Source organism: Moschus berezovskii, chromosome 17 (genome assembly GCF_049115385.1).
Source record: "Moschus berezovskii isolate FMDL1 chromosome 17, NW_MosBer_1.0, whole genome shotgun sequence".
In the NCBI taxonomy this organism is placed as follows: Eukaryota; Metazoa; Chordata; class Mammalia; order Artiodactyla; family Moschidae; genus Moschus; species Moschus berezovskii.
The window spans coordinates 75305394-75449572 of NC_142476.1; positions in this window are offsets into that span (position 1 = coordinate 75305394).

A 144179-nucleotide genomic window follows, 5' to 3' on the forward strand; every position below is an offset into this window, starting at 1 on the left:
ATGAGGAAGGAAGTCAGCAGTGTCAAAGATAACTGAGATGACGAGAAATATAAGATTTGAAAAATTCCCATTGGGTTAAAGCATGGATGCTGATAATTTGGGGGACAATATTAAAAGAAATGTAAAAATAGGTACAAAATGCTTTCTGAATAATGATACTATACTTAAAAGCAATGCTATCTATTATTTCAGAGATCAGGGTTTTCGTCAAGGAGACAATCTTTAATTACAATGGAGAGTCAGCACTTGTAACAGGATTGCGTCCATGTCCAAGAGCAAGTGCAACAGCAATTTTATTCACAAAAGCATTAAAATGCTAATGCTTCATCTGTATTATAAAGCTTCTTAATGAAAACCTGAAAATGAAATAATAAGACTTCATTCCAATGATAATGACCGAATCTAGAATGAGACACAGTGACAGCACATTTCCAATTCATGTTTCTACAAATTAATATCACACTTCTCCAGCTCTCTGCAAGGATTGAGTGCCTTAACTTAATAGATCTCATTGCAATGCGTGGTACATATTCAGAACTTCAGGTAACCATTTCACTGCATTCAAACACCATTGTCAAAATATAGAACATCTGTAGAAAGTCAATGTATTAAATTAAGTTTCCAGTGCTTCTATAAGGTGAAAGATTGGCATTCTTGGAGATAGAGATTAAAATTTACTGACTAAATGTTTACAGTTTTGTTCATCTTGGGTGGGTTTCTCTTTGTTGCCTCCTCAAAGTATGTTTGCTCATTGTCCAAAGCTATTATCTCTAGCAGAATATAATGGATTCTTCCCCTCTGGAAATTTAAATTCTAGATGAAAATCTGCCCCTGTTTTATAGTCTTCTGGCCAACTATGTTTCAGATTTTTCTGTGGATCAGAGTCTGGGACTTTTCTTGTGAGTACTGTTCAGTATAAAGCTTTTCAAAAGCTACTGCCTTGTCCGTTGAGCCAGTGGTGTGGTCGAAAATCCTTACAAAGACAAAGAAAATAAATCATAACTGGCTATATATTTTTTTAAAAATCTTGTTCCTATATGACTTTACAACAATTGTTGATTTTCAGTTGCTAAGTCATGTCTGACTCTTTGTAACTCCATGGACTGTAGCATGAGAAACTTCTCTGTCCTTCCCTACCTCCCAGAGTCTGCTCAAATTCACGTCCACTGAGTTGGTGATACTAACTATCTCGTCCTCTGCCACCCTCTTCTCCTCTTTCCTTCAATCATTCCCAACACCAGGGCCTCTTCCAATGAGTTGGCTCTTTGCATCAGGTGGCGAAAGTATTGGAGTTTCAGCTTAAGCATTAGTCCTTCCAATGAATATTCAAGGTTGATTTCCTTTAGGATTTACTGGTTTGATCTCCTTATAGCCCAAGGGACTCTCAGGAGTCTTTTCCAGTACCATAATTCAAAAATGTCAATTCATTGGGGCTCAGCTTTCTTGATAATGCTCACAGCAAGAATACTGGAGTGGTTTTCCATTTCTTCTTTGAGTGAACCACAATTTGTCAGAACTCTTCACTATGACCCAGCTGTCTTGGGTGGGCCTGCACAGCATGGCTCATAGCTCAGGCAACTGCTGTTGCCATGACAAGGCTTTGTTCCATGAAGGGATACAACAATTACAGTCACAGAAAAAGAAGAATATTCATATTTCTAAATGTCTCAAAAGAATTTTATATTTAGAAAATAAAAAGAAACTGCTGTCAAAAGTACTCAGAGAACCATAAATTTAAGTACATATACTACACATCGGAATAGACTCTTTGCCTATTTTTTTAAAAAAATTTGATTGTCTTTTGATTATTGAGTTGCAAAAATTCTTTATATATTTTTGATGCAAGACGCTTATCTCTGTATGATTTGCAAGTATTTTCTTCAGTTCTGCAGGTTATATTTTTACTTTCTTGATTGTATTGTTGTACAAATCCTTTTACAGTTTTGATGAAGTTCAAGTTATCTACTTTTTTTTGGTCACTTGTGCTTTAATAGTTGTGTAAAAGAAATTATGTCCTAATCCAAGATCAGGAAGGTTTTCTGCTATCTTCTCAGGATTTATATGATTTTAGCTCCATAATTCATTTTCTGTTAACTTTTGTGTATGATGCACAGTAGAGGTACAACTTTATTCTTTTGTATAAAGATATCTACATTTCCTACAACCAGTTGTTTAAAAGACTCTCCTACTTGCCCTGGCAGCCTTGTCAAATAGCTGCTGCTGCTGCTAAGTCATTTCAGTCATGTCAGACTCTGTGTGACCCCCTAGATGGAAGGCCACCAGTGGGTTGCCATTTCCTTCTCCAATGTGTGAAAGTGAAAAGTGAAAGTAAAGTCGCTCAGTCATGTCCGACCCCTAGCGACCCCATGGACTGCAGCCTACCAGGTTCCTCCATCCGTGGGATTTTCTAGGCAAGAGTACTGGAGCAAGTGACCATAAATGTAAGTGTTTATTCTGGACTCTTAATTAATCTGTATCTCTACCTGTATGCCAGAACCAAACTTTGAAATTTTTGTAGTAAGTTTTGAAATTTGGAAAGTTAAGTTTGCCTTTCTTTTTCAAAATGGTTTTGGCCATTCTGGGTCACTTACATTTTCATATCAATTTTAAGATTTGATGGTCAATTTCTGCAAAAGAGCCAGCTGTGATTTTGATAGCAGCCAAATCTCACTTTTGCCTTATCTTCACAGTATCCTAACTTATTTTTGAAATACCATTATAGTAACTAAAAGTGAAAGGAAAGTGAAGTCGCTCAGTTGTGTCTGACTCTTTGTGACCCCATGGACTGTAGCCGACCAGGCTCCTCTATCCGTGGGATTTTCCAGGCAAGAGTACTGGAGTGGGTTGCCATTCCCTTCTCCAAGAGATCTTCCCAAACCAGGGATCGAACCCAGGTCTTCTGCACTGCAGGCTGACGCTTTACCATCTGAGCCACCAGGGAATCCCCATAGTAACTAAAGTCTTTATTAATAACCGTATTATTAAACTGTATACATTATACATATATTATTTTTAAAGTGTAAATAAAAAGCACTCGTTCTATTTAAAATATATCAGAAAAATCTAATGGCCAAGTAATAATATTTAATATTTTCAGATCTCCAGGCAGCGCAAGTTCTGATTGGCTTAAATGGAAGTGAATCTGAATGTTAATCAACCTTTTTTCTAAAGTAATAGGAGGAACGCTTCCACCCAACTGTAATACTAAAACATCAGAAATTTCCATATTAGTCAGGGAAGCTTGGTTTTCTATTTGTGGAATCAGTTATTTTATTCCTATTGTGAGAGATCTAAAAGGAGAAATAATTGTCCTAATTTGAGATGAGTTTACTGGTCAAACATAGGAACCCAAAATATATGGATATTTAAATCAGATTTGTATCCCTGAGCTTCTTCCACTGTTCTTTATGATATTCCTTTTATAAAATCAGCATACCAGTCTGTGTTTTCAGCTGTAGTTAAATCATTGATTCTCCTCTTATACTTCCTGGTCAGGACCAACAGCATTAGAAGCAAAAGAGGAACAGAAAATGCAATTCTTGGGCCCAAATGCATGCCTACACACTTAGAAACTCTGGTGGGTGGTATCCTTCAACCTGTGTATGAACAAGCCCTATTGGTGGAAGGGTTTGACTCCAGTGGGGACTAAAACTTGATAACCTCTGGATTTGAGAAATGAATATTCTAAATTCACCTTGTTATTTAGTTGCTAAATCATGTTCAACTCTTTTGAGACCCCACGGACAGTAGCCCACTAGGCTGCTGCTCTGTTCATGGGATTTTCCAGGCAAGAATACTGGATAAAACCCACATCTCCTACATTGGCAGGTAGATTCTTTACCACTGAGCCACTAGGGAAGCCCTCTAAATTCACTATACCTGTTTTACCACAAACTTTGCTTCCATTTTCATTTCTACTCCTGGGTCTATGCTTATAAATTCATTTTTTTTCTGGTTAGCACAAATTCTAACATCCTGTGGTTTAATCTATGGTTAGCATCTTCTTTTTGAAAAGCCTTCTATGAGAAGGATAATTATACATGTGTTTATGGCATGGTTTAATAGTTAAAACAATTTTTTGTACTTAAAAAATTATCTGTTATCATGCAGTTTGTTCTTGTAGTGAGACTTATTTAGTATTTATTATATACCAAGTATTACAAATATGGACTTAATGTGCATATACACACATGCATACATACATACACACACAGAACAATTAATATATATGTTTTTGTTAAACATATATACATATATATGCATATGTATATGTCATAAACCATTTACATACAGATATATGTACATTATTTTAATCCTAATAATCATCTCAGGATATAAAATTACTAATATCCATATTATACAAATGAAGACATTGAGCAACAGAGATCTTGTCCAAAATCGCATCCCGGAAGGACCAGAGGGGATCAAAACAAGGCAGTCTGACTCCAATTCAAGAGGCGTGTAGGCTACATTATACTCAGAAAGCAGAATATGTTTACTTTTCCAGTGGAGCATGATGTAAAATGTTGTCCTAGAACATGTTTGTAGCAAATGAACCTGGATTCACAAACCATCCTGAAACTACGTGGGAATGGCTTTCTGAACACTGGCTCCCTGTAACCCAGTGAGGGTGCCTTTTAAAAAGCAGACAATCCTAAATATTCAGTGAATATGATTTTAACAAAATATAGTAATGGTTATATGGTAACCCACTCCAGTATTCTTGCCTGGAGAATCCCATGGACGGAGAAGCCTGGTAGGCTACAGTCCACGGGGTCGCAAAGAGTAGGACACGACTGAGTGACTTCACTTCACTTCACTTCTTCATAATTTTTGTAAAGAAGGAACAAAGTCTGATTAACAGTAACAATATATCCCTCAACCAAGATATACTGTAGGATCCTCAGAAGAAAATTCAAACCCAAGATGATAGCATACTTTTCCCTTGCATGTTATAGGAGGAGTGATAGTTAGCCATCTCTGGGAGGAAGAACGTTACCTTAAAACTGCTAGACACATCTACATAATCAGAGCAGAGAGAAATCCAGACAAAGGAAAATCTTCACCTTACTGAAGCTTGAAATGGCAGAGCAGCCAGATACAGGAAGGATCATAGTACAGGCACATCTTCATTGTAGTAGAGACTGCCAATGAGGAGGAGACTGATGTATGGACTATTCACGTGCTGTTCTGTGTTTAGTTGCTCAGTTATGTCCAACTCTTTGCAACTCCATGTACTGCAGCCTGCCAGGCTTCTCTGTCCATGGGATTCTCCAGGCAAGAATACTGGAGTGGGTTGCCATGCCCTCCTCCAGTGGACTTTCCCAACTCCAGGGATTGAACTCAAGTCTCCGGCACTGCAGGTGGATTCTTTACCAACTGAGCCACAAAGGAAGCCCAAGAATACTGGAGTGGGTAGCCTATCCCTTCTCTAGGAGATCTTCCTCTCCCAGGATTCAAACCTGGGTCTCCTGCACTGCAGGTGATGGACTGTTCATAGGAAGTACTAAATCAAGATTACCATGACTAGACAAAACTCCAGATTAACAGTAAACTTTCTTTAGAAAAAGTCAAAAGAGTCTTATTTTTGCTATCTCGTTGTGATGGAAAGAGGATTTTGGGGAGGTAGAATTGTACTGTTGTTGTTGTTCAGTCACTAAGACTTGTCTCTTTCTGACCCCATGGGCTGCAGCATTCCAGACTCCCTGGTAATTGCTCAAACTCATGTGCATTGAGTCGGTGATGCCATCCAACCCTTTCATCCTCTGTTGCCCCCTTCTCCTCCTGCTTTCTCAATCTTTCCCAGAATCAGGGTTGGCCAAAAAGTTTGTTTGGGTTTTCCCTGAACTAACATTTTTGGCCAATATATAGCAACAGCAAGTCACAGGATCCATTCATCAATTCATGTGATAAGGGATGAACAAGCTAGAGATTGTCCCAACTGTGCTCATCTGATTCTGCAGTGCATTGGAAGGCTTCCCTAAACCCTGTAATAGAAATATTGCAATGTGTGTTCATTCTTGGTATTGGGAAATAGTTCAAGGCTTTCTCTATATCTTCTGCAGGTCCTCTACTATTCCAACCTTAGATGGAAAGTACTGTGAATATGGGGGTTTTCCCAGGTGGTGCAGTGGTAAAGAATCCACCTGCCAATGCAGGAGATGCAAGAGTTGTGGGTTTGATCCCTGGGTAAGAAAGATCCCCTAGAGAAGGAAATGGCAACCCACTCCAGTATTCTTACTGTAAAATTCCATAGACAGAGGAGCCTGGCGGGCTACAGTCCATGGAATTTAACAGTCAGACATGACGAAGCCACTGGTGGCATGCACATACTATGAATATGGGAAGTACAACATTCTTCAATATGTAAAACATCAAGGCAAACTCCTTTTAATTCAAAATTTATTTCTTAAGAATCTTTTGCACCAAAATGTATATATAAGTATCTGGTATTACAGTAAGAAAATTTTGAATGGGAATGGCATTATAGAATTTTATATATCATACTGTGAGAATTGCTATACATGAGCTGCTATTCTAGGTGATTTTTAACTCTTGAGAGAAAAATAAACTTTATTACATGGAGAATAATTTGAATTGTAGAGTGTAAATTATTGGGTTTACTTTTCAGTATTTTGAATTCCACTTGGTTGACCAATTTTTTAACCCTTTTAAAAGTATATCTGCTTAATGGTGATACATTCTAAATTATTATTAAAAATAAATATACTATCTGGAACACATTATTTGCAGATTCATAATAATAAACAAAACATAGAATCTATACCTGCATTATAAAATTTTGAATTACTTATCAAAATTTTCTAATCATGATTTTTCTTTTATGTGAAGAAAATTTTCATTTAAGTCTGAGACTAATCTTTTAGGTGCTCCTTCAGTTCAGTTCAGTTCAGTTCAGTTTAGTCGCTCAGTCGTGTCCGACTCTCCGCGACCCCATGAATCACAGCATGCCAGGCCTTCCTGTCCATCACCAACTCCCGGAGTTCACTCAGACTCATGTCCACAGAGTCGGTGATGCCATCCAGCCATCTCATTCTTGGTTGTCCCCTTCTCCTCCCGCCCCCAACCTTTCCCAGCATCAGAGTCTTTTCCAGGAGTCAACTCGTTGTATGAGGTGGCCAAAATATTGCAGTTTAAGCTTTAGCATCAGTCCTTCCAATGAACACCCAGGATTGATCTCCTTTAGAATGGACTGGTTGGATCTCCTTGCAGTCCAAGGGACTCTCGAGAGTCTTCTCCAGCACCACAGTTCAAAAGTATCAATTCTTCGGCGATCAGCTTTCTTCACAGTCCAACTCTCACATCCATACATGACCACGGGAAAAACCATAGCCTTGACTAGACGGACCTTTGTTGGCAAAGTAATGTCTCTGCTTTTTAATATACTATCAAGGTTGGTCATAACTTTCCTTCCAAGGAGTAAGCGTCTTTTAATTTCATGGCTGCAATCAGCATCTGCACTGATTTTGGAGCCCAGAAAAATAAAGTCTGACACTGTTTCCACTGTTTTTCCATCTATTTCCCATGAAGTGATGGGACCAGATGCCATGATCTTTGTTTTCTGAATGTTGAGCTTCAAGCCAACCTTTTCACTCTCCTCTTTCACTTTCATCAAGAGGCTTTTGAGTTCCTCTTCACTTTCTGCCATAAGGGTGGTGTCATCTGCATATCTGAGGTTATGGATATTTCTCCCAGCAATCTTGATTTCAGCTTGTGCTTCTTCCAGCCCAGCGTTCCTCATGATATACTCTGCATAGAAGTTAAATAAGCAAGGTAATAATATACAGCCTTGACATACTCCTTTTCCTATTTGGAACCAGTCTGTTGTTCCATGTACAGTTCTGACTGTTGCTTCTTGACCTGCATACAGGTTTCTCAAGAGACGGGTCAGGTGGTCTGGTATTCCCATCTCTTTCAGAATGTTCCACAGTTTATTGTGATCCACACAGTCAAAGGCTTTGGCATAGTCAATGAAGCAGAAATAGATTGTTTTCTGGACCTCTCTTTCTTTCTCCATGATCCAGCGGATGTTGGCAATTTGATCTCTGGTGCCTCTGCCTTTTCTAAAACCTGCTTGAACATCTGGGAGTTCATGGTTCACATATTGCTGAAGCCTGGCTTGGAGAATTTTGAGCATGACTTTACTAGCGTGTGAGATGAGTGCAATTGTGCTGTAGTTTGAGCATTCTTTGGCATTCCTTTTCTTTGGGATTGGAATGAAGACTGACCTTTTCCAGTCCTGTCGCCACTGCTGAGTTTTCCAAATTTGCTGGCATATTGAATGCAACGAATAGCTAATAGCTAATTTGTCTATATTTAACAAGTAGCTTTTAGAAATTATGTTTCCTACCTACACTTCTTAAATAATTGGCTCCATATTTTTGGAAATTATTCCTAGTGTTTGTTGAGCAGAATTTGCTTAAAAATTGCTATGGACCCATATAAATGCTTTCTCTAAGCTGATTCAAGATAAGGACTTTACAGAAATTAAACATAATACCTACCAATGTAATAAACAAATCAATATAAACTACTATTTGAGTTTAAGAATGACAGTATTAAATAAATTGAATGTTTTAGATAGGAATGCAAGAAGATTGCTGGATAAAATAAAGTAAAAAATTTGTATTTATCAAACATCCCAGAAGATGCTATGGTCTTGGTATATTCTATATTGGTTGTTCTACATTCACAAACTTTTCATGATGTAGTGGTTATTTTTAACTTTTCTTAAAGAAGAAAGTAACATACCTGGTAAACTGTACCTCTATTTATGATTCACATTTTTTACTTTTTGGCAGATATATTCAAAGTAATATAAATACTAAATATTATAGTGAAATTTAAGAGCTCAATGTACTATGTAACTTGAACATTTGGATCCACTGTTTAACTTTATTCATTCCTATCAAATAATAAATAAGTTTGATGGAAAATTATATTTGATATGCTTTCAAATAAATGATAATAGATTAGTTTCTCTCTGATTTCATTGACTTGCTTTGTCATAATGCTCAATTTTAAATAAGTCTTTTATTTTAAAAATAAAGTTGTAGAAGATTTCAGTTCAGTTCATTTGCTCAGTCATTTCCGACTCTTTGCAACCCCATGGAATGCAGCAGGCCGGGCCTCATGTCCATCACCAACTTCCAGTGTTTACCCAAACTCATGTCCAGTGAGTCGGTGATGCCATCCTAACATCTCATCCTCTGTTGTCCCCTTCTCCTCCGCCTTCAATCTTTCCCAGCATCAGGGTCTTTTCCTATGAGTCAGTTCTTCATATCAGGTGGCAAGATTACTGGAGTTACAGCTTCAGCTTCAGTCCTTCCAATGAATATTCAGGACTGATTGCCTTTGGGATGGACTGGTTTGATATCTTTGCAGTCCAAGATACTCTCAACAGTCTTCTCCAACACTCCAGTTCAAAGGCATCAATTCTTCGGTGCTCAGCTTTCTTTATAGTCCAACTCTCACATCCATACATGACTACTGGAAAAACCATAGCCTTGATTAGACAGACTTTTGCTGACAAAGTACTGTCTCTGCTTCTTAACATGCTGTCTAGGTTGGTCATAAATTTTCTTCCAAGGTGTAAGTGTCTTTTAATTTCATGGCTGCACATACCATCTGCAGTGATTTTGGAGCCCCCCAAAATAAAGTCTGCCGCTGTTTTCCCCATCTATCTGCCATGAAGTGATGGGACCAGATGCCATGATCTTAGTTTTCTGATTGTTGAGCTTCAAGCCGACTTTTTCACTCTCCTCTTTCACTTTCATCAAGAGGCTTTTTAGTTCCTCTTCACTTTCTGCCATAAGGGTGGTGTCATCTGCATATCTGAGGTTATTGATATTTCTCCCAGCAATCTTGATTCCAGCTTGTTCTTCATCTAGCCCAGTTTCTCATGATGTACTCTGCATATAAGTTAAACAAGCAGGGTGATGTACTCCTTTTCCTATTTGAAACCAGTCTATTGTTCCATGTCCAGTTCTAACTGCTGCTTCCTGACCTGCATACAGGTTTCTCAAGAGGCAGGTGTTCTGGTATTCCCATCTCTTTCAGAAGATTGCATACATTAATATATGTAGAAGATTTACATACATTAGATGGGTCCTTGCTTTTAGAGTAAAAAAATGAAAGACAGATCTTTTGCATTTACCTTGGGGACTTGTGTTAACGTCATAAAAAATGAGACAATTAAGCATGTTGAACATGTAGGAAAGACATTTTTGTCTAAGTGTTATAAAAATATTTTTACTTCTATCCTTATTGAGAAACTATGATGTATTGTGCTATTGTGTATCTTTATAAATGAGACCTACCAGGGTTGAGGCTTTTCAATCTTCAGAGATGAAAAGTGCTGGAAAAGGAAAATTATTGAAATTGTAATTAACCTTGGTTTTGCATGTGGAATACTGTAGTTATGCAGTAAAATATCTTCATGTTTTCTCCCACATTTTGCAGAAAGAAAACTTAAATGGTGGTAAGTTTTCCTCTTAACAAAAACAAATAAATAGATATCTTTTATATTTATACTCTCACGTATTTATGCTTTTAATTAATACTGAAAAATGTCAGTGTACATTGTAGAATGAAGAAACTTCCAAGAACAAAGAGAGGCATTACACAATGATAAAGGGATAAATACTGCAAGAAGACATCATAATCTAATGATGTATGGTGCCCAAAAGCAGAGGGTCTATATAGCACATGAAAAAGTGACAAAACTAAAAAAATGAATTAAAAAATCTATTACTAGGATTAGAGACTTCGACATGCCTCTTATTAACTTTATATTAGGCAGAAGAATGTTAGTGAAGACATAGTTTACCTGAATACACTATCAATCAATGTGATACGAGCTTCCCAGGTGGCGCTAGTGGTCAAGAATCCAGCTGCCAATGAAGGAGACATAAGAGGTACAGGTTTGATCTCTGGGTCAGGAAGATTCCCTGGAAGAGAACATGGCAACCCACTCCAGTATTTTTGCCTGGAGAGTCCCATGGAGAGAGGAGCCTGACTGTCTATGGACCATAGGGTTGTAAAGAGTCAGACGTGACTGAAGCAACTTATTATGCATGCAATGTGATAGACTTGGACACTTACAGAATTTTTTTTTTCTTTTACGACAGCAAAATATGCATCCCTCTGAAGTGTAGTATATATCAATGTAGACAACATTAGGGGTCATCAGACACACCGTAACTGAGATTTCCTTGGTGGTCCAGTGGTTAAGACTCCATGCTCCCAATGCATGGGGTCTGGGTTTGATCCCTAGATGGGGAACTAAGTCCTGCTTGCTGCATGGTACAGACGAAAAAAAAAAAAAAGGAACTCTTAAAAAAAAAGCACACTGTAAGAGATTTAAAGCATGATAATCAAATTTTTATCAGTTAAAAACTGAATTAAACTAGAACTCGGCGACAGAAATATAGATGAAAAATCCTTCATATACTGAGAAATTAAATAACACATTTCATAATAACATATGAGTCCAAGAGGAAGTCTCAAGAGAATTAAGAAGTATTTTAAACAAAATGAAAATAAAGCCACAGCTTGCCAAAATGTGTGGGATTCAGTGAAAGCAAGTGTTAGAGGGAAATTTATAGCATTAAATAAATATGTTAGAAAGGAAGAAATATATAAAATGAATAACCTGAGTTTCTTTCTTAGGAAACTAGGGAAAAAGTGTAATTTAATCCTACTATAAGGAAAGAAGATAGGAAGTTATAAGAAATTAACATATAATTATATTACTGTATAAAACATGTATAAAATAAATTTAAAAACAAGAAACAATAGGAAATACATTAAAATAAAAAAATGCTTCTTTGAAAAAGGAATACAACTGATAGAGAAACAGAGAGAAAACATCAATTAAAAAATATCAGAAATGAGAAGAAGTCACCACTACTGATTCCATGGACATTACAAATATAATAATGGAATACCATGAAAAATATGTGCATGCACATGATAACATACCAAAGAAACCAATTCCTTGAAAGTAATGTAAACTACCAAACCCAACACAAGGAGGAAAAAATAACATGAATAGCCGCAAGCTCATTGAAAATGAAAGTTTTTCAGTCGTGTCCGACTCTTTGAGATCTCATGGACTATAATCCATGGAATTCTCCAGGCCAGAATACTGGAGTTGGTAGCCATTCCCTTCTCCAGAGGATCTTCACAACCCAGGGATGGAACCCAGGCCTCCTTCACTGCATGAGGATACTTTACCATGCTTATTAAATGTTTATAATAAAAAATTAAGAGATTTCATATAAGAAAGCACCAGGCCCCAACAGGTTTTATCAAACATTTAAGGAAGAAATGGTACAAATTCCATATACCCTCTTCCAGAAAGCAGACAAGGGGAACACTTTATTTATTTGCAGCTAGCATTGCACTGCTGCTGCTGCTGCTGCTAAGTCACTTCAGTCGTGTCCGACTCTGTGCAACCCCACAGACAGCAGCCCACCAGGCTCCTTTGTCCACAGAATTCTCTAGGCAAGAAAACTGGAATGGGCTGCCATTTCCTTCTCCATAGCATTACACAAGTGACTTTAAATACGTAAAACAGATAGACACTTTTTAAGAAAGGGAAAACAAGACCAATATCGCCCATGAATACAAATGCAAAAATCTTCAACAAAGTATTACAGATATGTTATTATGTATGATGGTTAGTGTATGTACACCTATACCCCTACTTAGCTGAGATGGTCTAGAGCCAGTATGATCCGGTGACAATGATCACAACTGGCAGTGAGCTCTAATATTATTCTTCATTAAAAGAGAGCAAGGTTCCTTTGATAAATAACTGATTCTGGGATAACATGGAGGATAAGAATGGTGCAAAATAAGCCTGGAGCATCTACAAATTAAGAAAGTGCTAACACATACACACACAGATTGGAGTAGATAAGAAATAGTTGACAGAGGAGCCAACACAAAGTACTCTCAATGGCCAAGACTGGAACGGTATTAACAACAAAATAAAATGATATTAGATTATAACTTAAATTATGAAACAAATATCATGAGTCCATAGTGATTTAAATAAATAAATAAACATAAGAGAAGAGACAAATCTCTTTTGAAAAAGAATTCCAAATACTTTATGTTGGTACTTCTCAAAGAGCTACCCTGATGGCTCAGAAGGTAAAGAAACTGCCTGCAATGTAGGAGACCAAGTTCAATCTCTGAGTTGGGAAGATCCCCTGTAGAAAGAAATGGCAACCCACTCCAGTATTCCTGCCTGGAGAACTCCACGGACAGAGGAGCCTGGCAGGCTTCAGACCATGGGGTCGCAGAGTTGGACACGATTGAGTGACTATCAGACACAAAATGAATTTGCAGAAATCTCATAAACACTACTTTAGTAAAGTAATCAAGATTAAAATCTACAGCAATAAGTCATGTTGATATTCTGTATCATTAATATGTTATGATACAACATCACCTTACCTCTGTGATCTTCCCAAAACACATAACTCTGTTCTAAAGAGAAGGATCAGGAGATGTAACTCTTAAATGCAATGTATCTTGGATATCATTCTGAAACAGAATAATGTATTAGGTAAAAAAGGAAGGGAACCTAAAGACAATAAGGACTTTAGTTAAAAATAAGGTATCAATATTCATTCTTTAATCATACCAAATAAAACTTCAGGAGTTAGAGAAGGACAGGGAAGACTGGCGTGCGACAGTCCATGGGGTCGCAAAGAGCAGGAATTAACTTAGAGACTCAACAACATACTCTATTTATGTAGCGTGTTAATATCTCAGGAAGCTGGGTTGTGGACCTCCAACCTTCCCAAGGAGTAGGGGTTAGGACTTGGGGGCATAGCCAAGGAAGGTCTGGTTAGGACTCAGAAGGTGGGCAAGGGAAGTGGAGGTAGATCCTGTAGGGCAGGCTTGCTAGAGGTTGGCTTGTGTCCCTGGGATGAGGCTGGGATGGGAGAGGACAGAGTTTAGAAAAAAATAAATAAATAACTGGGGAAACTGTGTAGGATATATCTGTACTCTCTTGACAATTTGATCATAAATCTAAAACTTCTTAAATAAAATGAATATTTTAAATGAATTTTAAATGCCATCTCTTATATTCACAGTTCTTTAACTTTGAACATGAACTTTCTTGACATTTTAGCTTTTAGATATCTATTTCTGTTGAAACTTTTCATTTTGCCAAAGCAATTTTTTTACACTGAAAATTTATTCTTTTAATTTAATCTTTTAGTTGGGGGGGTATTTTAAATAGAATTGACTGGATAGTTTTTGCGAACCTTCACTACTAAGCAGTTTAAACATATTTTGTACATAATGAAAATGTAAATCAATGAGTATTTTAGAACTACAGTCTGTTGACTAATGCTCAATTTTTTAATCATTTAGAAATTAATAAGGTGCCACAAATTACTAGACTGTTGAATCAGCATTTCTAATTTTATTCAGTTCAATATCTATTATAAAGTTCCTTAATTGTTACACTACAGCACATTTCAAACTGCAATAAGTAAGATGAAAGGGCATTTTATGTGCACTAGACTAAAACAGGAATTCTCCTGAAACTTCATGAAAATATTTCAATCTGACTTTAAAACATATGCACAGAAAACTTTCCACATTTTAAAGTTATGCTTATTGAGGTTTCTGTTTATATTTTTGTTTCTTTTTAGCATATGCAGTTAGTGCATTCAGAAAAGCAATTTACATGGAAAATAAACAACTTGTTAACTGCAAGTTGTAGGGTTCAAATCAAATGGCAAACACTCTTTGACTCACAATTCTAGTTTTGTGGTTTATTTAACTGGAAACTGTACAATATAATAAGCACTGTAATTTATTATTTTCTATGGTTGCTTTTATGTGCTACCATACATGTACATAATTTGCATAATGCAAGCATTTGAACTGTGATGTTCATGACAAATAAGGCTTTATTTTTTGCTCTTTCCAAGCTGTTTTTGAACACATTTGAACTGTGTCTAACTCAGGACATTTAAAAACAATCAGATCTTTCCAATTACATAGTTTTTCCCAATAGTATTTAAACATTCCATAATTTTTAATATGATTTCCTATTCGATACATGGGTTAATTAAAAGTGTGTTCTGAAGGCTGTAATTATGAAAATTTCCTAGTTATGGCTTATTATTGCATTATTATCAGATAGCCTACTATATATGATTTTTTTTGCCATAAAGCTTTACCTGTCTGTAAGATCTCAATTTCTATAAATATTTCATGACAGAATAATAAACATAAGGTATCTTTTCTCGTCTAAGAAGAGAAAAAATAAATTTAGAATTATTGTGTTGTAATCTTCACTTGTTTCTACCAATAACCTTGTGAGTAAACATTAATAGCTAGTCTTGTTGTTGTTTAGTTACTCAGTTCTGTCTGACTCTTTTGTGACCCCATAGACTGTAGTCCATCAGACTTCTCTGTCCTTGGGATTTCTCAGGCAAGAATACTGGAGTGGGTTGACATTTCCTTCTCCAGGGGATCTTCCCAACCCAGGGATTCAACTGGCATCTACTTCAATGCAGGTGGATTCTTTACTGCTGAGCCATCAGGGAAGAAGTGATATCTAGTCCTGTGCATGTTAATTGTGTAGTATGCAAGAAAAAGAAGACATGAGAAAAAGTTCCACATTTATAGGTATCTATTTCTGAGCTTTTCTGTTCTGTTTTTATAGTGTCTGTGTTGCTATGGTATCAGGGTAATGTTGACCTCATCAAATGAGTTAGGAAATATTCCCTTTGCTTCTATCTTTCAAGAGGTTGCATATTTAGGGTGTAATTTCTTTCCTAAATGTCTGAAGCAGTTTATCTGAACCAATCTGGGCCTGGTGCTCACTGTTTTGGAAGGTTACTAGTCATTGATTGAATTTTCAAAATAGATAAAGGCCTATCATATTGTCTATTTCTTCTTGAATGATTCCTCACAGCTTGCATACCTTAAGGAATTGATCTATTTCATCTAGGTTATAAAATCTGTGAGGACAAAGTTGTTCATAATATTTATTATCCTTCTTATTTCATAAGATCTGTAGTGATGGTTTCCTTTTCATCAGTAGTATGCATTCTTTCTCTATTTTCCTCTAGATAGCCTGGCTGAAGGGTTATCAATTTCACCAATTTTTCAAAGAATCAACTTTTGGATTTCCTATATTGACTACCTGTTTTTAGTTCCATAGATTTCTGTTTTGGTTTTTTTTTTTTCCTTTCTCCTGCTTACATTGGGTTTAATTTACTCTTTTTTTCTTGGTTGCTAACATGAAACCTTGAATTGTTACGAGATTTTATTTTTTTGAATATGTACATTTGATGATATATATTTCCCTTTAAGCTTTTGCTTCATTAAAACAAAATTTAAGTTGTGTTTTCCTTTTCATTTAATACAGGGTTTTTAAAATTTCTCTTCATGTTTCTTTTTTGAGCCAAGCTTCATGTAGAAGTGTATTGTTTAATCTCCACTTAACTGGGGATTTTCCAGTTATCAATCCACTTAAGATCTAGTTTAATTCCATTGTGATTTGTGGGCAGCCATTGGATGACTTCTATTCTTTTTAATTTGTTCGGGTGTATATTATGGCCTAGATTGTGATCAATGTAAGCTTGAGAAAAATGTGTATATGCTCTTGTTAGATGAAGAAGTTTGTGTGTGTGTGTGCTCAGTCATGTCCGACTCTTTGCAACCCCATGGACTGTAGTCAGCCAGGCTCCTCTGCCCATGGAAATTTTCCAGGCAAGAAAACTGAAGTGGGTTGCCATTTCCTCCTCTAGGGGATCTTCCTGACCCATGGACTGAACCTGTGTCTCTTGCACCTCCTGTACTGGCAGGCAGATTCTTTACCACTAAGCCACCTGGGAAGTGAAAGAGTTTATATTTGTCAATTACATCCAGCTTAGTTCAACCATATCCTTACTGATTTCCAGCCTCTTGGATCAGTCTGTTTCTGGTCAAGAGGTGCTGAAGTCTCCAACTACCAGAGTAGTTGGATTTATCTATTTTTTCCTTGCAGTTTCATCATTTTTTGCCTCGTTATTTTCACTTAGGTGCATACACATTAACACTTGCTATATATTCTTGGAGAACTGACCCCGTCACCATCATGTAAGTGCCTTCCTATTTCTGATAAGGAAATGTAACTCTCCTTACTTTGAAGTCTGCTCAATCTGAAACTAATATAGATACTCCTGTTTTCCTTTGACTCATATTACTATGGTATATTTTTCTCCATCGATGTAGTTTTAATTTATATGTTTCTCCATATTTATAGTGGATTTCTTCTAGACAACATACAGTTGAGCTGTGGATTTTGATCTACTGTGACAACCCTTGTCTTTAATCGGTGCACTATACCACTGACAGAATGATTATTGATGAAGTTAGACATATAATTACCATATTTATCACTGTCTTCTACTTGTTTCTCTTGTTTTTTGTTCCTATTTTTGTCTTCCATTCATTTTCTGCCATTTATAGTTTAAATTGAATATTTTATATTATTCCACTCTATCTTCTTTCTTAGCATACTAATTAAGCTTTTTACTACTTTCAGTGAAAAACATTTGCATTGTACATTTAAAAATGGTCAAAGTTCAATTTCAAATAGCACTAAACCTCTTAACTGGCAATGTAAGTACCTTATAGTAACTAAATATTCTTAAATCTTTCCACTTATACCTTCCATCATGTTTTTCTCATTCATTGCCCATATATATAGGCATACATAAGAGATATCCACAAGTATATAAAATGCAATACATTGTTGCAATACATTTTAATATGAAAATGTCCTGTTGCCTGTTAAATCAAATAAGAATATGATAAAACTTTTTATTTCATCTTCATTTATTTCTCCTTCAATGCTCTTCCATTCTTCATGTAGGTTGTATTTTTTATCTATATTCTCATTTTAGCATTTCTTTCAAGTACTCCTGAAGTACTCCTTTTAGCATTTCTTTCAAGGTAAGTGTATGGGAACACAGTCCCTAAATTTTTGTTTGAGAAAAGTATTTCTCCTTCACTTCTGAAGGATATACACACACATTTGAGAAAAAAATCTATCCAATATATTTAAAAATCTATTATAATTAATAAGAAAAAAAGACAATCTAACAGGAAAGTGGAAAATTATTTAACAGATATGCCATAAAATAGGATCTATAAATAAATGTACATGGAACAACCGACTGGTTCCAAATAGGAAAAGGAGTACGTCAAGGCTGTATATTGTCACCTTGCTTATTTAACTTATATGCAGAGTACATCATGAGGAACGCTGGGCTGGAAGAAGCACAAGCTGGAATCAAGATTGCCGGGAGAAATATCAATAATCTCAGATATGCAGATGACACTACCCTTATGGCAGAAAGTGAAGAGGAACTCAAAAGCCTCTTGATGAAAGTGAAAGAGGAGAGTGAAAAGGTTGGGCTTGAAGCTCAACATTCAGAAAACAAGGATCATGGCATCTGGTCCCATCACTTCATGGGAAATAGATGGAAAAACAGTGGAAACAGTGTCAGACTTTATTTTTTTGGGCTCCAAAATCAGTGCAGATGCTGATTGCAGCCATGAAATTAAAAGACGCTTACTCCTTGGAAGGAAAGTTATGACCAACCTTGATAATATATTAAAAAGCAGAGACATTACTTTGCCAACAAAGGTCGGTCTAGTCAAGGCTATGGTTTTTCCCGTGGTCATGTATGGATGTGAGAGCTGGACTGTGAAGAAAGCTGATCGCTGAAGAATTGATGCTTTTGAACTGTGGTGTTGGAGAAGACTCTTGAGAGTCCCTTGTACCACAAGGAGATCTAACCATTCCTTCTAAGGGAGATCGATCCTGGGTGTTCATTGGAAGGACTGATGCTAAAGCTGAAACTCCAATACTTTGGCCACCTCATGCAACGAGTTGACTCACTGGAAAAGACTCTGACGCTAGGAAAGGTTGGGGGCAGGAGGAGAAGGGGACGACCGAGAATGAGATGGCTGGATGGCATCACCGACTCTGTGGACATGAGTTTGAGTGAACTCCGGGAGTTGGTGATGGACAGGGAGGCCTGGCGTGCTGTGATTCATGGGGTCGTGGAGAGTCGGACACGACTGAGCGACTGAACTGAACTGAACTGAACTGATAAATAAATGAGAAAGTCAATGTTATTAGTAATCAGTGACATGAAATTTTGAAATGCAGTATAATACCAATCCATGCCTCCAATGAACTCTAAAATTAAACAACCAAAAAATTTATTGAGGCTGTGGAGCAATTGAAACACCCTTAAAATTTTAATAAGAGTATAAATAAATATGGTCATATACTCAAACTGAAAATATGCCTTTTTTTTTTTACTATTTAGCAGTTGTACTTTTAAGTATATACTCAAAAGTGTTCATCAAGACACATGTAGTAGAATTATGTAACTCCAGTATCCGTAACAGCCCTAAGAAGGAAACCCAATATAAATTATTGCACAGTGAATTGGAACAGAAAATGAATTATATACACACAGACTAAAAATCTATACAGTAATAAAAATAAACTGAAGTTCAAGCAACTAGCAATACTGTAGATAAATCTCACAAATATATTGATGAGTGAAAGTAGCCAAGCATAGAATAATACATGTAGCATGACGCCACATTTATAAAGTTCAAAAATGGGCGCAGTTATTCTAAGGCATAAATTAAAATAGTATTTGTATTAGGTTTTTCTAGAAATACAGTGTGTGTGTGAGAGAGAGGGATGGAGAGAGAGATTTATTACATAGAATCAGCTCACATGATTATAAAAGCTGGAAATTTCCAAGATATCCAGGGTTAGCTGGCAAGCTGCAGGCTCAGGAGAGCGGATGGTTTAGCCTCAGTCCTAAGCCCTATAGGCTCAAGATACAGGAAAAGCCAAAGTTTCAGTTTGAATTTTAAGGAAAGGAAAGACCAAGTTCAAACAGGAAGAATTCTCACTCAGGGGAGGGTCAACCTTTTAGTTCTATTCAGGATTTCAACAGATGGGATGAGGTACCCATGTTATGGAGGGCAATCTGCTTAACTCTTAATCTATTGATTTAAATGTTAATCTCATCCAAAAGCACCTCACAGGAACACACAGAATAATGTTTGAGCAAATATCTGGGGACCTTGTGGTCTAGTCAAATTGACATGTAAGATTAACTGTTACAGGACTTAGATCGGACAGTATGGTAGAGGCACACAGTGGAGCCGCTGGTAATGCTGTTTCCTGAGCGTTGGTTACACATAGGTGGCCACTTGGTGAAAGCTTATCAAACTGCATATTTACAATCTGTGCAACTTCCTATACACACACATGTGTTGGTAAAATGCGTACTGAAAATAAACTGTATTTAATGGAGATTTAAATTATTTACATATATATAACTAGTCCCCTAATATAGCTTATAAAATATGTTTGCAAATATATCCACAAGGCATTCTTCAATTTATAATTTCAACTGAAGATGATCTTTGATCTTCTAATTAATTTTATATACATATGGCATAATTTCAAAAACTTAATGAAATTGATTTGCAGTACATATCAAATATGTATAGTTAATGTATAAATTTAATAAAGAGGCTGATTTTGACAGTTTCTAGAAAACATTTTATGTATTTTCCTCCCCATGAGAATGGCAGTCTTGTGTCAAATGACTAGTGCTAATTTTTTTAAAGTGTTAGTACCTAAGAAACAATTAATTAATCCCCTACTTTATGCTAGTGATGGGGCACTACATTTAGTGCTGAAAACATATTTTCCTATACTGCGGGTGTTGAAAGTAAGACATATTGGCCAGTTATTATTTTGCATGCTTTACATATATATATATATACATACACAGTATATCTCTAGTTTCAGAACATGCTCACTATTTATAGTATCCACACACATTTCCTGTTTATTGCTTATTCTTTGTAAAATGGCAGACATTATTTCTTCATTCTGACAAGAGTGATTCACAAGAATCATTTACTATTTTTATTGTTTTTATTTTTTTTGGCTTTTGAAGCAACCATGGGTACTTTGAATAATTTTAAACATTAGTGTTTTAAGTAAGACTTTCAAATTGTGATGTCATTGGTATTGCTAGTTTCTGAACCAAAGTTTTAGAAATACTGGGAGATGAGTTTTTTTGTATTAAATTCACAGAAAACTAAACAAAACTCATATTTACCTATGTAACATCACATTGAATTACACATTTTATTTTCTTTTAAAATCATTTTCTGTGTCATTATTTTAGTAATACTCATTTCAAAGTTCTTTCTCCAAAATGAGTTATCAGAAACTCTCCCAATTACTATGAGTGAGTAAGGTAAGTAGTATTGAGTTCTATTTTCATGTGAGGAAATTTAAAATTTGTGGTTAAGTAATAAAACTGATATTATAAATTATATATCTTTACTCTTAATCAGGATCTTTTTACACAATAATAAATGACAGCCATGTATGAAGCTTTCTATTGAAATGAAACAATTTAGAACTTTCAATTTATGTTTCATTTAAAAGTGATTAGAAAACTTGTTTGTCACTATTTCTTGATTCAGTCATGACAATAAGCTAAATTTAGTGTCAACTGGTAGTTCTTTATCCAAGCCTTAAAAGATATCTGAGAAGTGACTTGATATTGCAAAGTAATATTGAATGCAAAATTCATAAGCAACAAGAGTAGTGAGATGATTTTGGCTTCCATAAATTAGTAAAATAGAAAGATTTACTCTTCTAAAATTACACTCTTTCAAATTATCAAGTAAAACCAAACTAATACTTTCTTCAAGATGCTGAAGAAAAATTGATATACATATATAATTTTTATTTTTATAAGATTTATTATGTACTTATGTATTCTTAAGCACAATGAAGACCTGATTTCTTCATTCAATAAAGGTTTATTTGGATCTTCTGTTTGCAATTTCATGGTTTGTGTCACTAAAGTATTTATAATCCAAGACGCAGAGTTATGCATGCATATGACTAAATATTTATACACATTTTTTCCAAGACAAGTATTAACGTGAACGAAAGACTTCTGGAAGTCAGAAAACAAACCCTACTAGGAAAATTCTGAAATCCAGATGATAAACAGTAGAAGTCAGAAATGTTAACAAAATAAAGGTGTACAGCCAGCTCAGTCAGTCAGAATCCCATCAGCAAAAAGAAAATAAAAGCAAAATAAATACTTCATCAACTACTCCTAAGTAAGTTAGCAAAATATGGTATATGGGAAAATAAATAAGAATGAAAATATGGCTTTTAGAATATGATGTAACCATTAAAATTCTATGCAACGTGCTGGCATAAAACTTTGTCTACAACAAAGTAGGTAAAGAGAGATGGATAAAAAGGAGATAGAAATCAAGGAGAAATTTCATGATCTAAATACATAAAAATATATAAATACTTATATATATATATGAAACTAAAAGACACAGAAAGGCAGGACGGTTGGCCCTCCATATCCTAGTTCCCCATTTGCCATCTACAAGTTCAACCAAATGGGGAACAAAGATTTTTAAATTCCAGAAAGTAAAACTTGAATTTGCACAAAGACAATTATTTGTACTCACATTGTGTTTACTACTATTTACATAGCATTTATAGTGCATTAGGTATCATAAATAACCTAGAGATTATTTTAAAACCGTTTGGGAGGATGTTATAAATGATATAAAAATACTATGGCATTTTATATAAGGGACTTAAGGATCTGCAGATTTTGGTATCCTTGGGGGTCTTGGAGCCAATGCCCCAGAGATACGGAGTGATGACTGTACACACATATAAAGGTCAAAATCAAAGAATTTTTCATATTTCAAATTAAGTTAAAAATTGTGTATCAACCATATGAAACAGTTTATTTTTTCCCACTTGTTTATGATATATCAGACATGGTTCTATTTGCTAAATGGACTGGAAAAGAAAGGGTATTATGCAAATATGCAAGAAGACAGAGTTGTGACTGATGGTTCTGCATGTAAAATGTGTCTAGAATAAAGAATATAAAGTAAAACTTACAGTTGTGTCTGTATTTAAACTTTCAATAGTCTTCATAATGCTGAAGTTTGAGTCAGTAAGATAGATATGCAAATAGTCCTTAACAATGTATTTTCTATTACTAGAAGCATTCTACATATTACAATATTTTGAATTATTTGCTATATAAGTCATCTGTAGAGACTGAACCCGATTCTTAACTCACAAAACATGTCCAGTTTTAACACAAAAATACAATATATTTTCATTTAAACCGAAACAAAAAACGAAAAAAGTGTTAAAAGTGTAACCTGATTCAGTATTTGCAAGCTGTATTACTTCCTAGGACTTCCCAGGTGGTGATAGTTGTAAAGAATCCACCTGCCAATACAGGAGATGCTAGAGACATGGGTTTGACCCCTAGGTCTGGAAGATCCCCTGAGGTAGGAAATGGTAGCCTGATTCAGTATTTGCAAGCTGTGTTACTTTCTAGGCCCATGTCTAATTATCACTTTGAAAATACTTTAAGATAACCAATTTGCTTGACACTTATACAACCTTTCACATTATCTCTACTAGAAATAAAAATATTCCTTTGGCTTCTATTATTTTATTATTTTAAGAGAGGAAAATCCAACTGATTAAAAACAGGCTACCTGCAGATCATGCATGTTGGCTCCAAGGAATTTGGGGAATTTTAACTGATGGATTTGTCACCAGTGACTGGCTCTTTTCCATGGCTAGATTGTGGTCCTTCTTTTCCTACTGAATCACTCTTTTCTTAGCTGTTCCAGATCATTGCTTTAATCCTAAATTCTAATTTGTGCAAGTAATCGAGTTATTCAAGCTTTTCTCTTTTATAAATAAACACATTTATTTTTCAGCATATGTCCTCAGATAAAGAATTTTCACACTATTTTATCTATTTTATTTAGAAACATAATGATTTACACAACTTTCATTAGTGCACATAATTTTTGTTGTTGTTGTTAAGAAAAACTTTCCAACATGCAATTGGATCCTGTATTCTGCAGGAATATCTTTTGTACATTGTTATGACCCCAAAAGAAGCAGAAGATCCATTTCTAATACCAACTTTCTGAATTATTGTACAGGACATTCAACAACCCTGAAAAATATCTGAGAACATAGTCTGGATGTTAGTATAGGGACAATGACATATTTATGACTTACACATTAAGTAAAGGATGTCTCACCTGAGTTGTTGGCTGTGATGAAATTCTTGGAAAAAAGTAAACACAATTTATCCTCGAAACCTATAACCATATTTAGCTATTTATTATGCTACCAAGTTATTGATAAGTTTTAAAATTGCTTTGATAAGGGTATGACTCTTTCTCATGGAAGAAAAATACCTGCTAGTACTTAAAATATAAAAGGTAACATCTCCTGTAATCACCTTTGTTGACTGGAACTGTCCAGACAGTCATAAAAATGACCCTAGATTCATGGGATATAAGTCATGTCTAAAACACTCAATCAGCATAAAAGTACAGCTTGCCTCACCAGCATCTAAAAGCACAACATCAGTCTCTCTGTGTTTCCCTAGAGTGCACTAAGCTGGCTGTGGACCATTTCACATACATCATAAGGTCACTGTCACCCCATTACTCTCTTTGGGACAAAGAACATTCAAGAACAAAGCTCATTTTTGAGGCTAGGAATAAAGTGCAGTCAGAGGCAGTAGAGGAACTATCAAAACACAGAGGAAAGTGCCTTTCCTCTGTTGGTTTATCAAGTCACTTATTGCTGGTCCAGTCAGTGAAGCAGCCCTGTTAATTAAGTGCATGGCCCTTGCCCACTTGGTCCAAGAAACTATTTGGATAGGATCTAAATATAAATACATCTATGTGTGTGTGTTCCTGCTCAGTCAGTCAGTTGTGTCTGATCCCTTGCAACCACATATACTGTAGCCCTCTTGGCTCCTCAGTGCGTGGGATTTCACAGGCAAGAATACGGGAATGGGTTGCCACTTCCTTCTCCAAGGGATCTTCCTGATCCATGGATCGAATTCTTGTCTCCTGCATTGGAATTTGGGTTCTTCACCACTGAGCCACCAGCAAAACCCAAATCAGTTCAGTTGAGTTCAGTTCAGTCACTCAGTCGTGTCCGACTCTCCGCGACCCCATGAATCACAGCACGCCAGGCCTCCCTGTCCATCACCAACTACCGGAATTCACTCAAACTCATGTCCATTGAGTTGGTGATGCCATCCAGCCGTCTCATTCTCTGTCGTCCCCTTCTCTTCCTGCCCCCAATCCCTCCCAGCATCAGAGTCTTTTCCAGTGAGTCAACTCATCGCATGAGATGGCCAAAGTATTGGAGTTTCAGCTTTAGCATAAGTCCTTCCAATGAACACCCAGGATTGATCTCCTTTAGAATGGACTGATTGGATCTCCTTGCAGTATAAGGGACTCTCAAGAGTCTTCTCCAGCACCACAGTTCAAAAGCATCAATTCTTCAGTGATCAGCTTTCTTCACAGTCCAACTCTCACATCCATACATGACCACGGGAAAAACCATAGCCTTGACTAGATGGACCTTTGTTGGCAAAGTAATGTCTCTGCTTTTTAATATACTAACAAGGTTGGTCATAACTTTCCTTCCAAGGAGTAAGTATCTTTTAATTTCATGGCTGCAATCAGCATCTGCAGTGATTTTCGAGCCCCCAAAAATAAATATGTAATGAATAAATTGTGATTTTCGTGGTCACTTTTCTCAACTTTCATCCTTGAATTCCATCTTTTCTGTATCTTGAACCAAAGCCTAAATTGAAGCTTTTTATAAAAATATAATCACTGCCAGTTGGCTAAAATAAAATCCTAACTCTGATCTGGCAGTGATGACCAAGGAAGTGAAAACCTCCTGCTGCTTCCTCTTCTGTGTGTTTTACTTGTAATGAACTGTTTGCTGTGAACTCAGAGTAGGCAGGCTCCTGACTGAAATGTTGATTTGTTTCCAACTTGAGATAATCAAGAAACTAAGTTAGAGGTAAAATAGAATCCTAGATTTTTCAGGTAGCCAGATTTTTACAGATTTTAAGTTGAATCAAAGGAAATTATTATTTTTGAGGGTCAAAAATGGTTGAATACTGGCCGTTTCATATTGCTCAATTTATAGAACACATACATAAACATTTGAATATTGAAATAATTTTCATATACACAAAATATAGTTACCCTTTTTTTCCAGTTTTGCAACCAAGACTATATGTTATTCTAGAAATAAGGTAGCATCATTTTTTTACCTTTTCCATAAGCACTAAAATATATGTAGTTGCACAGCTCTGGTATCATTATGAAAAGGCAGAATTTATGTTATGCTGCCTACTTAAGTCTTTTGCAAGATATTTTGCAGCACTGATCTATTGAAGCAGCCTGGCCAGCTTCTAAATAACCACATTTTTATCTCAACACATGAACCGTATAGTCAGTAGCCAAAATCCATCTTTGAATATTAAATCAGGTTGCTGAAGATTTGCTATGATCTATAATCTAAAATGTGCTAGTGGCTCTAAGTACTGATTTGTTAGACTTAATTTAAACACATACAACAGCTGGTCTAACCAGATCCTGGCTGGAATAATTTCTAAAAGAAACAAAAGTAATTGCTTTCTAGTTACATGTCTATGCCTACAATAAAAATAACATGCCAGTTTTCTGTATCAGGAGGAAAAAGAAAAGCAGCAATAGATATAAAATGCCTTGTATAAAGCAGTTCTTAAGTGTATTTCACAAATATAAATTTTATGGATCAAATTATCATCCATAAAATCTGGTATCACTTAATAGCCATTTAAATCTCTGTATTTTGTGGCCATATAATCAGGCCATATTGTTGATAGCAAGAAAAATATTCCATAGAACAGTGAGGGCTCTACTGAAGCCAAATCTTTTGATATACCTTAAAACTAAATCCACATAAATGGGAATACATTTATAACAGAATTTTCTGAAATCCTAATATAATTAAAGGCATGGGTAGAAATAGCCAGGCTTGATTTTATGATACACTCAAAGTATACCAGTGTAAATTTTGATTTTGCTTATAAGAAGAAATAATAATATACAAAATTTTCAGCTGATTCAAGGTCCTATTAAAATCAGTGTTGGAAAATAAGTAACATTACGCAAATCTGAGTTTACAATAGGTGCAGTGATGTAGTGTTAAAGATATCACTGGTGTCTGCTTCCTGGGAAATCTATGAGGCAGCATAGCTTTAGCCCCTGAATTAGATATGCACCAGGATATTTCTAGGTATTTTATTTTGAGCCCTCAGGAAAGTTGAGGTTTATTCAAAATGAGAGGACCTAGTGGAAAATAGAACATTTTAGTCCAGGAACTTTTGTATGTGACTGGTTTACTCATCCATCATCAACAGCACAGGAAAAACAAATAAATAAGTAAAAATCAGCTACAGGCAAATACTTCTATCTTATTACATTTCACTTGCTTTATTGTTTTCTGTTCATGGTCTCTGAGCTTCCTGGTTCTCTTTCAAGCTCTGTTTCTCAAGATCTGCCCAAATCCATCCCAATCTCCTCACTTAGGAGACTTACTGTATGTGAGGGCTTCTCTGGTGGCTCAGTGGTAAAGAATCTGTGTGCAATGCAGGAGACTCAGGTTTGATCCCTGAGTCAGGAAGATCCCCTGTAGAAGGACATGACAACCCACCCCAGTATTCTTGCCTGGGAAATTCCATGGACAGAGGCGCCAGGCAGGCTACAGTCCATGGGGTCACAAAAGAGTCAGACACGACTGAAACAACAACAACATGGTTTGTGAAATACCTGCTAGCTAGAAATTCTAAGAACAAGCACAATGAATTATAATCGTTTTGGGATGGGGTGAGAGACTGACATTGGAAACTTTTTAGAAATTTTGTATAAATTATATCACAGAATCCTCGCAACTACACTGTGATGTAGTCATTATTTTTACAAATGTGGAAGCTACAGCTCAGAAAAGATACTTGCATGATATATATCAAATCTGTCATCATATTTTCTCTGTTCTGTGGTTAGCATGTATCTAGAACCAGAACACTTCTCTATCGTCCCCCCTTGGTCAAAGCCACCTCACATGCTTACCTGGGACATTCCGGTATTCTGCTAATTCTGCCCCTGCCCCATATTGACTAGTAGAAACATAGCAGGATATTTTACAATAAAGTCAGGAATGTCACCAATCAGTTCAAAATCCTCAAATGGTTTCCCCTTTCACTTCAGGAAAAACTCAAGAACTTTATGATCATTTACCAGTCTGCATATGATTCTGACCCTCAGCCTATCCCTAGATCATTCTGATCCAGTTTCACTTTCATATTTACAGTTTCTCAAACAAGCCTCCTTAAGGCCTGACCTTTGCAAGTGCTTTCCCTTCTGCTGGGAGGTCTTCAGCTCTCCCCATGGCCAAGCACTTCATCTTACAAGACTGATCAAAGGTCACCCAGCCAGTCAGGCCTTGCCTACGTCTCCAATATGAATTAGAACCCCTACCCCATCCTTTTTCAGTACCCCCTTAACATTTTTTTTCTCAGTAGATTTTGTTTATTATCAGCTGTGTGTTCTTTGTACTTATATTCACTGCATGTCCTTATGACTCAGATGTAAACTTCATGAGGGCTGAGAATATTTCATTCATTGCTATATCCCTGGTGCCTGGCATATGTTCACACATAGCAGACACACAATAAACAGTTGTTGAATTTATGGTGCAGTCCTTGCCAGGTGTTCAGTCTAAGGTATTCATGGTAATAAAATGTCTGAGGAAAGGAGTGTTTCAGGAATGGTTCTGTGACGTCAATATAGCCAATGCTGTCTACAAGGGGGTCTCTGAGAGACTTTGAACAATTTTTCCTATTCCTCAGATAACAAGACCTCAGAAGAGACTATCTTCTATGCCTTTCCTTTTTCTTTGTAAAAACTGATGTCTGGAACTTCTGTGGTCATCACGTTAAGTCCATACATGCTGTGAATACTGCAGATATCAAAGAGGAGAGGTAAAAAGATCTGAAAGAAATTCAATGTCTTTCTTGAGCTCGCAAATCAGTTATCATGTTGTGAAACCCTATCTCTGGGCTTCTTGGTGCATCAGATATTATATTTCCTCACTACTGAAGCTTAAGTTAGAGCTCCCCTATTTGTGGCCAAAGCATTGTCCCCCTGTCATAAAAGATGGATGTAGCCCTTGGATAAGAGCCATGTGACTTGTTTTAGCTTATGAGACATCAAATTATGACCAAAGCAGGAATTTACAAAGCACTGAAGAATTGGGGCTTTTGTGCTTGCTACTTTTGGAACCCTGCAGCAGCAACACCCAGTATGTGAACAAACCCAAACCAACCTATTCAATGATCAGACATAGGGTGATGAGAGACACACAATCAGTACCACTGAATCATGTGACAGCCACCTGCCAAACAGGTAAGTAAAGCATGGAGCACTAGCTGACTGCCAATTCATGAATGAGTCAGGTCAAGCCCAGCAGATGCACTTCTTAGCCAAACTGCTGACTCATACAATAGTGAGCTAAACAAGTGGATGTTATTTATATCACTAAATATTGGTATGTGTGTGTGTGTGTATACATATGTATATAATATATATATAATGCATCATATCTGATGTATACAGTGACAAAATAGAGTTTGTTTGCTTACACAAACTATTCTTTCCAAGTATTCATGGTGTCAATGCTGTCATGTTCCAAACCTAGAAGTCTAGAAAAAAAGTGAAGTTAAAAAAAGGTGGAAAGGGGTATGGAAAATATTGAAGCAAACATGTTCTTGGTGATAAGTACACACTGGTTGTAATACCACACAGAGAATTCTCTGTCTTAAATGCCACAAGTGAAGAAACCTGATCGTTGAAGAATTGGTGCTTTTGAACTGTGGTGCTGGAGAAGACTCTTGAGAGTCCCTTGGACTTCAAGGAGATCCAACCAGTCCATTCTAAAGGAGATCGATCCTGGGTGTTCATTGGAAGGACTGATGCTAAAGCTGAAACTCCAATATTTTGGCCACCTCATGAGACGAGTTGACTCATTGGAAAAGACTCTGATGCTGGGAAGGATTGGGGGCAGGAGGAGAAGGGGACGACAGAGAATGAGATGGCTGGATGGCATCACCAACTCGATGGACATGAGTTTGAGTGAACTCCAGGAGTTGGTGATGGACAGGGAGGCCTGGCGTGCTGTGATTCATGGGGTTGCAAAGAGTCAGTCACGACTGAGTGACTGAACTGAACTGAATGATATGATGAAAACTTAGAAATAATAGAACTTACAAATAACAGTTCTATTCCCAATTTCCCCCTCTAAGGCAGTTTTTTTTTTCATTAGAGACATTTTTTATGTTGCATTACATCCTAGGACTGCCATCCCTGCCCTGATCTCCTCTCTGGCTTGCTCTAAGAAAACTGGTATTCCAATTTGACTAAACATGGATGACTTTACTTTATAATTGCTTTGCTCAGATTACTTTTCTGTCCTTAAGACGTGTTATAAACTCTTCTCTCTTTTCCTCAAATTCAAGATATGTAGTCTAGAATATCTGACTTGGCTCAGAGCCTATCAAGAGCCATATGAATATCTAAAGATATTCATTTTGGAGAAATTTTAATAAATTTAATTAAACATCCCTACTCTGGACTTTCTAATAATAAGTGTGTCATAGCAATAGGTTCTCTAGGGATTAATGGGAACTATTTAAGTTAAATTAACATAACACATTTGGAGTGAATAGATTTATTAATATAGCAAAAATGGGATCACTGACCTCAGTTTTAGTTCCTGATAATGTTGTAGATTTAAAAAAATAATTATGGAAATATTTTAATTCTTTGAGCCTTAATTGTCTTGTCTGTAAAATGGGCATAAAACCAGGTATGAGAATCCTCATCCAAGTGCTGTGAGTGATGGCTGGGCAATGAATGTGCTCCAAGGAAAAAAAGAAATTCCCACTTTGAGGCTTCACTCTTGCACTTTTGGCAGAGAGAGCAGGATAAGAAATCATTCATTCAAGCCATATATACTTTCTCTGAAAAAATTCTATCTGGGAAAATAAATTTTAGAAGAAAAGTTATTTTGCTTCTGAGAATCAGAGATAAACAAAATGATCAAGATGGGTACACACACATACACCCATATAAATTGCCCACAAGCATCTCTACAATTGCTTCTTACTTTTAATGACTAAAAACAATGTAAATGTAAACAACGTAAAATTTATGAGGAAATAGAATGGGGCTACATGAAAAAGAAACTGGAAGGCATATTAAAAATAAATAATGAAATAAAAATTAGGCAAAAAGAAATCATGAAACAAAAATCGGCATAATTAGGTAAGAAGTGGAATTAACACTACACTAAAAAAAAAAAAATCATGAAATAAAGGGAACAAAATTTACGAAACAAAACAAAGGACCTCTAATTCTACATTCTATTATAAGGAAATAAGGAGGTAGGAACTGCAAAATTAAAATGTTGTGAGGACATTATTGGACTACATGGTTAAAGAGAGAATGCCACAGTATCCTTGACAGTGAATCAAAGCGTCAAACACAAGAAAACAATACAAACACACATCAAGCAAAGCAAAAGGAAACTCGTATGCCTATCATCAAGTTTCTCTTCTAAAATCCTATGTACCAGAAGACAGTGGGGAACAGCCACAGAGTTTTATGATAAAATAAATATAACCTTGGAATATGTCAAATTTTTCCATGTATTAGAATATCTAAAGGAATTTGCAAATATATAGACATAACTCAAGTCTATGTGCCAATAGCCAAACCTACCCACCAGCATTCTTCTCTTACACAGTTCTTTGATTTACTGTTTTTGTATTATGTGTAATTCTTTGTCCCAACCCCACTGCCTGCTGCACCCTCAACATTCTATCTTGCTTAAAATAGAATTAGCTTTTTCTGAGTTTATCTTTCCTCTCTTATTCTATTTTCCTCTAAGTTCCTCTATCTATGTGCCTCTATGTGCCACTGTGTTCCTCTTTCCTCTATGTTTGCCAACTGTAGCCAATAAAACATAACACACTATGGATTCACTAAGTTTACCAATTGCCTTATATACACTCACAGATGATCATTTTTACCAAATATTTTCCAACTAATATAAATACAAGTAATATAAATAAATGTCCTTCACTCCTGCAATTTCTTCACCACCTCACTGCTTAAAACCTAGACCATCTCTCCATTTATTTTATGTTTGTGTTAAGACCATACTCCCAACTTCTTGTTTGTCAATTTCTGTGTTATTCAGAGGGGGTTCAAAGCCATGTTGTGGTTTCCATGGTTTCCAGGACATTTGTAGTGTCTTCTTTCAGAAAAGTGCTACTTAAATTATATTTTGTGACTATATGGATATAAACATGAATATAATCCAGACATGATTGCATTAATTGTTCTTCTGATCTTATTTAAAGAAATTAAAACATTTTTCCAGGTCCCTAAATAGGCCTTAGGCCTTGTGGCTACCATGCTTATTGGGTGAGTCAACAATAAGATCATGGCATTCTGTCCTATTCAGTTCAGTTCAGTCGCTCAGTCGTGTCTGACTCTTTGTGACCCCATGAATCACAGCACACCAGGCCTCCCTGTCCATCACCAACTCCCAGAGTTCACTCAAACTCATGTCCATCGCGTCGGTGATGCCATCCAGCCATCTCATTCTCTGTTGTCCCCGTCTCCTCCTGCCCCCAATCCCTCCCAGCATCAGACTCTTTTCCAGTGAGTCAACTTGTCGCATGAGGTGGCCAAAGTATTGGAGTTTCAGCTTTAGCATCAGTCTGTCCTATTAGTTCATGGCAAACAGATGGGGAAAAGTGAAAAAAGTGACAGATTTTATTTTCTTGGGCTTCAAAATCAATACAGATGGTGACTACAGCCATGAAATTAAAAGACACTTGCTCATTGGAAGAAAAACTATGACAAACAGAGATAGAGTATTAAAAAGCAGAGACATCACTTTGCTAACAAAGGTCCATATAGTCCAGTAGTCATGTATGGATGTGAGAGCTGGACCATAAAGAAGGCTGAGTGCTGAAGAATTGGTGCTTTCAAACTATGGTGTTGGAGACTCTTGAGATCAAACCAGTCAACCCTAAAGGAAATCAACACTGAATATTCATTGGAAGGACTGATGCTGAAGCTTAATAAGCTCCAATACTTTGACCACCTGATTCAGAGAGCCAACTCATTGGAAAAGACCCTGATGCTGGTAAAGATTGAGGGCAGGAGAAATGGTCAACAGAGGATGAGATGGTTGGATGACATCACCGACTCAATGGATGTGAGTTTGAGCAAACTCTGGGAGATAGTGAAGGACAGGGAAATCTGGCGTGCTGCAGTCAATGGGGTTGCAAAGAGTTGGACATGACTTAGTGACTGAACAACAACAGCTTTGAATGTACTAGATTATAATATAATAGCAAAAGAAAGCCTAATTTTCCAGGGACTTAAAATAAGAAAAGTGTACTTCTTGCAGGTGTGACACAACTATGTGCCCTGGGATGGGTCTGGACATGTGACATGCTCACTATGGGGTTGCCCTTTTGTAAAATATGGCTTGTCACTGTGGCAGAAAGAGAATGGAACCACAGGGAAGTGGGTACTGGACCTGCAGTTTCTAGGAGTAGGAAGCAGGCTGAGGACCTCACTATAGAAGCCACTTATTTATATCGAGACTCATCATGTCATTTCTTGCCTGTTTCTCTGTCTTCCGAAATGATCTTCTGTTCATGGTGCTGGAATTAATTACTTGGTATCCCTTAGAGGCAGGGCAGTCCCAATGGAGCTCATCTTTATTTTCCTGGATTACATTTGAGGCATGAGTTTTCTATACCCAAACAAGCTTAAAGCACTTGCCATTTGGTTCATTTGAGGCTAAAAATTAAACGCTAAAATCATAACCCCATTGCTATCTATTTTGTAATGAGGAATACTCCCTAATTTCCAAAATGTCTTAAACTTTATGCCATTTTTTAAGCAAGTGAGGAATTTCTTTATTCTATGCATAAGCATATTTTCCTTCCTTAACATTCTCTTCTCTATATGCATACATTAACTTTTCTTAGTTTTATACTTTTGTCATTATTCTAACTTCTTTTATAGGTAATTAATTGCAGTGAAACAAATGCTATGCTCTATTGTGTTTACTTGCTTCTTGTTTGTCGCTCTTACTAAACTGTGAGGGATTATGATTTACTAATTAATATTCCTAGTTTCTATTGTAACATTAGAATATACCAAGTTTTGAATTAAATTTGAACAAGACATCGGAAATTATCTTTTATTTAAAAGGTTCTCTTCATAACGATATATATTGTGGCAAGTCACATTACACTGGGTTCAGTTTACAATGAAAAAACTGAATACCTAGCTGCTAGTCTTTTCTAGACCTAACTTATGTAATTTATACTTCCTTACGTTTCTGAATTCATCTCATGCTCTCATCCCCTCTTTTAACCCCTACACCATCATGCAACACAGCTCACTGCTCTGAGAACACACCGTTGGCTATGCCTTTAACATAAATTGTTATTCTCCCTGGACTGGATTATTTTCCTCTCATCTTCCTGATGAGGTCAAGTATCACTTCAAATATTACCTCAATTTGAAGACTTTTCAGCAAGTTGCCTGCATCCTTGTATAGCTTTATACATAATTCCCTTATATAATTTATTAAATTGCTATTAGTTTGTGTGCTTTTGTGCTTCACATGAGGGTCACAGATACAACAAGACGTGGAATGCGGATATTTCATTTTTGTACTCCAAGTAGTGTGCTCAGTGCCTTTCAAATTATAGGTGGACATGATGCCATCAGTCTATACAGGTACAGATGACAATATGGAAGGATAGGACATGGCAAAGAAGAATTGTGTGTGCATGTGTGTGTGTGTGTGTGTGTGTGTGTGAGAATTCTGAATATCTGGGAATATTCCTATTTTAAAGTGCCTTGTTTAAAAACCTGATCTGAATACATCACACCCGCAACAGAAGAAGGTCACATCATACCCACAACACATCACACCCACAACACACCCACAATAGAGGACACTTTACTTCAATTTGTGAAGTGTCACCAACTGATGAAAGAGTAGGTATCAATGAGTTTAGAGGAAAGAACCAATCAATAATAAAATTAGCTTGTCAAAACTGGGGCCAATATTGCCATCTGCATCAGCCCCTCCTAAGTCACATCTACTAACAATTCTCCTCCCATCCCTCCTTCCCCACCCCAGCAAGGGTAACCGTTATTCTCTCTTATAAAACTATAGATAAGTTTTGCCTGTTTTTGAACTTTTATAAATGGACTCATACAGAGTTCATTTATTCTGCTCAATGCCTAAAGGAAATTCATCCTCATTGTTTTATTTTTCTAATTCTTAATTAATCTTCTATAGTATTCTGTTATCTTAATATAGTAAAATGTATCTATCCTGTAACATATATCTTTGGGTCATTTCCAGATTGGGTTACTAGTTTTTAAATACGCCTTGTGGCGAACATAAATATACATTATATCAAGTGAAGTTGCTAGTCTAAGGGCTGAATCACAGAATTCTCTTGCAGATAGCCACTGTGTTTAAGGCCCATTATATTCATTAATATAAATCTATTCACTCCAAACGTGTTATGTTAATTTAACTCAAATATTTCCCATTAATCCCTAAAGAACCTATTGCTATGACACACTTATTATTAGAAAGGCCAGAGTAGGGGATGTTTAATTAAATTTATTAAAATTTCTCCAAAATGAATATCTTTAGATATTCGTATGGCTCTTGATAGGCTCTGAGCCAAGTCAGATATTCTAGATTACATATCCTGAATTTGAGGAAAAGACAGAAGAGTTTATAACACATCTTAAGGACAGAAAAGTAATCTGAGCAAAACAATTATAAAGTAAAGTCAAATAAAAAAATTAAAAAAAGGAAAATAGTAATTGCTTTCCTGAATCATATGAGAGAGAGGGGAGTTTTCTTTTCTGTACCTTAAGATTTTTTTTTAGTAGTGATTCAATTTTCAGGGCCAAAAATTGAAATTTCACTCATGACCACTTGGGATAAAAAGTTGATCAAAGAAGCTTCACATTTATGGCATGGAATGAAGAGGGACAAAATGGGATGACTATATGGATATATGGTATAGAAATGTATTGACTAGAAACCATACTGGGATCATACTGCAAAATGATCAATGTTAAATGGACACCATTGTTTTGGTATGAATAAGAAACAAACAAACAAACAAAAAAAGACATGAAGAAAGTCTTACCTTAGGCTAATGTGATAATTACATGCAGGATAAATTAAAGGGGAGAGATAGAAGCAGTTTGAAGGCTTCTAAATCATTTAAAATCAATTATTACTCAGATCAGAACTGAAGAACGGGTATGGAGTGTGTGTGTGTGTGTATGAGTCCTTACACGTGTATGGTGGACAGCCAGGGCTAACAGGGTAGAGAGTGTGGGGGAAGAACTGACAAGATATAACAACTAACTGTACACTGCAATGAAGAAGAACGCAGCAGAAATTATGTTTGATCCTGGGTAATGGCAAAGCACACAAATTGGACATTCAGAAGGAGTATTCCATTTCCTTGGAAGAGTGAATTTGTTGCAGACACACTGAATTTTGTCTGATCCCGACATCTCAAAGTGCAACTGATTAACAACCAAAAGAGAATTGTGGCCTTGACATGCAGACTGAGATGGCAATAGGAATAAATAACAAGAGAATAAATGGGGACTCTCAAGGCACCTCTATGCAATTTTAAATAACATTTAAAATGATTGGAAAATAATTTCACAGATGTTCAAAGAATGTTCTTCCCTTGAGACTGATTTGTAGACTCACTGGTTTAATCACATTACATGTTGAACTAGTTAATATATAAACAGCATTTCAGAAAGATTTCAAAGCTCTCTTGTTTAAACTTCTAGTGAATAATTGCCAGAATGCAATTAGATTCTACACACGTCAACTTTGAAGTCTAAAGCCAGAAATGTGTGAATGTGCTAGTTTAAATTAGCTATAGGGTGTCAATACTGGGCAGGTGACTGAATTCTTTCTAAACTAGCTTAATGCTGCATTCATTTTTCTATATCCTATGCCTATGCCAAAGGCCAATTTTACATAAATGTGTATAAAATGAAACACTTATTTTTATGTTTTAACCGTTTGTTCTCCCAAACTTTATAACAGTTCACATAAATATCTTTCTATAGGCTTGAATAACATTGTTAGAATTAAAATCTCATTTCCATATGAATTATTAATTTGTTCTGTATATATGAAATAGGTACTTCATGCTATGATCTTAAAATAATAATAGCTTTCTCTAAATACAATAAATAAAAATTTATAAATTTTTTATAATTTTTTAAATAAAAAAGAATAAAATAATTTTTTCTTAAGCATTAATATAAAGATCTTACATTTTTACAAATTGAACTTTATATTCAGACAAGAGGGCTTTCCTGGTGGCTCAGTGGTAGAGAATCTACTTGTCAATGCAGGCAATGTGAGTTCCATCCCTGGGTCGGGAAGATCCCCTGGAGGAGGGCATGGCAACCCACTCCAGTATACTTGCCTGGGAAATCCCATGGACTGAGGAGCCTGGTGGGCTTCAGTCCTTGGGGTCGCAAAAGAGTTGGACATGACCTAGTGACTAAATAAAAATATTCAGACAAGAAGAGAAAAATCCAGTCTATTCAGTTCAGTCCAGTCCCTCAGTCGTGTCTAACTCTTTGCAACCCCATGGACGGCAGCATGCCAGGCTTCCCTGTCCATCACCAACTCCCAGAGCCAGCTCAAAGCCATGTCCATTGAGTCAGTGATGCCATCCAACCATCTCATCCTCTATCATCCCCTTTCCCTCCTGCCTTCAATCTTTCCTGGTATTAGGGTCTTTTCCAGCAAGTCACTTCTTCACATCAGGTGGCAAAAGTATTAAATACAAGTAAAACACTAATTCAATTTCAAAATACCCCATCATATGCAATTGAACCAGACTTTAAAGATTTCCCAAAGTTTATTTTTATCACATTTTATAATATCTAGCTTATATTCACAGAAAGTGTTTCACAGCACTATAACAGAAATATTGCTACACACAAAATATCCAACTTCATGTTATATTTCACAATTTTCTGATGAAAATTTTAAAAAAACAGAATGGTGTTCTATTTTTTTTAAATTTAAATTTTAAATTTAACTAAACTACAAATTGAAAAAGATGGGATGAGAGGAAATTAATATGAAAATGTAAGGATATATATTATTAAAATTAAATAAATATTCTGAATATAGGATTTGTACATGAATCTAAATAAAGAAAGAGACAACACATCAGGAAAATATATCATTTTATTTTATTTAAATTAACTAGCATTACAAACTAGCCAATTAACTACTTTATCTTATATTTAGACCACTGTTACATATCATTATGAAATAAAAAATTAACTGGTTTTCTCTTGTCTTTTATTTTGTTTCTATAATCAACAAATATTGATTGCATACCATCATGAGCTTAGCCAAGGGCTAAGTGATCTTGGATACAAATAATGATGAACACTGTAGATATTTATAATTTAGTGTGGAAAAAAGATACAGATATAAGAAAAAATAAAGCAAGAATAAAATATATTTTTCTTTCATCTATATTGGGTCTAACTTAATACTTCTTAGGTAGGAGGGGCAATAAATAAGGCTTAGAAGAGATAAAAGACCTGTTTGCAAACCAAAATATTATTATTCCTGCATTTCAGTAAAGTGGTTGTATTTGTTTTCTAATTTCTAATTTGTTTCTAAAACAAATTACCGCAAATTTAGTGGGTGAACACAACATGCATTTATTAGAATTTGTGCTTATTTTAATTTTTTTTAAAACATAGCTTTATTAGCTCATAGTTTCCTTGGATGGCAAGTCTAAGCAGAGTTTCACTGGTTCCTCTGCCTAAGGGTTTCACAAGGTTAAAATCAAGATATAGCCTGGAATGGGTTCTCATCTAGAGATTGGGGTTTAGGATTACCCTAGAGGTCCAGTGATTAAGACTCTGGGCTGCCAATGCAGGAAGTGCATTCAATCCCTGGTTGGGGAACTAATATCCCACATATGACACACTGCTACCAAAAGATTTAAAAAATAGACTTTGGGGTTCATTTTCCAACTCTCTCAGGGTGGGAGCAGAAATCAGTTTTTTTTTTCAGTGACAAGCCTGAGGTCTTCAGCTCCCAGAGCGACACCCTCTCCAGGTACTTCTAAATGTTTACTTCTTCATGGCCAACAAGAGAGGTGCATTCCAAGCTTTGATACTGTATTTTTATATACTTCCTAGACTTCACCTGGGGAAATATCCCTTTGAGTAGTAATCACCTGAGTAGGACTTGAATTACATCTGCAAAATTTCTTGACTTTTTGTTTTTCTTATGTTCTGCTGATTAGAATCAAATCACATGTTCCACTCACACTCAAGTGTAAGTATTACACTAAATTCTCCTGACTAGTGTTGTGATGCGATAAGTGTGAGCTTGAGCACTGATCTAACTAGAGAACTGGCATAAATACATTTAAACTCTGAAATTTATATTATATTTCATGCTGAATGGTTTAGAATTTCAGTAATTGTGATGAGGAAAAAGGATTAAAAAGAAACCTGGAGGCCATAAACATCACTAAAACTCAAACTGTATTATTTCAAATTTCTCTAAAAATAGTGTTTGAGTATTATGAATTGGAAGTTCTGTTTGTCACATGATCAAAATCTGACTTAAATGATTTTGAGGTTGTAACAGTACTATCGATTCATTCATTATTCAACAAAGTTATTAATACCCCAAATTTGACTGTAAATATGCCAGATGCTTAAAATTAAATATCCTAAAATGAAATGAGTAAAGTCCCAGCTGCCAAGGAATTCATAACGTAGTAGGTATATACTGTATAAGTATACAGTCATATTAGTGTAAGGTTATCAATAGTGATTTATTGGGGTCTGGTATAAGGGGGATGGATGGCAAAGTAAGGCTTCAACATTTAATATAGCAGAGGTATCTTGAGGAAACACTTTGGGTACTGGAAAGATATATAAATTAACACATACATGAACATAAGTACACGTACATATATGTTCTGCAGAAGAAAACTGAACTTCCTTAATATGTTATTATGAAGTTAGGGAATGCCCCCTAGAATCACCCTAACTTTGACATCAATTGCAAGTATGACTGTCTTTAAGATCACCTTCAGTTTTGATCATTTATTAGGATTCACAGACTCTCTGGAAGCTATTATACCCAAGTTAAGGCTTATTACAGTGAAAGGATACAGATTAAGGGCTTCCCAGGTGATGCAGTGATAAAGAATCCACCTGCCAATGCAGGAGACTCAGAGAGACACAGATTTGATCCTTGGGTTAGGAAGATCCCCTGGAGCAGGAAGTAGCAACCCATTCCAGTATCTTGCCTGGAAAACCCCAGAGACACAGGAACCAAGCTACGCAGTCCATGGAGTCACAAAGAGCTGGACACGACTGAGCGGCTGAGCTCATACAGATTAAAATCAGACAAGGGAACAGATACATGGAGAGGAACCCACACGTAACTTCCAGTTGTCTCTCCCAGTGGAGTCATAGTACTAAATTTCTGGGCAACAATGTGTGACAATATGTGGAGTATTGTCAACTGGAAAGCTTACCTGGGCCTTGGAATCCAGAAATTTTGTCAGGACTTATCAGTTCATTCAGTCGCTCAATCGTGTCCGACTCTTTGCAACCCCATCGACTGCAGCATGCCAGGCATCCCTGTCCATCATCAGCTCCTGGAGTTTACCAAAACTCATGTCCATTGAGTTGGTGATGCCATCCAACCATCTCATCCTCTGTCAGCCCCTTCTCCCGCCTTCAGTCCTTCCCAGCATCAGGGTCTTTTCCAACGAATCATTTTTTCATATCAGATGGCCAAAGTATTGGAGTTTCAGCTTTAGCATCAGTCCTTCCAATGAATATTCAGGACTGATTTCCTTTAGGATGGACTTATTGGATCTCCTTGCAGTCCAAGGAACTCTCAAGAGTCTTCTCCAACACCACAGTTCAAAAGCATCAATTCTTCGGTGCTCAGCTTTCTTTATGGTACAATTCTCACATCCATACATGACTACTGGAAAAATGAAAGCTTTGACTAGACAGACCTTTGTTGGCAAAGTAATGTCTCTGCTTTTTAATATGCTGTTTAGTTTTGTCATAGCTTTTCTTCCAAGGAGCAAGTGTCTTTTAACTTCATAGCTGCAGTCACCATCTGCAGTGACTGTGGAGCCCAAACATGGTTGTTCCCTCGTGCTGCTGACTTCAGTTTCTAGACCTTCCAGAGAGTGAACAAATACTGCATGACCCAAAGCCCCACCATAAATCACACTGTAAGTCTATGTTTTGTAGCCCAGGGTCCCAATATAAACAAAGACACCCTTATTAGACACTCTCATTATGACATTCAAAGATCTTATAGGTAACTTCCCATGAGCCAAGAGTTCAAATCAGGCTTTTTGTTAAGTAAAGCTAATTCTTCACTATTGTTTTTTTTAGCCACTAAGTTGTATCTGACTGACTCATAGTTCACCAGGCTCCTCTGTCTGTGGGATTTCCCAGGCAAGAATGCCATTTACTCCTCCAGATCTTTTCAACCCAGGGATGGAACCCACATCTCCTCCGTTGGTAGACATACTCTACTACTGAGCCACCAGGGAAGCCCAAATTCTTGACTACTTCATTGCAAAACAACTTTAAAATGTCTAAATGTTGAAGGAAGTAGTATACATACAGGATAATCTACAAACTTTTCTATTACTGATCTGAAATTGGTTTCAATAATTTACAAAATCTAAGTTATTTCTAATGGATTGACCAAAATGTTTGGTCAGGTTTTTCCATAAGATGTATGGAAAAACCGATCTTACCAAACTTTTGGCCAATCCAATATTTCATTTAATTTATATAGATCAGAGCTGTAGTATTTTGGGGGTGTCCCAGGTGGGTACGGGTGGTAAAGAACCTACCTGCCAATGCAAGAGATGTAAGAGACACAGGTTCGATCCCTTGGTTGGGAAGATACCTTGGAGGAGGGCAAAGCAAACCACTCCAGTATTCTTGTCTGGAGAATCCCAAGGACAGAGGAGCCTGACAGTCTATGGTCCATAGGGTTGCAAAGAGTTGGACACGACTGTGGCCTCTTAGCATAAATGCAATATTTTGGACAAATTTTTAAAAAGCAAGAATAGTTAGAGGAAAGAGTATGTGGCAAGAGATTAAGAAATAATTCTACAGAGAAAGGCAAATAAAAGATTATGAGGGCTTTATAAGTCATGGTGTAGACTGTTAATTTATTTTGGGAGCATTGAAGAAACACAAAAGAGTGTTAGGCAGGACAGTTGAAAAAATCATTCTGGCTTCCATGTGGAGAATCGGTAGAGTCATAATATGTGAACACAAGCCACATGAAAATAAGAATGATGCAATAAAGTTATTTTAGTGGGGGGGATGTGGGAGAAACATTGATAAATTTCAGATATGTGTATTTGGTAAAGTCCATTAAGAGAGTCATAGAGGCAGAGAACGAGGAAGTAGGAGCAATCATGAATGAGGACACGATTCTGGTGCTGGCAACTGGGTCTTGTGAAAATAGGGAATTGAAGCAGATGTCAATTGACTGCAAACTATTTTTGATTTTCCATCCTTTTGTTCTAGAGGCTAAAATAAAATATTAATTTACATACTCCATTGTACACTATATGTAGTTTTACGCTTTATACATATGCCAGATTGAGATAAACCAATATTTTAATAGATTCATGATCTATGTTTAGTAACAGTTGTTTTACATGTATAGGTTATACATAGACTTATACAAATAATTCAGTAAATTCACACGAAGAAAAGAAAAGGAAAAAAATGAACCTAGTTAACCGATCTTCAGTTTTGAGAGGATTATTTGATCTGTAATGGCTCAAACTGTTTGTAGGTATTAGGATTGTGAGAAGTCTTGAATGAAATATTGTGATGGTAAAAGGGAATTTCAAAATATCTTAATATAAAAGTAATATGTTGAGGAAACAATCTTTGGACATTAGAAAGAAAAATAAGTATATATTTTCTAACTTTTTGTGAATAATACTTATATATTAACTATTGTAGTATTTTATAAATAGCTTACATTTACTGAGGGCTTTCTATATGTAAGAACTTAGCATTGTTGTCATGTTACTTTTTAAAAAATTCTTTGAATCCTTCCAAGCAAGAATATTAAATATACCATAATTATGATCTTTTACATTTGAAAAAAATAATCACACCCAACAAAGGTCACTTGAAAGCAGTTCTTATATAAGAACCTAAGTCTCTCTGACTCTAAAGCTACAGTCTCAACTTCCAGTTACCACTGCTGACCAAGTTGTCACACGTTTCCTGAATAGGTAGATTTGCCAGATTTAATAAATAAAAGTATAGCACATTAAGTGAAATTGGAACTTCTGATAAACAATGAATAATTTACAGTGGAAGTGAGTCCCATGTAATATTTAGCATGTTTATACCCTTCCCCCCAAAGTTGTTTATCTGAAATACAGTTTAACTGGGTCTCTTGCTGCATCTCACTGTGTGCACGGTTCGTTGAACCAGTGGTAGGCAAGGCACGACCTAAGAGGCTGGGAGAAAGCTGCAAGGAGCCATAGGAACTGCAGACAGGTTTATTCTCACCTGGCTGGCGCAGGAGCCATAGCAGCCGACTCGACGTGACGTGACATGACATGACATGACATAACACAACACACCCCGACATAACACAACACACCCCAACATAACACAGCCTCAAAGGGCTTTCCAGATGAAGTTTATAGATCCTTACAGAATAAAAGCAGCCCATGGTCAAGTGAGTACCGGTAACGGGCATGCGCGGTGCTATAAGTGAGCTCAGTATTTACAAAACATGGCGCGAGAGCAAGAAGACGTGGGGAGAGAGCCTGACCTCTCTCCTGTCTTGGCTAATTTGCTCTTTCCCTACACTGGGCTGCCTGTATTTTTCCTGACAACCCTATAGATAGGCTGTATTATTTTGTACACAAGTCCTGGAGATCTGATCAGGAGTGCTAGCACTTCAGAGTTCAGATAAACTATAGAGTCGGTGGGATATAAGGAAATCATTCCTTAGCAAGGAGAATTTTGAATGACTTGACCATTTACTATGTCTCATAGATAAGAAAATACTATAAAAAGGAATGACTGGAAGAGAACATGTTTCTATGCTACTAGACTGTTTCTATAACAGTCCAGCATTTGGGGACGATGGTTGTGGCCTAGTGTGTAGCTGTTTGTTTAGTTTATGCTGCTTGCCTGTGCTGAGCAATTCTTCTCAGTGCTAAGTTTTAACCTCAGGGTGCTAGTTTTTTACTTTAAAAGATTTATTAAAGATATGAGAGTCAAGTCAAATTATATAGCTATTTAATTAATTTCTCAATGATATTATTTTCATAATTTTAATATTTCCAAATAATTTTCATGGCTTTCTCCATTTAGTGAATAAATGAATTGTATCAGTTTTCTCCCTGAAAGATTATGCTCTTATATATGTGTACGAATTGTGGAGGGCGGATACTGGTTAATATGCTAGATTGCTTTCTCCTTTGCTTTGACTCTCTTGAGACTTTTTAATCTACTTTAATATACCTACACACCAACTTCATACTCTACCAATTAACCATTCATTACCTAATTATCTCCTCCAGCTGAGCACTCTACTTCTTTAGAATAATTTCCCCCTCGTTATGATTCTTGTAACAGTATTATTTGCACTCTTTAGTAAGTTATTTGTAGTAATTTGAATTGCATTCAAATAATTCAGCTAATTTATATCAGGCATTTTTCAGTTTACCTTAGATTTTTTGCTATTGAAAGAGATATGCTGTAATTTTTAAGGCCACTTCAGAATCATAACTCTCTCTTAGAATCTTACAAAAGGTACAAAGCTCTCTTTTCAATGAAAAATTATCAAAAAATACTTTCTAGGATACTAAATGTATGGTGGAAGATTTTATTATAACAAAAGATGCGTAGAATGAATACTCAGGATATTACTTTGTGATCCTGAACATTCAGAAAAATGAAAGAAATATATTCCCATTGTAGTGTTGTTTTTTTTCAATCTACATCAGATAGCCTTAATGGAGTGATTGGTGCCCAGACTAGCCATTCCACTGTAATGATAAGAGAAGACAGCCGTTTTTAGGCAATGTGCAACAGAAAGCACATAGCTGTGATCCTTAAATAAAGGGAAACTCAAAAGTCTAGCTCCATAACGTCCCACCTTCACATCTATGGACATCTCCCCAAGAACCACAGCTCAGAGTTGAGTTCCCAAAAGAGTGCACACAATCCTACAAAGCTAAGGAGACTGACTAGAGTGAAGTGGCTGGAGTCTGTCCACAGAGGGAAGCATCAGAAAGGTCTGTCCTATGCAGAGGGAGCGAAACAAGTCAAGGTGAGACACCTGCCAGGGCACAAGGGCTGGGATACATGTGAAGAGTATGAGACTGCTGCTGCTAAGTCGCTTCAGTCGTGTCCGACTCTGTGCAACCCCATAGACAGCAGACTACCAGGCTTCTCCGTCCATGGGATTTTCTAGGTAAGAGGACTGGAGTGGGTTGCCATTGCCTTCTCCAGAACAAGAGACTACTCAGGACTTATTGGATACCAGCCTCTACAGGGTTGAGAAGCAAGGGAGTAGTGCTGGTCAGGGGGAAAGGCACAGAAAAGCACCGTCTGGTGACATATGGCCACAGCACTGGAGAGATCTCCTTAACGTGTACACTGAGGTGCCAGAAGACCTTAAAATAGGAATGATATCCTACGAAAGTCCAAACCCAAGTCCGAAAAAAAAAATCCTTAGGGAACGTGGAACATGGCATTTGAGTATCACTAACTTATCTGATCGGAGAAGGCAATGACAAGCCACTCCAGTACTCTTTCCTAGAAAATCCCATGGATGGAGAAGCCTGGTAGGCTGCATTCCATGGGGTCGCTAAGGGTCGGACACGACTGAGAGACTTCACTTTCACTTTTCACTTTCACACATTGGAGAAGGAAATGGCAACCCACTCCAGTGTTCTTGCCTGGAGAATCCCAGGGACAGGGGAGCCTGGTGGGCTTCCGTCTATGGGGTCACACAGAGTCGGACACGACTGAAGTGACTTAGCAGCAGCAGCAACTTATCTGATGCTGGAAGGGATTGGGGACAGGAGGAGAAGGGGACGGCAGAGGATTAGATGGCTGGATGGCATCACCAACTCGATGGACATGAGTTTGAGTGAACTCCGGGAGTTGGTGATGGACAGGGAGGCCTGGCGTGCTGTGATTCATGGGGTCACAAAGAGTCAGACACGACTGAGCGACTGAACTGAACTGAACTTATTGAGGCTTGGGAACACCTTGAACCTTCCTTGAGTCTACAACAACAAAGTGTAGAACAAGTCCAGATTAATTCAATGGAACCCAGGAGTAACTAAACTTCCAGCTAAAATTAAAAATTTCAATAAGAAATTTTGTATTTTTACAATGTCGTGTCCTAAATGTCTAATAGTCAATGAAATTTGAAGATGAGTTTCCTTGGAAGAAAAGCTATGACAAACCTAGACAGGATATTAAAAAACAAAGACATCACTTTGCTGACTAAGGTCTGTCTAGTCATAGCTATGGTTTTTCCAATAGTCATGTATGAATGTGAGAGTTGGATCATAAAGAAGGGTGAATGCTGAAGAACTGATGCTTTTGAACTGTGTTGCTGCTGGAGAAGACTCTTGAGAGTCCCTTGGACTTCAAGGTGATCAAACCAGTAAATCCTAAAGGAAATCAACCCTGAATATTCATTGGAAGGAATGATGCTGAAGCTGAAACTCCAATACTTTGGCCACCTGATGCAAAGAGCTAACTCATTGTAAAAGAACAACAACAAAACAAAAACTATCACCAACAAATGTGCCAAGATGATTTGGTGAGGTAAGGATTGTCTTTCCAACAAATAGTGGTGAGACAACTGGATAACTACACGTGAAAGAACAAAGTTAGACTCCTACCTCACATCAAATAAAAAATCAATTCAAAGTGCATCAAAGATCTAAATGTATGTTAAAAAATACATAATACTTGAGAAAAAAAGAGGTGTAAGCATTCATGACCTTGTAGTAGGCAATGGTTTCTTAGATATGACACCAGAAGCACAGGCATCAAGAGAAAAAAAAAATAGATCTATTGGATTAAAAAAAAAATTAAACATCTCTATGCCTCGTGATATCCCATCAAGAAAGTGCAAAGACAATCCACTAAATGGAAGAAAATACTAAATTCATATTTCTGATGAGAAACTTCTATCCAGAATATATAAAGAATTCTTGTCTTTAATGAAAAGACAAAACTTTCAGTTAAACAGAAGCAAACATTCTGAATAGATATTCAGAAAAATACAAATGGCCAATATGCATATGAGAAGATCCTCAACATCTTTAGCTATCAGGGAAAAGCAAATCAAAACTATAATGAGATACAACTTCACCCCCAATAAGATGGCTATGATAAAAAAGTAAGACAGCAAGTGAAGAGATGGAGAAATTAAAACTTTCATACATTGCTGTTGGGAACACAGAATAACACAGTCTCTCTGAAAGACATCCTGGCAATTCTTCAAAAAACAAATGAACAAAGAGAGTTACTATACAATGTAGCACTACCATTCCTAGGTGTCTACCCAAGAGAAATAAGAACATGTTCATAGAAGATCTTGCTGAAATTTGTGTCAGAGAGTGTTTTGTCTATGTTTTCCTCTAGGAGTTTTATAGTTTCTGGTCTTACATTTAGATCTTTAATCCATTTTGAGTTTATTTTTGTGTATGGTGTTAGTGTTTAAAAACTGAAAATAGAACTGCCGTAAGACCCATCAATGCCACTGCTGGGCATACACACCGAGGAAACCAGAATTGAAAGAGACGTGTACTTCAATGTTCATTGCAGCACTGTTTACAATAGCTAGGACATTGAAGCAACCTAGATGTCCATCAGCAGACAAATGGATAAAAGAGTTGTGGTACATATGCACAATGGAATATTATTCAGCTATTAAAAAAAAAAACATTTGAATCAGTTCTAATGAGGTGGATGAAACTGGAGCCAATTATACAGAGTGAAGTAATCAGAAAGAAAAACACCAATACAGTATATTAATGCATATATATGGAATTTAGAAAGTTGGTAATGACAACCCTATATATGAGACAGCAAAAAAGACACAGATATAATGAACAGACTTTTGGACTCTGTGGAACAAGGCGACGGTGGGATGATTTGAGAGAACAGCATTGAAACATGTATATTACCATATATGAAATAGATCACCAGTCCAGTTTCGATGCATGAAACAGGGCACTCAAAGCCGGTGCACTGGGACAACCCAGGGGGATGGGATGGGAAGGGAGGTGGGAGGGAGTTTCGGAATGGGTGGACACATGGATACCCGTGGCTGATTCATGTCAATGTGTGCAAAACCCATCTTAATATTATAAAGTAATTAGCCTCCAGTTAAAACAAATTAATTAATTAAAAAAGGAACATGTTCATAGAAACTTACACATGGACGATCATTACATTCATAATAGTCATGAAGTGGAAACAATGCAAATGACCATAAACCCAAGGGGAACGTGCAAAGGCATATTAATTTGTTCCTTAAAAAAAAAATAAAAAGGTAACTGGGGCCAATGCACCTGTGCAAATCTGGCCTCTCAACTCACTAGATCACTGGGGATCTCAGGCTGCCTGAGGACTTGTATGGTTGACTGACTCAGTTGTCCCTAAGGAAAGCTTCACGATGCCACCGAGGGTGGGTGTCCAGGCCTGATATCACTCGGAACTCTAAGAAGGTCAGAAAAAGGAGGTGTGACAGTTCAATGATGGGAGGAAGGGGGGTGCAGCTCTGGGAAAAGAAGTCAGATCGTTGATGGAGCTCGCACAGGTGGTGGGTGCACTTTCCTAGTGTTTCTGCTTCAAAACTGCCTGGAACCTGGTCCCTCCTTTCAGGCTGTAAGGCTGCACATTTCTCCTCAGACCTTTGCTGGAGTCCTTACCTTGAATTTGCCTGGCTCATTCTGAGTGGGGCTGACCTGATGAGGCTCAGTGTTGCTTCTCTGCTGAAAAGCCCAGCTGCAGCTCATCTGATAGGTACAATCCTCCTTTCTTTGCATAGAATTTACATGCAGCTGCCTGGGCTCCAGTTCAGCTTTGAGAAGTCTTACCCTGGCTGGCATACACTTCCCAAGTATCACCTCTTTTGGGAAGCCATTGGAAGGACTGATGCTGAAGCTGAAACTCCAATACTTTGGCCACTTCATGCAACGAGTTGACTCACTGGAAAAGAGTCTGATGCTGGGAGGGATTGGGGGTGGGAGGAGACGGGGACGACAGAGAATGAGATGGCTGGATGGCATCACCGACTCGATGGACATGAGTTTGAGTGAACTCCGGGAGTTGGTGATGGACAGGGAGGCCTGGCGTGCTGTGATTCATGGGGTCGCAAAGAGTCGGACACGACTGAGTGACTGAACTGACTGACTGACTGACCCCAAAATATGGTGTAACTAATAATTTTTTACCCACGTAATCCATGACTTCTCTATAGCACATCATCTTTGAATTTCTCTTTTGCAGTCCCAGCTAAGTTCACTGCCTGGAATTAAAACAAAAAAAGTGAAGCAGTGGAGTAAAAGATAAATCTCTGGTCCAACTTTTCTTTTACAGATGAGAAGGGATCCCTACACTTTTGAACAGCCATGGGATTTTCCCATGTCACCTAAGTTTCTATTAAGGAAGCACAGTATTGCCTTGTGAGGTATATATACCCTGTTTGCTGAAGGTAGGGGACAAAAGTAAGTCAATGGAATTTTTTTAATACCCACAGTAAGAAAGAAATTCTGTTTTCCCTGTGGCTAAACTTAATCAACATATCACAACCCTTCATTAGGGTTTATGCATTTCCTTTTTTTAAAAAAATAGTTTTTATTTTTATATTGGAGTATAGTCAGTTAATAACTTTGTGACAATTTCAGGTCGACAGCAAGGGCCTCAGCCATACATATACATCCAGCCATTCTCCCCAAACTCCCCTCCTATCCAGACTGCCACATAACATTGAGCAGAGTTCCCTATGCTATACAGTAGGACCTTGTTGGATATCTTCTCCCTTTTTTGTGTGTTAAACTGTCTCTACAAAATTAAGAAGTATGTGACAAAGACTTTGGGGCATTTTAAATGACTTTATTTGACAAAATTAATAATAATATCTCCTGTTTTAAGTACTACAAAAATATAGTACTGACACATGCTACAACATGGATGAACATTGAACATATCATGCCAAGTGAAAAAAAAAATGGTTGTGAAAGACCACATATCATATGATTTCATTTATATTAAGTGTCTAGAATAAGCAAATCTGTAGAGGATAAGAGTAAATTTGTGGAGGAAAATGAGGAGCTTGACTGCAAAAGGGTATATGGTTTCTTTTAGGGGTGATGAAAATGTTCTTAAATTGAGTACAATGATGGCACAAGTCTGTGAATATAGTAAGAAGCATTGTGTTGTTTAAATAAATGGTTGAATTATATGATGTGTTAAGTTTATCTCAGTAAAGCTGTTGTTCACTCCCAAATCAATGACCATACAAAGAAATCATTATAAATAAAAATCTATGTAATTATATATGTGTATGAAATAAGACTTCTTATAAATAATCATGAAAAACCGGTTAGCAGAAACAAATCTGAAATAGCACAAAGGTTAGACTAAGAAAATAAAAATTTAAAGCATCTATTATAAATATCTTTGAATAGTTAAACTAAAAAGTGGTCCAATTTGATGATAATTGCTAATATTATCATGTAAGTGGAGATAGTAAAAAGTAAAAGAAATTCTAGAACTAACTAATTTCTAAATTCTAGAAATTCTGAGTGTTTTAGCAGACTGCAGGTGACAGAATAAAAAGTCAGTAAATTTAGAGCAGATATGTGGAAATTATTAATCTGAAGAACAGAGGAACAAAGATTGAAGAAGAATAAGCCAAGTTTCAGGGTCCTGGGTGGAACAATATCAAACAATAAAGTAATTGGGACAGAAAAAAAATTAAAGAGAAATGCTAAAGTCTTTAAAATTATATGAAAATTACATTTCTATTTCATAGTTCAGGCGTACACAAATAGCATAAATATAATCAGCAGGCACATTAAAGAAAGCTAATCAAATTGTAGGAAACTAAGGGAATCAACCATGAATGCTTTTTGGAAGGACTGATGCTGAAGCCTCAATATTTTGCCCACCTGATGTGAAGAGCCAACTCATTGGAAAAGACTGGTGCTGGGAAAGATTGAGGGCAAGAGGAGTAGCAGGTGACAGAGGGTGAGATGGTTTGATGGCATCAGCAATTCAATGGACATAAAATTGCATAAACTTTGGGAGAGTGTAAGAGACAGGGAAGCCTAGTGTGCTGCAGTTCATGGGGATGTGAAGAGTCAGAGACAACTTGGCAACTGAACAACAAGATAAAGAGAAAATCTTGAAAACAACCAGAAGGAAAAAAATATGTATATACATATGAACAATGGTAAGACTTCTTTCTGATTTCTCTGGAACATCTCCTGGAGTAGGAAATGACAACCCACTCTAATATTCTTGCCAGGAAAATTCCATGGACAGAGGAGCCTGATGGGGTATACAGTCCATGAGGTCACAAAGAGTTGGATGTGACTGAGTACATATATAGATAAATCAATAATGATATAAGTTCAAAAGAACAGAATGATATGTCCAGTACTGATGGATTTGTAATGTATGAGAAAATAAAAGATATGAAAACAATCGTCAAAGGATGTGAGATGCTGAATGGAGTTATACTGTTTAAGGAAGTGGAAATTTGGATGTGAGACTGTGGAGTGAGAAAGAGGATATAAACTAAACTATTTCCATGAAGATGATGAAATTCTTGCTGTTATGGCAGACACTGTGTAGCTAAGTGCAGGCTACACTTGTAAACAAGACAAACTTGTCCCTATTTTAAGTAGGGACAAAATAAAGGGCCATAGTGAGTCTTGGAAGGAAGACAAATGAATTATATCAATGTTTATTTGACTAAGTTTGTAAATAAGTAATAAGGCAGCATAGAACTTGATGAAGTGGATGTGAAGAGTTCTTTGTGACAGTGATAAAACAGGAAGTGGGTATTGTATAACATTCAGCAGATTTTTCCATAATGAAGTTTATATATTTTATTCCCAATTAGCGGTGACCTTCTTTGAGGCTATTGATCTGTAATGACACTTAGCCCTGTGTCTGACACAGCACAGACTATACCTTTAAGATCATGAAATTTTCAAACTGAAAAATAAATTGCACAATAAAATAATTGCTATACAGACTCTTGCCTAATATCAAGTATTAAAAAATTAAATAATAAGTAGTGGGTTGAGAATGACATCCAGGTATATTTTCAAGATACCCAGGTTGAGGGTAAAACTTGTAAACAAGACAGAGTTTCTGGAGTCCAGGTTCTTAGAATGCCTGTTTCTATAAGTATTAGGAGAAATTTGGTTTCTTCATGTTGAGGAAACTTTCTAGTGTTACTTCTGTGTGTGATTTTGGGAGCCCAGTTTACACCTGTTTCTGTGAATTGTCCCAATTTTAATGTCAGTAATATTAAACAAACTTTCAATTTAGAAGTGATAACTACATGCCTGATAATGTTGTATTTTATGATACATAGAACCAGAAAAAGTCTAACTTCTTTTATTAATTGCATTTATTATATTTTACTCTGTATAGTATAGAGAATAACATAAACTATGTGTTATCATAGTAACTTTAATTACACATTTATTAATTTCCATGATTTTATAAAATAGTTTTTTCCCCTTTGGTCATTTGAAACTATTTTAAAAATAAATTGTTGAAAAACTATTTTTACAAGGAATACTGAATTTTTATGTCAGAATTTTCCTTTCTCAAGTGATTGGCTATTTCCTCAGGGTAGAGTAAAATGTCAATATATGTCATTAGTACCAATAATTCATTTTAACACTCATGTGATCAGTTTATTTTTACTATGTTAATACAGGTAATTTTTTTGCAAGTGGTAGATGGAAAGAGATTTCTTCAGATTAAAAAAAAGTTTCAGTTGAATTTGTTTACATGACTAGTGAGCATATGGCAAATTAACTTACATTCTAGTAAAATGGCTTCATTTCTGATCTCAGCAATGTCACATAGGTTCCAGATACATAATGTAAAATGACAATCATACATTGGACTGAAAAGTCAATGGAGGACTGAGGGTATCTTTATTAATAATACCAAACTTTTCACATATAGATTATTTAAATATATACCAACTAGGTTCAGTTCAGTTCAGTAGCTCAGTTGTGTCTGATTCTTTGCAACCCCATGAATCGCAACACGCCAGGACTCCCTGTCCATCACCAACTCCCAGAGTTTATCCAAACTCATGTCCATCGTGTCGGTGATGCCATCCAGCATCTCATCCTCTGTCGTCCCCTTCTCCTCCTGCCCCCAATCCCTCCCAGCATCAGGGTCTTTTCCAATGAGTCATCTCTTCGCATGAGGTGGCCAAAGTATTGGAGTTTCAGCCTCAGCATCAGTCCCTCCAATGCACACCCAGGACTGGTCTCCTCTACGATGGACTGGTTGGATCTCCTTGCAGTCCAAGGGACTCTCAAGTGTCTTATCCAACACCACAGTTCAAAAGCATCAATTCTTGGGTGCTCAGCTTTCTTCACAGTTCAACTCTCACATCCATACATGGCCACTGGAAAAACCATAGCCTTGCCTAGACAGACCTTGATTGTCAAAGTAATGTCTCTGCTTTTTAGTATGCTATCTAGGTTGGTCATAACTTTCCTTCCAAGGAGTAAGGGTCTTTTAATTTCATGGCTACAATCACCATCTGCAGTGATTTTGGAGCCCCCAAAATTAAAGTCTGACACTGTTTCCACTGTTTCCTCATCTATTTCCCATGAAGTGATGGGACCAGATGCCATGATCTTAGTTTTCTGAATGTTGAGCTTCAAGCCAACTTTTTCACTCTCCTCTTTCACTTTCATCAAGAGACTTTCCTCTTCACTTTCTTCCATAAGGGTAGTGTCATCTGCATATCTGAGGTTATTGATATTTCTCCTGGCAATCTTGATTCCAGCTTGTGCTTCTTCCAGTCCAGCATTTCTCATGATGTACTCTACATTTAAGTTAAATAAGCAGGGTGACAATATACAGCCTTGACATACTCCTTTTCCTATTTGGAACCAGTCCATGTTCAGTTCTAACTGTTCCTTCCTGACCTGCATATAGGTTTCTCAAGAAGCAGGTCACGTGGTCTGGTAGTCCCATCTCTTTCAGAATTTTCCACAGTTTATTCTGAACTTTTAATTACTAATCCATAGCTGATTGTTTCTCCCACATAACCATTAATTTATCCAAAGGCGGTTGTTGATTCTTTATGACTATGCTAGATAGTGCCAGTTCAAATATAAATAAAGCATAATCACTGCTGTAACAGCTTTCATGACTGTAATCAGGATCAGCAGTCATTTTGGAGCCCAAAAAAATGAAGTCTTAGACTACCTTAAAATACATCTTATATTTATTTACTACTAAATTCTCTTTTGTGGAAGTGTTTATCACTCAGTTGTATCTGACTCTGTGACCACATGGACAGTAGCCCTCCAGGCTCCTTGTGCATGGAATTCTCCAGGGAAGAATCCCAGAGTGGGGAGCCATTCCATTTTCCAGGGGACTTTAATCTTGGATATGCAGATAATACAACACTGATGACAGAACATGAAGAGGACTAAAGAACCTCTTGATGAAGGTGAAAGAGAAGAGTGAAAAAGCTAGTTTAAAACTCAATATTCAAAGAACTAAGATAACTAAGACCATGGCAACTTGTGCCATCAGTTTATAGCAAATAGTAGGGGAAAATGCATAAATATTAACAGATTTTCTTTTCTTGGGCTCCAAAATCACTGTGGACAGTGACTTCAGCCATGAAATTAAAAGATGCTTGTTCCTTGGAAGAAAAGCTGTGATAAACCTAGATGGTGTATTTAAAAAGCAGAGACATCAATTTGCTGACAAAGGTCCGTATAGTCAAATCCATAATTTTTCCAGTAGTCATGTACAGATGTTAAGAGATGGATCATAAAGACAGCTGAGCACTGAAAAATCGATGATTTTGAACTGTGTTTCATTGGAGAAGACTCTTGAGAGTCCCTTAGGCAGCAAGAAGATCACACTAGTCAATCCTAAAGGAAATAAACCATTTTTTGGAAGGACTGATGCTGAAGCTGAAGCCCTGATACACTGGCCATCTGATGAAAAGAGCCAACTTACTGAGAAAGACCCTGATGTGGGGAAGATTGAAGGCAGGAGGAGAAGGGGTTGACAGAGGGTGATATAGTTGGATGGCATCACCGACTCAATGAACATGAGTTTGAGCAAACTCTGCGAGAGAGTGTAGGACAGTGAACTCTGGTGTGATACAGTCCATGGGGTTGCAAGGAGATGGACACAACTTAGCGACGGAACAACATCAAAACTCAAATTTACCAAATCATCTATATTGAGAAAGCAGCAGTGTATGAATAGTTTTGGGCTGCCTATTTCTGCATTTTATTTTACAAACCCATTGATTCATTTATATTTACTCATAAATAATCATTTGAAGTGCATCTACAAAAGAGTGATTATTCTCACATTATATGTACACAAAGGCATGATTGACCAAGATACACAATAATCATTATTTTAAGTTATGTCAACAATGAAGAAAATTAAACTGGTATTTGGTTTTGAGGAGTAGAGTATTACACCATCTTTTTTTTTAATTGGAGGCAAATTACATTAATATATTGGTTAGTTTTGCCATACATTGACACGAATCTGCCCCGGGTGTACATGTATTTCCCCTCTTGAACCCCCCTCCCACCTCCCTCTTTCCCATATCCTCCCTCCAGGTCATCCCCGTGCACCAGCCCCAAGCATCCTGTATCATGCGTCGAACCTGGACTGGTGATTCATTTCACATATGATAATATACATTCTACAATGCCATTCTCCCAAATCATCCCACCTTCACCCTCTCCCACAGAGTCCCAAAGACTGTTTACACCTATGTCTCTTTTGCTGTCTCATATACAGGGTTAAGGTTACCATCCTTTTAAATTCCATATATATGCATTAGTATGCTGTATTGATGGCTAAGCTGGTAAAGAGTCCGCCTGCAATGCGGGAGACCTGGGTTCGATCCCTGGGTTGGGAAGATACCCTGGAGAAGGGAAAGGCTACCCACTCCAGTATTCTGGCCTAGAGAATTCCATGGACTGTATAGTCTATGGGATTGCAAAGAGTCGGACACGACTGAGCAACTTTCACTTTCATGCTGTATTGATGTTTTTCTTTCAGGCTGACTTCACTCTGTATGATAGGCTCCAATTTCATCCACCTCATTAGAGCTAACTCAAATGCTTTCTTTTTTTGTGTGTGTTGAAAAATATAATGAACAAATTCTTAATGTTTCAGATTTAGAAACTTGACTTTTATGTATATAACAGGAAAAGAAACTCCCACACAGGTACATATGGGGACAAGAATCAGATTATTTATTGAAGGTAAATGGTTGGTGAATAAATGAAACAGTGTTTATTAGAAGTTTCTTTTTGAGAACCATTTCTGTTTTAAATGAAGTAGGACTAGTAGAGCAAGCAAAAGAATGTTTGAGTACTGTTCAGCTGCATTTTCACATTATTGTGTGAGAAAAGAAAAAGTTGAGGAATAGGATGCGGAAAGCTATGTGTGCATGAATTGCATTGTGTTCAAGCAAGAAGCTCCATGGTTCTCTGTTCCGCTATTATTAAGAGAGATGTTAATACAATCAGTGTGCAAAGAGGGATATGGAATTTATTTTGACAGATGAAATGTATGAAGAGTTAAGGGATCATGGAAGAAAATAGAAATCTAACGGGTTAAGATCCAAGAACAAGTACCTGTTGGAGAATGAAATTTTCTATGTTTTCTATGCGCCGAGAGAAACCTGTCAATTCTTCTGGTACGGTACTTTATTGTTGTCATTATTTGTGTACTGTGATCTTCTCAACTTCATTGAAGAATCCTCTAGGGCAGAAACCATAGTTCTTAATCTGGATATCCATGGTTTCCTAGTACAGTAGCTGACGCTAGGTTAGCTTTCAATGAATCTTGGTTGAGTAGACATATTACCGAATTACAGAAGAGGTAACAGACTGAATCCGTGTTTTCTCTCTCATGGTAAAGGCTCTTGGTTCCCCTAACAGACTAGCAGCCTTCCCTCTGCCCATGTTCCAGTTTCAGTGCTGGTGGATTAACGGTTGACGCCTTTGCCCTTCTCTGGGGAGTTGCCCTGAGCTTGATGGTTGTTCCTCAGATGATATTAGGTATCATCCTGGATGTGAATTCACCATTTGAAAAAACAGTTGAGGTAACAGTGATTAACTTACAATGTTGACAGGATAATTCAAATTAAGTTTATAGATTCACATGAATGCCCAATGTACTTGTGCACAGGAAATTTTGTAGAAATATATACAGCATACCTTAAATATTATTTAGCATATTATTTCCAGAGAAAAAAATATTCCAAAATTAATGTTGCCATATTAATAAGTCACACATTTAACGAGAAAAATCTTGTGATTTCTTTTTCTAAAATTGATTCTCTACTAAGGTAAATCTCTAAGTCTTGAAAATATAGGAATCACATGGACTTCCTAATCTGTTTTATTAGAGAAGGAATATATCATTCCTATCCACAGTTATGTGACCAGTTAATACTTGAAGTGTTGGGAAAGTAACATGTCAACCTGCAGTTTCTTTACTGCTCCTTAGTCAAAGCAATTTATGCATTCAAATAGGTTGGAAACAACTTTCTGTTATCAATCCAAATATTTCATCATGTCACCTACCTACCATAATAGTTCAGAACACTGAGACTTATTTGAATATCACTCTGGATTAGTAAGAGTTCAATTAATTATTTTATTTGGCTGTCAGTATGGAACTCATATTTCAAATTTTTAAATAGACCAAAAAAAAAAAGAAAACAAGCTGTGAATGAGACAGGTTATAGGATGTAGCAATGACATTGCTGACTTCCAGGTCATTCATTAATTCCAGGAGGGAAAAAGGGTAATTAAAAAATCTTTTTTTTTCTTTAAATTTGGAAGCCAGGAAATGGAAGCTACACATTTTCAGAAGTAGAAAATCGTTGTTGGGACACCCAGGTCACTGCAATAGTTTGCAGTTTGAGCCATCAAAATCCCCTTTGGTGTTGAAAGTGTTTGTTTCATTTTCTTTTATTTTTGATGAGTAATTCTTAATAAAGAGGAAACTCTGCAGACAAAACAAGTTGAAAAGTTTGGATCAACTGAAGTTGTCAGATTCAGTTTACTGTGAAGTAATATTTTCTTATATTGAAGATGATATTAAAGGGCACCATCAGTGTTGATGTAGCAGTGTAAAAATCATCGAAAATTAAAATTGAGCATATTATTTTAAAATAAATGGATTTACCTTTCAGTTATAAAACCAGACATCTTTCTATAACATTATTTTAAAATTACAGTATTTTACCAGATTCTGTCACGGGGAAAAATAACTGAAATTCAGTTTAAGATGCTACATCCTGAGACAGAAAAATGCTGTAAAATACTGAAGACACTGTGTCTCAGATGGTAAAGAATCTGTGTGCAATGCAGGAGACCCAGGTTCAATCCCTGGTTAGGAAGATCCCCTGGAGAAGGGGATGGAAACCCACTCCAGAATTCCTGTCTAGAGAATTCCATGGACAGAGGAGCCTGGTGGGCTACAGTCCACGGGGTCGCAAAGAGTCGGACATGACTGAGTGACTAACACATACACACAGTCGGAGATTGCTGAAGATACACATAGACGAAGAAAAATGTTCAGCTGTTCCCTTTAATTCATGATATCTCTTTCCCAGTAATTAGGTCTTATAAATATAGAATCTTTCACTTTTAATAAATAGTCATTTCCAAGGAAAATGCAGAAGGTTGGGTTTAAAACCTGAAGAACAAGAGGACATGAATACCTTGCTATTAACCAAGTAAGACAGGTTACACTGCTCAGGTGCTGGCAACTTCATTTAAAATCTGCAGAGCCAGTTCCGACAGAGCCACTAGAATGATTCAGATGTTAATCCCTGTATGTAGTCAACGTGGAGTTTGGTGATGTCTAGAAAACTTATGTTTCTCAGACATACTGCTGTCTCTATTTTGAGGAAAAATGTCTGACAAAGTTTATCTGTGAAGTTATTATGAAATTTGGTTAGACCTGCTTTGTTTTCACTTGTTTCCTATTTAAAAATAGCTGCTCCCAAAATTTTAACTATATTATTATTACTTTTAAGAGATAAGAACATGTAATTTACATAAAATCCTGAGCAATCATAGATGCATGTAAGTTTATTCTCTGGTTAAGAAATAAACCTACTATCTGAGAGTAGCATAAAATATTAAGTAATTTTTTTCAGGAAGATTACATTCTGTGTCACCAAACATACTGTTCTATTATTTTGATGAAAAATATTTCATCTTTTACTTTCCTATTAGTATATATACAATTTAAGATGATTTTATATTAGAATAAATATTTATAGAGTATACTTACAGATTGGACAGTCTGTATTATCACTATCTTTTTCAGAGAATTCAGAAATAAAAATTATTATGGACAGAAACCTCAGGAGGAATTGAAGTTAATCGGTTCTATGAAGACCTACAAGACCTTTTAGAACTAACACCCAAAAAAGATGTCCTTTTCATTCTAGGGGACTGGAATGCAAAAGTAGGAAGTCAAGAAACACCTGGAGTAACTGGCAAATTTGGCCTTGGAGCACGGAATGAAGCAGGGCAAAGGCTAATAGAGTTTTGTCAAGAGAATGCACTGGTCATAGCAAACACCCTCTTCCAACAGCACAAGAGAAGACTCTACACATGGACATCACCAGATGGTCAACACCGAAATCAGATTGATTATATTCTTTGCAACCAAAGATGGAGAAGCTGTATACAGTTAGCAAAAACAAGACCAGGAGCTGACTGTGGCTCAGATCATGAACTCCTTATTGCGAAGTTCAGACTTAAATTGAAGAAAGTCGGGAAAACCACTAGACCATTCAGATATGACCTCAATCAAATCCCTTATGATTATGCAGTGGAAGTGAGAAATAGATTTAAGGGACTAGATCTGATTGACAGAGTGCCTGATGAACTCTGGACGGAGGTTCGTGACATTGTACAGGAGACAGGGACCAAGACCATCCCCATGGAAAAGAAATGCAAAAGAGCGAAATGGCTGTCTGAGGAGGCCTTACAAATAGCTGTAAAAAGAAGAGAGGCGAAAAGCAAAGGAGAAAAGGAAAGACATAAGCATCTGAATGCAGAGTTCCAAAGAATAGCAAGGAGAGATAAGAAAGCCTTCCTCAGTGATCAATGCAAAGAAATAGAGGAAAACAACAGAATAGGAAAAACAAGAGACCTCTTCAAGAAAATTAGAGATTCCAAGGGAACATTTCATGCAAAGATGGGCTCGATAAAGGACAGAAATGGTATGGACCTAACAGAAGCAGAAGATATTAAGAAGAGGTGGCAGGAATACACAGAAGAACTGTACAAAAAAGATCTTCACGACCAAGATAGTCACGATAATGTGATCACTGACCTAGAGCCAGACATCTTGGAATGTGAAGTCAAGTGGGCCTTAGAAAGCATCACTACGAACAAAGCTAGTGGAGGTGATGGAATTCCAGTTGAGCTATTTCAAGTCTTGAAAGATGATGCTGTGAAAGTGCTGCACTCAATATGCCAGCAGATTTGGAAAACTCAGCAGTGGCCACAGGACTGGAAGAGGTCAGTCTTCATTCCAATCCCAAAGAAAGGCAATGCCAAAGAATGCTCAAACTACCGCACAATTGCACTCATCTCACACGCTAGTAAAGTCATGCTCAAAATTCTCCAAGCCAGGCTTCAGCAGTATGTAAACCGTGAACTCCCAGATGTTCAAGCAGGTTTTAGAAAAGGCAGAGGCACCAGAGATCAAATTGCCAACATCCGCTGGATCATGGAGAAAGCAAGAGAGTTTCAGAAAAACATCTATTTCTGCTTCATTGACTATGCCAAAGCCTTTGACTGTGTGGATCACAATAAACTGTGGAACATTCTGAAAGGGATGGGAATCCCAGACCACCTGACCTGCCTCTTGAGAAACCTGTATGCAGGTCAGGAAGCAACAGTTAGAACCGGTCATGGAACAACAGACTGGTTCCAAATAGGAAAAGGTGTACGTCAAGGTTGTATATTGTCACCTTGCTTATTTAACTTATATGCAGAGTACATCATGAGGAACGCTGGGCTGGAAGAAGCACAAGCTGGAATCAAGATTGCCAGGAGAAATATCAATAACCTCAGATATGCAGATGACACTACCCTTATGGCAGAAAGTGAAGAGGAACTCAAAAGCCTCTTGATGAAAGTGAAAGAGGAGAGTGAAAAGGTTGGCTTGAAGCTCAACGTTCAGAAAACAAAGATCATGGCATCTGGTCCCATCACTTCATGGGAAATAGATGGAAAAACAGTGGAAACAGTGTCAGACTTTGTTTTTTTGGGCTCCAAAATCACTGCAGATGCTGATTGCAGCCATGAAATTAAAAGACGCTTGCTCCTTGGAAGGAAAGTTATGACCAACCTTGATAGTATATTAAAAAGCAGAGACATTACTTTGCCGACCAAGGTCCGTCTAGTCAAGGCAATGGTTTTTCCCGTGGTCATGTATGGATGTGAGAGTTGGACTGTGAAGAAAGCTGATCGCTGAAGAATCGATGCTTTTGAAGTGTGGTGTTGGAGAAGACTCTTGAGAGTCCCTTATACTGCAAGGAGATCCAACCAGTCCATTCTAAAGGAGATCAATCCTGGATGTTCATTGGAGGGACTGATGCTAAAGCTGAAACTCCAATACTTTGGCCACCTCATGCGACGAGTTGACTCATTGGAAAAGACTATGATGCTGGGAAAGGTTGGGGGCGGGAGGAGAAGGGGACGACGGAGAATGAGATGGCTGGATGGCATCACCGACTCTGTGGACATGAGTTTGAGTGTAGTCCGGGAGTTGGTGATGGACAGGGAGGCCTGGCGTGCTGTGATTCATGGGGTCGCGGAAAGTCGGACACGACTGAGCGACTGAACTGAACTGAACTGAACTGAAGGAAATTTAGTCCCATTGCACAACTTGTGATTATGTATCTGAAGGCATATGAAAATATATGTGTGAAGGTTTAAAAATGGCTACAGATATTTTGAAATTCCTGCCATCAAGGCAGTGTGCTGGTTATTTGAAGGTTTTAGTGTGTGTGTGTGTGTGTGTGTGTTTGTTTTGCATTTCAGTTGCAGGATTTACTTATATGGTTTGAATATTAACCCCTTATTAGATATATGGTTTGTAAATATTTTCTCCCATTTCACTCTGTTATTTTCTTTGCTGTGTAGACGCTTTAGTGTGAAATAGCTCCACTTCCTAATTTTTATTTTTGTTGCTTGTGTTTTTGGTGTTATATTTAAGATGATAATGTCAAAACTACTGTCATAAAGCTTTTCCCTGTGTTTTCTTCTGGAAGATTTACAATTCCAAGTGTTATGCTTAAATCATTAAGTCATATGAGAGTTCATTTTTGTGTGTGGTATAAGATAAGTGTATACGATAAATGTCAGCTTCGTTCCTTCACATGTGCATATCTAGCTTTCACAAAATCATGTATTTAAGAGACCATTTTTTGCTTTTGCATATTCTTGGAACCCTTGTTGAAGATCAGTTGACTGTATATAAATGAGCATATATTTGGGCTTTCTATTCTATTCTGTGTTTTTATATTCAAGTAGCACACTGTTTTAATTATTGTATCTTTATAATATATTTTGAAATCAGGAAGTATGATGTCTCTGCTGCTGCTGCTGCTAAGTCCCTTCAGTCGTGTCCGACTCTGTGTGACCCCATAGACGGAAGCCCAACCAGGCTCCCCCGTCCCTGGGATTCTCCAGGCAAGAACACTGGAGTGGGTTGCCATTTCCTTCTCCAATGTGTCAAAGTGGAAAGTGAAAAGTGAAAGTGAAGTCGCTCAGTCGTGTCCGACCCTTAGCGACCCCATGGACTGCAGCCTACCAGGCTCCTCCATCCATGGGATTTTCTAGGCAATAGTACTGGAGTGGCTTGCCATTGCCTTCTCCGATGATGCCTCTAGCTTTGTTCTTTCTGAAGATTACTTTGAAATGGGCAAATGGCTTGAATTGACATTCATCCAAAGAAAGCATACAAATGGCCAAAAGGTATATAAAAAAATATTCAAGATCCTTAGTTGTCAGGGAAATGCAAGTCAAAAATTACAATGATATATAACTTCATATGTTTTAGAATGCCTATCAAAAAATGAGATAATAAGTGTTGGCAAGGATGTGGAGAAATTGGGCCGGCTGGCCATGTAAAATTGTCCAGCCTTTATGGAAAACAATCTAGAGATTTCTCAAAAAATTTAAAAATGAAACTATCATTTGATCTAATAACCCACTTCTGAGTGTTTATCCAAAGTAATTGGAATCAAAATGAGTGTATAACCACACTCCCATGTGCATTGCAGCATTACTTATGATATCCAAGATATGGAAACAAATGGATGAACAGATAAAGAAGAGGTGGTATAGACACACAATGGAATATTATTTAGTCTTATAAAAAGAAGAGAATTCTGCTATATGTGACAACTTGGACAGACCTGGAGAACATTATGCTCTGTGAAGTAATCCATCCAAAGAATGGCAATTACTACTTGAGTCTACTTATATGAAGAGACTAAAATAGTCAAACTCATAGAACAAGAAGTAGGATAATGGTTTCCAAGGGCTGAACGGTGGGGGAAATGGGGAGTTTCTGTCCAAATGGTTTAAACTTTCAAGTGTACAAAATGAACAATTAGTAGAGATCTGCTGTAGAGTGTTGGGTCTGTACTTAACAATTATGTAGTGTGTACTTAGAAATTTCTTAGGAGGGTTGATCTCATGTTAAATGACCTTACCATAAAAAGAAGATGTTTGTGTCCCCACCTTTCAGAATTGGGCAAGCTTGTGACTGCATCAAACAATAGAAGATGGCACAAGTGGTGTGTTGTGACTTCTGAAACTAGATCATAAAAGGCCATGCACTTTTCATTTGGATCTTTTGAAGTGCTGATTTTGGAGACATACTTTCAGGGCTCAGTCTTGGAACCAAACCATATGATTGGGTGAACCCAAGCTCCAATCAGAAGCCTGTAGAATCATCTCAGTCATGGCACCAGATGTGTGAGTGAAGAAATCTCCTGATGGTTCTAGCCTCCAGCCTTTCTAGTTACCCCTGCTGATAGTGGAGTGAAAACAAGCTATCCCTGCTCTGCCCTGTAAATTCTGTCACATACCCTTGAACACAATAAAAACATTGTTGTTTTATGCCATAAGCTTGAAAGTGAAGTGAAAGTGGAATGGTTTATAATGGCATTAATAGGAACAGTATATATATTTCAATGCATTTTAAACTTAAAATTAGATATTACCCTAATCTTATAATAAAATTTGAAATTCACTGTAATTAAAAAAAAAGTTTTGATGACTTTTTTTTTAGAATAAACTTCCATTGAGTTGTGTATAATTCTAAGCCAGGGCACACTTTGGAATGAAACACTTATGGAGTAGCTTGGTTATAAATAGTTTGAAATCTGTGTCTAGGAAGAGGGGGAAAATAAAAATGGCAAAATCTCACAGCCCCAAAGTGGAGAACCAAACCATTCCTTTAGAAATTTATGTTAAAATGTGTTTATTGGAGGTATTTTGATAAATGAAAGATATTCCATTTAAGTATGATCAAAGTAGAAATACTAAATTGTGAATTTTCGTTAGTCATGTATCCAGTTTTCAGTAAAAATATATAAACAATCCTTGCAGATAGACCCTGAAATAACAGGTTGAGCATTTTTTGTGTGTGTACCTTCAAGGAGACAATTAGTTTGCTAACATAGAAAAATAAGAAAGTGGAAAATATAACTATATGTAAAATATGCACTGTAATTCAGTTTATCACATGTGAGAGTTGGAGAGAGTTGGACTACAAGAAAGATGACAGCCGAAGAATTGATGCTTTTGAAGTGCGGTGTTGGAGAAGACTCTTGAGAGTTCCTTGGACTGCAAAAAGATACAACCTGTCTATCCTAAAGGAAATCAGTCCTGAGTATTCATTGGAAGGACTGATGCTGAAGTTGTAGCTACAATACTTTGGCCACCTGCTGCGAAAAACTAACTCATTGGACAAGACTCTGATGCTGGGGAAGATTGAAGGCAGGAGGAGAAGGGGACAACAGAGAATGAGATTGTTGGATGGCATCACTGACTTGATGGACATGAGTTTGAGTAAGCTCCAGGAAGTGGTGATGGACAGGGAGGCCTGGCATGCTGTAGTCCATGGGGTCACAAAGAGCTGGACATGACTGAGCTACTGAACTGAACTGAATTCATTTTATAAAGTAATTGAATGTGTAATCTGTTAAATAATTCATGTGGCGTTGTACAGTTTAAATAGTGTGAATGACTGTGACCTCTTTAGGTATGTAACATTTAATCTGAGACCTAAAATATGGAACAGGACATATTAAGCAAAGTTCTTAGAGAAGATAGCTTTAGGCAGAGGCACCATGAAGCCCTAATATCTTTGACAAGAAAAGAGGGAGCTATGATATGATTGGAGGGGAATTGAATAGTAGCTTAATGAACAGTGAAGTGATAATGCATTTCACATACTTTACACATTATCTACACATTCATACCTCAAAACTAAGTATATATCTTGGTTTTAGTAAAGATAAGTTCTTAAAATCTGTTGGGCTATGTTTATAATTTTGTTAATTTTAACAGAAAATCCATTCTAGTCATTTTAGAGATTGACTGGGGATTTTGTATACTAGCTGATTTTACACTTTAAATATAATATGCACAAAGATTGAAAAATGAAGCATTTTAATATCAATGTATTTTTCTACAACTTCAGTTCAGTTCAGTTCAGTCGCTCAGTCGTGTCCAACTCTCTGCGACCCCATGAATCACAGCACGCCAGGCCTCCCTGTTCATCACCAACTCCCGCAGTTCACTCAAACTCATGTCCATCGAGTCAGTGATGCCATCCAGCCATCTCATTCTCTGTCGTCCCTGTCTCCTCCCACCCCCAATCCCTCCTAGCATCAGACTCTTTTCCAGTGAGTCAACTCGTCGCATGAGGTGGCCAAAGTATTGGAGTTTCAGAACTTACTTAATGGAAAACAAATACCTTCAAAAAGATAGGACACATGGTAACAGATTTGTAGAGATCATGATGGCTGTTCCCTGGGACACTTTTTAATCAACAATAATTGAGAAGGATTTGACTGCTGAGAGAAGTCTTTCACATGAAAAAAAGCAGTCAACTCTAGATATTATTTCCTATTCACAAGAAAGAGAGCAGTAAATGTGCCAAACCTAAACTTTTTCTTTAAAAGACACTTATTTTCTAAATGTATCTTTATATTTTAATCAATGACATTAAATTAAATAAATAAATTCAAAGATATTAAAATATAATCAGTAAATTTGAGAATGATCATAGGTATTTAGCGCTTCCCTAGTGGCTCAGATGGTAAAGAATCTGCCTCTAATGTGGGAGACCCCAGTTTAATCCCTGGATCAGGAAGATCCCCTGGAGAAGGGCATGGCAACCCACTCTAGTATTCTTGCCTGAAGAATGCCATGGGCAGAGGAGCCTGGCGGGCTACAGTCTCCTTGGGGTCACAAAAAGTCAGATGTGACTGAGCATGCATGCACACAGACAAGTTAACTACTAACTACTAACTTCACTTTCCCCACGGTGAACTAATCACTAAGTTAAATTGATTCCTCTCTCTCCCTGTTCTTCAGCACCTCTTCTGTTTCACACCATAGTCAACATACATTTCCCCAAATCCTATGTCTTAATGACCATATTTTCTGCTCTTCCTGCCTCTAGTCAGTTCTTTACTAATTGTTCTTGTCAAATCAGTCTTCATAAAAACACTTTATTGTAGGCATTCTCTTGTTCAATAAACCCAAACTACACTATTTCTATTGAATCGAGTCTTACCTAAGAGTCCTGACATCTGGCAACTTTGTAATATATTCTAAATAAACTTCTATGCTCCAATATGAAATCTACTTTAAAGAGAAAGTGTCTTATTTTTTGCTCCTTATTTGACAATATGTGTGCTAAGGAAAGACTAGGATGTAAATTTTGATCTCTTTCTAGAGAAAAATTTCAGTCCTTCTTACTAGTTTCTCATTTTTTCTGCACACATGGAAAATGTCTTCGATATGTACAAAATGAACTTTCTATTTGTATGCACTTAATTCTTCTCCTCATTAAATACTGTGTTCACTGAATGTGAAAAAAATTATCTAGGTACTAAAACACAAATAAGAAAACTATTTCCATTATAAGGATGGTCTCTGTTCCATGGGATATATGAATTTCCTTGTAATTTAATCAAGTCAACTCTAGGAAACATGAGCTACTTAGAAAATTTAAAAAAAAAAGTCATTCTCATATAACTGTTCATTTTTTAATTTTCCCACCCTATACTTTTGTGTTCACCAGCTCTGAAATCTAATCCAGTTTTACTGATCTGCTGTATTCTCTCATGGATTTTCAGGTGTTAATATCTCGTTTGAATGTTTCACTTCAGTTCAGATCAGTCACTCAGTCGTGTCAGACTCCTTGTGACCCAATGGATTGCAGCACACCAGGCTTCCCTGTCCATCACCAACTCATGGAGCTTACTCAAACTCATGTCCATGGAGTCTATGATGCCATTCAACCATCTCATCCTCTGTCATCCCCTTCTTCTCCAGCCTTCAATCTTTCCAAGCATCAAGGTATTTTCCAATAAACCCGTTCTTCGAATCAGGTGGCCAAAGTATTGGAGTTTCCGCTTAAGCATCAGTCTTTCCAATGAATATTCAGGACTTATTTTCTTTAGGATGGACTGTTTGGATCTCCTTGCTGTCCAATGGACTCTCAGGAGTCTTCTCCAACACCACAGTTCAAAAGCATCAATTCTTCAGCACTCAGCTTTCTTTATAGACAAACTTTCACATCCATACATGACTAATGGAAAAAAAAAAAAACATAGCTTTGACTAGATGGACCTCTGTTGGCAAAGTAATGTCTCTGCTTTTTAATATGCTGTCGGTTGGTCATGGAGAAGGAAATGGCAACCCATTCCAGTCTTCTTGCCTAGAGAATCCTGTAGACAGAGGAGTCTGGTGGGCTGCTGTCCATAATGTCGCACAGACTTGGACACGACTAAAATGACTTAACATGCATGCATGTATTGGAGAAGGAAATGGAAACCCACTCCACTATTCTTGCCTGGAGAATCACAGGGACAGAGGAGCCTTGTGGGCTGCTGTCTATGGGGTCGCACAGAGTCGCACACGACTGAAGCAACTTAGCAGTAGCAGCAGCAGGTTGGTCATAATTTTTCTTCCGAGGAGAAAATGTTTTGATTTCATGGCTGCAGTGACCATCTGCAGTGATTTTGGAGCCCAAGAAAATAAAGTCTCTCACTGTTTCCATTGTTTCCCCATCTATTTGCCATAAAGTGATAGGACTGGAATCCATGTTCTTAGTTTTCTGAATGTTGAGTTTTAAGTCAACCTTTTCACCCTCCTCTGATACTGAGTGTTGAGTGTTTAGTGTTATCTATTGTTTGATCTCGATATTGGTTATTTCCTTGGATGATGTATCACTTAAGCTCCAGGACCATAACTGACCAACTCCTCAAGGTTTTATATTTGTTATAGAATTTATATCTCTCACCATCCATACAAGCCTCCCTGGGTATATCTGTTACTAACTCTTCTTCTCTAGCAAAGTTGAGAGGTTAGTTTCTGGGGAAAATATATGAAAATTTTAATATAAATTAAGATGGAATTAATACAAGAAAAATCCATTTATTCACTCAAAATGTTAATTGTATCCTTGCTGTGTGTATAGCAGGGCTTTCAGTGCTCAGGATGCAATTGTAAATGAAACAGACAAATCGTTTCCATCTCTGTAAATTGCGATTCTACAGGGTAAAGGCATTCACATAAAAAAATATGAACAATATAGACTATATATATTAGGGACAACGGATAAAGATTCAGAAAGCATGAAAGAGTGATTATACGAGTTAGGGATCTGTGTGGAATTCTTGATAGAGTGACTGTGGAAGACCTAATTGAGAAGGTGAATTTTTGAGGAAAAATTTGTAATAAAAAGGCCCTTAAGTTGGTGGCACACCTGGAATGCTCCTGGAGCAGTGAGGAGGAGGCTGGGATGGCCAATGTAGAAAGTGCAAATAATAGGAGATGAGACTGATGTGGTGATAGCAAGCCAGGTCATGCAAGGTCTCTATAAATACTTTATCACAATGAGGGATATGTAAAGCCGTGAGAGTGGTTTTTTTTTTTTTTAATGATCCCATTCCTGAGTTATATGATGGAATTCTGGCATCTGTGTTGAGAAGAATCAGGGAACTGGGACCAAAGACTGGATAAACAGTCACTGCAATAACGTGGTCAGGAGACTGGTTTCTTAGAGTGAGGACTGTGCAGAGTGAAAGTGGTCAACTCCAGACGTATCTTTTTAGGATATCATCATCTGACTTTACTGTTCACTAGATCTAGGGAGTGAAAGAGGTAAAGGAATCAAAGATGATACAATATTTGGCCTAAACAACTGGAGTAATGTAGTTGGTATTAACTGAGATACAATGTCTCTCATGGAGCTGGATTGAGAGTTTCGATAGCAAGAGATCAATTTTATTTGTGATGCGTGTTGGGTATTGAAGTAGGCAATTAAAAATAATATGTGGTATTTAGGGGAAAGATCTGGCTTACAAGTGTACATGTGCAAATTATTAGCACTTGAGTTGTTCTAAACCATAATGCTGGATAAGATCACCTAAGGATTAATTCCTGGGTCAGTTGACTTCCAGAAAGAGGGTTAATGAGAAAAATCTGAGAATGCAGTGAGACGTTTCTAAAATGAAAGGAGGAAAGTCAGTCAATGTGGCATGTTGGACGCCATGGGGAAAAGCATCTTAAGAATCAAAAAGTAATTTCCTGTGACAATCAAGTAAGATAAAATTGTGAATTTAACACTGTGGGGGCCATTGGCAACTTTGCATGTGTTTTAAGTCACTTCAGCCATGTCCAACTCTTTGTGACCCTATGAACTGTAGTCTGCCAGGCTCCTCTGTCCATGGGATTTTCCAGGCCAGAACAGGAGTGGGTTGCCATTCCCTGCTCCAGGGAATCTTCCTGACCCAGGGATTGAACCCAGGTCTCTTATGTCTCCTGCATTGGCAGGTGGGTTCTTTACCACTAGTATCACCAACTTTGGCAAAAGCAATTGAGGAGTAGTGGCAGGAGGAAATTTGACTGGAGGAAGAGAGAAGTGGGGGAGAGGAATTAAAGATAATTAGGAATAACACAGAAATGGCATGAAATGTGTTAGTTCCTCAGTTGTATCAAACTCTTTGCGACCATAGCCTGCCAGGCTCCTCTGTCCATGGAATTCTCCAGGCAAGAATGCTGGATCCGGTTGCCATTCCCTTCTCCAGGGGATCTTCCCAACCGAGGGTTTGAACCCACATCTCCTGCACTGCAGGTGGATTCTTTACTGTTTAAGCCACCTTTTTTTTTTTTAAGTTGCTCAGTCGTGTCCAACTGTGACCCCATGGACTTGTATGCTGCTGCTGCTGCTAAGTTGCTTCAGTTGTGTCTGACTCTTTGCGACCCATAGACGGCAGCCCGCCAGGGTCCCCTGTCCCTGGGATTCTCCAGGCAAGAACACTGGAGTGGGTTGCCATTTCCTTCTCCAATGCATGAAAGTAAAAAGTGAAGTTGCTCATACATGTCCGACTCTTAGAGACCCCATGGACTGCAACCTACCAGGCTCCTCTGTCCATGGGATTTTCCAGGCAAGAGTACTGGAGTGGGGTGCCATTGCCTTCTCCTACGGACTTGTGTAGTCCATGAAATTCTCTATGCCAGAATACTGGAGTGGGTAGCCTTTCCTTTCTCCAGGGGATCTTCCCAACCCAGGTATCGAACCCAAGTCTCCTAAACTGCAGGCAGATTCTTTATCAGCTGAGCCACAAGGGAAGCCCAAAAAAACTGGAAGGGGTAGCTTATCCCTTCTCCAGTGGATTTTCCCAACCCAGTAATGAAACCCAGGTCTCCTGCATTGCAGGCAGATTCTTTACCAACTGAGCTATCAGGGAAGCAGGGCCCCATAACACGGAAAGAATTTTCTTATCTTATCTGTAAGAGGAATTGGGCGAACTGATGATTGTTGTTTGTTTTGGTTTGTTTTTGCTGTGGTTTACTTTGTTTTGTTTGTAAAATAGAAAAATAAAATAACATCTCTACGCGTGCTATGTTGCTTCAGTGATGTTCGACTCTTTGCAGTCCTAAGGAGCCAGTCAGGGAACACTGGAGTGGGTTGCTATGCCCTCCTCCAGGGCATCTTACAGATGGAGGGATTGAACCTGTGTCTCTTGTATGTAGTGTTTTGGGGGGCAGGATTTTTTTGTTTTTGTTTTTTTTTACTCTATATTGATGCATATGATCCAGTGCAGTGGAAAAAATGGGATGATGCCAAGAGAGGGAGGAAGAATGCAGTTTGTAGGAGCAAAGCATTGGAAAAAGCAAGAGGAGATGGAGTCTCCTGCCAAAAGTAAAGTTTAAATAGTAAGTTCATAGTAACTGGAAAGAAAATGGATAAAAGCTGCTGATGGGCCAGAGCACTGATATGGTAAAAGCTTGTGAAACATCTTTTCTGATTGCTTCTATTTTGGGGGCAAAGGGACAACCTAGCTCTTTAGATGAGAATGAAGATCAGGGAGGAGGTTATGAAAGTTATGAGATAATAAAATACAAAAGTTGTCTTGGAGAAGAGGAATGAAAATGAACTAAGGAAAAGTAATATGATATTAGATGCAATTACGAGCCTACTCTGGTTTCTGGTCATGAATTTGAACCAACACAGGTCAGAATGGGTTTGGGTTTTCAGTCTCATGGGTTAAAGATGACTGCAGCAAGCGCCATGGAGAGCATTTGCTAAAAACATACAATATGGTAGTCAGAGTGTGGTGTTTGGTATTGAAATTTTTAAATGCTAATTGTTACTTGTTAGGATGAGGCTAAATGCATGACCATATAAGTCAGTCATAGGATAAAGCCAAATCAGATCCTCAGTAAATGTTGAATAATTGCTTCGTTCAAAGTATTTATAATGGCAAAATTGGGAAATATATATCACTTGTCAATAGGAAATTGTTAAGAAAAATTCTAATATAAATGTTCTTTTGAATATTACTGAAGTAATATAAATAATGATGCAGGAAAGTATCTGCTGATATGGAAATGACCATGGCAAATTTGATAAATAGTTTACAATACAGAATGCATAATAGTTTTTTAGAAGATTAATCACATAAATGTGTATGTGTTTGCTGATTTAGCTGAATATATAAAGAATAGTGAATGTTCAAAAATGCTAGAATGTTCAAAAATGAGTCATCAGTGGTTATAGCTTTAGTATTTATAAGCATATATATTTTGACAAAACTAAATATTTTTGAGAACATTTGATATTCAGATGGACACTAAACACACTTTTAAAATCAGAATTTTAAAATTAGTTCTGATTCATTTGTTTTCTCCAGAGAGAAGGAAATTCTCTTTATGAAGAAATTGTTCCTTATTCAACTTTGTAATATTAATAAATATATAACAATGATTTCTACTTGGATGTAGGTGGCTTTGCTTCAATACATCTCTCTAATTTAATCTTTTATCTTCAAAATACAAATTTTGACACTTTAATTATCTCATTCTGAAATATAGTTTCATCATATCGTCCCACTGTTTTGAGGACTATGAAAAATAATATAATAGTGATGTCAGTCACTAATGATGGACATTGGAATGTTTTTTTATTCCCCTGAGCTGCTGCAGCTGACCACTTTTGTCACTCCTTTGAACACAGGTTTGTTTTATTTCACATTTATCCAAAAGATAAAATTCAGTTGCATAACTTTATTACAATGTAAATGTAAATGTATGCTTGGGGCTAAACTGATTTAAGCTAGTGACAAAACTTTAAATAAAAGCATATAATTAAAGTAAGGTCAAAATATGAAAACTGTATATTTGTATATCTCCACATATGTGATTAAATCCTATTGCTTAATCACAATTAATAAACATATGATGGAGCAGGAAAATGTAATTTTTCCCCTCAGCTCATAACTGAGAGAGTTAGCTCCTAGAAGCAGGATTTATTGATGATTCATGGAAATTAATTTCTTTAAAAGGTATGTTAAAGACATGAACAAGCATTGTGGTTACCAGGGGCAAAATTAAGCATAAAAACATATTGCCTCTGAGGCAGAACAAAATTGTTTCTTGCAGGGAACAATGCTGCAGAGTCACAGCATGAACCTTGAATTCTATTTCAGGGAAGAGACTAAGAGACGAGAAAAGCACATTAATAATAAGCTCTGTCCATGATCACAGAAATCTAAATTTCTTGGCTTGGATATGTGTGCTGAGGTATCATGTTTCCATCCCAAAATTACCTCTTATGCATTCATTGTACTTAAAAATAAATTGGTTATTATGATTAAGTACTTGGATGATTTTCTCATCTCTCCTTGTTAAGTTGGCAAGGAAAAAATTCTGTTTTGCATTTTATAAGTAATAGAGGAAACAGAAACATTTACTTGTGTTTTCATAATGTTATTTGGAGTAGCTGATGGTTTCATGGCACAGTATCATAACATGTTTTTATGATATTAGGGAATTCTTAGCTGTTCCTTTTGCCTTGAATGCATGTGCCTGTCATACCTTGCTGTATCTGTATAACTTTTAGTCAGAACCTCAGGATTTGGGTCAGTAGTTTCTCTGAAGTCAGGTAGAAATGATATCATATGGCTGAACTGGTGTGTGGGCAGTGTATACTGAATGTCAGACGCTGTAGTGTACCACCCTGGAGTATTTAGTCATCCAACAACATAATCAGCCCTAGGTCTGGAGACCAGCCTGCTTTCCAATATGGGATTTTTACTCTGCTGCACTTTTCATTATGGTGTCACCTGGATTGTTATTTTTTCCCACTAGTTTCTTAAAAGCAGCCTTTCTAGTTCTCAGATAATGAAAAAAGCAAAGGAATGGCAATATCCAGAAAAAACAGCTGAATTCACATAATCATCATGAAACTTCACACTGTGATATATTATCTCTGATGCAGTAGAGCAGATGTACTATATTTAGTTTTAATATCTTGGAAACAGCATGGATTCAAAATTGTGCATTCGTCAGTCCCCATAGGAAACTACTTCATTTTCCATAATTTTCTCTTTGCATGGCTACCCAGGCTACTGTAGTTTCTTTGTATTTCACATATTCCTTTCTGCTGTGATTTTTCTGTGGATGCTGGAAAGTTTCCAGTGTAACCTTTCTGAAATTCTGGACTCATCTATAATCTGGACTCATCTTTCTTTTCATAAAATTATTTAAAATTTTTAAATGCTGTTTTGCTTCAAAATGATTTTATGTATTCAAAGACAAGGAAATCTGGATGTAGTTTTATTTGGGAATTCTCCTAGGTTATTACCATTCAGATATTAAGCTACCCTCACTCATACTGGGCTTTTTGATTAACTAGTTAAGTCATTCCACTTAATACCCCTCAAGATTTCTATGCTTATTAAGATTCGCTGTCTCAGCACTAACTTTTTGGGATAACTGAACCTCTGTATTTTCCCTGATGTCGGGCTTATTTAGAAAAGCACAAGGGGAGACCCTAGCAGATGCTTGGAACTTGTTGGATCACTGTGGTCTTGTGTCTCACTACTGCCTATCTCTTTTTATTCATGAATAAAACAAGCAACTAAACTGTAGTACTGTTTACAGCGCCTCTGTAAAATATTATTTTCTCCCCTTAATAATAAGGGCATATTACCAGATATGCAAATAAGGTTGGTAGTATATTTCCTAAACTTTCAGAGTGTCCATAGAAGTCAGTCACAATCATTGTCATTAAAAGACATGAATGAAGATGACCTTTAATAGTAACTAACTTAATTCTGAATAGCTTTGACTTTGGAACCAACCCTAAAATTCCTATACTGAGAGTGGATAAAATTCAAGCAGAAATTTCTTCATGCAATATGTGATATTTCAGTACTGGGCTAAACTATAATTTGAGTTCTAAACTGTCCATGTCTCAGAACATTTGTCGAAACTACAGAAAACACAGGGAAATGTGCAAACAGAACTATTATATATTGATGGTGGGAATACAAAATGTTGTAGACATTTTGGAAAGAAGACAGTTGCACATTTTCTTATAAAATTAAACTTACCATATGACCAAGCAATCCTATTACTTGGTATTTACAAAAGAGAAACAAGGCTTGCACATAAAAGTTCACAGCAGATTTATTCATAGTAACCAAAATGTTATAATAGCTCAAATAACCATCAATGGGTAAAGCAACAAACCAATGGAGGTAATCATTAAATGGAATATACTCAGTAATAAAGACAAGTTAGTAACTTCTGTATGCAATAGCATGGGGACTATCAAAAGCATGCTGAGTGCAAGAATCAAAATACAAAAGAGTATATGATGAATAATTCCATTTATAAGAAATTGTAGAAAAGATAAGTCTAAGCCGTAGTGATTGACTACCTGAGGCTGGAGGTGAAGAATTTCACCTCCAAAAAGTTACTCAAGGAACTTTTGGCGATGATGGAATGTTCCATATTTTAATGTGGTGATGGTTACACAGGTGTGTGAATTTGTAAAAACTTGAGATGTACGTTTAAAATAAATGTAATTTAAGTGATGTAAAATGTACTTCAAATGGTCTAAAATAAGTAGCCAGAACTAGGAGTTAGTTTTGCTTCTCAGCTTTGACCACACATGGTATATTTTGACTTTGCTTTCAGTTCAGTTCAGTTCAGTCGCTTAGTCGTGTCTGACTCTTTGCGACCCCATGGACTGCAGCACACCAGGCTTTCCTGTCCATCATCAACTCCTGAAGCTTACTCAAACTCATGTCCATTGAGTTGGTGATACCATCCATCCATCTCATCCTCTGTCATCCCCTTCTCCTCCTGCCTTCAATCTTTCCCAGCATCAAGGTCTTTTCCAATGAGTCAGTTCTTCACATCAGGTGGCCAGAGTATTGGAGTTTCAGCTTCAGCGTTAGTCCTTCCAATGAATATTCAGGACTGATTTCCTTTGGGATGGACTGGTTGGATCTCCTTGCAATCCAAGGGACTCTCAAGAGTTTTCTCCAACACCACAGTTCAAAAGCATCAATTCTTTGGCGCTCAGCTTTCTTTATAGTCCAACTCTCACATCCACACATGACTTCTGGAAAACCAAAGCTTTGACTGGACGGACCTTTGTTGGCAAAGTGATGTCTCTGCTTTTTAATATGCTGTCTAGTTTGGTCATAACTTTTCTTCCAAGAAGCAAGTGTCTTTTCATGGCTGCAATCACCATCTTCAGTGATTTTGGAGCCCTCCAAAAATGAAGTCTGTCACTGTTGACTTTGCTTAAGTCAGATTAAATTATATCATTATTTTATCTTCACCGTGTTTTATATTTGAGAAAATTCAGGATTCTTGTTATTGGCCATAAGTAATTATTTTGGATAGCTTTAGAATAATATTTTTTTACTTGTAAAGGGGATCAATAATTTCTACAACCTACTATTCACGTGAAAATATTTTTTTCATTTTTTTCGGTTTTATTCTATAGTATATTAAATAGCTTTTAATTTGACAGTTTTTTGTTTTATCTCTGTAGTTTATTTCCAGTATTTGTAACTGAAGATTGCTGGTTTTTTTTGGGGGGGGGCGGTGGAGGTGGCTGGGTTCTGCTCCCCACTCCATGGGAAACTCAGACAGTAAAGAATCTGCCTGCAATGCAAGAGACTCAAGTTCGATTCTGGGTCAGGAAGAAGCCCTGGAAAGGGAAAGGGCAATTCCCTCCAGTATTCTTGCCTGGAGGTTGTTTGGTGCTTCCCAGGTGGCTCAGTGGTAAAATAATCCACTTGCCAATGTGGAAGATGCAGGAAACATTGCTTCAATCTCTGGGTCAGGAAGATCACCTGAAGGAGGAAATGGCAACCCACTCCAGTATTGCCTGGAAAATCCTATGGACAGAAGAGCCTGGTGGGTTACAGTTCATAGGGTCACAAAGACTTGGACATGACTGAGCAACTGAGCCTGCACACACACACACGTCTCTCATTTTACTAGGATAATAATTTGATGTATGATAGATTTTTTAATGCTGTCTTCAAAAACTTTTATTTGATGAGATCAGTTTTGAAGCTCAGGCTAGACCTGATTAGCTCTTCTTGAACATCTGATTAAGTCCACATACCAAGCATTTCCCTTATCAGGCAGCTTTTAGACTACAGAACCACTATGCAACTACCCTAATTTCCCCAGGTTGGGCACTAGATAAGGAAAAACAGCAGAGGTATCACTTTGTTGACAAAGGTTTAAATAGTCAAAGGTATGGTTTTTCCAGTGTCAATTATGGATGTGAGAGTTGGACCATAGGGAAGTCTGAATGCTGAAGAATTGATACTTTCATTGAACTGTGGTGCTGGAGAAGACTGTTGAGAGTCCCTTGGACAGAAACGAGATCAAACCAGTCAATCTTAAAGGAAATCGACCCTGAATACTCATTGGAAAGACTGATGCTGAAACAGAAGCTCCAATATTTTGGCCACATGATGCAAAAAGCCGACTCACTGAAAAAGACCCTAATGCTGGGAAAGGTTGAGGGCAGGAGGAGAAGGAGGCGACAGAGGACAACATGGTTAGGTGGCATCATTGGCTCAATGGACATGAGTTTGAGCATACTCCAGAGATAGTGAAGGATAGGGAAGACTGGTGTGCTGCAGTCCATGGGATCTCAAAGAGTTGGATATGACTTAGGGACTGAACCACAAGAAGAATATTTTGCATCTGGGAAATCCTTCAAAGCAGCCAATCCACAGGGAGCCTGTGAAATCTAACTAACCCCACCCTGCTGACTATACATCACATATAAGCTGCCCTTTATAACTCTAGCTGCTGTCACCCTATTCCTGGGTGCAACCTATCTGACAACCTTCTCTTGTTTGTAAGTAATAGACGATTTTCGTCTATCCAAGTGTCACTGTGTTGTATCATTAAAAGATACAAGATCATTAAAATAATTTTTAAATCTTATAAAACCCATGGAATATATGTTTCTAGATGAATCTAAAATAACTTCACACTTTAACACAGGATTTTGAAACAGTAAAGCACTAGGTTTTTATATTTATATTTAGCAATAACTAAAAAGCAGAGAAAATCTTTTTTTTTTTTTCTAGAAAAAAAAATCACTCAGTGTGATTCCTGCTGGACATAGTATTATACTGTCCATTGTTATTCAGTTGCTAAGTTGTGTCTGCCTGTGACCTCATGGACTGCAGAACTGTCCTTCCCTGTCCTTCACTCTGTCCCACGGTTTCCTTATACTCCTGTGCATTGAGTCAGTGATGCCATCCAACCATCACATTCTGTCACCCCATTCTCCTCCTGCCCTCAGCCTTTCCCAGCATCACGGTCTTTTCCAGTGAGTCAGTTCTTTGCATCAGGTGGTGAAAGTATTGGAGCCTCAACTTCAACATCAGTCCTTCCAATAAATATTCAGGTTTGATTTGTTTATGATTAACTAGTTTGTTCTCCTTGCCATCTAAGGAACTCTCACTAGTCATCTCCAGTGCCACAATTCGAAAGCTTCAGTTCTTGAGAGCTCAGCCTTCTTTAAGGCCCAACTCTCACATTTGTACATGACAAGCATCACTACTAACAAAGCTAGTGGAGGTGATGAAATTCCAGTTGAGCTGTTTCAAGTCTTGAAGATGATGCTGTGAAAGTGCTGCACTCAATATGCCAGCAGATTTGGAAAACTCAGCAGTGGCCACAGGAATGGAAGAGGTCAGTCTTCATTCCAATCCCAAAGAAAGGCAATGCCAAAGAATGCTCAAACTACCGCACAATTGCACTCATCTCACACGCTAGTAAAATCATGCTCAAGATTCTCCAAGCCAGGCTTCAGCAGTATGTAAACCGTGAACTCCCAGATGTTCAAGCAGGTTTTAGAAAAGGCAGAGGCACCAGAGATCAAATTGCCAACATCCGCTGGATCATGGAGAAAGCAAGAGAGTTTCAGAAAATCATCTCTTTCTGCTTCATTGACTATGCCAAAGCCTTTGACTGTGTGGATCACAACAAACTGGAAAATTCTGGAAGAGATGGGAATCCCAGACCACCTGACCTACCTCTTGAGAAACCTGTATGCAGGTCAGGAAGCAACAGTTAGAACTGAACATGGAACAACAGACTGGTTCCAAATAGGAAAAGGTGTACGTCAAGGTTGTATATTGTCACCTTGTTTATTTAACTTATATGCAGAGTACATCATGAGGAACGCTGGGCTGGAAGAAGCACAAGCTGGAATCAAGACTGCTGGGAGAAATATCAATAACCTCAGATATGCAGATGACACTACCCTTATGGCAGAAAGTGAAGAGGAACTCAAAAGCCTCTTGATGAAAGTGAAAGAGGAGAGTGAAAAGGTTGGCTTGAAGCTCAACATTCAGAAAACAAAGATCATGGCATCTGGTCCCATCACTTCATGGGAAATAGATGGAAAAACAGTGGAAACAGTGTCAGACTTTATTTTTTTGGGCTCCAAAATCACTGCAGATGCTGATTGCAGCCATGAAATTAAAAGACGCTTGCTCCTTGGAAGGAAAGTTATGACCAACCTTGATAGTATATTAAAAAGCAGAGACATTACTTTGCCAACCAAGGTCCGTCTAGTCAAGGCAATGGTTTTTCCCGTGGTCATGTATGGATGTGAGAGTTGGACTGTGAAGAAAGCTGATCGCTGAAGAATCGATGCTTTTGAACTGTGTTGTTGGAGAAGACTCTTGAGAGTCCCTTATACTGCAAGGAGATCCAACCAGTCCATTCTAAAGGAGATCAATCCTGGATGTTCATTGGAGGGACTGATGCTAAAGCTGAAACTGCAATACTTGGGCCACCTCATGCGATGAGTTGACTCACTGGAAAAGACTCTGATGCTGGGAAAGGTTGGGGGTGGGAGGAGAAGGGGATGATGGAGAATGAGATGGCTGGATGGCATCACCGACTCTGTGAACATGAGTTTAAGTGTACTCCAGGAGTTGGTGATGGACAGGGAGGCCTGGTGTGCTGTGATTTATGGGGTCGCGGAGAGTCGGACACGACTGAGCGACTGAACTGAACTGAACTGAACTAGAAAAAAATCATAGTTTTGACCATATGGACCTTTTTCAGCAAATTGATGTCTGTACTTTTTCATATGCTCTCTAGGTTTATCATAGTTTTCCTTTTAAGGAGCAGGCATCTTTTAGTTTCATGGCTGCGGTCACCATCCACAGTGATTCTGGAGCCTAAGAAAATAAAATCTGTCACTGCTTCCACTTTTTCCCCTTTTATGTGATAAGAACTGATGCCATGTTCTTAATTTTTTTTTTTTTTAATGCTGAGTTTCAAGCCAGAACTTTTCACTCTCCTCTTTCGCTGTCTTCATCTTAGTTTCTCTTCACTTTCTGCCACTTGAGTGGTTTCATCTGCATATCTGAGATTGTTGATATTTCCCCTGGCAATCTTGATTCCCATTTGTGATTCATCTTACTTTGCATTTTGCATGATGTACTCTGCATATAAGTTAAATAAGCAGGGTGACAATATGCAGCCTTGACATACTCCTTTCCCAATTTGGAACCAGTCTGTTGTTCCATGTCCAGTTCTAACTGTTGCTTCTTGACCTGCATACAGGTTTCTCAGGAGACAGGTAATATGATCTGGTATTCCCATCTCTTTAAGATATTTCCACAGTTTATTGTGATCCACACAGTCAAAAGTTTTAGTGTAGTAAATAAAGCCGAAGCAGCTATTTTTCTTGATTTCTCTTGATTTTTCTATGATGCAACAGATGTTGTCAATTTGGTCTCTGGTTCCTCTGCCTCTTTGAAACCCAACTCGCACATCTGTAAGCTCTCTGTTCAGGTAACTGCTAAAGCCTAGTTTGAAGGATTTTGAGCATAACCTTGCTAGCATGTGAAATGGACATTACAGAGTTTACATTAATTGAAAACTTTAACTAGCCATGTGTTTTAATAATGTTTGTGTTCTAGTTTATTTCAACATGTTTTCATTCTATGTAAACAGATTAAGTTAAAATGTAGATACATATTTGTAGTTTATTTTGAAGATTATATAATGTGCTCAATATATTTTTGAGTCAAATAGTAAATAAACAACATGCTATTTTTTCATTTATGTTCAAAAATGGTCTATGTAGTTCCACAATTGAGACATTTTTAGACTGCATATAAATTACTTAGGTAAAAATTTATTGCCATTTTAGTTTTATTTTATTTGAGAGGACTGTTGACAAATTGAAAAACTTGGAATGAAAGGTAAGATGATGAGGGATTGTGAAACAAAGGGTTGTAGAATTCAGCTAAAACACTTCCACTTTTGTGGTGATTTCCTCCAGTTACTCAGTCTTCCCCTAATAGCTGTAATTCTGAAGGGTTTGTTTGCTTGGCTGAAAAGTAGATTCAAGACAAAGTTTGCAAAATGTAGAGATTCATACATGTATTTATATGCATCTCCCACCTCCACTTATTTTAATTAAAATTACGTCTTTTCTTAACAGTCTTTCAAGTCTATTTTGCCTGATCTACAGCAAATTTCTAGTTACTCTATTCAAATTCACATTTGAATTTGAGGATTGTATAAGCCTTCCTCTGAAACTGTAGACCTTTTATGAGTTATTATCATTCACGGTTATTAAGACAAGACAAATTACTTGTTGAGCACTGAATATTTGTTTTTGTTTATTTTGCCAAACACAATTCCCCATGGTCTCTCATTTAATCCACAAAACAAATATTTTTATTCCATTTGTCAAGTTCCCAATAGTTAAAGAAAGCTAGAGGCTAAAAAAATGGTGTTAAAGTCTCAGGCTTCTAAAATGGAACTCCGTAATCAGTAGGCTCAAGTTCTGTTGTTGACTCTTTTTTTTTTTTTGTAATTAATTTATTTTTTATTGGAGGCAAATTATTTTACAATATTATATTGGTTGGTTTTGCCACACATTGAAATGAATTCACCCCAGGTTTACATAAGTTCCCCCTCCTGAACCCCCCTCCCACCTCCCTCCTCCCTTTATCCTCCCTCTGGGTCATCCCCGCATGCCAGCCCCGAGCATCCTATAACATGCATTAACCCTGAACTAGTGATTCATTTCACATATGACAACATACATGTTTCAATGACATTCTCCCAAATCATCCCACCCTCACCCTCTCCCACAGAGTCCCAAAGACTGATCTATACATCTGTGTCTCTTTTGCTGTCTCGTATACAGCGTTATCATTTGCATCTTTCTAAATTCCATATATATGCGTTAGTATGCTGTATTGGTGTTTTTCTTTCTGGCTTACTTCACTCTGTATAATAGGCTCGAGTTTCATCCACCTCATTAGAACTGATTCAAATGTATTCTTTTTAATGGCTGAATAATACTCCATTGTGTATATGTACCAAAGCTTTCTTATCCATTCGTCTGCAGATGGACATCTAGGTTGCTTCCATGTCCTGGCTATTATAAACAGTGCTGTGATGAACATTGGAGTACATGTGTCTCTTTCAATTCTGGTTTCCTCGGTGTGTATGCCCAGGAGTGCGATTGCTGAATCATATGGCAGTTCTATTTCCAGTTTTTTGAGGAATCTCCACACTGTTCTCCATAGTGGCTGTACTAGTTTGCATTTCCACCAACAGTGTAAGAGGGTTCCCTTCTCTCCACACCCTCTCCAGCATTTATTGCTTATATACTTTTGGATAGCAGCCATTCTGACTGGCATGAAATTGTACCTCATTGTGGTTTTGATTTGCATTTCTCTGATAATGAGTGATGTTGAGCATCTTTTCATCTGTTTGTTAGCCATCTGTATGTCTTCTTTGGAGAAATGTCTGTTTAGTTCTTTGGTCCATTTTTTTTTTTTAAATTTTACAATATTATATTGGTTGGTTTTGCCATACATTGACATGAATCCACCCCGGGTGTACATGAGTTCCCCTTCCTGTACCCCTTTCCCACCTCTCTCTTCCCCTTATCCTCCCTCTGGGTCATCCCCGTGCAACAGCCCTGAGCATCCTGTATCATGCGTCAAACCTGGACTGGTGATTCATTTCACATATGATAATATACATGTTTCAATGCCATTCTCCCAGATCATCCCACCCTCGCCCTCTCCCACAGAGTCCAAAAGACTGTTCTATACACCTGTGTCTCTTTTGCTGTCTTGTATACAGGGTTATCATTTCCATCTTTCAAAATTCCACATATATGCGTTAGTATACTGTATTGGTATTTTTCTTTCTGGCTTACTTCACTCCGTATAATAGGCTCCAGTTTCATCCACCTCATTAGAACTGATTCAAATGCATTCTTTTTAATGGCTGAGTAATACTCCATTGTGTATATGTACCAAAGCTTTCTTATCCATTCGTCTTTGGGCCATTTATTTTTCTGGAATTGAGTTGCAGGAGTTGCTTGTATATTTTTGAGATTAATTCTTTGTCAGTTGCTTCATTTGCTATTATTTTCTCCCATCCTAAAATTATGCTTCCTGTTTAGTGCTTTTATAACATTTGCACAAGCATCTTAAGGTTGCTTTATCTCTTTGTCATTCAGGTAACTATTTCACATCTGTGGATTAAGAAGAACAGGCCAAAATTAGATTAGTCAGCTTGCATCAAAGAAGAGTGACATATTTTCATTAGTGGTATAGAAATAAACATGAATAGGGAGGCTATTTTGATGATTTTTTATGACTATGTGGCCTTCTGGCCTCTCAAATAGTTTCTAACCACTAATTACCTTTCTTGCCTATCTATGTGAGAGTTGGACTGTGAAGAAAGCTGATTGCCAAAGAATTGATGCTTTTGAACTGTGGTGTTGGAGAAGACTCTTGAGAGTCCCTTGGACTGCACAGAGATCCAACCAGTCCATTCTAAAGGAGATCAGTCCTGGGTATTCACTGGAAGGACTGATGCTAAAGCTGAAATTCCAATACTTTGGCTACCTCCTGTGAAAAGTTGACTCATTGGAAAAGACTCTGATGCTGGGAGGGATTGGGGGTAGGAGGAGAAGGAACGACAGAGGATGAGATGGCTGGATGGCATCACCAACTCAATAGACATGAGTTTGAGTGAACTCCGGGGGTTGATGATGGACCGGGATACCTGGTGTGCTACGATTCATAGGGTTGCAAAGAGTCAGACACGACTGAGCGACTGAACTGAACTGAATTGAACCAGAATTATCAGTCATCTTTAACCCCTTCTACCTCTGCTCCCTCTCTTAATGTACCACAGATTCAATTATTTGAGGCTTTGCCTCGCATATCTATGTTCCCAAAACCATCACTGATTACCTCATACCTCCTTATCCCCGCACTACATAAACATTTTCAGACCACAGCAATGGTATTCTTTCTGATTAAATTATTCAAGTGATTCATTTTGACTATAGTTTTAAAAATCTGTAACATTATAGGCATTCAACACACAACATTTCAAGGTGAAAGAAATCCCATCCTATGTGAATATACTGAGCAAAAGGACCAGAGTGTGATGTATTCCAGTTGGAAGTATTTTGGTAAGCTCTTCCTCCTATTGAATCTTATAAAATTAGTGTTAGCCATTTAGAATTGCTTAATGTGGATCAGCAGGAAAATGGCCTCTTTTAAGAGACTAATATTTTCTTTTGATACATTTCACACTATATAGATAACTGATAATTATAAGCAGACTATTGACCTTCTTAACCTACAGTACATTTAAGGGAGTAAATTAGTTTCATAAGTAATACATCAGACTAAATGATATACAGATCCTAAATTTGATTCTTTTTAAACATCAGACAAGCAAAATTAAAAATTCCTTCAGAATAGTCATTGAAAATGCAAATGAAAAATAGATTTGCTTCATATATCAGAAATGTTTGCAACTTGTCCTCATGAATTATACATATAAATGGCTAATCACAACCATTATATTTTACAAGTCTCTTTAAATAGCATCATCATGACGGATGGTATGGGAACTAAAATAGCTGAGTGCTGAATTGGGATTCAGTGAACCCTCTCCTGTTGTACCTACATTTAGTTTTAAATATCGACTTTTTAATTTTCATACTTAGGGAAAATGTAGCTCTGTGGGAGACATTTCTTAGTCAAGACACATGTCTTACTGGAGCCTATATTAATATGTTAATAGCAATGAAAGTTAATTGAAGAGATAGAATCTTCATTCCATATGATAGCATTCAATATGATACTCATTGTATCAGTTAAAAATATAGTAAAATAGCTATCTTAGTTATTTTCTCATAAAAGAAAAAAAAATATTGCCAAATTGTTATATTTTGATTCTGATGACAGAACCAGATATATTTCTTAGTATGGACTGTATTCCAAACATTTTGTGATAAAGTGATAGGAAAAATCACACTAGTTCTCCGTCTTTCCCTGTATCCATGGTGTTAAAAAATGAATTTGTATCTTCTGCCAGCCAAGGTCATGCCTTAAGAGGCCTTACAGAGTCTGCTCTCTCCTAGGCTTCTGCTGCTATCATAGGATAAGTGGACACAAATTTTCTGAATTGTGAGACATTTGGAGATAAAAGCCACTTCATTCCCAAACAAGATCATCTTATGCATATTGTCTTCCAGAAACCAGAAAAAACATCAAGCCACACGTAGCCAAGATCACTTAATAACCTAGTTGACCTGTGGATTTATAGAAATAATAAATGGACATTGTTTTAAGCCCCAAGTATTGGGTTTATTATATAATATATTATGATATTAAATAACAGATGGTATTTAAAATTCAAAACTGTTATTCAGGGAATTCCCTGATGTTCCAGTGGCTAGGATTCCGCACTCTGACTACAGAGGGCCTGGATTCAATCCTCAATAAGGGAACTAAGATCCTGCCAGCCATACAAGGCATGGCCAAAAATAAATAAATAAAAATTTAAAACTATGCTATTTTTTCCAGCATCACTTAAATATTCTAAGAATATGAATGTTTGTTATCTTTAATCCCCCCTAAAAAATAACCACTGTAACAACTAATATTATAAAATTTGGGAAGAGGAGGGGGAGTATAAGTAATACACACCTCACATTTTATGAAAGTGAAAGTGTAGTCACTCAATCGTGTTCAACTCTTTGCGACCCCATGGACTGTAACACACCAGGCTCCTCTGTCCATGGAATTCTCCAGGCAAGAATACTGGAGTGGATAGCCATTCCCTATCTCCCACATTGCAGGCAGATTTTTTACCATCTGCATCACCAGGGAAGCCCTCACATTTCATAGGGACAACTAATAAATAAGGTCTCAAAATAATAAATCGCTTCATGGTTACAGGCACATATTTCCTACAATAGCGAGTTTAGTGCTGGAAGAAATGAAAAAAAATTGCCAAACAAAAATGTTTAAGAAATGAAAAAGAGAAATGAGGAGGTAGAAAATTTTCATTTGAATAAGTCCTTATGTAGTATTTAATAATTTTATATGACCGTGTGACTATGGTACTTAACTGTTAACCTAGAAAGATCATCAATGCCACAAAGTTCTTGATGTTATGTTGTAAACATTAATATTATACAATGATATAATAAGGTATGTATATTATGTTATGTGAAAACCAGTTTAAAAACATTCAAGTTTCATAAATGATATACATGAATTAAAATTATAGCCAATTATATAACATGAAGAATTATAGTTAAGATCATAAAAGTTACTATGAATTATTAATGGTACTCACCAAATCCTTACTTATGAAGTGTCCTGCTGAAAACAAGAACATGAAGTAAAAAAGCTAAAAAGATATATAATTTGATATAGTTTCCCCTAGATTTGAATTATAATCGACAACACTGCAATGATTTTAAAGCATACAACATGATGATCAGATATGGGTATATATTGTGAAATGATTCCCTCTTTGGTTAAATTTCTTCTTAAATATTTTATTCTTTTTATATTATAAATGTAGTGTTCTTAATTTCTCTGATTTTAATATAGAGACACACAACTGATTTTTATATACTGATTTTATATTCTGCAACTTTACTGAATTCATTAATTAGTTCTGAGAGACTGAGCACAAACATCAGTCATTCAGGGGAGTCTAGGTTTTTCTATGTATAACATCCATCATATGAAAACATTTGATTTGGATGCCCTCTATTTTGTTTTCTCATTTGACTGCTCTGGAAATTGGCACTTCCTATTTTTTTGTTGAATTAAATTGGTGAGAGTGAGCATCTTTGTCTTGTTCCTGATGTTAAAGGATGAATTTTCACCTCTTCACTTTTGTAAATGAGTTTAACTGTGGGCTGGTCATTTTATTTTGCTGTGATACATTCTACCTATATCTATTTGTTGATTTTTTTTTTTCACTAGGAAAGGATATTGAATTTTGTCAAATGCTGCTTCTGCATCCATTGAGATAATATTATTTTTATCCTTAATTTTGTTAATGTAGCATAGCACATTTATTGGTTTGCATATGTTAAACCATTCTATATCTCAGATATAAATCTCACTTGATCACAGTGTATGATTATTTAATGTACAGTTGACTTCAGTCTGCTAATATTTCAGTAAAGATTTTTGCATCTATGTTCATTTGGAATATTGGCCTATAACTTTCTTTTCCTTTAGTACCTTTATCTGGTTTTGGTATCTGGGCAATTCTGCCTCATAAAATGAGTTTGGAAGTATTTCCTCCTCTCTAAGAGCTTAAGAGGGACTGGTATTCTTCTTTCAGTGTTTGATAGAATTCACCAGTGAAGCCATAAGATCCTGTATATTTTTTATAGTTGTGAGATTTCAATGACTAACTCTACATCCTTGTTAATTATTGGAATTACTTCAGATTTACTATTTTTTTTCATGATTCAGGTTTTATCAGTTGTGTGTTTCTAAGAATTTGTCTGTTTATTAATCTGTCATCTCTTAGAGTTAGGTGATTTATGATCAGTCCTTCAGGTGGCAGCTGATAAGTGGATGAACGCCTTTCAGGGAGCCGCTTCTGACTTGGTTTCAATGCTGGGAAAAGCCCAGTGGAACACATAGGAAGTTCTCACACACTAATGCGTGCTTCCAGAAAATTAATAACTATGGGACCCCTCACTTCTTAGGTGCTGCTAAGTTAGAAGCCTGACCTCAGGCAACAGCTGGGAAAGGATGCAGTCAAAAGTCTTCCAAGGGGAAACTGGTCAATGAGGCTTTGGCCTGTTCCTTTTGTGCTGAGCCCAGCAGTGAGGCGATAACTGTGGGGAGCACTCATGGGCTTGTTGAAAACTTCCCTCTTTGTTTAATGTGGTCCTGGGGCTCCTCAATATCCCCCATCAACTCAGCCCTCAGGTGGCAGCCATAAAACCTGGGGCACTGGATGTGTGGTCCAAACACTTCAGTCCTCAGGGAGAAGCTGGGGGTAGGAGGTTCCTCCCTGATTATACCTCACTGTCCTGGAGGTGGGATGGGGCACTGGATTCATGGTAAAGCAGGAACTTGGATTTATTGTTGGAGTGAGTCAGGGGGAGAAAGTGACAAGGGGGTGGTTTCAGTTAGTGCTCAGAGGCCCAATCCCGGGATATCAGTTGAGAAAATACACAGTCACATCCCTTCCAAGGGGAAACTGGGCACAGGATGTCTCTGCCTGATAGCTCTGTGCCAAGCCCTGGAAGAGTCACAGGAGGTGTTCAGTGTCCTTTTAAAAACTGAACCATTGCTTACTGTGGTCCCGAGGGACTCCTGAATGCTAAACCCCATCAGCTCTCCAAGCTGGGAGATTTGGGAGCCAGGGCCTCGGGTGACAGCCTTAAAAGCTGGATAATTGGATGTGTGGTCCCAAACTCTTCACGCCTTAGGAAAAAGCTGGGGGTAGAAGTTCCCTCCTGATTATATAGTGCTGTCCTGGAGGTAGGGTTTATGGTGAATATATCTCAACCTTTCCTATCTGTTTCAATGTAAGAATTTTCTCATTTTCCTAATCTGTAGAAGCCATTCTAATACTTTCTCTTTTTTTTTTTTTCAGAAGGAATTGTGTGACTCTAGTGGGCAGAAAGAATATAGAAACCTTTTTTCTTCCATCTGGCTCAGATGTAAAGTTTTAAATAAGTATATTTTTTCTTAGCTTTTGATATCTTGAAATGCCTTTTTCCATAGCCCCTGAACTTGCAATTCATTTTGCCCTCTGTTTTCAAAACCCTTTTAATCTAACATAGTATAATTATAGCAACATGGGGTAAAAATTCTGAGGATAACTTGGTCATGATTTCCATATTATATTCTAAGTACAAGAGGCATTGCCATAAGTAGAAAAAGAGTATCACAATCTGGTGGTTAATGTGTGTGGCATTATGCTATTTTATCAGTAAGACTGCTGATTTCTCTCATCCATTTAAAATATCTCTTTCTGAATCCCCAGCAGTCACAAAATGTGTGATAGTTTTATCACTCACAATACTAGATATGCATTTAGAATGTAATCCCAGAAGAATTAACATGTCAATTTGACTTTTATACAAAGATATTTTAACTCTTGCTATCATTCATGAATTCAGTTCAGTTTAATAATCTTTTTCTATTTATTTCTTTCTAGCAGGTACTTTTTAGTATCTGACCTACTACTATATGTACATTTATTATTGCTTGTCTTTCTCAGCAGAATAAATGCTAGATGAAGGCAAGGACTTTTTATCTTTTATTCCTTGTCTCCTCTATAATATGTGGACACATGACTACAACTGCAGTAAATAATTGTTGAAAGAATGTATGAAATCAATTCAGTGAAAGCTAGACCAATTTCAGATACTAATAGAAAAAAATATTGTGTCTACTCTCAAGGATTTAAATTTTATTTAAAAATCAAATGTTTGAGAAAGTGTTTAATAAAAAAGCTAAACTGTAATGTGCTAAATATAAGGAATATATAAACAAAGAATTTTAGAAAGAAATAATACATTTTTAATGAAAAGTAATTAAAGTTTGGGCTACCCTGGTGGCTCAGATGGTAAAGAATCTGCCTGTAATGCAGAAGACTTGGGCTCAGTCCCTGGGTAGGGAAGATCCCCTGAAGAAGGGAATGGCAACTCACTCCAGTATTCTTGCCCAGAGAATTCCATGGACAGAGGAGCCTGGTGTGCTACAATCCATGGGGTCACAAAGAATCGGACATGACTGAACAACTAACACACTACACTACTAATTAAAGTTTGAGATCCATTCTGAAGAATGTAGTGACATGTGAAATAGCACTAAAGACTGAAATAATAGTAAAATAAATATGTGTTTTTTAAGACAGCATGGCATGCTAAAAAATGGTAAATTTTAACATATAGTAAAGATATTTAATAGCATTAATACTGGACAGAATGACTGAGGCCAAATTAAACCAAAATTTTAATGTTTTCCTGAGATTCTTCATATTTTATCATGAGAGAAGAAATGCTATTGGAGCTCTCTGAACAGTAGTATATCTTGGTCAAGGCTGTTTTAGCAAACAAATTCTGTTGGCAGTACAATGCGTGGATTTGAAGCTGAGGAAGTTACCAACAGGGATATTGGTCTGGAAATGATTGCCGAGTGTAAGGGAAAGATAATGAGAACTGGAATTAGAATAGAGACAGGTGGAATGGAAATAAAGAAACACTTTGGAAGTGATGGCAAGAAGAGAATATAGGCTAATTTGATATATTTGGTAAGAGAGGAGGAGGACTGACAAATACCTCTAGAGCCCTCGACAGCAGTGGAGATGGTAAAGCTGTAAACTTAGATTATGAACCTAGGGAGAGCAAATCTAAGAATGCTGAAATTATTCTTCTTGTATACATATGAAGAGGATATATAGTTTCCCTCTTTCCAAAATCTTAAATAAGAAGCCCCCCATTTCCCATTCAAACCCTTTTAATTCAAATCAATTTTCAGTGTCGTTTTCACTAATCTGCAATTACACTTTTGTTTATATTCATTCTTATCCTATTAACTTTCCTAAGTGTGAAAGGCATTCCAGGATTTGCAGTCTTCTGCAGCCTATCATAAAATAACTTTGTATTCCTATCGATTAACTTTTTGATTAAACACACTTTCAGTCACTGAACACTTCCTGATCAGGAACTGCATGCAAGTAACAGTGCTACATTCTGGGGGTAAAAAGATGAATAAGGCAAAGAAGAGTCAAATATCAAAGAGGAGTTCATGGCCTCTTCCAAGAACTAAGGGAGGAAATTTATTTTAATAATGGGGCTTACCAACTGTGGTGGTCATAGATGTGCTCTGCATTTTTGGTTCTACCTATCAAACTAACGACTTAATGCCTAAGACCTAATGTCTTCTTTATCCCTTCTCTAATTACTCTGTCTCACAGTGGTTTCTCTCAGGTCTGAACATAAACATTATTATCTACATCATTCTACTAGACATTGTAATTTGTAATTATTATTGAGATAATTGTAGAGTCACTTGTAGCTGCAAGAAACAATTCAGAGACTCCTTGTACATTTTGTACCCACAAAGATAACACTGTGAAAAACTATAGTATAATTTCTCAACAAGGGTTATTGGAATTGATGCAATTTACCACTTGTATTCAGAATTCCCCAGATTTACTTACACTCATTTTTTCTCTGTGTGTGTTAAGTTCTATACAATTTCATCACCTGAGTGGGTTTATGTAGCCCATGCCAGTCAAGATACTGAACAGACCCAGTACTACAACATTCCCTGTTTTGCCTTTCAAGAACTATCCCTACCAGTTTGACACCTCCTTGACTACGGTCCCCAACCACCAGCAACCACTCCTCCATTTCCAAAATGTGTTCATTTTGAAAATGCTGCATAAATGGAATCACACAGTATGTAGCCTTTGGGGGTTGACTTTTTGTTCACTCGATCTCAGTCCCTGGAGATCCATCTAAGTGGTTATATGTAACAATAGTTCATTCCTTTTTATTGCTGACAAGTATTCCATAGTTTGGATGCACCAGTTTGTTTACCTGTTGAACTGGTTTCCTTTGGGCTGTTACAAATAAAGCTGCCGCAGGTTCTGGTATAGGTTTCTCTTTGAACATAAGTTTTCATTTCTCTGGGATGAATGCTCAGAAACCCATTTGCTGGAAAGATGATGATTGCCTGTTCAGTTTTACAAGAAAATACCAAACTGCTTTCCAGTGCGGCTGTACCATTTTCCATTCCAACATGCAATATATGAGTGATTCATTTTTTCTCTGTACTTCCTATAATTTGGTGGTGTCACTGTATTTTATTTTCAGTTCAGTTCAGTTCAGTAGCTCAGTCGTGTCCGACTCTCCGCGACCCCATGAATCACAGCACGCCAGGCCTCCTTGTCCATCACCAACTCCCGGAGTTCACTCAAACTCATGTCCACAGAGTCGGTATTTTATTTTAGCCACACCCAAATCTTTATATCACATTTCTTGCATAGGTGGAGTAACTTCAAATAACTTCACTAGTTAATCTGATTTTGGTGGATGCTGTGTCACATGGATCCTATAAAAATAAGACAGTGTGTTGGGGAAGTAAAGGTGGAAGCTTGGGCAGAAATCCTTGGCATACTTAGGAGTCCTCAGTAGCGGAGTCTGCACAAGGATAGACCACATCTAATGACTGACTGATAAAGGACTTGAATAATTTTGCCATCAAGCCCCCTTGGGACAACACTGAAGGACCATGCTAGTTCCAAACCTCCATTTCCCTCCATTTCCACTTTTATGTCTCTCATGAACAAAAACAGTGCCTGATCTGTGAAGGGAAATATATATCTACTGAATGATGCAATCAATTTCTTATATATTTTTGCAAGTCATTATTGCACTTATATATTGGAGAAGGACATGGCAACCCACTCCAGTATTCTTGCCTGGAGAATCCCAGGGACGGAGGAGCCTGGTGGGCTGCCGTCTCCGGGGCCGCACAGATGGGACACAACTGACGCGACTTAGCAGCAGCAGCAGCAGCATTGCACTTATATATCTTGAGACGTTAGATTCTTTGTTTTATTAATCATATAATTTAAAGTGTAAAACGTTCAGTGCTATTTTAGATTCCTTATTGTTACTGACATTTTCAGTCCAGATTTGGACTGCAAGTTGATAGTAGAATGAGAAAGTGAAGCAAGACTATTCTCTAGAAACATATGCACTTTGTTTTCTTATTTCCATTAAGTAACGTAAATACTCTCCAAAATAGAACTCTTACTTTGTAAAAGGAAAAGCTAAGATGATGGTAGACTTCATGTGGTTGCTTCATTTATTTTTCAAATAACTGAATTTGTTTAGTTTTCCTTTCCTTAAAAGTACCTGCTGAGCAGAAACTGCAAATGCTTATAACAGTTGATCTCTGTTTTGCAAGGACTATCCAAAGACTATCACATGTTTGTAGATAAACAGAGATTTAGAGAATTTTAGCCATCTTAATAAATGAATAAATTTTGTAATTTTTAGTATCAGTATTGACATTTATTACTGACCACTTTTGATTAACTTTGGAAGGATGGAAGTTTCAATTTGCCAAATCATTATGGCTAATTTCACTATGGCTTTAATCTTGAGAACAAATTAAACTCTGTAATGGAGAATAATTTAGGAGATGTTTTGTACATTTCTTTCCCACCCACCCTGGATTTATTTTAAATATAAATTTATTTATTTTAATTGGAGGTAATTACTTTACTTTTTCCAGTGAGTCAATTCGTCGCATGAGGTGGCCAAAGTATTGGAGTTTCAACTTTAGCATCAGTCTTTCCAATGAACACCCAGGATTGATCTCCTTTAGAATGGACTTGTTGGATCTCCTTGCAGTCCAAGGGACTCTCAAGAGTCTTCTCCAGCACCACAGTTCAAAAGCATCAATTCTTCGGCAATCAGCGTTCTTCACAGTCCAATTCTCACATCCATATATGACCACTGGAAAAACCATAGCCTTGACTAGACAGACCTTTGTTGGCAAAGTAATGTCTCTGCTTTTTAATATACTATCTAGGTTGGTCATAACTTTCCTTCCAAGGAGTAAGCGTCTTTTAATTTCATGGCTTCAATCAGCATCCATAGTGATTTTGGATCCCAAAAAATAAAGTCGGACACTGTTTCCACTGTTTCCCCATGAAGTGATGGGACCAGATGCCATGATGTTTGTTTTCTGAATGTTGAGCTTCAAGCCAACATTTTCACTCTCCTCTTTCACTTTCATCAAGAGGCTTTTTAGTTCCTCTTCACTTTCTGCCATTAGGGTGGTGTCATCTGCATATCTGAGGTTTGGGGGCGGAAGGAAAAGGGGACGACAGAGAATGAGATGGCTGGATGGCATCACCGACTCGATGGACATGAGTTTGAGTGTACTCCAGGAGTTGGTGATGGACAGGGAGGCCTGGCGGTGCTGTGGTTCATGGGGTCGCAAAGAGTCGGACACGACTGAGCGACTGAACTGAACTTTACATTATTGTATTGGTTTTGCCATACATTGACGTGAATCCACCACGAGTGGACATGTGTTCCCCATCCTGAACCTCCCTCCCACCTCCCACATTTCTGTCTTCAGAAAGTTTATTTCTATAATTGCTCCTTTGAGAGTTCACTGCAATTTTTATGTATAAATGGGTTAAGTGTTTGTCACTCCGTCATGTCAGATTCTTTGTGACCCCATGGACTGTAGCCCACCAGGCTTTCTGTCCATGGGATTCTCCAGGCAAGAATACTGGAGTGGGTTGCCATTTTCTTCTACAGGGTATCTTCCTGACCAGGGATTGAACCCTTGTCTCCTGCATTGCAGGCAGATTCGTCACCCTCTGAGCCACCAGGGAAGCTTAATGAGTGGTTTAGGGTTAAGAAGTATGCATTTTCTCTTTGCTCTATATTATTTAATTCAAAATAGAGATGCTTTTCAATTCTGTTTAATTTTCTTAGTGTGTTAGTAGGTTATGCATGGAAACATATCAGTTTTGAAGAAACTGAAGTTCAGTATCTTACTAAATTGCAGTTTGGTAATTTCATTTATTTGAAATGCTCACAGTGGGAAGATACTTAAGTATTATTAAATCTGAGAATCAGGTACTTTGGTACTAAGAATCATCCTAAGGACATTTTGATAAGCTGTAAAACCTTTTGCTAACAAGGGGCCAGAGGCAGTCATAGATGTGAAGGCAACTCAAAGGAGCCTTGAAACTGAGCAGACCCATGCAGAGATTTTCATATATGTGCATTTATTCCAGGTGAATTTAATCTCCAGATTTAATTTTAAAGCTTTGGAATATTTAAAAATCAGTTTTATTTCACCTTTTATTCTAAGATCAATTTTTGTATATTCATGATATAAAGTTAATTTTCAGAAATAGATTTCCATTATTAGTGCACAAGAAGAATAGAACTGAGTTGTTAGTTTCCAAGAAATAGCTTCCATGTTGTCAACACATATGTGCCATGCCAGATTTCTAGCAAAATTTTAAGACTAAAAAAGGAAATCCAAGTACATTTTGTCATTCATGTACTGATAATGATCATAATGTGTTTTTAGAGGAAAGTGTTATTTTACTCATGTAAATCAAGAAGAACAATATAAGTTTAAACTAATGCTTATATATGAATGCAAAGTTCTTAAAGAAAATTTTAAAACAATTATCATGAGCAATTGAATAAGTATTACATTTTCATGAGTTCTAATATTTTCATCATGCAATAAAATAAAATACTATCTGAATGTAAATATAGGTAATCAAAGTGAGTATGCTGATATCCTTGCAGCAATACCTCACTGCTTTTGACTGTGCATTAAACTAGTGACACATTTCAAATTATAATACTAGAGAGATTTCATGAGTCCTGTGAACCACAACTTGGTATTTGTGTAAAGGTTGCTAGTAGAACGCGGATGTTACTTAAGTGTTTAGATACTTGGTATTAGGAAATCCTAAGATCTATTTGCGGAGAAGGCAATGACAAGCCACTCCAGTACTATTGCCTAGAAAATCCCATGGATGGAGGAGCCTGGTAGGCTGCAGTCCGTGGGGTCGCTAAGGGTCGGACACGACTGAGCGACTTCACTTTCACTTTTCACTTTCCACCTTCACACATTGGAGAAGGAAATGGCAACCCACTCCAGTGTTCTTGCCTGGAGAATCCCAGGGACGGGGGAGCCTGGTGGGCTTCCGTCTATGGGGTCACACAGAGTCGGACACGACTGAAGTGACTCAGCAGCAGCAGCAGCAAGATCTATTTGACTATCTAGGAATATTTGTCATACACTGCTTTCCAGAACAAGTCAGGAATTTTATTTATTTTTTATAGTTGTTTATGATTTTTTCATTTATTTTTGTTCTTTTGATAGCTATTTTTTGTATATAGCTCAAATTTAAAAGATATGGTAAAACGTGATGAAAAAAATTCTCTCTCCTTTTCTGTTAGATTTTTTCATTTCTACCCTTTCTATTTCCTAGTTTTAGTACAGCTTAGTATTGTTAATATATTATTATTATTATTTATGCATTTAGATAATATATATTTCACTCCAGCTAGTAAAATTTTGGAAATCAGCACACTTAAAATATCTCACATATCTCGTCTTTATTTCTTCATTATTTGTTCTCATAAAAGTCACATTATGTTCTGTAAGCATAATACATCCTTTTCTTTTAGTCCTATTCATTGAAACAGTTAAATAGATTTAATATCCCTTGGCTGTTCATTTGCCATTTTTTTTCTTGGTAGATGATATGTGTTCTCTGAGAATTTCTTCAAAATGAACTTATAGTTCAGATGAACTTACTAGGAACTCTGGTATCTTGTAAGTTAAAAAATATAGCTCCCTTGTCCCTGTTTCATTCATGTTTGAATAGTGGTTTGGCTAGCTCTGAAATTATTAGGTCACACTTTCTTTCCTTGAAGATCATACAGGTGAATTTTTACGATCATTATAACATCGAGTATTGCTGTGGAGAAGCTGAAGGTCAGCCTATTGTTTCACTGTATAGACGAATTAAATCTTTTTTCCTGCGTGCCCAAAGCATTCATATCTATATAAAACTGAAAATTCAGTTAACTTTAAGGGTTTATTTTACAGTGGATACTGTTAGGTCAGCTTCTCCTAAGGTATAGTATTCTCTTTAATGAAGTAAATTCGTATGTTCTTTGACATCTGGAAAGTTTTTCTTACACTGAATTTATAAACATTTCCCCCTTGTTCCATTATCTTATTTGGACCCTTTGGAGGGAGGTGCTGGTTGAGTGTATTAGATGATGTTTGAAAAACTACTGTTTAAGTTTCTCTGTATTTTGTTTATTCATACTTTATTTTGCTCACTTTTTAAAGCTGTGCTCTGCTTTTTCTTACTGTGATTTCAGCAACAATACATTTTCCCTTCTTCCAATTTAGCCTTTATTTTTATGAGACTTCTAAATTTTCAGGTCTTTCTTGAGTTTTAACAACTTCTGTTTTCTTTCCTTCTCACCATTTCATCTCTGAAGAAATGCTTAACACGCTTGCATTATTAACATGACTGTTTCAGTAGTCTTATAATCAATTGTGATTTTTTTGTGTGATGATTTGTATCTGACCTACAGCAACATTTTTATGGTATTTTTCTGATGTTAAGTTTTCTCTCCTTTGTTTCTTCATTCCTTGTCCTAGTCATGTTAATTACTTTTTATAGGTCTGTTCTTGTTTCTTTTGAATTATTTCTCTTCTCTGAACCAGACAACTCTTTGTTGGGGTTTGGGGGTGGGAACTCAGACTCATGTTCTCAGGTTTCCCAGAATTTCCTTTTTAGTATTATTTGTATGTGAGTGAGGTCTCCCCAAGCAGTCAAGAGTGACATCACAGGGCGCCTCTCAGCCCTGAGTAGACCTCCCCTCTCTGCTGTCAGAGTTTGTCCCTGTCCAGACAGGTCAACAGCCCATTTTCACTCCTGTCTATCAAGCTACCAACCCATCAAAATTTCACAGTCAGGTATTTGCACTTTATTTCGATAGCTTGCTTTCCATTTCAGGGTGTACTACTTACTTGTTGAGGTGTGCTTCATAAGCTTTTTCAAGATCTGTGATAATGGATGTGATAATCTACATTTTCCTGAACTTGTTTCACCTTCAGGAGGTTTTGGAAGTAACCACTCCTTCTCTTTTGGGATTCTGAGTTTTAGGTATCTATTGATTTCTTCAAAGTTAACAATTTTGTTTCTCACTTTTCTGTTTTCTTTCCAGTGATATCCAAGAGAAGAAGAAAGCAATTTTAAAATGGGTGTGTATACATTGATACATTTAAAATAAAATGCCTTTCCATTAAACAAAATTAAAGGAGTATGATACATAATGTAATTAGGAATATCAACAACAGAAATAAATAAATAGGATATTTTCTCAGCTATTTAGGAGGAAGAAAGAAGTTTTATTGGTCGCTGCCATCTTAGAATTATCAGGCACAAGAACTGACATAAAAATTGCTGTTTTTCTTCAGTTGTCCAGTCTTCTCTGACTCTGTGACCCCATGGACTGTAGCATGCCAAGCTTCCCTGTCCCTCACCATCTCCCAAAGTTTGCCCAAGTTCATCCAAATTATGCATTTCTGAATCTAGAATTGACCTAAATTATATAGATTTTATCACAATGAAACTCAGCTGTTTCTTCTCTTTATTTCTCCTATTCCTTTTTTTTTAATCAGCCACAAAGCTTTATTCTTTAAATATTTTTTTTCAGCAATTTGAAAACCATTATTTTTTTTAATTGGAGGCTAATTACTTTACATTATTGTATTGGTTTTGCCATACATTGATATGAATCTGCCCCAGGTGTACATGTGTTCCCCATCTTGAACCCCCTCCCACCTCCCTCCCCATCCCATCCCTCTGGTTCATCCCAGTACACCAGCCCTGAGCATCCTGTATCATGCATCGAATGTGGACTGGAGATTCATTTCACATGTGATAATATACATGTTTCATTGTCTTTCTTCCAAATCATCCCACCCTTGCCCTCTCCCACAGAATCCAAAAGACTGTTCTATACATCTGTGTCTCTTTTGCTGTCTCGTATACAGGGTTATCATTAAGTCATTTTAGGTAATGTATCTTATCTTTGTTATCATTTAATTCTTCCAACTCTTCCGATTGACAGAATGACAAAAAAAAATTTCAATAACCTAGAATCAAACTTTGTTATTTAATTTATAGCTGAACTCACACATGTCAACTGGAAGAATAACCCACAATCTAAAAGTTATGAGTTATATTTTACCCCGGGATCTGACTGAGGACTGTAGCACCGGTGGCAGCCTCTTGGATTGCTCTAAAAAACAGCTCTGAAGAGGTGAGCGAGGAGCCAGGATATACAGGACATTTTTGCTGGGAAAAAGCATGTGATAAAATATTACAAGGCAACTGTTATTCACAAAGAACAAGCAACTTGCTTTAGTGTTTTCAGTGCTTTTCTGAATATGGGAAGATGTAGAGATCTCGGTTCACTGAAATTGTCCCTTTGATATGCATCTTCACTATCTAGAGCCAGTATCCAGAGCACAGAATGTTTCCTGTTTTTTTTCCGTCCTGTCACGGTGTGCTGTCCCAGGCAGCTACAGAGGCTGATGGCTTGAGCCTTATAGAACTGAGACGGTGGGCAACATTTTTCATCTAAAGGAAGGGCAGGCCACATTCCCTATCCACACATGTACCACACTTACATAAAATTCAGTTTCTCCCAGTGACAACAGCTTTTTATTTATTTTCCCCCACCCAGGTTCCATTGGGCACATACATTTTTCACCAATATCCTTCCTTCCTCCATTTAATCCAATAGTGTTGTAGATCAGGGTTTTACCTGCAAATTTACCTGTAAATCTAGGTGTTTTACCTGCAAAAATAAAATGAGAATCCAATATAAAGATATAGATTCATCGAACGTGGACTGGCGATTCATTTCACATATGATAATATACGTGTTTCAATGCCATTCTCCCAAATCATCCCACCCTCGCCCTCTCCCACAGAGCCCAAAAGACTATTCTATACATCTGTGTCTCTTTTGCTATCTCGTATACAGGGTTATCATTATCATCTTTCTAAATTCCATATATATGCGTTAATATACTGTATTGGTGTTTTTCTTTCTGGCTTACAGGATGCTTGGGGCTGGTGTACTGGGATGAACTAGAGGGATGGGATAGGGAGGGAGGTGGGAGGGGAGTTCAAGATGGGGAACACATGTACACCCGGGGCAGATTCATATCAATGTATGGCAAAACCAATACAATAATGCAAAGTAATTAGCCTCCAATTAAAATAAATAAATTAAAAAAAAGATATAGATGAATTTGTTAAGTTTATTTTACTTGCTGCAGAAATACTTTCATATGGTTGCCCAAATGAGATTTTATTATATCACTTGGGCAACAGTATGATTTGATATAACATTTCAGACTTTCTTTTAATTTACTGATTTGGAATTCTCATTTTGTTGTTTTTTGTTGTTAGTTTTTATTTTTGGGAGAATGATGATTTTTTAGAAAGAATGAATTGGTAAATATTTTATGAATTAATCAGTGAATCCCAGCTGTGATATTGTTTTTATATTATGCTGGAAAAAAATGAAAGTTCAACCCCACATTCCTTTAATGGATCTGTTACCTTGGGTGTCACTCTGTGGTTTTTCAGAAAAACATTTATTTACATTTGAGAAAAAGTTCTTTTTCAAAATATAGAATATTTGAGAATGGCTTTGCTATTGGTTTTAAGGTCCTGACATTTCACAAAATGGACCTGGCAAAGCAAGGGACAAGACTTGAAGATTTCTAACTTTAAAGAATGTCTCCAGCTTTCTTTTAGGAAAAATATAAAGAACCATTGCAGTGCTGCTTCTGAATCACATATGCTCAAGATAAAGTTACATACATCTAAGACATAAGCAGACTAAAGATTGGTGACCAGAGTGAAATGTAGGAACATGGAATAATTGGATAAAAAATCTATTTGGAAAGGATTACCTGACTAAACATTATTTCTGAACCAAAAGAGAAAAAAATAATCACAATCAAAGAATAAAATAATAGGGCAAAAACTTCTGGAAAAAAATTAGCAGCTATGAAGTAAATGAAAAGAAATCAAACTTGCAGATTAAACAAATGTATTCCATTCTTTTTGTGAAACATACAGGAGCTAATTGTTCAGGCCATTTAAAGCTGTTGGCATATTAATAGAATGTGAGTACAATTTTGTATTATGGATTTATCAAATTTAGTCTTGAACATATGAACTTTTAGCGGTTAGAATTTAATTCCAAAGGCATAAAAACTTTAAGTAGATAACTTTCATATTTGAATGAGAAATGCTTGCATTTTCTCAGTTAAGACATTGGGCTAACATAAGAGTGTGTTAGCAAGGGTAGGCTGTTGTGATGAAACAAAGAGAGTCAAAATATATAATGATTCCCACACAATTATTATTTTTTTGCTCATATACCAGTTCAGGTCGGTGTCCTACAGGTCAGATTTTGATATTGTAAGAATAATATCAGTTGTCACCCTGCTGAGCCTGCAGAGGATAGAAATTGTGAAGGGAACCTACCAGAATAATTGTGACTCAGAAGATGTAAAACACAATTAAATCTTTCTACAAAAAGAAACAGAGGACAGTCATCCTTGACTCCATGCTGACTGAAGTCCTGTCATAAAGCAGATGCATGAGTTATCTTGGAAACAGGGTATAAAAGGGCATGTTAAGCCCAACGATTATGTGAGAGAAAAGAGTTTTTAAATGTCTTAACAATCCGGGGCTATAATGAATGTATAATCTATTTTTATTTTAAAAATTAGGTTCTTTAAAGAGAGCATTTGAACACCTCTTTTTGAGTTTTGGAATTTTAACAAGATGTTTTCAAAAGAGGAGTCATTTCTCTCCATTAATCCTTGCTTCTACTGGAATGAAGCTTACAAAGGTCAGAAGCAGATGGAGCCTTCATACCCCTCCTTTTGCTGCCATACCTATGCAGCAGCAGGGTCCTCCAAACGAAAGGGCAAGAGTGATGTTCCCTATAATGAATAGTGCTATTTTGTTACTTGACCTTCAAGACAGCCTGAAAATTTCAAGTCAGAGATCAGTGTGGAAAAGCAAATTGATGAGCAGGAACACTGTAATCTTAGCTGATAACTCTTTAAAAGGTAACAAAAGCTATTTCTTTGCTCCCTAGATAACGGTAAACTTTTCAAAGAACTTTTAAAAAAACTCTGGTGGAGCATGAGGGAAGTGAATATTTTGAATGGCCTTTTCAAAACCATGAGTTATGTTTAGAATATTGAGGCCACCTTTCTTCACAAATAATTATTCAAAATGCTGACTATACCCCAAATTAGAAATGACAGGAAATATATAACTGTTGGTAAATAAAACTTTGAGAACTTGTAGGAACATCCAAGAAACATTTGCAAAGAAAAAAATATCATAAAAGGTGAAAGAATAACAGAAAACCATGTAAGAAAACATCTAAATTAGATCTTAGTGCAATTTGGAGTGGGGTTATAGGGCACATCATCAGATATAAATATGAGAAAAACACAAACTTGTAAGAAAAAAAGAAAGCAAAGAAACTGCAAGCATATTTTCTGAAATTTTGGGAAATGTAAGAATCAGAATTAGAAGTTCCTTTAAATGTACTAGCGACATGTCTTATTTTCATAATTCCTACTGACCTAAATTCCTTAAATTGTATATGTATGTGGAAATATGAAAATAGATGAAAATGGGATATTTCTAACATGGAAAAAGACAATCATCATGCAGAACTTTCTGTAGAGCTTTAAAATTTACTCCAAAATTATGATAGTTATATATATCATAAAAGTGAAAATACTAAAGCAACTGTTTATATATAGAGTAACGATAGTTTTATGCCAATAAAAATAATTGTTTTCATTTAGTCCCTTCCATTTTCTCTGTAATTAAAATCAGCTCCTGGATGACTGGGGAAAGAAGGAATGACACTGTTGAAGATGGAAGCTGTGTTAGTCCATATGGTGTTTTCCCAGCACACTTATGTTTCCTGCTCTAGAGTAAAACAAGTAGAGATACAGAACACTAAACCAGCCAGCTTCAGCAAGCCCTGTGACAACTTAATGCCAGTTTCATCTCAGGGCCTTCCTTTTGCCTTAGTTTGGTCACATGTTCTGTCCATTCAGTGATGACTGCACTGTTCTCCCTGGTATTTGCATATCTCATTCTTGTTTTCATAAATTGGAGACTCCATCTCTTATATACCATTTAGACAAGCTCCTTCCACTTTTCTTAAAAATCGAAGAATAGCTGATTATATAATTTTAATAGTTTCTGGTATACAGCATAGTAATTCAGTTTTTTTTGCAGACTATATTCCATTATAAGTTATTCCAAGATATTGGATATAATTCTCTGTGCTATACAGTAAATCCTTGTTGCTTATCTCCTTTATATATAGTAGTTTGTATCTATTAATCCTGTAACCCTAATTCATCGCTCTCCCCCTCCCATCTCACCTTTGGTAAACTATAAGCACTGAAGAATTGATGCTTTTGAACTGTAGGTGTTGAAGACTCTTGAGAGTCCCTTGGACAGCAAGGGGATCCAACCAGTCCATCCTAAAGGAAATCAGTCCTGAATATTCATTGGAAGGACTGATGCTGAAGCAGAAACTCCAATACTTTGACCACCTGGTGTGAAGAACCGACTCATTTAAAAAGATCCTGATGCTGGGAGAGATTGAAGGCAGGAGAAGAAGGGACAACAGAGACTGAGATGTTTGGATGGCATCACCGACTCAATGGATGTGAGTTTGAGTAAGCTCCAGGAATTGGTGATGGACAGGGAGGCCTGGCGTGCTACAGTCCATGGGGTCACAAAGAGTAGGACATGACTGAGTGACTGAACTGAACTGAACTGAAGCTTGTTTTCTATAAGTCTGTTTCTATGTTGTATATATATTCATTTGTACTATTCTTCAGATTCCACATGTGAGTGATATAGTAACTGGGTTTTGTCTTATTTCACTAAGCATAATATTCTCTAGGTCTGTCCATGTGCATAGGGTGAGTAATAGTCCATTGTGTGGATGTGTATGTACATACATACACCACATCTCCTTAATCCATTTGGCTGTTGATTGGCCTTTGGGTTGCTTCCATATCTTTGCTGTTGTAAATAGTACTGCCATGAACATTGGGGTGCATGTATCTTTTTGAATTAGTTTTCATTTTTTCTAGATATATACACACCCAGGAGTGGAAGATCCCCTGGAGGAGGAAATATCAACCCACTCCAGTTATTATTCTTGCCTGGAGAATCCCATGGACAGTGGAGCTGATGGACTGCAGTCCAAAGGGTCGCACAGAGATGAACATGGCTGAAGTGACTTAGCATGCACGCAGGAGAGGAACTGCTGGATATTATAGTAGTTCTAGTTTTAGTTTTTTTAAGGAAATGTCATACAGTTTTCCACAATGGCTGCACCAATTTACATACCTACCAACAGTATATGAGGTTTGTATTTTCTTCATGTCCTCACTAATCATTTGTTATTTGTAGACATTTTGATAATAGCCATTCTGACAGGTATGAAGAGACACTTCATTGTGATTTTGATTTTCAATTCTCTAATAATTAGTGAGGTTGAGCATTTTTTGTTTCTTTTTTTTTTTTATTGAAGGCTAATTGTTTTACAATATTATATTGGTTGGTTTTGACATACATTGACATGAATCCGCCCCGGGTGTACATGAGTTCCCCTTTCTGAACCCCCTTCCCACCTCCCTCCTCTCCTTATCCTCCCTCTGGGTCATCCCCGCACACCAGTGAGGTTGAGCATTTTTTGATGTGCCTCTTAGCCATCTCTGTGGTTTCTTTGGAAAAATGTCTGTTCAAGACTTCTGCTGATTTTTTGATTGGATTGTTTATTTTATTAATATTGAGTTATATGAGCTATTTGTATATTTTTGTGATTAATCCCTAGTTTGCTGCATCATTTTCAAATGTTTTGTCCCATTTTGTCAGCTGTCTTTTCATTTTGCAGATTGTTTTTTTCACTGTAGGTCCAACTTTTAATATGGTAAAGCTGTGTATTAAGTCTGATATTTTGTTTTATTTTAGGAATTCAACATATTATTGCTGCATTAGGGCTTTTATTATTTTTTTCAGGATAATTAAAGCATTAATGTTCTTGTAGCAAAGTTTCTTAGGACTTTAGTTGGCCAGCCTCAAATCTGTTTCTTCTGTTTTGATGTGCATGTTTGCATCATGCTATTTTATTCAAAAATACATATATGGCATTATGGAAGCAATTAGGACTGAAAAGGGGTACTTTATGCATAATACAAAGAGTTGATTATGGCTCTTATTATATTTGGTAACATTTGAAAGAGTACATCAAACATCATTATAAGAAAACATATAAAATATGAAACTAAGGACTATTTCTTTTCTGCTATATTTTATGATTATGTTTAATATAACTCTTGATGATCAAGTTCTGATTTTTACATGGAGCAGAAAGTTTGTAACATGGCAGGCTCTTCAGGTTAAAAACTATAGCTTCAAACTATAGTTATATAGTGGATTTGACTCAAAACACACACAAGTCTAATTTTATGCTGCAGTCAATCCTCCAAAATATTGCATGAATGCTTTCATTGTATTTACAAGTATATTACCCTTGGCCTTTATTTAAACTGTGAGATGCCAACACTAAGAGAGCATAGGCAGAGAGGAAAATTGCAGTTATTAAGTCCAGCAGAATAAATATACATAAATAGTGTCTGGATATGTTGACCTGGAATTAATAGAAAATGATTCTAAAGGAGGGAAAACTAACAGGGAACTGAACACAGTTTGGAGATTCTTTTCGTCTGTCACAACCTAAGGACAGCATTTAAATGACAGAACTGGGCAACATAGTCTCTGTAACAAGCCTGAGAGTTAGTGGTAGAGCTGAGAATGAACATTCAGTCATTTCTTGAAATAGCGATACTGACAGAAATGATCTGAACTCAATTTATTTCTTACCTCAAAAAAACTTTTAAAAGCTGAAAAAGAATGTTACCAATTTTATAGGAATTCTTCAGCTACAGAAATCTCTTGCCAACACAGGGCTTACCTTCCTCCACAGACCAAAAAATAAATGGTCTAATAATCTTGCTTTTATACAGTCAGTTGCTTAAAACTTGTTCTTAGAACTCTTGGATTTTTGCCCCCTAGTTTATGTGTTTAAAAGTTTTATTTGGAAATGGGGTGATTAGATATCTATTCTAGTGATCCACTGGGTACTGGGAATATAGAGCTTGTGGTTAAAAGACATAATTATCACACTTCTGCTTTTATTCGCTGTGATAAATCATGTGGAAAATTTAATCAAATTTAAAATCAAATTTAATAAAATCTCATTAGAAATTTAGAAGATTTATCATGGAAGCTGCAATAATTTAGAGTCCACATTATTGAAACTATTTTCATTTGATATGATTTCTAACTTATAATGCATGTGTATAAAAAGAATTCTACTGTTGTCTGCAGTTTTGCCAGTAAGTGTAAATATCTATTTTAGATGTAAACGGAATATTTTTAAAGTGTCATTTAAAACTAATTTTTCAATAGTTTTATCTGTTTGCATTCCATGAAAGATAAATTACTTCTAGATGTATCTAGATCATTTTCTCTTCTCCCATTATAATGTTTACATACCAGTTAAAATAAATCCTATTAAAATCTCATAAACCTGCACTTTCATTTGGGGCATTGATTCTTTCTCTGTATTTCTATCCCAGGAGTCCTTAGATTGACATCTTTGGTAATAGTTGAACTTGTGAAGTATCCTAGGAAATGTTTTTAAGCTCCTATAGACTGTTAATAGAAACATTAATTGAGTGAAGGAGTGGGAAATAAGTGGATCATCTCCACTAGTTTTAGAAAAATAATAGCATTATAATGGGTTCAAAGCATCAATGGTGGGGAGAGAGCCGAAAGTTTTTACTTTATTTTGTAACAGCACTACCTGCAAACTCGACATCAATAATACATAATTTGATTAATTATGTGAGCACGTAGCTAACATTACATCAAAGGTATTTCCACTGCTTCCTTAACTTAAAAGAAGAACACAGTATTTTGCATGCACACACTAGAGAAGAGTATTCTGTGGAGTGACATTTGACAACTAAAAACAAACATCTATTAAGCATCTCTGGTTAACTTTCAAAACACAGACTTGGTTGTTGTCAGGATCTGTTGTCAGAACCAGCTATGGGAATACCAGACCACCTTACCTGTCTCCTGAGAAATCTGAATGCAGGTCAAAAAGCAACAGTTAGAATTGGACATGGAACAACAGACTGGTTCCAAATAGGGAAAGGAATATGTCAAGGCTGTATATTGTTACCCTGTTTATTTAACTTATATGCAAAGTATATCATGCAAAATGCTGGGCTGGATGAAGCACAAGCTGGAATCAAGATTGCCAGGGGAAATATCAATAACCTCAGATACACAGATGGCACCAACCTTATGGCAGAAAGTGAAGAAGAACTAAAGAGCCTCTTGATGAAAGTGAAAGAGTACAGTGAAAAAGTTGGCTTAAACCTCAACATTCAGAAAACTAAGATCATGGCATCCGGTCCCATCACTTCATGGCAAATAGATGGGAAAATAATGGAAACAGTGAAAGACTTTATTTATTTATTTTGGTTCTAAAATCACTGCAGATGGTGACTGCAGCTATGAAATTAAAAGACGCTTACTCCTTGGAAGGAAAGTTATGACTAACCTAGACAGCATATTAAAAATCAGAGATGTCACTTTGCCAGCAAAGGTCCATCTAGTCAAAGCTATGGTTTTTCCAGTAGCATGTATGGATGTGAGAGTTGGACTATAAAGAAAAGCTGAGCACCTTTTGAACTGTGGTGTTGGAGAAGACTCTTGAGAGTCCCTTGGACTGCAAGGAGATCCAACCAGTCCATCCTAAAGGAAATCGGTCCTGAATATGCATTGGAAGGATGGATGCAGAAGCTGAAACGCCAATACTTTGGCCACCTGATGCAAAGAACTGACTTATTTGAAAAGATCCTGATGCTGGGAAAGATTGAAAGCAGGAAGAGAAGGGGACAACAGAGGATGAGATTGTTGGATGGCATCACTGACATGATGGATGTGAGTTTGAGTAAACTCCGGGAGTTGGGATGGATAGGGAAGCCTGGTGTGCTGCAGTCCGTGGGGTCACAGAGTTGGATGTGACTGAACTGAACTGATAGATAAGAAACGAAGACCAAAAGACATTGACATCAGCACAAGTTCACACTGTTACTTAGTGGTGAAGCTGGTATTTAAGTGGTTGTTGTTTTTTTTTCAGTTGCTTAGTTGTGTCCGACTCTTTGAAACCCTATGGACTGTAGCATGCCAGACTTCCCTGTCCATCACTGTCTTCTCAAGCTTTTTCAAACTCATGTCTGTTGAGTCAGCGATGCCATCCAACCATCTCACGTTCTGTTGTCCTCTTCTCCTCCTGCCTTCAGTCTTGCCCAGAATTTAAGTGGTAGTGCTGGCAAAAATTCACTGAGTTGGAAAGAGTGATAATAGTGCAAGTCTTAGTGCCAGAGGAAAATTAAAGTACCACATGCTGGGAATTAAGATGTTAAATTTTACCTTAACTTGGATTTCTCAGAAACTGATAAAGTAATAATAAGCTCATCATCAAGGGCTTCTCTGGTGGCTCAGATGGAAAAGAATCTGCCTGCCATGTGGGAGACCTGGGTTCAATCCCTGGGTCCGGAAGATTGACCCCCTGGAGAATAGAATGGCAACCCTCTCCAAGATTCTGGCCTGGAGAATTCCATGGACAGAGGAAACTCGTGGACTACAGTCAGACATGATTGAGCGACTGGCACTAAAAAGATCATCAAGCAATTGGAGATTGGTGGAGGTTTCTTTTTGAAATTGTGAAAGTTTATAAACACTGTTAAAATCTCTGAGGAACAGACAACGTCAAGAATGATGTGTGGATTAAACAGTGATTGAGGGAATCTGGTTAGCTGGCATCGTTACCAGCTCTTACTATTGTTCTATTTACTAATAGATAGGGTAACATTTTTTTTTCTTTTAAATTTTCTAGTGGTGATGACTCACGCTGGGACATTTGATATTATTAGTATATACTTTAACTTAGAGTTTAAACTCAAATAAAGGATTCCTAGCACATATTTCCCACTCCAGTACTCTTGCCTGGAAAATCCCACGGATGGAGAAGCCTGGTGGGCTGCAGTCCATGGGGTCGCTAAGAGTCAGACATGACTGAGCGACTTCTCTTTCACTTTTCACTTTCATGCATTAGAGAAGCAAATGGCAACCCACTCCAGTGTTCTTGCCTGGAGAATCCCAGGGACGAGGGAGCCGGGTGGGCTGCCATCTATGGGGTCGCACAGAGTCGGACACGACTGAAGTGACTTAGCAGCAGTAGCAGCAACATATTTACTGCTAGGAAAGGACATTTACTTGAGTTTTTGAATTAGTCCTAGCAAATTTACAGATTAAGGCAAAATTTGAAAACAAAATTTCCATGTATCTTGCCAAGAAGGGGAACACTATCATTTTTCTAAAAATTATAATAACTAAAGTTCAAATTCCATAGAGAATATTTAAACACAAAGATATATAGAGAGAGTAAAATACATTGTAAAGATTGTGCAGAACTTATTTTACATTAATACATGGGTGTACACCTGCATATTGCTCAAGTATACAGGGAACTTATTCTCTTTTATGCATGATGAAACAATTTTTTTAGTTATTCATATACCACAAAATTCAATAAAGAAATTAATGTTTATCATCTCAATTTAAATGTTTTATCATTACATTTTGAATATTAATTCTTTATTACAGTAATATGACACTTCACTAGTGATTTAACATATGATTTCTAAATATTTTTCTGCTGTGAAATTTGGAAGAAACACAATGTTTTAGTATGTACATTTAATAGAAACCTTGATTTTTGTTTCTAGGCTGATTCGCAAGCGAATGATAAACTAGACTGAAATGAATACTGACAAACTACTGTTTAATTAACTCACAGTTTTGAATGGAAATTAAACAATTAAACAATAACTTAAGTCTCTAAGAATAGGATTTATGAGTCAAATTCTGCTAAATTCATTACCACACTCAGAAAATTATATCAATGTTATTTACACAAAATGATTGCCCATTTTGAAATTAACTGAACTTCCATGATTTTTTTCAGGAGTAATTTTATAAGGAATTGGGGTTGTTTTTAAGCATTGCTATTAGTTACATGTTTGACTGTGTAACCTGATGATTTTGAAAGTTCTGAATTGAATCTGTCACTATAGAAGCATTTGTTTTTCATTTACAGATAAGACCTTTGAATTTCTAACCAGGAAATATATTTTTGATTGACAAAATTCATTATGGAATAGAAAATTGAACACAATTTTATCTTAATTCACTACAGTTGCCATCTGAAATTGAGTTCTTTTATAGCCAAACAGCTTTATTTGTTGCCTGCACTTATGTACATACTGTTCTTTCTGTAAAAATGTTCCTTTTCCCTAACTCAAAAGAATACTTGTACTCACATTCAGTATTTAGATCAAATGATCTTCTCTCAATTAGTGTTTCTTCATCTCCCTCTGTAGACATAAATACTCATTACTCATAATTTTATGCATTTACTTAAATTCTACTTTGTAGCTTTGGTTATTTACACGTGTGTTCTTATTTCCACTAACCTATGAGTCTGAAAGGTAGATACTTTTTTTACACTTTTACCACATAGAAACAATGCCTGGTACATAACAGACATTAAATAATAATCAATAATATTAAATTAATTTCAGTTCAGTTCAGTTCATTAGCTCAGTCGTGTCCGACTCTTTGCAACCCCATGAATCACAGCACGCCAGGCCTCCCTGTCCATCATGTGCTTTATCTAGATTATGATGAAGAGGGCAAATAAACACCATCATTTCTAGAACATAACTTAAATCTTCCTTTTGTTCTTTATCAGATTTCAGTGAAAAATCTGTAGAATCCTTTATGCTTTTCTTCCCACAGTATCCATTTCTTGTCTTCTCCACTAAAAAGTACAAAGTGGAGGGGTTTATTAATAATTGTGGCAAGATTTCAGTGGTCATGTTTAACTGCACCAACAGTTTCCATTGCCAAATAAAATTTTATTCTCCAAACCAAGCCACCTTGTCTTGTTTCCAATAATCAAGGAACTGTTTCCCTGGCTAAGACTTCTCATAAACAGACTTCCTGTTCAGATTAAATCTGTAAATGTGTGATTTCAGTCTATAATACACACCTGAACAATTTTAGTAATGAAATGTCCCTCCCCCAGCCCAATGGTAATTACTGTTGAAAGGGAGAGATTCTATCTGATTGCCTAAATCATAGTCAGGACAAAAATTCCCTTGAGGAATAATTTGTCAACATAAAGCAAGGAAATGTAACTACCAGTAGTTCAACTAATTTGACTATAAAATAATTTGCATTTTCATTTGCATACAGTGACACATTATGGAAGAGAACGTAACTAAAAAATTTGGAGATCTTGATCCTAATCCTATTTCCTCCCTTGTTATGACCAAAGCAAATCCCCTTTACTTCCTTTGGTCATTTGGCCCAATAGTAAGATGGATAGATGGAATTCAGTAGATTCCCTTCTAATGCTAAAATATAATTTTATAAATTAACAAATTTGGGTAACAAAACTTGCTTGTTAACTTCCCACTTTTAAAACATGTAGGTCCTGGAAGATATAACCACAATTAACTTTTTCTAAGTATCTATCACATACATAGTATGTAATTGAAACAGAGTAGTTTTAGGCATAATATATTACATGATATGTGAATACTAAATTATTTTTGCAGTAATGATTAAAAGACATTAAAATATCAAAATTTCTTATTGGAGAATGTGTTTATAGCGTTATTTAATATGAACCTTCACCAAAAATATGTCAGTATAGGCATTATTCAGTTCAGTACAGTTGCTCAGTCGTGTCCGACTCTTTGTGATCCTATGAATCACAGCATGGCAGGCCTCAGTGTTCATCACCAACTCCCGGAGTTCACTCAAACTCATGTGCATCGAGTCAGTGATGTCATCCAGCCATCTCATCTTCTGTCGTCCCCTTCTCCTCCTGCCCCCAATCCCTCCCAGCGTCAGAGTCTTTTCCAGTGAGTCAACTTGTCGCATGAGGTGGCCAAAGTATTGGAGTTTCAGCTTTAGCATCAGTCGTTCCAATGAACACCCAAGACTGATCTTCTTTAGAATGGACTGGTTGGATCTCCTTGCAGTCCAAGGGACTCTCAAGAGTCTTCTCCAGCACCACAGTCAAAAGCATCAATTCTTCGGCAATCAGCTTTCTTCACAGTTCAACCCTCACATCCATACATGACCACTGGATAAACCATAGCCTTGACTAGATGGACCTTTGTTGGCAAAGTAATGACTCTGTTTTTTAATATACTATCTAGGTTGGTCATAACTTTCCTTCCAAGGAGTAAGCATCTTTTAATTTCATGGCTGCAATCAGCATCCACAGTGATTTTGGAGCCCAAAAAAATAAAGTCTGACACTGTTTCCACTGTTTCTCCATCTATTTCCCATGAAGTGATGGGACCAGATGACACGATCTTAGTTTTCTGAAGGTTGAGCTTTAAGCCAACTTTTGCACTCTCCTCTTTCCCTTTCATCAAGAGGCTTTTTAGTTCCTCTTCACTTTCTGCCATAAGGGTGGTGTCATCTGCATATCTGAGGTTATTGATATTTCTCCCGGCAATCTTGATTCCAGCTTGTGCTTCTTCCAGCCCAGCATTCCTCATGATGTACTCTGCATATAAGTTAAATAAGCAGGGTGACAATATACAGCCTTATATCTTATTAATTAAGGAGACTGAGATCAAACTTGTTCAAAGGCTTCTATTAACCAGCATTTTAGTCACAGTTACAAGCATAAAAATATATGTTACTACTTTAAACTACTTTGTTTCTTATTTTTTAATCCAACTATCAGTTCCCAAAAGTAATATTGATAATATGAATAATAACCCTAAATACAATTATTTTACTATTGTTCTCAGTGTACTAATAATATATTTGTTTGAACATGTGTTGAACGCAAGGTGATTCATGTTAAAAGCTGAAAATTCAAATTCTTCTCTTTAACGGGGCTTTGTAGTTTTGTCAAAGCTCATAATCTGTGTTTTTTGTTTCATTTTTGCTTCATCTGTTTTCATTTCAACTATCTAAGAAAAGTTTATATACAGTATGAACAGAATTATGCTTTCTCTGTTTATGTCTTTAAATCAGATTTAGATCAAATGCTGAATATCACCAAAACCTACAGGAAAATTGTAGGTCAAATACCAGGTATTTTCTAACTTCTATTTGCTTTGGGCAGAATACTTGGGAAAATTCTGATTTACTTTTGTATATGTGACCATGGACCTGCCAATCACAAAAGAGTGATAGAACAAAAATAAATGAACTGTAAATATACTGTTACAGGCATTCCATTATCCAGCTGAATAAATTCAATCACATTTCAGTAGACAGACTGAGTCAATATATCACAACACACGGATGCACAACGGTGATCATGGGGATGATTTAAGAACAAAAGACTCAATATAATTGGAATTATTTTGGAGTAAGTTCCAGAGCATAAGCAAAAAAGCACATATATAAAAGCTGGTTCTTCAGCAAACACTATGTAAAACCACTGAAAGTGTTCATGCTTCAGCTGTGGAATAGGTATTTGCAAATATAAACAGTATTTCACCATGCAAATCAAACAGGATTTCTAAGGCATAATGTAGTATATAATGGATTTTTTTCCACTGGTTTCAGTGGACAAATAATTCAGTTCAGTTGGTACTAATACAAAATTGACAAGTATGAATAGTAAAATGATACACAATTATATATATGTTAAGTAATTGTTGAGACTTGCAAGGAGTTCAAACCAGTCAATACTAAAGGAAATCAGTCCTGAATATTCATTGGAAGGACTGATGCTGAAGCTGAAACTAATACTTTGACTACCTGATGGGAAGAACTGACTCATTGGAAAAGACCCTGATGCTTGGAAAGATTGAAAGCAGTAAGAGAAGGGGATGACAGAGAATAAGATGGTTGGATGGTATCACCGACTCGATGGACAAGAGTTTGAGTAAGCTCTGGGAGTTGGTAATGGACAGGGAAGCCTGGCATGCTGCAGTCGACAGAGCTGCAAAAAGTCAGACACGGCTGAGCGACTGAATTGAACTGAGCTGTTGAGACTGCTAAAGTTTTCTATTATACAATGATTTAGTTGGAATATCAGTATTTTTAAAAATGGACATTAGATAGTTCAGTCATGCTAGAAATTAATACATTGATCAAGTTCAAAAACTGTTCATTAACCTGCTCTAATTATAATTATATGCATTCATTTAGACTTTAAAAGAGTAAGTGCTATTGATTCATCTACAAAAATGTATATTATTTGGGAAACAACAGAAGTTATACTTGAGCTGCTACTGAAGATTAACCTTTCATTTCTTTAGTCTTCTATAAGACAGTGACTTTGGAGGTCCTTCTTTTTGTTAAAACAACTTATTTTCCATCTCTTCAATTTTAACAAGTTTATTTAGCCAGGGTTCTACTTCCCAGATAGCAGCCTTACAAAGAGCACAGACCTAATATCTAGTGAAACAAGCAGACCTTTACCTGGTGAAGACTATGGAAAATAACTGTTTAAAGTCTCTGGAAATTGTCCTAAGGGCATAAAACAAATGAAGAAACATTTATTCAATGTTCTGTAAGAATAGTCAAATTCTGTGACTTTTGAGGCATGACCTGCTTCCTCCATCCCCACCTCCCTCAGCCTAACAGCACACTGTGTCTTAGGTTGCCCTTGCCTTAGTTGTCTCAGAGGAAATCAAAAAACCAAAGATACCACTACACTGAGCACCTAGAGTAAAGACTCTTCTCCTAGGAGTAGAAGAGGGCTCTGGAGCTCTCCTCAAAGACACGAAATTTATTTGAAACAAAAAGAGCAAGTTAAAGTCTATGGGTGTTCTTGAAAGCAACTGCTCTTCTTAATTAAGAGCAACAAGGTAAACCACAGACCAGTTAATTTACCAGAGAGAATCAGACAGCTAAGGAGAGCTCTCCTGGGTTCAGAACAGACCTCAAAGAAATGACCTCAGAAACTACCCTTACCCAAAAGAAACTGGATCAGACTAATGAGGAAGTGATGCCCCAGGGCTTCATTGCAAACAATGGAGCAATCAACTAGGAGTTAGTGAAGCCAGATAGCAAATAAGGTGGTGTAATACCAAACAAAGCAGAGTTTAAGAGAAAATAGGAGAGAAGAGATTCACAGACAGACCTGCTAAAATCTTTGTTCTCCTCTGTGACTGTGTGCAAATTCAAAACTGCACCCTCTGTCAAACTATAGAAGATTCACACTACAAGGGAAATTGATTCTCTAAGATAACTCATAAACAAGTAAACAACGAAAACAACCTTCAGCGAGGTGGGGGGAATATTAGTATCCAGAGTTATTATATTATATTAAACATCCAATTTTCAACCAAAAATTATGAGGCAAGAAAGTTTGACCCATATGCAGGAAAAACAGTAGGCAACAGAAACTGCCTCTGTGAGAGAGAGCCTGGTATCACATCTATCAAAGACTCCATATCAATCATAAATTTGTTCAGATAACTAAAGGAAACCATGCTTAAAGAAGTGAAGGAAGTCATGAAGATAAGAAAATAGAGACTACCAAATCTCCTGAAACAGAGAATATACAGAGAGGGATATTATAATAAAGAATAAAATCTGTTGACAAAAATTGGTCGATCTAAGAAAGAAATGGAAAATTTTATTCAAGCCAATTTGAAGTTTATAATCTGGGAATAGTCTCTCAGGAAGCCTTGAGAACTGTACTCCCTGTTAGATGTCAAAGCACAGTTATATAAGGTTTGAGACAGAGGAATGCCCAATAAATTAAGTATTATTGGCAGTTTACACAATCCAGCCCTTATGGTCCCTTACAAAATTAAGAAGAAACGTTATATTTTAAGGGACTATCTTGTTGGTGCTAGGAAAATGATGATCTTTTTTCTTTTTTTTTTGAAAGAAAATATATGCTTTATTTTTTATTAGTTTTTAAACATTTAAGGACTATTTATGTATTTTATGTTTGGCTGTGCTGAGTCTTCGATGCTGCTGAAGCTTTTCTCTATAGTATTGGCAAGTGGGGGTTACTCTCTAGTTGCACTGCGCCCAGTTTCTCATTGCCGAGGTGTCTCTTGTTGCCTGCAAGGGCTCTAGGGCGCTCAGGTTTCAGTAGCTGTGGAGTCTGGGTTTAGCTGCTAAGTGGCATGTTGGATCTTCCTAGGCAGGGATCGAACCTGTGCATTGGCAGGTGGATTCTTCACCAGGGAAGCCCTAATTTTTATTTTTTTGTTAATGGAATTCAACTTTATTAATCAGTCATGCACATTATTTCTTTGAGTTTCCAGTCATAAGATCACATTGAGAATATTACTTTTTATGGTTGATCAGGCATTTCTACCAATGAGGGAGTGTTGTTCCATGCATAATGTAGATACACAGTACATAGCAGAAAGGAGTGAGGGGGCCAACGGGCAGAGACAATTTTTATATTTAAGTTTTACTTGTCTTGCCATCATATATGAATTTTACTTCACAAATGGAAATTCTCAATTTGAAATGTATTGATAAAATAACTGAAATAAACTTATTAGGACCTAAGGGTACATTTGAACTGGCAGAAGATTTGAAGATAGGTTACTAGATTGATGGAGGTAAAGCAATCTGAAAATAAAACAGAAGAAAAATGAACAAAGCCTTAGAGAAATGAGAGATGTTTTAAAGTGCATCAAAATATGCATAGTTGGGAGTACCAAAAAGAGAAGAAAAAGTAGAAAAAACATTTGAAAAAATAGTGACTGAAAACTACTCCAGTTTTGCTGAAAAATATTTATCTGCATATTCCTAGAAGCTCAAACTCAGAGTATCATAACTGCAGAGAGATCTATGCCCAGACACAACATAGCAACTTTCCCTAGATTGTCTAATAACACGTGTGCACGTGGTCATATGTGGATCCTCACACGTCCAAATTCTCATTCTTAGGCTGCTGAACATCTCTAATAGTAAAATAGTTATTAAATCCTGTTTAATAAGCTTCCTGTTTCCTAAGTCTATCACAGATTAACCAAATCTCTTCAGTGTTTTTAAATTAAATCTGTATTCACTTTCACTTATATCCTGCAGAAAAGATTTTCAGATTTTTTCCATGTTCTTTGAGCTTCTGAGCCAATTCAGTATTTCTTCTATTACATTTTTTTTGTACTCAAAAGTTTGACATTATACAGCATAAATTCCTCAACTTATCTTGTTTCCAACTAAAAAAGTCTCTTGTGTATGTGTCTTCACTTATTCAATCTTGTATTCTTATGCAAAGGTTTTTTCTTCTCTATGTCAAGGTATACTTCTCATTTTGTCTTAAACAGTGTTTTTTTTTTTTTGTTTGTTTTGTTTTTTTTTTTTGCTTTCCCAATGTTTTCATATATTTTACCCTACCAGTTTTCTAATCCATTTCATTTTTTGTTCTCTGGATTTTGTTTTCATTTCCTCATCGTTCACTAAGGTCTATTTAATTTCTGATTGCATTTATTTTTCCCTTCAAATTCATTTATTTCATAGAACATTTTTTATTTATTCTTCTATGACTGACTTTTAACATGATTGTACTACCACTGAATTCTTTAAAAATTTTATTATGCTTTAGCACCTTATATTCAGTAAAAATTGTCAAAATAATTTCTGTATACAATGAGAACTATTGCAGTTATTGACTCTGCAACTACTGTATTGGTTATGACTTGATTTTGGGGGGGTTAATGCAGAGTACAAATAGCTGTGAAAAGAAGAGAAGCAAAAAGCAAAGGAGAAAAGGAAAGATATAAGCATCTGAATGCAGAGTTCCAAAGAATAGCAAGGAGATATAAGAGAGCCTTCCTCAGTAATCAATGCAAAGAAATAGAGGAAAACAACAGAATAGGAAAAACAAGAGATCTTTTCAAGAAAATTAGAGATATCAAGGGAACATTTCATGCAAAGATGGGCTCGACAAAAGACAGAAATGGTATGGACCTAACAGAAGCAGAAGATATAAAGAAGAGGTGGCAAGAATACACAGAAGAAATGTACAAAAGAGATCTTCATGATGAAGATAATCACAATGGTGTGATCACTCACCTGGAACCAGACATCTTGGAATGTGAAGTCAAGTGGGCCTTAGAGAGCATCACGACGGAAAAAGCTAGTGGAGGTGATGGAATTCCAATTGAGCTATTTCAAATCGTGAAAGATGATGCTGTGAAAGTGCTGCACTCAATATACCAGCAAATTTGGAAAACTCAGCAATGGCCACAGGACTGGAAAAGGTCAGTCTTCATTCCAATCCCAAAGAAAGGCAATGCCAAAGAATGCTCAAACTACCGCACAATTGTACTCATCTCACACGCTAGTAAAGTCATGCTCAAAATTCTCCAAGCCAGGCTTCAGCAATATGTGAAGTGTGAACTTCCAGATGTTCAAACAGGTTTTAGAAAAGGTAGAGGCACCAGAGATCAAATTTCCAACATCCGCTGGATCATAGAAAAAGCAAGAGAGTTCCAGAAAAACATCTATTTCTGCTTCATTGACTATGCCAAAGCCTTTGACTTTGTGGATCACAATAAACTGTGGAATATTCTGAAAGAGATGGGAATCCCAGACCACCAGACCTGCCTCTTGAGAAACCTGTATGCAGGTCAGAAGCAACAGTTAGAACTGGACATGGAACAACAGACTGGTTCCAAACAGGAAAAAGAGTACGTCAAGGTTGTATATTGTCACCCTGCTTATTTAACTTATATGCAGAGTATCATGAGGAACGCTGGGCTGGAAGAAGCACAAGCTGGAATCAAAATTGCTGGGAGAAATATCAATAACCTCAGATATGCAGATGACACCACCCTTATGGCAGAAAGTGAAGAGGAACTCAAAGACCTCTTGATGAAAGTGAAAGAGGAGAATGAAAAGTTTGGCTTGAAGCTCAACATTCAGAAAACGAAGATCATGGCATCTGATCCCATCACTTCATGGGAAATAGATGGGGAAACAGTGGAAACATTGTCAGACTTTATATTTTGGGGCTCCAAAATCACTGCAGATGCTGATTGCAGCCAGGAAATTAAAAGACACTTACTCCTTGGAAGGAACGTTATGACCAACCTAGATAGCATATTAAAAAGCAGAGACATTACTTTGCCAACTAAGGTCCGTCTAGTCAAGGCTATGGTTTTTCCCATGGTCATGTATGGATGTAAGAGTTGGACTGTGACGAAAGCTGACCGCCGAAGTATTGATGCTTTTGAACTGTGGTGTTGGAGAAGACTCTTGAGAGTCCCTTGGACTGCAAGGAGATCCAACCAGTCCATTCTAAAGGAGATCAATCCTGGGTGTTCATTGGAAGGACTGATGCTAAAGCTGAAACTGCAATACTTTGGCCACCTCATGCGACGAGCTGACTCACTGGAAAACAGTGCGATGCTGGGAGTGATTGGGGGTGGGAGGAGACGGGGACGACAGAGAATGGGATGCCTGGATGGCATCACCGACTCTGTGGACATGAGTTTGAGTGGACTGCGGGAGTTGGTGATGGACAGGGAGGACTGGAGTGCTGTGATTCAATGGGTCGCAAAGAGTCAGACATGACTGAGTGACTGAACTGAACTGAATGTTTGGTATATTAAAACGCTATTGAATTTTTCCTTACATTACTATTTATTCTCATAATTTGCTGTATTATTGCTCTACATATTTTAGAAATATGCTATTCATATTTGGAGAAGGGAGTGGCAACTCTTTCCAGTAGTCTAACCTGGGAGTTCCATGGACAGAGGAGACTGATGGGCTACAATCTATGGGGTCGCAAAGAATCAGACATGACTGAGTGACCAAACATGAACAAATATACATATTTAGAATGCTAATGATTGACCATTAACAACTTAACATTTTATAATGATATTCTTTACTCAAGTAACATTTTTGCTTGTGTTATTTACTATTGTTATATTTACTCAGCTTTACTTTGGTTATAATTTTTCTACTATATATTTTCCCATTTTTTTCAGTTTGTGTGTTTTGATTTACATATATTTTATGTATGTATATTTAAAATATACCTGCAATAACAATGGTTTAAATAACTATAGAAATATATTTTATATTCTTACAAATGTCTCAGAGTAGGCAAAAGAGTTTTTCAAGCCTCTACTTGTATTCCACTCATTAAAGTCAAAAGTCAAGAGTCAGTGTGGAAGGGGAATAAAATACAGTATGAATACTGAGACTAGTGGCTCAGGAGCAGAAAGGGCATTTTAACTGTCTGCCATAATCCTCCCTGTGGACATCAATGATTCATTTTCCTCCTACATGTAAAACACACCAACCTACTCCCAATCCCAAAACCGTCAGATTTTCATCCAGTTATAATATTTGGACAGACCCGAAGACCATTATATCATAATCTGAATTACAACCAGGTGCAATTAAGGCACTTTGGGTAGAGTTCCCCCCAAGGACAATTCAGGAGCAGTTCCCCTAAAAAGAAGACCTTACATTCCATGAGGAAAACTCCAATTTGTAAGCACTTTTTAAGCCTTTGCATGCATCATGCTTGCTAATCTCCCACTGGCCAAAACCAGTCACATGGAAAATCCTAGACTCAGTGAAGAAGGAACTACACATGGGAATGAATATCAGGAACTGAGATTTATTTGCAGCCACCCCACTCCAGTACTCTTGCCTGGAAAACCCCATGGACGGAGGAGCCTGGTGGGCTGCAGTCCACGGGGTCGCTAAGAATCTGACACGACTGAAGTGACTTAGCAGCAGCAGCATATTTGAGATAGTACGTTGTTGACTAAGAATAACAAAATTTCTGCTTAAATCTTGTTTCTTCAGTTATTTTTTTGAGATCATGTACAATTAGTTCTCTAAACTGACCTTTCAGCTACATAATATAACAACTCCTTACATTGATTTTCATACTTATTCAACTTTTAAGAGCCTGTTGTTACATATTAGACCTTGACATCTTGCCTTTGTGTTGTGGGGATGAAATGACAGAATACCCTTCTCCAGTATCACTTTCCAACTCATGATGCACCATTACACTAACCTCCAAGAATCTCTATTATCATCTAAGTATCCTTTGGGCGTTTTAAAATTTCCTCTCTAATCTGCACAAGAATCATACTGAGAGCTATGCTTGAATAGAATATCCTCTGCATTCCGTGGTCATCTGGCCCTGGCTCCCAGTTGCATGTATTCTATTCAGGTATTCAGGGCAATACAAAATCTTTCTTATTAATAGAGATGTAAAGAAATATATTACTTTCTCTTAAGATTGATTGTTCTATTTTCGCTCTTTGTAAGTTTTCAATGGGTATACTAAGAACAGCAAGGAAGTAGTAATTTTTCTTTATTTTTGTTTATGTTTTGAATGTTTTTCATTCTCTGTCTCTTCCTCTGGCCAAGTTTCCTTGGTTTGACTCTTGAAAATCACGTCATAAAATTTTTTGGGATGTCCACCATTTCATCGCAAGGATGCGTAGAAAGCCATCCTGAAGTCCAGTTCTCATCAGGCTTTACCACTCTCTCTTTTCTGTCAAAAAAAGTGAAACATGGGTCTGAAAAACAATCTTACTATTGCTACAAACTTGTAAGATAAGAGTTGATATCTCAAATTAGCTCTTACCTAACACTACACTTGGGGTCACACAGAGTCGGACACAACTGAAGTGACTTAGCAGCAGCAGCAGCAACACTACACTTTACTATTGATTCAAAGGATAAAGGTGAGAACCAGGCACAGATAAAATATGCCTGAAATCCAAAACCTTTGGAAACAAAAGCAGGAGAAATAGCTGCTGAAGTTTTGCTTTTCATACATCAAGTTGTGAGGGTTGAACAATAATTGCAAAAATGCTATTTAAAATATTGCTCTTTACAGATTTTGGGATTCCCATTTTTTTAATAACTGTAAACTTTGAAAAAACAGGCCTCAAATTTTATGTGTACTAAAAATAAGCAATTTATTCAGATTATGTATGTATTTCTAAAATATTCTAGAAGGGGAAACTTCTGTATATATTTCTGCTAGTAAATATCATTGTTCTGGATTTTCTATTGTCAATTTAATTAACCCGGAAAATACAATTTTCATTCAGTCATTCAGTTCAGTTCAGTCGCTCAGTCGTGTCCAACTCTCCGCGACCCCATGAATCACAGCACGCCAGGGCTCCCTGTCCATCACCAACTCCCGGAGTTCACCCAAACTCATGTCCACAGAGTCGGTGATGCCATCCAGCCATCTCATTCTCCGCTGTCCCCTTCTCTTCCTGCCCCCAACCTTTCCCAGCATCAGAGTCTTTTCCAGTGAGTCAACTCGTCGCATGAGGTGGCCAAAGTATTGGAGTTTCAGCTTTAGCATCAGTCCTTCCAATGAACACCCAGGATTGATCTCCTTTAGAATGGACTGGTTGGATCTCTTTGCAGTATAGACTCTTCTAATCTCTATCTTAAAAAAGTTATTTTATTTCATTTTTTATGTGAACCCAGACAAAGTATAAATTATATAGAGCAAAAAACTACTGTAAATAGTTTCATTGTTGAGAAATTGAGGGGAGTGATAAAGCCATATGGTAATAGGTATCTTGGGGCTTCCCAGGTGGTGCTAGTGGTAGAGAACCTGCCTGGTAAAGCAGAAGATGCAAGAGACTTGGGTTTGATCCCTGTGTCGGGAAGATCCCCTGGAGGAGGGAATGGCAACCCACTCCAATATTCTTGCCTAGAGAATCCCATGGACAGAGAAGCCTAATGGACTGCAGTCCATAGTTGCATAGATTTGGAGATGACTGAAGCAACTTAGCATGCAATAGAAATCTTGGGAAAAGGCACTCTAAGAAGCAATTACACTATTTGGAAAAGAAGATACACCTTGGATAGATAGATAGATAGGTGAACAAGTAACTTACTTTTCTACTTGGAGAAGTCAAGCTGTGATTACAGTATTTCTATTATTTTAATTTATGAAAGAGATTAAATTTTACTTTTCCCATACTGATATATTAAGCATAATAAGATATAGAATTTTTACTCTAATTGAAGAAAAGTTTCTGACATACAAATATTTATCTTTCTATATAACAGAATTAGCTTTATTCAAATAAATTCCCTTAAATTACATTTTAAAATAAATAGTATATCGGGGTAGGATCTTTGAGTTTGATAAGGATCGGAGTATGAATTTTATTAAAAAAGCACAAATGCAAAGAAATGAACAGAGGAAAATTTATGCGTCGAACCTGGATTGGTCACTTATGATAATATACATGCTACATGTAGAAGCTCTTTATCAAGCAAGAACTGGCCTCAGCAATGAGAAACATCCCTTGTGATGGTCGGAAATACAGAATTTGACCAGAAAGCACTAGCTCCTCCCTGAAGAGTCAACAGAGGCTCCTAAGGACGGTGATAATCATCACTAACACATACTCACGTACTGCACAAGGCTGAGTGCCAGACACTGTGCTCAGCGCTCAAAGCATCTTTTTTTTTAACCCACAGAACAAACTAGAGACATTATTGTTCCCACTTGAAGCTCCATGTAAATGGTGTCCTCAAGAGCCTACAGCTGGTAAGGGGTGGAGCCAAGGTGACAGATTCATTCTTGATGATTTTCACAGGCTTGCACTCATCCTGTTAGTTTCAAGTCCCCAGAACCCCTATTCCTTAAATACACAGTGAACACTTCACATGTATTTTTGAGAGCCTAATAATCGTGCTCAGTATTCATGAACAAACCAGGCACTGTCTTTGCCCTCAAGGAACTTACAGACTAGGAGTGAGACCAGTGATTGGCAGAATCACACAAATAAATGTAAAATGACAACTGGTATCAGGGCTGGGAAGAGGGCCCAGTGTTTTGAGAGTTTAAAACAGGACACCTGTCTTGTTCTGGAGGAGAGCTTCATGGACACCTTCACCAGAAGAGATGTTCGAACTGAGACCTTGCAGACAACATTGGACCATTTAAGGGAAGAGCTTGGGGCAGAACATTCCAGGAAAAGGGAACAGCACATTCAAAAGCACTGGGGCAGGAAAGAATTTATGTACTTTTGCTGGTAGATTTCTTTAATTGTCAAGAAATCTGCGCTTGATATGGAGATTTGGGGGAATCTTGCCAATGCAAGATGAAAAGTGCACTGTGCATAGTAAGGGCTTCCCTGGTGGCTCATACAGTAAAGAATTTGCCTGCACTAAGGGAGACCTGGGTTTGATACTTGGGTTGGGAAGATCCCCTGGAGGAGGGCATGCCAACCCACTCCAGTATTCTTGCCTGAAGAATCCCCATGGACAGAGGAACCAGGCGGGCTACAGCCCATGGGGTCGCAAAGAGTTGGACATAACTGAGCAACTAAGCACAGCACAGTGCATAATGATCTGTATCTGAGAAAATTACTTGACTTCAAAATTTATTTAGATATCAAACCATCAGGAACCATGATTTATTCAACAAACATTTCTCAGGGGGATCCTGAGGTGGGAGTGGGGGAGGTGGGAGTTGGAGGAGAGAGGCATAGAAGGACACAGCATTGATCAGACAATAAGAAGTCACCAGAAGGTTATGAAGAAAGGAAGTGACACTGATAGTATTTCTGTCTGAAAAGTCGACGGGACACTCTGGGGAGAGTGGATTGGTGAGGAGCAGAGTGGATGCAGGGAAAACAGGTAGGAGGCCATGGCAATGGTCCGGCAGGCAGTGATGGTGGTGTGGATGAAGATGGCAGTGACAGGGAGAACCAACCATGTTTGTTCATTTGGCTGTGTGGGTGCCAGTTTGGTGCTCACCTAGCCCCTCCTCTCCTGGCCCAGGACACAACCCAAGGGCTTGCTCCAAACCCCCCCTCCCAAGAGGGCAGTGAATGTCAGGCTCCTGGGTTTATGCGCTTTCTGGTTCCTCAATGGCCCCTGCTTCCCGCTGTCCAAGCTGTTCAGCTTGGCTCCCAAGGAGGTCTTTTTCTCCAGTGAGTGGGTCCGAAGAATGACAGAGCTGTCGCTAATCTGCTCCTGCTTCTGCTGACTGATGAGGGCGCTTGGCAGGGGGTTGCTCTGCTGTGTTCACTGCAGCCCCCAACCTGGAGGAGAGCTGGGGAATTACTGCTGCTGGGGCTCCCGACACCCCTTACCCCAAACAAATGAAGAGAAAGCTTGAACTTTCTTCTTTCACAAGGAGAAACACTTCTGTACTTGCGACTGGGAGAGAATATATTTTAAAGCTGACTTTTCTGATGATAACAGGGATACAGTCCTATCAGAGAAAATTGAAGTACGAATAAATAGAAGGAAGACTAAACAGCGAAAAAATAAATAAATAAATAAAATAAATAGTATATCATTAAAACAGTACAAAACTGAAGTAAAAATTCATAACTGGTATAAAAAAATCTGTAAATTCAATTATGCTTATATTTGAAAGCCATAAGGCTTTAATAATTAAGCCTCTTAATTAATATAAAACTATTTGTCTTTTTGGTCAACTTGTTAAGACAGGCATATTATAAGAGTGAAACTCATTTAATCATAAAATAATAGTAAAATATATCTGGGTATTGTTCTGAGTGTTTATGGTGTCCTAATAAATGAGTTAATAGAGAATCTTTGAACAAATATCTTGGCTTAAGATTTAATTAAGTAACACCTGAACCACAGCTGAAGAACAGTGTAGTACACAGTGTGAAGCAGAATTTTTGATGTAAAGGTTAATGAGTTAATTAGCCACATTTAAAGGTTTAATTCAAATAAATGCTCAACCAGTTAACTGTAAAGTTTAGTCATTTTTGTCCTCTTTGTTAAATTCCTCCAAGATTCTTTCCCTCTAAAGTTTGCTAAATGGACTAGCACGTAAGATGGAGGAGAAGAACACAAGAATTTGGTTATGTTATTACAAATGTGTATGTTGTGATGAAACATATGATCAAATCTGGTAAATATTAATAATCAGATAATGTTAAATGATTATTTTCTCAGTCTCCAAAAATCACTGCAGATGGTGACTGCAGCCATGATATTAAAAGCCACTGACTCCTTGAAAGAAAAGCTATAACCAACCTAGACAGCATATTAAAAACCAGAGACATGACCTTGCAACAAAGGTCCTTCTAGTCAAAGCTATGGTTTTTCCAGTAGTCATGTATGGATATGAGAGTTGGATTATAAAGAAAGCTGAGCACTGAATAATTGATGCTTTTGAACTGTGGTGTTGGCGAAGACTCTTGAGAGTCCCTTGGACTGCAAGATCAAACCAGTCCATCCTAAAGGAAATCAGTCCTGAATATTCATTGGAAGGACTGATGTGGAAGCTGAAACTCCAATACTTCAACCAACTGATGCAAAGAACTGACTCATTGGAAAAGACCCTGATACTGGGAAAGACTGAAGGCAGGAGGAGAAGGGGACAACAGGGGATGAGATGGTTGGATAGTATCACCGACTCAATGGGCATGACTTTGAGCAAGCTCTGGGAGTTGGTGATGGACAGGGAAGCCTAGTGTGCTGCAGTCCATGGGTTTGCAAAGAATCAGAGTCAACTGAGCAGCTAAACTGAACTGAACTGAATGTTAAAGAAGTTGAGTTTACTGAGCTTCTGCAGTCATTGGTATATTACTTCTGTTTTATTTGAACTGCCTTTCTATGGTAGATTCCAAGTCATCTGAAAACCAAAGAATTAAAAGATTTTTTAAACAAGTCCATTTCCAATTAGTATTTCGTACCTTAAAGTGTATTTCCACCCCAGTCTTTTAAGTAAAGTATCACATCCATCTTCACAAAGAAAAATAAGGAAACAAAGTATGAATACACACAAGGCTCTTCCCTTTTCCTTTTTTATCTATTTAGTCTTTCCTTTGAAATATGAACAGTTTTATTTCTAGCCTAAGGATGTGTGGGAACATCTTGAAGAGATCATGTGTACTAATTGTCTAGAGCAGTTTTGGTGGCTCAGATAGTAAAGAATCTGCTTCCTATGCAGGAGACCAGGGTTCGATCCCTGGGTTGGGAAGATCCCTTGGAGAAGGGAATGGCAACCCATCTAGTATTCTAACCTGGAGAATTCCGTGGACAGAGGAACCTGGAGGGTGGGCTACAGTCAATGGGGTCACAAAGACTCAGATATGACGGAGTGACTAACATACACATTCTTTGCTAACATTGAGAAAATTAATGTGCTAGTCTTATTGTGTAATAATAAAATATTAGCCTAAATCAATGTCTTGCTCATAAAATGGAGCGTAATATAAATTTTACTAAAATGTGCATAATAATTTTAACTGTTTACTCAGTTCAACATACCCCTCTCTTTATGGCTATTGTTTATTTTAGTATCTTGGTTCATCTCTGTGATTTGAGTTTTTCAGTTCTAAACCACATATTTCCTTTCAGAACTGCCAAACCCACAATTTTCCATTGGAATAGATCCACATTAATTAGCTCTATCAGCTTTTTACCCACTGTATTTCTTTTATCTACAAATCCTTCTTTACATTTCTGGCTTAAATGCAGTTTGCTCATCAGCATTAAACACATTAAGCATGCTGCTACACTCAAAAAACAAAATTGCAGGATTATTCAGAGAAAACAAGCACTTGACTCCTTTTCAAAACTGTCCTCAATTATTTCTCAATTCAAAAGAGAAAATTGAAGTCACACTTCTGTTACTATAACATGGAAGCAGAATTTTGGAAAAGCCACAAGTGTTGAGTCAGTCACAGTTACTTCTAAAATATGATATGAATAAGCTTTAAATTAAAAAAAAAAAAGGCTCAACATCTGAAGTACATGCTTCAATTAAGCATTGAGGGTTATATTCACTCCACAGGATAGAAGAGACTGAATTTAGAAACAAGTACAGCCAAAGGCAAGACACAAGGTAATTTACCCTTTAGTAATATGAAACATATTTTAAGTTTTCAAATTATCAAGTATTGTATAGATATGATGATCAGAGAATTGTGACCATTCTAGGATTTTCATACAATCACCAATATGCATTAGTTAAGAGTTTCAAAGCTTTTCATAGGGAGAATATGCTAGTTGATGTTCCCTTTAATCTTCCTTTTGCAAATTTCAAATATATAAAATAATCACTGAATAAGTATAAATTTATGAGTGTGTCCTTCTTAATGTTTCCTACAATATGCCTTTCTAACTCTATTCCATGACATAATATTTAAACAAAAAACTCATGGCTGCTCCTTTTCTTTTTAAATTTGCAACTATCTTTCAAACTCTATAATGAATTTGCCACTGCTAATTGTAGAAACCCTTATCTTCTATGAATTATAAATTTTCCTGTTCTCTGCACACTTACGAGAATTTTGATGTTGCCCTCTCAGTTTGTTCCATAACTATTCTTCTTGGGTGAGTTATGCTTTACTAGACAGTTCTCTTAGGTCCTGGTGATGTTTTTTCTGGGGAAAATGGAGGAGAAAGTGACAACTACGGGTGTGACTCTAGGACCCAGAAGAGTAAATTTATAAAAAGTCTGAAAAAGGCTGGAGGAGTACATATAACAAGACTGGGCAGCTCTGCTTCATGAAGCCATTCAACACTGACTCAGGTTTGTCTATCCCTTAGCTCCACAGTTCATGCAGGGTATAAATTTTGTCCATCTTCTTTAAAAGGTTTCATCATCATAGTACCTGATTCTGGATGCAGGGCTTGGGAGTGAAAAGGCAGTGAAAAGGGTGTAACTTCATTGTGAAGATATCACACAAGTTGCACATATCATTTCTGCTCATACTGTATTTGATCTTAGTTACATGGTTACATCAACTTCGTTTTGCTATTTAGCCATCAGTTCAGTTCAGTCATCCATGCATACTACTAAAGTAAGAGGTGGCTGAGTAATACTCCATTGTGTATATGTACCAAAGCTTTCTTATCCACTCGTCTGCAGATGGACATCTAGGTTGCTTCCATGTCCTGGCTATTATAAACAGTGCTGCAATGAGCATTGGAGTACATGTGTTTCTTTCAATTCTGGTTTCCTCGGTGTGTATGCCCAGGAGTGCGATTGCTGGGTCGTATGGCAGTTGTATTTCCAGTTTTTTAAGAAATCGCCACACTGTTCTCCATAGTGGCTGTACTAGTTTGCATTCCCACCAACAGTGTAAGAGGGTTCCCTTCTCTCCACACCCTCTCCAGCATTTATTGCATGTAGACTTTTGGATAGCAGCCATTCTGACTGGTGTGTAATGGTATCTCATTGTGGTTTTGATTTGCATTTCTCTGATTATGAGGGATGTTGAGCATTTTTTCATGTGTTTGTTAGCCATCTGTATGTCTTCTTTGGAGAAATGTCTGTGTAGTTCTTTGGCTCATTTTTTGATTGGGTCATTTATTTTTCTGGAATTGAGCTGTAGGAGCTGCTTGTATATTTTGGAGATTAATTTTTTGTCAGTTGTTTCATTTGCTATTATTTTCTCCCATTGTGCAGGCTGTCTTTTCACTTTGCTTATAGTTTCCTTTGCTGTGCAGAAGCTTTTAATTTTAATTAGGTCCCATTTGTTTATTTTTGCTTTTATTTCCAATATTCTGGGAGGTGGGTCATGGAGGATCCTGCTGTGATTTATGTCGGAGAGTGTTTTACCTATGTTCTCCTCTAGGAGTTTTGTAGTTTCTGGTTTTACATTTAGACCTTTAATCCATTTTGAGTTTATTTTTGTGTATGGTGTTAGGAAGTGTTCTAGTTTCATTCTTTTACAAGTGGCTGACCAGTTTTCCCAGCACCACTTGTTAAAGAGACTGTCTTTTCTCAATTTTATATTCTTGCCTCCTTTGTCAAAGATAAGGTGTCCATAGGTGCATCAATTTATCTCAGCTTTCTATTTTGTTCCATTGATCTATATGTCTGTCTTTATGCCAGTACCATACTGTCTTGATGACTGTGGCTTTGTAGTAGAGCCCGAAGTCCGGCAGGTTGATTCCCCCAGTTCCATTCTTCTTCCTCAAGATTGCTTTGGCTATTCAAGGTTTTTTGTATTTCCATACAAATTGTGAGATTATTTGTTCTAGCTCTGTGAAAAATATCGTTGGTAGCTTGATAGGGATTGCATTGAATGTATAAATTACTTTGGGTACTATACTCATTTTCACAATATTTATTCTTCCAATCCATGAACACAGTATATTTCTCCATCTATCAATGTCCTCTTTGATTACTTTCAGCAGTGTTTTATAGTTTTCTATGTACAGGTCTTTTGTTTCCTTAGGTAGATATATTCCTTCCCAAGTATTTAATTCTTTTCATTGCAACAGTGAATGGTATCGTTTCCTTAATTTCTCTTTCTATTTTCTCATTATTAGTGTATAGGAATGCAAGGGATTTCTGTGTGTTGATTTTATATCCTGCAACTTTATTGTATTCATTGATTAGCTCTAGTAGTTTTCTGGTAGAGTCTTTAGGGTTCTCTGTGTAGAGGATCATGTCATCAGGGAACAGTGAAAGTTTTACTTCTTCTTTTCCAATTTGTATTCCTTTTATGTCTTTTTCTGCTTTGATTGCTGTGGCCAAAACTTCCAGAACTATGTTGACAGTAGTGGTGAGAGTGGACACCCTTGTCTTCTTCCTGACTTTAGGGGAAATGCTTTCAGTTTTTCACCATTGAGGATAATGTTTGCTGTGGGTTTGTCATATATAGCTTTTATTATGTTGAGGTATGTCCCTTCTATTCCCACTTTCTGGAGGGTTTTTATCATAAATGGATGTTGGATTTTGTCGAAGGCTTTCTCTGCATCTATTGAGATAATCATATGATTTTTACTTTTCAGTTTGTTAATGTAGTGTATTACATTGATTGATTTGCGGGTATTGAAGAATCCTTGCATTCTTGGGATAAAACCCACTTGGTCATGATGTATGATCTTCTTAATGCATTGTTGGATTCTGATTGCTAGTATTATTCAGCCATTAAAAAGAATACTTTTGAATCAGTTCTAACGAGGTGGATGAAACTGGAGTCTATTATACAGAGTGAAGTAAGCCAGAAAGAAAAACAACAATACAGTATACTAACGCATATATATGGAATTTAGAAAGATGATAACGATAACGCTGTATACGAGACAGCAAAAGAGACACGGGTGTATAGAACAGTCTTTTGGACTCTGTGGGAGAGGGCGAGGGTGGCCTGATTTGGGAGAATGGCATTGAAACGTATATTATCATATGTGAAATGAATCACCAGTCCAGGTTCAATGCATGAGACAGGATGCTCGGGGTTGGTGCACTGGGATGACCCAGAGGGATAGGATGGGGAGGGAGGTGGGAGCGGGGTTCAAGATGGGGAATACATGTACCCCCGGGGCAGATTCATGTCAATGTATGGCAAAACCAACCAATATAATATTGTAAAGTAATTAGCCTCCAATAAAAAATAAATAAATAAAACAATAGCATTAAAAAGAATAAAATATTTAGGAATTCCTTTAACCTAGAAGTGAAAGACTTGCTTAATAAGAACAATAAAATGCTTTAAGAAATTTTAAAAGACAAAAAAAAAAAAAGTAAGGTGGTAGCTTCCATATACAAACCTTCAACTTGTGAACGTTCAAAGTTGTGAACACATGTTTTTGTGTCTGATCACATTAGTGCACGTGTCTGGCACACATTGTCACATGCGTGTATCCTCTACAAATGGTTGTGTTTTTGTGTACTTCAGTGTACAGTATAGAGTACAGTGGTACAGTATCTTTATTCCAAGCCCATAATGTCCAGAAGCAAGTGTAAAAGGAGCAGTGATATAGCTGGTACCACTATACTTTTCAAGGTACTATACTGTAAGATTTAAATATTTATTTTCTGCATTGATTTTTATGAATTACTTATGTGAAAAGTACAATAAATCTATTACAGTACAGTATTATGTAGCCGATTGTATTAGTTGGGTACCTAGGATAATTTCGCTGGACTTAGGAACAATTTAAACTTACAAATGTGCTCTCAGAATGGAATTCATTATGTAGGGGACTTACATAAATAAAAATGGAGAGGATAGATATTTGAAGATAGTTAATGCCAATAAAGGTACATTTAGTCAAGGCTATGGTTTATCCAGTGGTCATGTTATGGATGTGAGAGTTGGACTGTGAAGAAAGCTGATTGCCGAAGAATTGATGCTTTTGAACTGTGGTGTTGGAGAAGACTCTTGAGAGTCCCTTGGACTGCAAGGAGATCCAACCAGTCAATTCTAAAGGAGATCAGTCCTGGGTGTTCATTGGAAGGACTGATGCTAAAGCTGAAACTCCAATATTTTGGCCACCTCATGCGAAGAGTTGACTCACTGGAAAAGACTCTGATGCTGGGAGGGATTGGGGGCAGGAGGAGAAGGGGATGACAGAGAATGAGATAGCTGGATGGCATCACCAACTCGATGAACATGAGTTTTAGTGAACTTCGGGAGTTGGTGATGGACAGGAAGGCCTGGTGTGCTGTGATTCATGGGGTCACAAAGAGTCGGACACGACTGAGTGACTGAACTGAAATGAACTGACTGAATGTTATGTGATGAAAAAAAAAAAGATTGCCCCTGAGATTTTCTTTGATCAAAACAGAACATCTTGAACAGCAGCATCTCATTGACTTTAGCAAACAGAGATCTAAAGTATATTAGCACTTATAATGTTATTGTTCAACAAGAGTATTCACAGGGAAATACATACTACACATTTCCATACATACATACAAATGTGTACTACATATTTACAAATATGTAGTCCATACATACAAATAAGTACATTCATATAAATATGTACTACAGGGAAATGAATGTATGACATTTAACTTTTGAAATTTGAGTCAATAGTTCACAAGTACATACCTTAATAGTGGTTATATAGAGAAATATATTTCATGTTCTAATTTGTCCCAGTGAAAAAAGATAGCTTGAATGAAGAATTATTTATTTCATCATTAAGATTTGGTATAATTTAAAAATACTCACCTGCAGAAAATAAGGGGCCATATTTTTTAAAAATAACTTTTTCTCAAATGATTATTTTACTTTGATAATATGCAAATCAGTTATGAGAGTAGCATGAATAAATGAAACTAAATTAGTCATTATTAAAAAATACACCTTTAAAATGCACACTTTGTCTATTTATTCTCTTATTTCTGAAGAATATTTCCAAATTTCAGGTAAACACACTAAATAATCTTATTTGCATATTAAACAGTTCTAAATTATGAACAACCTCTTAAATGTAATAGAATATTCTGTTTACCTGTAGGTTACTGGTCATAAAGCTGAGAAAATCAGCTCATATAAGTTACATTAATTATAACTCACAAACATTATTCTTTGTGCCAAGTTTATAATTGAGACTGTTTATTTTCTAGGATGTGCAAGAGCAGCTGTGGGCTATGACCGGGAGAAGTTATCTTTGCATTTTTCATTGTTGCATTGTAATTGACTAATTTTTTTCTTTGATATTCCCTCATAAAATGATTCCAATTACAAATATATTTTAATTCCACTTCTGTATTAATCCTAAAGCCACCGTTTTAAGTTTTAACCCATGAGCATGCTGTTTCCCTCCAATTAATTCCTAATAACAGAATACATTTATTTGAGGCAAAGGCATTAGATACTGATAAAATATACCGTATGACTTTCCAGAAGTAGATACAGATGTAGTCATCAGTTTTGACAGATGATTGATGAAATTCTTACTATACAACAGTTCACTTGTTAAGCTAAAAGGCAACTCAAGTTCCTTCTGTATTTTTGCATTATCCTTAAAAGTATTTTTATGTAAGTATGACCGATCGACACAGATAGCGGAATGAAAAAGAGTACAGTAATAAATGTGACCTCTCCCACCACCTTTATTTAATAAAATCAACCTTGGTTTATAAGTAGTTATATGAAAATCTTAATCCATAGCTTCAAACACAAAAAGCATCAATTTTGTTTTCAGTTTTTCTGTAAATATAATCTTGTCTCCTATATTACATCCCTATTGAACCATATGGCTTAAAAATATCTTCAGAAAAGCTCAACTGGGATCTTCAGAAAAATCTCAAGTAGTTTCAGTTCAGTTCAGTTGCTCAGTCATGTCCGACTCTTTGTGACCCCATGGATCGCAGCATGCTAGGCCTGCCTGTTCATCATCAACTCCCAGAGTTTACTCAGACTTAAGTCCATTGAGTCGGTGATGCCATCCAACCTCAGTCGTCCCCTTCTCCTCCCGCCTTCAATCTTTCCCAGTAGGGTCTTTTCAAATGGGTCAGTTCTTCGCATCAGGTGGCCAAAGTATTGGAGTTTTAGCTTCAGCATCAGTCCTTCCAATTAATGATCAGGACTAATTTCCTTTAGGATGGACTGGTTGGATCTCTTTGCAGTCCAACGGACTCCCTCAAGAGTTGTCTCCAACACCACAGTTCAAAAGTATCAATTCTTCGGTGCTCAGCTTTCTTTATGGTCTAACTCTCATATCCATATATGACTACTGGAAAAACCATAGCTTTGACTAGATGGATCTTTGTTGGCAAAGAAATGTCTCTGCTTTTTAATATGCCATCTTGGTTGGTCATAACTTTTCTTCCAAGGAGCAAGCATGTTTTAATTTCAGGTGTTATGATAAATGCTCATTATTCTAATGAGATTTTTTCATGTAGCAGGTGTGGTCCCTAAACTCTAAGTGGACTTTGAGAGAGATTGGGTCTTTGGGATACCTCTTCTGGGGAGTGGTATATGAGTACATTTTATCTACTGAAGAAAAATGGAGTAAATGCTCATAGCTATAGCAGACTCTAGTGGAAGCAATGTTGTTTATTCAGTGAGCTGTCTAAATTTTCCTCATTGGCAAAGGCATATATTTCCAATTCCTCTTGATCTTATGTTGGGTCCAGAGTCTATCTATAACCAAAATAAATTGGAGAAAGTGAAATTCCTCCTTTCAAGCCTGAATTCCAAAATCTCCTGGATGATCTTCAGTTTTTGCTATCTTCCTTTACTTGACAGAATTATGAATGAACAGCTCAAGAAGAAATAATTCTGCACTCTCAAACATGGCAGCCACACACCACATGTAGGTGGCTATTGAGAAGTTGAAATCTGACTAGTGCATTGGAGGAACTTGGTTTTTAATTTAAGGTAATGAACTTAAAGAAAAGCATAGGATTCATAGCTCCAGTATCAGACAGCACAGCTGTAAGAGTTGGCTGTGTAGAAATTCAGAGGAAGTCAGAAACCTAAAACATCACAAGGAATGTTTCTTTTTGAACATTACAATCAGGCTGTGTTGTAAGAAATGAATTTATAATTTAATGCAGGGAGATATTTTTTTATTATTCTGTCTTAGAGTAACCAGAGTTAATCAGCATGACAAGTCCTATTTGTAATCTCAACATTCAGTGCTGTCACATGTTTTGGTGAATACATAAACTAGCATTCAATATTCATATACTCTGTGGGTATTGAAAGAGCATTTGTTCAAAATTATATGGCCTATAAAGCGATTTTGTTAGCGCATGCATGTACGTGCGCACACATACACATATGTAGGCTTACATATGTGTTTATGTATATGAGTATGTGTATGTAAATATATACGCATTTTAGAAATAGTCAGATAATATTCATATAAAAAATGGCATGACCTAATTTTCTCTACATTCTGAAAATTGAGCTTTAGCACTAGCTCTTACAGTGCCTTCTCTCTGACAGTAAACTCTCGGAGGCGACGTGTGCCCATCATTCGACGATTACTTTTGTTTGATCATTACAACTCGAGGTGTATTTTCCTGGGTCATGACCCAGAAATCAAGGGGGTTTTCTAGGAAAAAAAAAATCTGCACTGCATATATAGAAAGAAGAACAGAAATATATAGAAAGTCTTCCAATGATCACTACTTACTATGCTTTTTCCAGAGAAATTCTAGTCCTATTTGGGGGGCTTTTCTTGGGACATAGCCTGATAAATAACTGATGAAGCAAAAATATAATAGGTGCCTAATTCATTCCTATTATTGGAATTTGTCTTCTTTTAAATAAGTCAGTGCCACAGAAGAGTAGAATAGTATGCATAGCCAACACAATGCCCAATAAAAAAAAAAAAGGTTAATTATAGGAACCAGATTATACACAGGTAACTTGTAGGTAGGAAGACAGAACCTATTTCAGTCTAACAGGAGGAGAAGGAGAGATGGGTGCTAAAGCAGGTAGCTGGGTAGGCTTGGTGGAGGCTTACAAGAGATCCCCATAATCTTATTTCCTTATGTGAATTGCTCTGCTAGAGGTGGCAAAACACACAGAACAAAATAATATACGATAAATATTGGCCCTAAAATAGTTGTAGAACATTTTAGGGAACTAAAAATATATGTATTCTAGTAGTGTGTTGTAAGAGCCCTGAATCAGTCATCAGGCTCCTGCAAACAGATTGTACTAACTGCACCTTTCCTACCAATGCCAAAGGGATGACAGTCGTCTTCTGTTGGGTGCTTGTGTCCAGGAATTACTCCAGGATGAAGCACAATTAATGTCCTATCAATGTACTGCCAGGTCAAATTGCACATTTCTATACTTTGAATGAATAAGAGCTGAAGAATTTGCCTCCTTCGTGTCAGGCTGTATTATGGTCAAGAGACTTTTCCTTAGAAAATGAGAAAGGCTTAAGCCTGTTATCACTGAGTTTCTTGAAACGAATAAGCCATAGCTTCAGGAGAAAGTCTATACAAATCAGTTTGATAAACCTAATTACCACTTTTTATAATACCTTTGGGCCACTTTGAAATAGAGTCCAAGCATCATACAGTGAATGGCTGACTTTCCCCAAAAGGCACTGAGACATTGATTTAATTGAACTTTTCCCAAACAAAGAGCAGTTTCAATTTTTCTTAGTCTCTCCAAGTATAGGGAAGGAAAGAATTCAAGCATGTCCTGACAGCCCTTCATTTCGAATTTGTAAAGGCCCAAATTCCTTATTTTAGCGTCTTTAGTATCATTAGCTAGAAGATTTTGTAGCTTTATGTCACACTCTTTTTAGCTTAACCTTATTAAATGGGTGGATATGTTAGTATATAGAGGGTCTGATTTGTGTGATTATTCCCATTGCTATCACATGAACACACTGCTGAACTAACTCTTGTCTGGTTTGTTCTACCACCTGTCCCACAGCCTTGCCATGCCATACCTGCTTACTGTCTACCTTTCATTAGCTGCACTAATTTCAGATTAGTTTTGGCAAAACACTACTGTATTTATACCACTCTTTATACTCCTGTGTGTAATTTTGGCATCCTAAAGCTTCTGAGAGCCATTTTTACAGCTTATCACAGTATCACTCATTTCCAAATGCATATCCTGCTGTTATTCAATATTAATTTAATCTGTAACCAAACTTAACCATTCATAAATTTTTACTCAGAATGTAATTGCTGATATTTATTTCAATTTTGAAAGTAAACTTTATTAAATTACAATACCCATTTAGAAAACCATACAAATCATAATATATAGCTTAATAAATTTTCGTAATCTGAATATATTTGTTTAATCAGTGCCCAGATCAAGAAACAGGGCAATAGGAACATTCCAGAAGCCCCCCTTATGACCCTTCCAATTAATAAGCTGTCCTGCTCAAGAGTGACCAGGATTCAGACTGTTAAAAGCATGTTTGGAATTTTATATTGAAATCATACTATGTACAGTTTTTAAAAACTCTGTTTACTTTCCCTAAATACTGTTTGTTAGATATGCAAGTTGAATGCAAGTTGTTCACCTAGACTTTTTTTAGTCTATCAGACTTGAATTCTCAGATCTTTTTTATTGCTTAAAATACACAATGTTTAAAATGCTGTTTCCCAACTCTAAGTCTGTTTTCTGCTGGCCTCGCTATTGGAATTTCTGAACATTTCTCAAGCAAGTTCAAAAGCTTCTTCCACGATACAGTCTTTACCACTTTTCTTCTTTCACCTCTGTTCTCAGACAAAAGATGGTCCTTGATATTCTACATAAGCATAAAATATTTACAGTACTTCTAATATTGTACTCAGTGTATTCTGCTCAGCTTCTCCTTTCTATTGCATCATGTACTGTATATTAGATACTTCTAGATACTGGGAGATAGAGTGCTGAGACAAGATAGTCAAAGAGCTCTTGCCTTACATTGCAGTTGACGGTTGTAGTTATTTGTACTGCATTCTCTTCCATTTACTGGAGTCCAGGCACAGGACCAAAATACTGGCATCATTAAATGCAAGACAAACCTTACACTACACCGAGGAATATGGACAAATTCTTACATTAGTACTATCCTACAAACTGCTTAACTCCATATAAATGAATTCCAGCCAAGTCTAAATTTCCTTATGGACTTTCTCCTAGTTATATGTTCCCATTATTGGACCAAATACAGCACAAAGAGCCTCTGTAAATACTTGGATAATTTCATCCAGACAGGATGTATGTCCCTTCTCCACATCCATGCCAAATTTGGTTCATATGTCATGACTGATGATGTTATACACAAACCAACAAATATATAAAAGTATTTATCATTCACACTGTGAGACTTTTTGGAGGGAGCAAGACAAGCTCCAGGCATGTCAGAAAATAGCTTGAGAAAGGAGGGTGCAGAGTGGCTTTGGAGTTCCATGGTGCCTAGGAGGTAGGGCTGGGGAGTGATGACTCCTGCACAAATGTTGGGGCTTGTCTGGTCTGAACCTCCTGCCAGTGCTAAGGTAGGGGGCACTTGGTTTTTCTTATGCACTTGCCCTAAGGTGAGTACAGGAGGGAAAAGAAGTAGAAGTGTTGGGGCTTGATAGTTGAGAACGAATATAAAAAATGGAGTCAGATTCAATTTCAGTAAACTTCCTGATTTTCCCATAAGGTCTCAAGAATTCAGTATCTTTCTTTTCAGTATCCAAAGTAGAATAGTGATCATATTATTTACTGGAAGTAGTTTCTGGCTCAACATTTCTGATAACTTAATCCTCTATCAATGTCAAGAATGTCAGGTAAATTGTTATAGAGAGTGGGGATTATTAGTCCAGAGAAACAGGTGAAAGGGTTAAGAGAAAGCTGTTGGGGTGTCAGTTCAAGGATATTTGACTCTTAGGAGCATAGCTCAGGGACTGTGTGAGTGTGCGTTGGGGGGATAGATAGAGAGATATGAAAACAAATTTACTTTTGTAATGAAGTGTTAGCAGAGAATCTTCAGAATACAGTTGTTTATAGAAATCAGTTCAGTCGCTCAGTCATGTCCGACTCTGCGATCCCATGGACTGCAGCACACCAGGCTTCCCTGTCCATCACTGACTCTGGGGGCTTGCTCAAACTCATATCCATTGATTCAGAGATGCCATCCAACCATCTCATAAAAATCCAGGCTTTTTATTTCCATGAGTTAATATAAATGGGTCCTTTGCTTTTGGCTAAAGGTGGAGAAATGAAGTTTTTTGGTTGTTGTGGTTTGTTAATTTCATTTTTTCCCCTCCAGGCACCAGATTCTGATAAAAGGTGGAGGAAGACATGATGGTATGGTAAAAGTTCTATGCTATTTCCTTTCCGTTCCCCAAATCAGTGATAGTTTTGTTCTTCTCGTTGTTATTTTTAGTTTTTTCTATCTTTTTTGGTGATTGTTTTGAATCATTTGTGTCAGGCAGATGTTTAACAATCACTCCCTCCTTAAAAAATCATAACTTGAACTTGATTTGTATCACATGCTTATTTCCATGATGTAAATAGTATAGCCATGGTCTATTTCAAGCAGTCAATAAGAACATACCACTCTTTCAAATCTTTAGGGATTATTGTCACGAGATGAAGTAGCTGACAAGTACTTTCTGAGATTGTGAGTCTAAGCAATAACATGCCAAAGGCTGACTCAGAACTGCAAGAAAGCTAGTGTGCTGCTTCTGATGGCCTGGGGAAACCCCCTGCAGACAACAGCTGTGCCCCGCTGAACAGCATTCTCCCTGGGCAGAAGCCACACAGAAAGCCATCAGGAGGACAGTGGAGCAGAAAAACATGATTTGGCTTCCTCCTGAGTAGCACAGAGAAGAACTCTGCTGATTCCCAGAAATGCCTGGCATAGAAGGCAGACACTGTGAGGCCTATGAGAGCAGGCTGAGGCTGAGACAATATATTTATAACATCCATTTTGAATCTACAGATTGTTGAGGAAAAGCTACTCTCATTACCATCGATTAAACACAATTGGGAAACAATTACGAAAATGTAGATAAAAATTAAACTTTAGATTGAGAATGTAAGTATTATCCTAATTACAATGAACATTTCATGTTCTTTACTCATGACTAAAACAATGCACAGGAAGGATTATAAATTCATTAAAGGTTAAGTTCTAATCTGAAATCTGATTTAAACAAGACATAATTTTAATTTTCACTAAAAATTCTATATATTCTGCATGTAATGTGTCCATTTGTTCATGCAATAACACATGTTCATTATTTAAATAATAAAAGCCAGCCAAACATTATCAGTTGAAGTGATATTTATCTTTTTTATCCCATGAACTATGTCAAATAGGTTCTAGAGCAATGGGAAAATCAACAAGCAGTGACTAAATACTTAATAGCTATATTTTGTTTTACATGTGAAGATGTCTGTTGCAAGGCCTTCCATGTCCAGTATATGCTCCTTAAACACTCACTGTTTAAAACTTTAAACCTTAGGGTTGGAATGTGGCTGTAACATCTTTTCATATTGAAATAAACAACTAAAACAACAAAAAATTATGCCTTCCTTCTTTCCCTTTCCCTTCTGTTTTCATGTTTTCCTCCTTACTTTCTTTCTTTTCTCTCTCTCTCTTTTTCTTTCCTTGTCCTTTCTTTTTTCTCCCCCGCCACACCCCCTTCCTTCCTCCTTTCTTTGTTCTGGGAAGGGAAAACCATCCCCTAAACTGTGAACATAAACACTGCTACGTTCAGAAAGAGACTAGATGTTCAGTATTTGCCTTCTGGCCTCTATCATGGAATACAGCTAGGGAGAAGCAGTTTGACGTAGGACATGAAGAAGTCAACTGCATTGTCTATCATGTGGATCTTAAATTATTAGTTTTCATTTCACGCCACAGGACCTAACTCTTATGTTGGGCGCACACAGACAAAGAAAAAGGAAGAAAAATAACTGAAGCTGCAGAACTGATGTAGTTAGGATATTGTTGTCATCACTGCCAAACATTAAATGCTGTGTGTTACTGTGATCATGCTTTGAAAATTAAGAAGATAATCAGTGCTGTTACTGGCATCCAAGATCACTGTCTTAATCCAAGATATGAATTCCATGCTGAAATAACTAACAGGCAGTAAAAATACTGGGTAGCCATACAAGCCTGGCAATTGCCCATCACCAATCTTTCTAGGACTCTCCTGAATGTCATACACCTTTTCATAGAAATTTCATCAGTTTTCATTCTTAATTTTCTCTTTGTTGGCAAGAAAATCCAGAGCTCAGTGTTGGAATATCAGAGCAGGTCTATACAAAGCATGCTCTAAACTATGTTTTTCTTAAACATGCACTGGAAACATTGAATTTGTAAACAGCCTGAGGCAACTCTGGTGAAAACATCCTTTGTCTTCTTCTCCACTAACACCTTGAAGTTCTGGGCAGTTCTCATTCTCTTCTCTCAAAAGATTTCTCAGAGCAATTTGACTTTTCGGTTATTTTGGAACCTTAATCCCTCTATCCTTTACACACGGACTTCGTCTATGAGCTCTCCTGATGCATGTACACATCTGCAGCCCAGGATCTAAGTGATATTCCTAAGAAAACTGACCAGTGTGGCTTAATGTTTTACTCTTCACAAAGCAAAGAAGTGAAGAGGCACCAATGATGAAACACTGTAGCACTATCAGTTCAGTTCAGTTCAGTCGCTCAGTCGTGACCGACTCTTTGCAACCCCATGAATCACAGCACGCCAGGCCTCCCTGTCCATCACCAACTCCCGGATTTCACTCAAACTCATGTCCATTGAGTCAGTGAAGCCATCCAGCCATCTCATTCTCTGTCGTCCCCTTCTCCTCCTGCCCCCAATCCCTCCCAGCATGAGTCTTTTCCAGTGAGTCAACTCGTCGCATGAGGTTACCAAAGTATTGGAGTTTCAGCTTTAGCATCAGTCCTTCCAATGAACACCCAGGATTGATCTCCTTTAGAATGGACTGGCTGGGTCTCCTTGTAGTCCAAGGGACTCTCAAGAGTCTTCTCCAGCACCACAGTTCAAAAGCATCAATTCTTCGGCGATCAGCCTTCTTCACAGTCCAGCTCTCACATCCATACATGACCACTGGAAAAACCATAGCCTTGACTAGACGGACCTTTGTTGGCAAAATAACGTCTCTGCTTTTTAATATGCTCTCTAGGTTGGTCATAACTTTCCTTCCAAGGAGTAAGCGTCTTTTAATTTCCTGGCTGAAATCAGCATCTGTAGTGATTTTGGACCCCCCAAAAATAAAGCACTCTAGCAAGGGGTTAAGGAGAAGGAGACCATGGATCTTTTCAAATCTATTCATCAGCATGTGTACCTGGGACAAGCACTGATTCTAGGATAAAAAGTGGCACTGAATTTTAAAGTCTACTTTGCAGTGTTTCATGCATATGAAACAATATGCATAATATACATGTAAATCTGCAGTATCATTAGAACATCTGTACCAATGAGTTATTAATCAAATTAAGACCTGGAATATTAGTGTTGAGTTTAAGCTATGTATTCCTCCACCAGCTTCCCTGGTGACTCAAAGGGTAAAGTGTCTGCCTGCAATGTGGGAGACCTGGGTTCGATCCCTGAGTTGGAAAGATCCCCTGCAGAAGGCAATGGCAACTCACTCCAGTACTCTTGCTTGGAAAATCCCATGGACGGAGAAGCCTGGTAAGCTACAGTCCGTGGGGTCACAAAGAGTCGGACACGACTGAACAACCACTCACTCACTCACTCATTTGCTATTATAAGCAACACTGCTTATATACTTTCTTGTACATGCCTTTTGTACTTGGGCACCATTTTCTGCAAGATGTATTCATCAGGATGAAGTATCTCAATGTTTTCAAAACTTACATTTCCTCTGGTACTAATAAGATTTAACGTTTTGCCATCTATGTGTTTCCTTCTGCACAAAAACAGTTTCCATCTTCAGGTCACATTCTGCTAAGATATTTGATTTTTCTCTTAATCGCACACTTACATATTTTAGATATTATTCTTTCATTGCTATGCTTTTCAAAGATCTTCTCAGAAATATTGGTTTTTTAGGCTATCAATTCAAATCTTCAAGTTCAAAACAATCAAAATGATTAATTTTGCCTTCTTGATTTACTCATAATGTGTACTTCTGCAGAGGTCCTTTTATTTATAAAATGGATATCATAAAAATGTTTT